Source organism: Staurois parvus, unplaced genomic scaffold, assembly GCF_062004578.1.
Source record: "Staurois parvus isolate SC_StPar_1 unplaced genomic scaffold, SC_StPar_1.0 ptg000183l, whole genome shotgun sequence".
In the NCBI taxonomy this organism is placed as follows: domain Eukaryota; kingdom Metazoa; phylum Chordata; class Amphibia; order Anura; family Ranidae; genus Staurois; species Staurois parvus.
The window spans coordinates 6,213,923-6,335,818 of record NW_028317979.1 but is presented as its reverse complement, the minus strand read 5'-3'; the positions used below and the strand labels follow the sequence as shown (position 1 = coordinate 6,335,818).

The 121,896-nt window shown below is 41.7% G+C and overlaps 1 protein-coding gene across 1 annotated transcript; it reads left to right on the top strand.

Moving 5' to 3' along the window:
• Window positions 1-1,218: 1,218 nt before the first annotated feature.
• On the top strand, window positions 1,219-110,117 carry LOC149462194 (uncharacterized). Its single transcript, XM_089677320.1, has 2 exons — window positions 1,219-1,777; window positions 110,029-110,117. Exons 1-2 carry the CDS (start codon window positions 1,219-1,221, stop codon window positions 110,115-110,117), a joined length of 648 nt encoding a protein of 215 aa, XP_089533446.1.
• Window positions 110,118-121,896: the final 11,779 nt, after the last annotated feature.

Below are 121,896 nucleotides of genomic sequence, written 5' to 3'. Positions count from 1 at the left end.
AACAGAGGAATCCTCAAAAAGCAAACATCAGGAGGACAAGGGCAGAACAAGAAGTCAGAGGAGGCAGTAGATGAAATTACCCATGACAGGAAGGTAATCAATTTGGCTAATTTTCCACTCAGAAGGGAACATATCTCTTTACTTAATAAGGGTATGTCCTTTTCACCAGTAACCCCCATGGATGAGTTCGAAGTATTTAAAGATGTTAATTTATTTTTGAGAAAAGTTTTTTTAAGAATGATACATGGTAATCCCACTATGTTGGAGGATATGGCTTCTGACTCCTCCATGGAGGACCGCAAGATGCTTGATGTGTTGATATCTCTCATGGAGGAAAGTGAGGATGGTGATGAGAATGAATTAGATTTGGATAATCACAATGAGGTGATCAGAAAAGTTGATCTAAATATTAGGTCGACTAAAATGCCGAAAATACGTTCCAACATGAGGATATCGACATTTCTAGATTTTGTTGCTGATGATCTTAAAAAACTTGAGTGGAAAATGCCAATTGGTGACAATCTTACAAAGAAGGAAAGAAAAGCCCTCAAAGAATTAAAAGAGACCAAGAATATTGTAATTAAGAGAAGTGATAAGGGGGGCAATGTAGTTATTTTAAATTAACAAAACTATGTTAAAGAGGTGAAGCGCCTATTGGGAGATTCATCCACATATAGGAAAGTAGCCACTAATCCGTTTCATGTGGTGGCAAGAAAACTAAACTCCATCTTAACATTGGGAAAAGAGGTGGGCCTCCTAACTAAAAAAGAGTATGAATATCTGAGAACTGAAGAATTTAATCACCCTACCTTTTATATTATCCCTAAAATACATAAAAATCAGGAAAATCCCCTAGGTAGACCCATTGTTTCTGCCATCAATGGCCCCCTAGACAAAACAGGGAAATATATTGACCTGTTTCTTAAAGACATGGTTCCTAATCTTCCCTCCTATGTAAGAGACACTAAAGATGTGTTGGCTAAAATTGAAAATTTAATCATCAATGAAAATTCCATTCTAGTGGGAATAGATGTGGAATCACTTTACACATCGATCCCACATGAATGTGGCTTGAGATCGGCTTTTTACTTCCTTGATAAAACATACCCCACTTTGGGAGGACAGAATGAATTTATTAGTGAGTTGCTGGACTTTGCGTTACGACATAACTTTTTCCAATTTAATAATACCTTTTATCAACAGATCAGAGGTACCAGTATGGGAGCACCGTGGGCTCCGGCCTATGCATGTTTGCATCTAGGTTTCTGGGAGGAGCAGGTTGTCTTCAGATCAACAAGGTTCCTTGTTAATGTCCAGATTTGGTTAAGATATATAGATGATGTGTTCCTTGTATGGAGAGGAACATCAGAGGAATTAAAACTTTTTATGGAGGAATTAAATCAAAATCCCTTTAACATTGGACTCACGTATGTTTTTGATGAAAGGTGTATTTCCTTCCTGGACTTGGAAATTAGACTTGAGAATGGAAGACTCCTCACAAAAACATATAGGAAACCTACTGCTGCCAATACTCTACTAGAGGCCAGAAGCTATCACCCACGTTCACTGATTTCAGGAATTCCAGTGGGACAATTTCTGAGATGTCGGAGAAATTGTTCGAATATTCATGACTTTAGGATGGAAGCACAGGATCTTTATAGAAGATTTAGGGAACGGGGATATTCTCACTCTCAAATCAGAAAAGCTCGGAGACGGGCATATCAAACTGACCGTAAGGATTTATTATCTCCTAAAAAGGAGGAGAAGGTCAAATTAAGTGAGCAACCTGTTAGAATGATAACTCAATTTGGAGCCCAATGGCAAGCTGTAAAACAAATATTAGAAAAACATTGGAAGATTTTAACTCAATGTCCCAAATTGAATAAAATTGTAGGTGAGCGCCCCCCAAATGGTAGCAAGAAGAGCACCAAATCTTGGTGACCTCCTTATTCATTCTGACTATCAACCGTTAAAACAGACAACATGGTTAAAATCACGTACTAAAGGGATGTTTAAATGTGGAAAATGCCAAATCTGTAAATATGTGGATCGTACAGACTCTTTTTCTGACTCAAGGAATAGCACTCATTATAAAATTCAAAGCCTTATAAATTGTTCTACAGTGAGAGTATTATATATTTTGACTTGTCCCTGTAAAAAGATGTATATTGGTAAGACCAAAAGACAACTTAAGGTACGAATAGGTGAACATTTCAGAGATATTAGATCTAATGACCCTGAAAGTAATCTTGCCCAACACTATGCTAAATATCATGGAGGTAAATTGGATGGTACAAAAGTGAAAGGTTTCTATGCATTGCATTTCCCTCAAAGGAGAGGTGATTTTGATAGAGAACTGCTAAAAAAGGAGAAATATTGGATATATAAACGTGATACATTGTACCCAAAGGAGTTAAATGTGGAATGTGATCTCCAAGTATTTTTGGATAAATAGATCTGTATGGATATATGTTCTTATATTGCCATATGTTGGTCAATCTGTGGTAATTCCTCACTCCTGTCAATGGCTGGTTAATGCGTTAATTGAATTATTAAGGACAATATGTTAATTAAATAATCAAGGTAAACCTTCTTTGGGGAGATATCTAATAACCTGATGGTACACATTGAAATATAGGTCTAGAAGTGTAGAAGGGACTAATCTTTGAACTATTTTCCTCTCCTTTGAGAATAAATGTACACTTATAAGTGGTTAATTTGAAGTTTAGGAACCCTGGGCAAAATAACCTATAGAGGGATTTGTTAATTAACATCGCCATCTTGTGGTGGTTTTGCGGTAATTTTTACTGTGTCCCTGTGTATTTTTGACCTAATAAATAGGTTTGGAGATCCTTTCATTAACATTGCCATCTCCTGGTGAAAGTGTGGTAATTTTCAATTGAATATAATTTTTGTTTTTTACTTTTGTGTGCATTGCTGTAATTGTCAAGTCTTTCCTCCCTTTGATATTTCCAGTCACCTGTCTTTTTAATTTAACTATGACCAGCGGTTGTGCTAAGTATTTAGCCCCTTTTCTTCCATTGGGGATAACTGCAATGTAATTTTTTGCATATGTGGGTGGGTCTTAATCCACTATAAATAGAAGGTTGAAATGCAGGAATCCCATTGGTCCTGACGAAGCTGAGTGAGATACGCCCATCGGCGAAACGCGTTGACGTCATACGTCAGATACGTCACTTCCGGTCATGCGCACTAGGTGGAACGCACGCTGACCTACAAGGAGGTAGCCATCTTCACATGCTATGAGGCATACTTAGGCGGCACAGGCGCCATGGAGAGGTCGGAACCCGCGGTATGTCGGCTGATGTTAGCGGTGGTTCCTTGGTTCCATATAGCAGTACCTTTTGAAGGGCAGTACTTATGAAGGATATCCTTTTCTTTCCTACTACCCATTGCACAGGTGGATGGGGACATTATGGTGCTTTATATAGGAAACAAGGCATGCCACATATATTTCAATGGGCGGAGGAGCCGCTGGGCCTTATCTTGTTTTCAACAAAAAGTGGTGTGTAATCCACATGCTGTGGTGAAGAAATCACTTGAAGCAGTGTTCTGCTACTTGCATCTGTTTCTCCATCCAGGCAACAACTGGGGCGTTATTTATATCTAAAAGTCCTAAGAATCAGTCACTTATATTACAGATGAATGGGCCCCAACTACATGTGCCGGCACGGGACTGTACTGCATTTCATTTGTGATATCCTTTTGCTGCCTTACATAGGCTTATGGTTATGCCTCTCTTTTGACGCACACTGTGCTCGCTGCATTGTATACATGTGATATTTCATACCTTCGGTATAATTTTTGGGAATTCCCCTCTATGGGACAGAACCTATATGGTTATGACACATGTCTTTATATTCATTACATGTGACACTATATACCTATGGTATAATTTTTGTGTACACCTCCTTTGGGAAGTGTTAACCTATGTGCCAGTGCTACAAGGACTTTAGACCTTAGTGGTCATTGTCTTTGCAGCACATCTATTCAGACCGGACTTGGTGTTATTTTATATGGTTTTAGGTCTGTGTGTATTGTCCCATACTGAGGTGATGGTAAACCAGGGCGATTGCCCATATGTCAAATATTTATGTGTAATTAAGCATAATTTTTGGAAATTTTTCTGAGTATCACATTCTGTTCATAATGTAGCCGCTTTTCTGTGAATTCCTTTTCACAAACCCTTCTTTTTTGTACATCTCATGGGGCCCCCTACTGACCCCGGGCCCTTGGGCAGTGCATGAGTTCCCCAATGGTCGGTCCGCCCCTAGGTATGTTTAATAGAAGTGAATGGAGGTGGTTGCAAAGCGCCAGCACTTGCCAAATTCTGCAGGCATTGTTATTGACAGGAGGCAATGCTAACGCTGCAGTGTGTACACCTCCATCCCTTCCCTATTTTATTAATTTTGAGTGACATTAATAGCATTAGGGAGGCAGTAAAAATGCGACTCAACTGCCTATTTTCACAGGCTGTAGGCTTCTTTTACATTTTCAATAAGCTCACTGTCCTCTGAAAAGCAATTCACGGTGAATTGCTTTTCAGAGGGCAGTATAGCAGTGACTGACAGGTGTTCAGGAGGTGCTACTGATGCATCCCAAATGCCTGTTTTTTTTTCTTTACTTTTATTTTTAAATTGTCTGGTGGCAATTATAAATTATGGGACCACATCTCCACTGCGAGCCAAGGGTTTGGCTTGCGGTTGCGGCACGGCCTTATTGAACTCAAGGGGCAAGTTTGCCAGCTGGTAAAACTTTGCATCTCGAATTAAGAATACTATGGTTGCAAAGTGAAGCATCACAGCCATGGCATGCATACAGCCCTCTCTAGGTATATTGTTACAATTCTGGTGGAGTGGCTGGAGTGAGGAAAATCCACAATTCAGTCACTTGTTTTTACCACCCCCTAGCCACTAATCTGAAAGAGTCCTTAAAGTCCAGTCACAGCAATTCCCAAGTATATTTTCCATAACCTTTGATGCTTAAAAGTGGAACATATAAGGTAACATTTAGTCCTTTTCCTTAACCACTTGCCCTCCAGATGATTTACCCCCCTTCCTGACCATGCCAATTTTTGTGATACGGTGCTGCGTTACTTTAACTAACAATTGCACGGTCATGCAATGCTGCACCCAAATGAAATTTATGTCCTTTTTCCCCCACAAATAAACCTTTCTTTTGTGGTATTTGATTGCCTCTGCGGTTTTTATTTTTTGCGCTATAAACAAAAAAAGACCGACAAGTTTAAAAAATATATATATATATTTTTTTGACTTTTTGCTATTAAACATGTCCAGTAAAAAAAATTAAAAAATCAATTTTCTTCATAAATTTAGGCCAAAATGTATTCTGCTACATGTCTTTGCTAAAATAAAACTCCCAATACATGCAAATTAATTGGTTTATGTGAAAGGTATAGCGTTTACAAATGGCAGTAACTGCGGCAGGTATTCTGACACTGGGGGGGAACTGACTTGGTGTCACTGACATCCCCAGTGACACTAGTACAGTGATCAGTGCTAATAAAAAGCACTAACACTGTACTAATGGCACTGGGCAGGAAGGGGTTAACACGTGGGGCAATCAAAGGGTTAACTGTGTGCTGTGTGCCGTTTTACTGTGTGCTTTCCACTGTAAGCACACTATTTTGTATGGCTCTGCTTTGCAGAGTCATACAAAGCAGTGTGCAGGAGCTGACAGGGTTGAGATCTGTGTTGTTGATACACAGGTCTCTCCCCCGTTGGTTATACTCGGAGATCACCGGATGCCAGTGGGGAATCACCAGCACGGACTCAGTGATTGACAGCTGAGGTCGTGAATGGCGGCACAGTTAGGGTGTGTGCTCCCCCTACCCTGAACTATATATATATATATATATATATATATATATATATACTACCCTGAACTACACTATATATACGTGATTTTGCACACCTGTTCCGCCCTATACCAGTATTTCTGCTATAGGATGGCGCGGAAAAGGTCAACAGAGCTGAGCATGATAGTCACAGGTTTTTACAAAGATTTTCTGTATGTGGTAATGTTTGTGGATACCTACTCATATGGACTATGGCTGATAGCAGGGCCAGAACATGGGGTGGCCAGGAGGGGCGGGCACCCTGGGCACAGTACTATCATGTGAGGTGGGGGGGCACTGCATAGAAAGTACCTACCTACAAGTTGTCAGGAGTAGTGACAGAAGCTTCACTACGCCTGTCAGCTTAGCTCTGGCAGAGACAAGCCAGATCTGGAGAGGAGGAGAGAGCTGGGAGGAGGGACGGGTTGTACTCCTTCTCCCCTCCAGCTCCTTCTCCTGCTACTGCAGCTTCCCTGGATTGGGATTGCCAGATCACCACTGTGCAGTGTTTGTTAACCCTGCCCCATCTCCTCTCAGCAAAACATGTGGGTAGGGGATGGGTAAGCAAACACCGCACAGTGGCAATTTGACATCAAGTGGCATGTCCAGTATGGGGCCCCAACACTGCAATGCTTTAGACCTCTATAGCCCCCCCTCTAGTGCTTGTATTTTTTGGGGGGAAGAATGGGGATTTTTGCTGACACAGATTGCTGATACATTTGGGGGGGGGGGGGGTGCTGTTTGGCATCTCCACCCTGGGCACTAGATGACCCTGTCTGGTACTCAGACCTGGGCTGAAGAGATCTTGATGTCCCTGAAAGGAATACGAAGCTGGTAATCAACCACCGTCTACATAGGCTTAAAATATCATTTTTTGTTGAACTAACCCTTTAATCATGTGTTCACCTCTAATAATTGCACTCTGTGCAATAAACCCAATGATGTGTGTAATATACACAGAACACTGCAGCAAATGTAGTTCTAGTCTGGTACTGGTATATTTGTATATCACTGTGCAGATATTCATTAGTAAGTTGTGTTAAATTGCTAATAACAAACCTTTGCAATTAGGCAAGTAATGCAGATCATTATAGTTTATATGAGGTGCCTTCCTATGCAATGTGAAACTGGTACAAACAATGATAAATTATTAATAACTAGCATCACAGCCTAATCTGTTTACTTGATATTATTGTCACCAGAGCTGGTGCTAGGTATGGTGCATATTTTATTTCTAATTAAAACTGAATAAAAGCTTCCTGCTGACATCATCTGCTTTAATTGTATTTAATATGAAATAATCTTCATACTTAAGCATTGTAAATGTTGCCTGATTTTATATTTAAAGCAAAGTGTTGTCAGCTAAGTTGGTCTCCTGCAGTAGAATACCTGTGTGGGTTTGTTATGTCTTAAATAGTGTTATAATTGTTTCTGGATGCTAGAAAGTACAGGTTTAAACCTAAATTTGCTAATAACATTCATAATCATATTTACATTAAACATACCATTAGGGAGCACAATTTATATTGTGTATCTGTTCCATGTTGTAATACCTTTACCCATGGGAGTAGCTATGCAGCTGCTATACGTCCCAGACTTAAAAGTGAACTTGATGATAGACCCCCTGTATGGTCCAGGTGGGGTTGCTTGGCTTCTTGTTTCAGCTCACACACATCTCATTACCTTCTTGCAGCCAGGAGAAAGAAATATGGGGGGCACTTTTCATAATGTTTTTCACTAGTTAATAGTTACTTAGTTAGTCTGGCTGAAAAAAGACAAAAGTCCATCCAGTTCAACCATTAAAAAAAAAAAAAAAAAAATTTATGATCCTATACCCACAGTTGATCCAGAGGAAGGCAAAAAAAAATCCAGCAAAGCATGATTCAATTTGCTCCTGCAGGGAAAAAAATTCCTCCCTGATCCCCAAAGAGGCGATCAGATATTCCCTGGATCAACTTTACCTATACATAGTAACCAGTTATATTCTGTGTATCTAAGAAATAATCCAGGCCTTTTTTAAAGCAATCCACTGAGCTGGCCAGAACCAACTCTTGAGGGAGTCTATTCCACATTTTCACAGCTCTTACTGTGAAGAAACATTTCCGTGTTTGGAGATTTCATTTCTTTTAATCCAGACATAAAGAGTGCCCTAAGAGTGTTCACTATATAAACCACTGATGTATTTATGCATGTTGATCATATCCCCCCTTGATCTCCTCTTCTCAAGAGAGAATAAATTCAGTTTGTGTAATCTTTCCTCATAGCTGAGCTCCTCCATGCCTCTTATTATTTTTTGTAGATCTCTGTACTAATCTCCAGGATGTGTTGGACAACAAGCTTCAGCTTTGGTTTCTGCCTAACCAGTATTTATATAAGAAGAATACGCTTCCTACTTCCTCAGTGCCAAGCTATTAAAGTGTTACTAAACCCTCAACAGTAAAATCAGTCTATATATGCAATAAAACATGCTTGTTACACTCACTGTGGGACCTAAGGGGTTAATCTTCAGCATTGTATAATAAGGATGTTGATCTTGCCTGCTCTAAACGTCCCCTCCTTCTACTGTCCTCAATCCACCTGCTAACAGAAAATAGCCTTGGGGGCAAGCTGCCCATGCTCAGTTTGGTGTGTATTGCTAGAGAGGGTGTGTCACGATCGCAAGATCGCCGCCACCAACATGCGACAATCTCACGACCACGACCACCAATATGTCACAATTGTGGCGTCAGGCCCCACACTTTCTCACCAAACTCGTGACCGAAGGACCGGCCGATCCAGACCGCGATGTGACCTGCATAACAATGCCACACCCAGCTACACCCTACACAGCGATTTTCCAGCTAATGGATTTCAATCTGTGCCTGCAGCCTGGATGCGCTTGTTACTGGGTCAAGTTAATTACGCAACTGACCCTTACACTGCCACCACCCCTTTTTGTACAGAGAAAGGGGAAACTCTGTTTATCAAATATACACTGTAATGGTTGAAAAGCTGTCTGTCCAATACGGTCACCGCAGGCCGATTGGGCAGAGGATTAAACAAACACAGTAGCATCTCTTTAGAGGCAGGAATTCGTAAATTGCAATTAAGCGCTTTAGAAACAGTTTAACACTTTCAGAAAGAAAGATTTATTACTAAAAGAGTCAAAAACAGGTGCAATAAAATATTTACAGAAAACAATGTAACTAAGATATATATATATATATATATATATATATATATATACACAAAGAACCATAGCACAGCAGAGAGATAATAGGAAGGAAGTTAAAGGGTTACAAATGGGAGCTGTCTTCAACTTTTTTTTGGCCTGCTAGCCTGTGTTTTAAAGTCCCCCAGAAGGGGGGGGGGGTGGCTCTGAGTAACTGACCAATACTCTGTTTAGGGAGGGATCGTCGGGCGGACTCTGAATTAGAACCAACATCTTCATAATCCATGATATGAAACATAGGGGACAAACTGACTTGTGAAATGTTCATTTAATTCTGTCATCTAGCTGCTAGATTTTATGAGGTTACAATCTCTTCAATTCCTGGGAAAAGCTGCCTTATCTCAGTTACGAAGTGAGAAATTACACATGTCCTTGGGCAGCTAGTCTCTGTCTCTCTTGGGGGGCTTTGTAGCTCTGGGCCCCCTGCTGCTCTACCTGCCAGTGACACTTTTAACACACACACATCTGTCACTGTGCCTCTCAGGAAGGGAGGGGGAAGGAGAATGAGAAATGAGAGACACAATACTCAGTACCAAGATGGAGGTACCTACAAAATGGTTGAACTGCGTACATCACTGTGTTTTGCGCATTTTTTGCGACAGGGTGCATGTGAAGGGCCAATCAGTGCTGTCCAGACAGAGGATCAGGGGTCCAGCAGCCTCATAGGGGAGAATGAAAACTCCTCCTGCAAGCTTTAACCAGTGCTGTGCTGGACACTGATAGAAGTCACAAGACTATTACTAAAATAATTGTATTTCCATGTTCTGTGTACTGTGGGAGACCATATATAGTGAATGCAGAGTCCTGGGTTTAGTAACACTTTAAGAAATACATTTCTACATTTCTGCACTTACACAGGCCATACATGGGTTGAATTCGAAAGAATTTTCATTCACATTTTGCACCATTAGTGGGCTGCAGCACTGACGATGCGGCCATTGAATTTGAGTGATCAGGCATGTTGTAATTTTTTTGAAAAACGAAAAATTTCTAATCAATGATGAGAGAATCATATGATAAATATAATCGAAAAAGAAATGAGCATGAGCTATGACCTGGAAAGAAAAGAAGATTCCCAGCCACTAAAATTCTTTTCTGTAGCAATATGAGGTGAAATTGAAGGATTGGTTGGTCTTGGTTGGTCAAATTTTTAAATCAGTGATGGCACCATCAGATTACAAAACGCACAAAATTTCTAATTTTCTAAAGAAAATTTGACGCATGTATGGCCTGCAATATTAGCTGGATAATAAATAAAGCAAATCTTATTGACATCAGCACTCACCAGTACTCAAATACTGTAATACCTAACAAAATATAAACAAAATATGTCATGAACTGTGCCTTAAAGAGAAAGCAGTATTACAAAAAAATGTGTTTCGCCATCTTCTCAAGACAGGATTAAATGTGTAAATACAATGATCATTCCACAAGTACTGTATATAAAAACTCAATCACATGAATAAAATAAGTTAGCACAAAACACAAGTTTATAGAAAAAGCCTCATGCTCGATAGAATTAAAAAAAAAGAGTTCATGACAAACACTTAAAATCGTCGTCCTCAAGTGTTCAGCATTCCACCACCTTTATTAAATAAGCTTCTTACCAGAAAGGCAGCCCCAAGAATATAGAGGTCACACAGTGCTTTAATTCTCCAATAGATCACGCTGGTAGCTACACCTAACATGTCTCAATGCAGATGCTCCGGTTATGTGTACACCAATTAACTTGACAGGAGGAGACAGAAAGGACGTTCATAGTGTAGTATCTTGAAAACTGTTTACTATATAAAACAAAGGGTACTCACAAGTGTAGTAGAAAACATGTATGTATAAGCCACGCCAATCTGACCAACCGGCGTGAGTGATGATGCCACTGTCAAAGCTCCGCCCTACGTGTTTTGTCCTCACAAACATCTTCCAGGGGCACAGGAAGGATAGAGAACAGTCCTCAATAGAGGACTGTCTGACTCTAACATGTGTCCGGTTGTTTATGCCTTGCATTATTCCTTTGGAACTCTTTGAACTGTGTTTGTGGTCAGCTTGTCTGTGATATTCCTGATCCAAGACCTGTATCTCTGACATTGCCAGTCACTGCTCATTTTACTTGTTTGGGACCTGAACTCTGTGGGGTTGGTTTACTAAAGGCAAATAGGCTGTTCACCTTGCAAGGATATTTTCGCTTGGCTTAGTGAATGAGGTGAAGCTCTGCTGACTTTATCCAATTGTGTGCAAGCAAAAATACAGTTTGAAAAAAAAAAAGTTGGGTATTCTTTACAAAGTGAATTTCCACCACATTCACTAAACTAAGGGAAAATTCTTTTGCAAAGTGCAAATTTCCTTGCAAAGTGAACAGCCTATTAGCCTTTAGTAAATCAACTCTTGTTTGTCCGTGCATGGTCTGGCCATCTACATGCTAACACTGCTAGCACTGGGGTAGATTTACTAAAACTGTTGCACTCAGAATGTGGTGCAGCTGTGCATGTGTAATGAACCGCCTAATGGGGCCCCTAGCGATCCACTGGTCAGGCTTCCCCAGAGCACGGAGTCTAAGTCCCGGTTCACTTGTTTACCAGGGCCCCTGATGGTGGGGATGGACTTGGAGCGAACCAAGACCTGGTCGCGGCCCCTGGGTATACCCACCAGTGGTAGAGGAGCTTGCCAGAGGTCCCTGCGGGGTGAGAGTCTGATGTGAGGAGGCAGGGATATCCCGACGGGGTGGACGGATGGATGAGCAGGTGCGAGGTCAGACAAGCCGAGTAGGTAGCCATGGGGTCGGTGCGGTACAAAGCAGAGGGCAGAGAATGGTCGGGTCACACGCCAGGTCAGCAACAAGAGATCAGATCCACAAGGGGGCATCCAGGAGCGAGGTCAGGCAAGCCAGGGGTCAGGACAGGAGAAATCAGCAAGGTCAGAGCAATCCGGGTCAGTATTATCGCAAATACACAGGTTCAGGAACAGGATACTAAGAAGGCCATACGGCAACCAGTGACAGCACAGGGGGGATGCGCGAGATCCGTCGCAGCGGCTGGCCAGGACCTAGTGCCCGCACACCAGTGCGAGTCGGCACACTGCGCCTGCGCCGGGACAAACGCCGCGGCGATCCCTGACAGCAAGGTAGCCAATTGGCTTCTAACCTCTCGTTGTTTAACCTCCCTAGGGGTCTGATTATGTCCATATTTCTGTGCTCAAAGCGGTACATTTTTTTGCATGGAAATATGTATTTTTTTTATTGTAGGCCTGTAATTTTTAGGAATAACTCACTGAAATCTGTCCGAACAAGAGTCTAGTAAACATCCTGGGTATGATCAAATTTGAAACACAAAATCATAAATTATAATTTAATAAATAATCATAAAATCATAAAAAATAATAATATAATAATACATTTATTTCAACAATATAATCAAACCAAAAACACTGAAATTTATATAGCGACAAGTTCGCACATCACTGAGCAAAGTCGCAAAAATCGTTTTTAGTGTCTGATGACGAATTTCCCCACGAATCATCACTCAATTCTGCAAGTAGTTCTAATTTACTATCGCTGTTCTCTAGCTGGTCTAAAACTGATTTTGACGTAAAGGGACACTTTTTGGACGCCATGGACATTTCTCAGTTTCCAGGTAGAAAAAAAACAGTAAAAATGCAGACAGGGCACAGGACAAAGCACTAGGGACAATATGTATGTGAAATGGTTTGTTACAGTAATGTTTTACTATGTTATTTTAGTGTATTGAGTGAATGTCACAATATGTCATTCAAATTTCCCGCCGTTCCGTCCCCCGTACGTCCCGACGCTCACAGGGGACGGAACCCAGATGACAGATGCCGGCATCCGCCGGAGTACATTACAGGGGACACTGCAGGAGGGACATCGCGGGAGCGCAGGACAAGTTAAGTGATCGAGGTATCCCCGAGCAGCACTGCAGGGTATTCCCGAGTGTAGCTCGGGGTTACCGCTTGTGGTACTGAAACTTTACCCCCAGCTACACTCGGGAATACCGCCAGGGAGGTTAAGTAAGCTTTGGCTATAAAACCTGTAAGCTGATTGGTTTCTAGGCAGGACTGAGCCTGATTTTGCACTCTCCAGCTTTAGTAAATAAACCCCTTAGTGTCTTCTTTTTGTTCCAGTCATTGATCTGAGGTCTTCTACTGCTCTAACATATGTCCTATCTTTTAGTCTGCTGTTGCCCCACTGGGTCCACCGAACTTCATACCAAACAAACACAGTATCATTAGTAAAGGCAGCTGCTACTTTCCCCAACACTAATTATTAATAATAACGGTCAGGTTAGGAAACAATCATATATCTGTGGCTACCTCCAACCCATTTAGACACCCCCAGGGCCAACCTTTTATTAAAGTGGAACTTCACTCTCTAAATCAACATTGACTATTTTTAATCCTTATGCTGCTAACGTTGGTAAATAGATAAAAAGTATATTATATGTACTTGTTTTAAACTTTTTTTTTTAATTTTTCAGTTACTGGTTTCCTGGTTTTCATGCCTAGGCAAATGATATCATGCATGCTAGGAGTCTTCAGGAGGGGAGGAGGGGATTTCTCAGCTAAGGCAGATGGACTTCAGATTCCAGGAAGTAAATTCATCTCCCCTTACTTAAGATGGCCGCAGCCAGAAACTCTAAAGGGGTGTTTTTCAAAGTGATTTCTCAGCAAAATAAAGCATGGAGACATGGATGGATGGGGGAGTTTGCTTTGAATATTCAAAATGATTTAAATAGTGTTTTTGGTTTGTGCTGCTTAGATGCAACGTAGTTCCTCTTTAACCACTTCCCGTCCGACCCATGTACATAAACGGCCGGATGGGAGCAGTGCAGAAGCAGGTGGCCATTTATAAACATCCTCCCGCTTTCCCTGCCTATGCACGCTCCCTGGGAGTGTGCGGAACTGCGATCCGGTGCCGGATCCGGAACACTGATCGCTGCATGGGACCTCTATGTGAGGTCCCGATCATGTGATCACTGATAGGCCAATCAGTGATCACATGAATAATAGTAAGCAAGATGTCACTTCCTGACATCATTGCTTACTACTTGTGAAATCTGTGAATGATCACAGAGGTCACATGGTACAAGGCTATTCACAACAGCCTTGTACCATGTGACAAGCTGTGACCAATCACAGCTAGCACAGTATTTATCAATGGCTGCAAGAATGCAGCTAGAGAGAAGGAGAAATGATTGCGTTTACAGCCTTTATGAGTGTAAAAGCAATCAGTGTAAAAAGTAAAAAAAAAATCTTCATCACCCCCCACAAGTAGTAGTGTCACTATGGTGACACTGTACTGCTAGGGTGACACTATGTTAAAAAAAAAAAACATAAATAGTAATATAAAAAAATAAAATAAAAATGTAAAAATCTTTTTTAAAAATTATAATTTTTTGTTATAAATTAATTTAGGTTAAATTTTTTTTTACTAAAAATATAGCTGAATACATTTTGGCCAAGATTTATGAAGAGAGATTATTTATTTTATTTTATAAGAAAAACACTTTTTTTTCAAAATGTTTGGACTTTTTCATTTATATAGCAAAAATATTAAAAAGAGGTGAATAAATACCACCAAAATAAAGTTCTATCTGTCTCAAAAAAAATAAAAAAAATTCATATGGGTACAGTGTTGCATGACCACACAATTGTCATTCAAAGTGTGATAGCACTGAAAGCTGAAAATTGTCCTGGACAGGAAGTGGGTAAAAGTGTCTGGACTGGAAGTGGTTAAGCAAGTTTATATTGCACGCAGGGGCGGACTGACCATTTGGAAACTCGGGCACTGCCCGAGGGCATGGGGTTCAGTAGGGGGCCCCATGAGATGCCCCTGGTACCTTTTTCATAGGCTTTTTTGAGTTTGGGCAAGGACACAGGGGCCCCATGATCCCCTATTGCCTGGGGGCCCCATGAGTTGTCAATCCGCCCCTGATTGCACGTATTCTATCTTCGTTTTATGGCTTTCAATTGCAAAGTTAATGATTTTAATATGACTGGCTGTGCACTTTTAGTTAAATAAAGCACCTAATACAACGCACCGTAAACATTGTGGTGCCCTGTAATGCAGGTACGTTGCTCATTACAGTAATAGAGGAGTGGTGTGCCTTAAATATGAATGGCACCACAACTCAACCATCCATGGTTTGCACATTATGTGTGTTTTGCCTTGTATTACTGCAAGAAGGTGAAGATGTAAATGGGCTCCTGAAAATTACTGTGCCTGACTAAACCGCTTTAGTGCGCGGCACACCACATTTAGTGTGCTGTTCTGTTTGTAATGTATTTGCGGTTATTTTTCGGCATGATTATTTTTCCTTCACTACAAAAATCTATATTTAATATGCAAACATTTTTTGTCATGGCTATGCACATTCCTTTGCACTGAAAGTGAACAAGAACTAGGATGTTTAGAAAACATGAATTTTACTGTGCATGCATTCGGAAGCTTTTAAAAAACTCAGCCAACTGCATCTGCTATAAATGAGCCCTTAGTTCTTTCAGAGAAACAAGGCCTTTACTTATGATTTGATTACTTGTGTACATATTTCTTGTTGTATTTCTTCATATATTGCTGACATAAAATGAAATACTTTATAAGTTATGTAGAACCGTACACATCAGTTCCAAACCCAGAGGGGCTTACAGGCTAATGTTCTGAATACTGTGATCCCAGCACATAGACGTATACACTCTAGAGCCAATTTGGTCATGAGCCAATTATACTATCATTGTGGGTCATTTACAAAAACTGGAGAGTGCAAGATCTGGTGTAGCTCTGCATAGAAACCAATCAGCTTCCAGGTTTTATTGTCAAGGCTTAACTGAACAAACTGAAATTAGAAGCTGATTGGCTACCATGCACAGCTGTACCAGATTCTCAGTGCTGCAGTTTTAGTAAATCTCCCCAGTATGTTTTTGAATTGTGTAAGGAAACCAGAGTACCCTGGGAAAAAAATTTGGTCATGAGACAATTAAAGTGATTGCAAACCCTCACCTTGTAAAACAACCCATTCAAATAGAAATGAAAGGCAAACCATTTGTGTATAGATTTACAAAACATTGAAAATACCTCTTCCCTCCTTTTTTAAAGGTAATCACTAGAGATGAGCGAATCAAACATGACGAAGTGGAATTCGTTCCGAAGATTTGGAAAAATTCGATTCGCGACGAATCCGAAGATTAGCAAACTTCGGATGCACGAATCGAATTTTCCCAAAAATGGCGGCGACATGTGTGGCGACAGGAGAAAATGGACAGAGAAGATGGGGCGGGGATCTCTGGGAAGGCGCGCAGACAAGGCGCGCTGACCCATAATGCATTCATGAGTCATGAATCATGACATGTGATCGCATTAGCCAATCAGCAGCCAGCCAGCACTGTGTAATGGTGGAGCTATAAATCGCGGCAATCTTAGAATTCTCCATTAGCCTCCGGTCATTCAAGAGAGACAGACCTGTCTGTATTAAGGGACAGAGTTAGGGCCACAGAGACTTTAGGGCCACAGAATCGTTACTCAGGGACACAGAATCGTTACTCAGGGACACAGAATCGTTACTCAGGGACACAGAATTGTTACTCAGGGACACAGAATCGTCACTCAGGGACACAGAATCGTTACTCAGGGACACAGAATCGTCACTCAGGGACACAGAATTGTTACTCTGGGACACAGAATCGTTACTCAGGGACACAGAATCGTTACTCAGGGACACAGAATTGTTACTCAGGGACACAGAATCGTTACTCAGGGACACAGAATCGTTACTCAGGGACACAGAATTGTTACTCAGGGACACAGAATCGTTACTCAGGGACACAGAATCGTTACTCAGGGACACAGAATTGTTACTCAGGGACACAGAATCGTTACCTAGGGAAACAGAATCGTTACTCAGGGACACAGAATTGTTACTCAGGGACACAGAATTGTTACTCAGGGACACAGAATCATTACTCAGGGACACAGAATCGTTACTCAGGGCCACAGCTATCAAAGAATCGAAAATTTAAAGTGACATACACCCTTTTTTTTTTTGGTGGCTGTCGTGCAGAGTTGGTGCTGCAGTTTGCCGATTGTGCAAAATAAACTGATTTTCTGCTTCACAACCACTATTGTACGTTCAAAGAATTAAATCCATTTACACGCCGGCTGGCGGTAATATTTTTTGGGTGATTAGTGCATTCCAGTGACAGAAACGTACAGTTTCCAGCCAACGGCAAGCTGCAATTGACCGATTGTGTACAATAAACTGACTTTCTGCTTCACAACCACTATTGTACATTCAAAGAGTTAAATCCATATACACGCCGGGTGGCGGTAATATTTTTTGGGTGATTAGTGCATTCCAGTGACATAAACGTACAGTTTCCAGCCAACGGCAAGCTGCAATTGACCGATTGTGCTAAATAAACTGACTTTCTGCTTCACAACCGCTATTGTACGTTCAAAGAGTTAGATCCATTTACACGCCGGGTGGCGGTAATATTTTTTGGGTGATTAGTGCATTCCAGTGACATAAACGTACAGTTTCCAGCCAGCGACAAGCTGCAATTGACCGATTGTGCTAAATAAACTGACTTTCTGCTTCACAACCACTATTGTACGTTCAAAGAGTTAGATCCATTTACACGCCGGGTGGCGGTAATATTTTTTGGGTGATTAGTGCATTCCAGTGACATAAACGTACAGTTTCCAGCCAACGGCAAGCTGCAATTGACCGATTGTGCTAAATAAACTGACTTTCTGCTTCACAACCACTATTGTACGTTCAAAGAGTTAGATCCATTTACACGCCGGGTGGCGGTAATATTTTTTGGGTGATTAGTGCATTCCAGTGACATAAACGTACAGTTTCCAGCCAACGGCAAGCTGCAATTGACCGATTGTGCTAAATAAACTGACTTTCTGCTTCACAACCACTATTGTACGTTCAAAGAGTTAAATCCATTTACACGCCGGCTGGCGGTAATATTTTTTGGGTGATTAGTGCATTCCAGTGACAGAAACGTACAGTTTCCAGCCAACGGCAAGCTGCAATTGACCGATTGTGTACAATAAACTGACTTTCTGCTTCACAACCACCATTGTACGTTCAAAGAGTTTGATCCATTTACACGCCGGGTGGCGGTAATATTTTTTGGGTGATTAGTGCATTCCAGTGACATAAACGTACAGTTTCCAGCCAACGGCAAGCTGCAATTGACCGATTGTGCTAAATAAACTGACTTTCTGCTTCACAACCACTATTGTACGTTCAAAGAGTTAAATCCATTTACACGCCGGCTGGCGGTAATATTTTTTGGGTGATTAGTGCATTCCAGTGACAGAAACGTACAGTTTCCAGCCAACGGCAAGCTGCAATTGACCGATTGTGTACAATAAACTGACTTTCTGCTTCACAAAAACCATTGTACGTTCAAAGAGTTAGATCCATTTACACGCCGGGTGGCGGTAATATTTTTTGGGTGATTAGTGCATTCCAGTGACATAAACGTACAGTTTCCAGCCAACGGCAAGCTGCAATTGACCGATTGTGCTAAATAAACTGACTTTCTGCTTCACAACCACTATTGTACGTTCAAAGAGTTAAATCCATTTACACGCCGGCTGGCGGTAATATTTTTTGGGTGATTAGTGCATTCCAGTGACATAAACGTACAGTTTCCAGCCAACGGCAAGCTGCAATTGACCGATTGTGCTAAATAAACTGACTTTCTGCTTCACAACCACTATTGTACGTTCAAAGAGTTAAATCCATATACACGCCGGGTGGCGGTAATATTTTTTGGGTGATTAGTGCATTCCAGTGACAGAAACGTACAGTTTCCAGCCAACGGCAAGCTGCAATTGACCGATTGTGTACAATAAACTGACTTTCTGCTTCACAACCACTATTGTACGTTCAAAGAGTTAGATCCATTTACACGCCGGCTGTCGGTAATATTTTTTGGGTGATTAGTGCATTCCAGTGACATAAACGTACAGTTTCCAGCCAACGGCAAGCTGCAATTGACCGATTGTGTACAATAAACTGACTTTCTGCTTCACAACCACTATTGTACGTTCAAAGAGTTAGATCCATTTACACGCCGGCTGGCGGTAATATTTTTTGGGTGATTAGTGCATTCCAGTGACATAAACGTACAGTTTCCAGCCAACGGCAAGCTGCAATTGACCGATTGTGCTAAATAAACTGACTTTCTGCTTCACAACCACTATTGTACGTTCAAAGAGTTAGATCCATTTACACGCCGGGTGGCGGTAATATTTTTTGGGTGATTAGTGCATTCCAGTGACATAAACGTACAGTTTCCAGCCAACGGCAAGCTGCAATTGACCGATTGTGCTAAATAAACTGACTTTCTGCTTCACAACCACTATTGTACGTTCAAAGAGTTAAATCCATATACACGCCGGGTGGCGGTAATATTTTTTGGGTGATTAGTGCATTCCAGTGACAGAAACGTACAGTTTCCAGCCAACGGCAAGCTGCAATTGACCGATTGTGTACAATAAACTGACTTTCTGCTTCACAACCACTATTGTACGTTCAAAGAGTTAGATCCATTTACACGCCGGCTGGCGGTAATATTTTTTGGGTGATTAGTGCATTCCAGTGACATAAACGTACAGTTTCCAGCCAACGGCAAGCTGCAATTGACCGATTGTGTACAATAAACTGACTTTCTGCTTCACAACCACTATTGTACGTTAAAAGAGTTAGATCCATTTACACGCCGGGTGGCGGTAATATTTTTTGGGTGATTAGTGCATTCCAGTGACATAAACGTACAGTTTCCAGCCAACGGCAAGCTGCAATTGACCGATTGTGCTAAATAAACTGACTTTCTGCTTCACAACCACTATTGTACGTTCAAAGAGTTAAATCCATATACACGCCGGCTGGCGGTAATATTTTTTGGGTGATTAGTGCATTCCAGTGACAGAAACGTACAGTTTCCAGCCAACGGCAAGCTGCAATTGACCGATTGTGTACAATAAACTGACTTTCTGCTTCACAACCACTATTGTACGTTCAAAGAGTTAGATCCATTTACACGCCGGCTGGCGGTAATATTTTTTGGGTGATTAGTGCATTCCAGTGACATAAACGTACAGTTTCCAGCCAACGGCAAGCTGCAATTGACCGATTGTGCTAAATAAACTGACTTTCTGCTTCACAACCACTATTGTACGTTCAAAGAGTTAGATCCATTTACACGCCGGGTGGCGGTAATATTTTTTGGGTGATTAGTGCATTCCAGTGACATAAACGTACAGTTTCCAGCCAGCGACAAGCTGCAATTGACCGATTGTGCTAAATAAACTGACTTTCTGCTTCACAACCACTATTGTACGTTCAAAGAGTTAGATCCATTTACACGCCGGGTGGCGGTAATATTTTTTGGGTGATTAGTGCATTCCAGTGACATAAACGTACAGTTTCCAGCCAACGGCAAGCTGCAATTGACCGATTGTGCTAAATAAACTGACTTTCTGCTTCACAACCACTATTGTACGTTCAAAGAGTTAAATCCATTTACACGCCGGCTGGCGGTAATATTTTTTGGGTGATTAGTGCATTCCAGTGACAGAAACGTACAGTTTCCAGCCAACGGCAAGCTGCAATTGACCGATTGTGTACAATAAACTGACTTTCTGCTTCACAACCACCATTGTACGTTCAAAGAGTTTGATCCATTTACACGCCGGGTGGCGGTAATATTTTTTGGGTGATTAGTGCATTCCAGTGACATAAACGTACAGTTTCCAGCCAACGGCAAGCTGCAATTGACCGATTGTGCTAAATAAACTGACTTTCTGCTTCACAACCACTATTGTACGTTCAAAGAGTTAAATCCATTTACACGCCGGCTGGCGGTAATATTTTTTGGGTGATTAGTGCATTCCAGTGACAGAAACGTACAGTTTCCAGCCAACGGCAAGCTGCAATTGACCGATTGTGTACAATAAACTGACTTTCTGCTTCACAAAAACCATTGTACGTTCAAAGAGTTAGATCCATTTACATGCCGGGTGGCGGTAATATTTTTTGGGTGATTAGTGCATTCCAGTGACATAAACGTACAGTTTCCAGCCAACGGCAAGCTGCAATTGACCGATTGTGCTAAATAAACTGACTTTCTGCTTCACAACCACTATTGTACGTTCAAAGAGTTAAATCCATTTACACGCCGGCTGGCGGTAATATTTTTTGGGTGATTAGTGCATTCCAGTGACATAAACGTACAGTTTCCAGCCAACGGCAAGCTGCAATTGACCGATTGTGCTAAATAAACTGACTTTCTGCTTCACAACCACTATTGTACGTTCAAAGAGTTAAATCCATATACACGCCTGGTGGCGGTAATATTTTTTGGGTGATTAGTGCATTCCAGTGACAGAAACGTACAGTTTCCAGCCAACGGCAAGCTGCAATTGACCGATTGTGTACAATAAACTGACTTTCTGCTTCACACCCACTATTGTATGTTCAAAGAGTTAGATCCATTTACACGCCGGCTGGCGGTAATATTTTTTGGGTGATTAGTGCATTCCAGTGACATAAACGTACAGTTTCCAGCCAACGGCAAGCTGCAATTGACCGATTGTGTACAATAAACTGACTTTCTGCTTCACAACCACTATTGTACGTTCAAAGAGTTAGATCCATTTACACGCCGGCTGGCGGTAATATTTTTTGGGTGATTAGTGCATTCCAGTGACATAAACGTACAGTTTCCAGCCAACGGCAAGCTGCAATTGACCGATTGTGCTAAATAAACTGACTTTCTGCTTCACAACCACTATTGTACGTTCAAAGAGTTAAATCCATATACACGCCGGGTGGCGGTAATATTTTTTGGGTGATTAGTGCATTCCAGTGACAGAAACGTACAGTTTCCAGCCAACGGCAAGCTGCAATTGACCGATTGTGTACAATAAACTGACTTTCTGCTTCACAACCACTATTGTACGTTCAAAGAGTTAGATCCATTTACACGCCGGCTGGCGGTAATATTTTTTGGGTGATTAGTGCATTCCAGTGACATAAACGTACAGTTTCCAGCCAACGGCAAGCTGCAATTGACCGATTGTGTACAATAAACTGACTTTCTGCTTCACAACCACTATTGTACGTTAAAAGAGTTAGATCCATTTACACGCCGGGTGGCGGTAATATTTTTTGGGTGATTAGTGCATTCCAGTGACATAAACGTACAGTTTCCAGCCAACGGCAAGCTGCAATTGACCGATTGTGCTAAATAAACTGACTTTCTGCTTCACAACCACTATTGTACGTTCAAAGAGTTAAATCCATATACACGCCGGCTGGCGGTAATATTTTTTGGGTGATTAGTGCATTCCAGTGACAGAAACGTACAGTTTCCAGCAAACGGCAAGCTGCAATTGACCGATTGTGTACAATAAACTGACTTTCTGCTTCACAACCACTATTGTACGTTCAAAGAGTTAGATCCATTTACACGCCGGCTGGCGGTAATATTTTTTGGGTGATTAGTGCATTCCAGTGACATAAACGTACAGTTTCCAGCCAACGGCAAGCTGCAATTGACCGATTGTGTACAATAAACTGACTTTCTGCTTCACAACCACTATTGTACGTTCAAAGAGTTAGATCCATTTACACGCCGGGTGGCGGTAATATTTTTTGGGTGATTAGTGCATTCCAGTGACATAAACGTACAGTTTACAGCCAACGGCAAGCTGCAATTGACCGATTGTGCTAAATAAACTGACTTTCTGCTTCACAACCACTATTGTACGTTCAAAGAGTTAAATCCGGTTTTATTTTTGGGGTGCTTATTGAATTAAAGAGTATGTCAGACAACACGCAGAGGAGTGGCAGAGGAGGCAATGTTTCAGGAGCGAGCAGACGTGGCAGCAGAGGAAGGGGTCGAGGCAGCACTAGTCGCAGCCAGAGGCCAGTGCTCCCGGTGTCATCCAGCGGTCGTGTCTCCACCGACAACCCTGCTGTCATCGATTGGTTGACTCGGTCGTCTTCCTCTTCCCAGGTCACCTCTGACACCTACAGCCAACGGTCGGTGGGTACGTCAGACACAACCGTTAGTTGGCATGGCCCGGGAGCAAGCCCACTGAAATCACGTGTCCTCGACCTGCCCCTGTCCTTTGGTGTTCCCTCACCAAGCGAAGTATTGCATGCTGTGGGCTCAGCCCCACTGTACAGTGAGGAAGAGCTAACAGAGGGCGGTCAGGAACGGGGGGAGACATCCGCCTCTTCAGCAGCCAGGCAAAGAAGTACTGGCGAGGAGAGTGGCTCGGTAGCCGGTCTAGAGACAGGTCTGTCTCCTGACCCACACGCAGCCGAGGGGGCTAGTAGTGACGCGGAGACCCTAATTGATGATGATGAGGCTGATCGCACTTGGCAGCCTCGACGTCATCAGGCTATTGCTTCCGCATCATCAGGAGAAGAGGGTGCCAGCTTGCCAGCGAGCAAAACAGTCGGTGGGTTGCCCAGGAGGCAGCAGGGTCGCAGCAGTGTCAGTGGAGCCAAACGGCCACGGAGTAGAGCACCAGCTCCACTGCAGCCTACCACCACGGCCAGTAGTGGTGCCGGTGTGCACGGAGGAAGTAGCAGTCAGCCAGTGAGGAGTAGCGGGGGCAAAGTTTCCTTCTCGGCGGTGTGGCAATTTTTCGTCACGCCGCCCGAGGAAGTAAACGTAGCCGTATGTCGACTATGTGGCCAGAAAGTCAAGCGTGGCCAGGGGGCCAATGTTGGGACTACAGCGTTGCGTCAGCATATGCAGCGTCGCCATTCGGTGGCCTGGGAAAACCGTGATAAAGATACGGCGGTTCTGCCTGCCCCAGCCCCCACTCCATCACCCGCTCCGTTACTTGCTCCGTCACCCGACGTCAATCGCCCTCTATCAGCCAGTCAAGGCTCCAACACCTCTGCTGAGGGGAGTTGTCGCTCGTTGGCATCTTCCGCTCGTTCAGATGCTCCTTCTCCTGCTACTCTTCTTCATGGATTCCGTCAGCAGTCTTTCTTGGAATCCGTTTCCAAGAGACAACAGTTTGCGAGCACGCACCTGACGGTGCAGAAGCTGAACGTCCTCCTGTCCAAGTTGCTGGTGCTGCAGTCCCTCCCTTTCCAAGTGGTGGACTCAGCACCTTTCCGAGAAATGATGGCTTGTGCCGAGCCGCGGTGGAGAGTGCCAAGCCGGCATTTCTTCGCCAAAAAGGCAGTGCCAGCCCTGCATTCACATGTAGAAGAGATGGTGGGCCAGTCTTTGAGCATGTCGGTCTCTGCCAAAGTGCACGGCAGCGCCGACGTGTGGAGCTGTAACTATGGTCAGAGACAGTACATGTCATTTACGGCCCACTGGGTGAACGTGGTGCCGGCACAGCCGCACCAGCAACTTGGACAGGTCACGCCGCTTTTGCCTCCACGTTTGCACATCCTTGGTCCAGCAAAGATGTCCGCCTCTACCACCTCTTCTTCCGCCGTGTCCTCAGCCGCCACCCCCGTGCCAAGTCCCATTACCCGACCGGCATATCACATGTGCAGGGCGCAACGGTGTCACGCTGTGCTGCACCTGGTATGCCTTGGCGAACGTAGTCACACAGGGGAGGAACTTCTGAGTGTAATGAACAGAGAAATCGACAGATGGCTGTCTCCGCGCAAACTGAAAATCGGAACCATGTTGACCGACAACGGAAAGAACATGGTGTCTGCTCTGCGTCAAGGAAGGTTGTGCCATGCGCCATGCATGGCTCACGTGTTCAATCTGGTTGTCAAGCGGTTCCTAAAATCCACCATCCCACTGCAAGACATCCTTAAAATGTCACGTAAACTTTGCATGCATTTCAGCCATTCCTACACCGCAAAGCACACCCTCCTTGAGCTGCAGCGGCAGAACGGAATTCCACAGCATCGCCTGATCTGCGACGTTGCAACAAGGTGGAATTCAACCCTACATATGTTAGACCGCCTTTACGAACAGCGAAAGGCCATCACCGATTTCCTGATGTTACAAGCGGATAAAGGTACTCCCCTGTGTAACTTAGATGTCAGCCATTGGCAGCTCATGCGTGACACCTGCCGCTTGCTCAGGCCCTTTGAGGAGGCCACGCTATTCATGAGTCGGCAGGACTATGGGATGAACGACGTCATTCCTCTGTTGCACGTCCTGGAACAAATGCTGTTAACAATGGCTGGTCAGGGTGCGGTAGACGTGGCGCACAGATCTCAACGCCACATGACCCCTGTGGGGGCAGGACAGGAAGAAGAGGAGGAGGTAGAGGAGGACATTGGTGCTCAGGAATTATTGAGTGAAATGGGTGGTTTTTCCACTCAGCGGACAGGAGTGGAGGAGCAGGAGCATCTGGTAGAGGAGGAGGAGGAGACAGAGGACCCAGACGCACCGTGGCAGTATGCTGTGGAGATGGAGGCAGGCAGTCCCTCGCATTCCTTGGCACAAATGGCCCATAGCATGCTCGGTTGCTTGCGTAGCGACAGCCGAATAATAACCATCAGACAGAGGGATGACTTTTGGCTGTCCACCTTGTTGGACCCTCGCTACCGTTCAAAAATGGTGGCCTTTTTCACACCTGCTGAGAGGGAGGCCAAAATAAAGTACTATAAAAACCACCTATGTAGTCATGCAGTATATAGCCCTATCGGCCACTTTCTGGCATCCAGTTGCTGTAGCCCCCATCACCACACTGTGCCACGGGCCCCTGTACCGCCTTCTCATACTGCTGCCAGATCCATCCTCTGCCATGTGCGTCTTTGTCGTCTGCTCACGCTGCTGGGTTCCAGTTTTAAACCTAGGCCTGTGTATGGCTTCCGAATACTGCTGCCTCCATCGCCACCCTGCGCCATGTGCCTCTGTCGTCTGCTCACACTGCTGACGGAGTCCGCTTTTTAACCTAGGCCTGTGTATGGCTTCCGAATACTGCTCCCTCCACCGCCACCCTGCGCCATGTGCCTCTGTCGTCTGCTCACGCTGCTGACGGCTTCCGCTTTTTAAACTAGTCCTGTGTATGTCTTCCGAATACTGCTGCCTCCACCGCCACCCTGCGCCATGTGCCACTTTCAGGTCTCCTTACACTGTTGGTGGGTTCCATTTTGTGATAGGGTGCTGTATGGCCTTCCATTGCTGCTGCTTCCACCGCCACCCTGCGCCATGTGCCTCTGTCGTCTGCTCACGCTGCTGACAGCTTCCGCTTTTTAACCTAGGCCTGTGTATGGCTTCCGAATACTGCTGCCTCCACCGCCACCCTGCGCCATGTGCCTCTGTCGTCTGCTCACGCTGCTGACGGCTTCCGCTTTTTAAACTAGTCCTGTGTATGTCTTCCGAATACTGCTGCCTTCACCGCCACCCTGCGCCATGTGCCACTTTCAGGTCTCCTTACACTGTTGGTGGGTTCCATTTTGTGATAGGGTGCTGTATGGCCTTCCATTGCTGCTGCCTCCACCGCCACCCTGCGCCATGTGCCTCTGTCGTCTGCTCACGCTGCTGACGGCTTCCGCTTTTTAACCGAGACCTGTGTTTGGCTTCCGAATACTGCTGCATCCACCGCCACCCTGCACCATGTGTCTCTGTCGTCTGCTCACGCTGCTGACGGCTTCCGCTTTTTAACCTAGGCCTGTGTATGGCTTCTGAATACTGCTGCCTCCACCGCCACCCTGCGCCATGTGCCTCTGTCGTCTGCTCACGCTGCTGACGGCTTCCGCTTTTTAAACTAGTCCTGTGTATGTCTTCCGAATACTGCTGCCTCCACCGCCACCCTGCGCCATGTGCCACTTTCAGGTCTCCTTACACTGTTGGTGGGTTCCATTTTGTGATAGGGTGCTGTATGGCCTTCCATTGCTGCTGCCTCCACTGCCACCCTGCGCCATGTGCCTCTGTCGTCTGCTCACGCTGCTGACGGCTTCTGCTTTTTAACCGAGGCCTGTGTTTGGCTTCCGAATACTGCTGCATCCACCGCCACCCTGTGCCATGTGTCTCTGTTGTCTGCTCACGCTGCTGACGGCTTCCGCTTTTTAACCTAGGCCTGTGTATGGCTTCCGAATACTGCTGCCTCCACCGCCACCCTGCGCCATGTGCCTCTGTCGTCTGCTCACGCTGCTGACGGCTTCCGCTTTTTAAACTAGTCCTGTGTATGTCTTCCGAATACTGCTGCCTCCACCGCCACCCTGCGCCATGTGCCACTTTCAGGTCTCCTTGCACTGTTGGTGGGTTCCATTTTGTGATAGGGTGCTGTATGGCCTTCCATTGCTGCTGCCTCCACCGCCACCCTGCGCCATGTGCCTCTGTCGTCTGCTCACGCTGCTGACGGCTTCCGCTTTTTAACCGAGACCTGTGTTTGGCTTCCGAATACTGCTGCATCCACCGCCACCCTGCGCCATGTGTCTCTGTCGTCTGCTCACGCTGCTGACGGCTTCCGCTTTTTAACCTAGGCCTGTGTATGGCTTCCGAATATTGCTGCCTCCACCGCCACCCTGCGCCATGTGCCTCTGTCGTCTGCTCACGCTGCTGACGGCTTCCGCTTTTTAAACTAGTCCTGTGTATGTCTTCCGAATACTGCTGCCTCCACCGCCACCCTGCGCCATGTGCCACTTTCAGGTCTCCTTACACTGTTGGTGGGTTCCATTTTGTGATAGGGTGCTGTATGGCCTTCCATTGCTGCTGCCTCCACCGCCACCCTGTGCCATGTGCCTCTGTCGTCTGCTCACGCTGCTGACGGCTTCCGCTTTTTAACCGAGGCCTGTGTTTGGCTTCCGAATACTGCTGCATCCACCGCCACCCTGCGCCATGTGTCTCTGTCGTCTGCTCACGCTGCTGACGGCTTCCGCTTTTTAACCTAGGCCTGTGTATGGCTTCCGAATACTGCTGCCTCCACCGCCACCCTGCGCCATGTGCCTCTGTCGTCTGCTCACGCTGCTGACGGCTTCCGCTTTTTAAACTAGTCCTGTGTATGTCTTCCGAATACTGCTGCCTCCACCGCCACCCTGCGCCATGTGCCACTTTCAGGTCTCCTTACACTGTTGGTGGGTTCCATTTTGTGATAGGGTGCTGTATGGCCTTCCATTGCTGCTGCCTCCACCGCCACCCTGCGCCATGTGCCTCTGTCGTCTGCTCACGCTGCTGACGGCTTCCGCTTTTTAACCGAGGCCTGTGTTTGTTTTCCGAATACTGCTGCATCCACCGCCACCCTGCGCCATGTGTCTCTGTCATCTGCTCACGCTGCTGACGGCTTCCGCTTTTTAACCGAGGCCTGTGTTTGGCTTCCGAATACTGCTGCATCCACTGCCACCCTGCGCCATGTGTCTCTGTCGTCTGCTCACGCTGCTGACGGCTTCCGCTTTTTAACCTAGGCCTGTGTATGGCTTCCGAATACTGCTGGCTCCACCGCCACCCTGCGCCATGTGTCTCTGTCGTCTGCTGATGCTGCTGACGGCTTCCGCTTTTTAACCGAGGCCTGTGTTTGGCTTCCGAATACTGCTGCATCCACCGCCACCCTGCGCCATGTGTCTCTGTCGTCTGCTCACGCTGCTGACGGCTTCCGCTTTTTAACCTAGGCCTGTGTATGGCTTCCGAATACTGCTGCCTCCACCGCCACCCTGCGCCATGTGCCACTTTCAGGTCTCCTTACACTGTTGGTGGGTTCCATTTTGTGATAGGGTGCTGTATGGCCTTCCATTGCTGCTGCCTCCACCGCCACCCTGCGCCATGTGCCTCTGTCGTCTGCTCACGCTGCTGACGGCTTCCGCTTTTTAACCGAGGCCTTTGTTTGGCTTCCGAATACTGCTGCATCCACCGCCACCCTGCGCCATGTGTCTCTGTCGTCTGCTCACGCTGCTGACGGCTTCCGCTTTTTAACCTAGGCCTGTGTATGGCTTCCGAATATTGCTGCCTCCACCGCCACCCTGCGCCATGTGCCTCTGTCGTCTGCTCACGCTGCTGACGGCTTCCGCTTTTTAAACTAGTCCTGTGTATGTCTTCCGAATACTGCTGCCTCCACCGCCACCCTGCGCCATGTGCCACTTTCAGGTCTCCTTACACTGTTGGTGGGTTCCATTTTGTGATAGGGTGCTGTATGGCCTTCCATTGCTGCTGCCTCCACCGCCACCCTGTGCCATGTGCCTCTGTCGTCTGCTCACGCTGCTGACGGCTTCCGCTTTTTAACCGAGGCCTGTGTTTGGCTTCCGAATACTGCTGCATCCACCGCCACCCTGCGCCATGTGTCTCTGTCGTCTGCTCACGCTGCTGACGGCTTCCGCTTTTTAACCTAGGCCTGTGTATGGCTTCCGAATACTGCTGCCTCCACCGCCACCCTGCGCCATGTGCCTCTGTCGTCTGCTCACGCTGCTGACGGCTTCCGCTTTTTAAACTAGTCCTGTGTATGTCTTCCGAATACTGCTGCCTCCACCGCCACCCTGCGCCATGTGCCACTTTCAGGTCTCCTTACACTGTTGGTGGGTTCCATTTTGTGATAGGGTGCTGTATGGCCTTCCATTGCTGCTGCCTCCACCGCCACCCTGCGCCATGTGCCTCTGTCGTCTGCTCACGCTGCTGACGGCTTCCGCTTTTTAACCGAGGCCTGTGTTTGTTTTCCGAATACTGCTGCATCCACCGCCACCCTGCGCCATGTGTCTCTGTCATCTGCTCACGCTGCTGACGGCTTCCGCTTTTTAACCGAGGCCTGTGTTTGGCTTCCGAATACTGCTGCATCCACTGCCACCCTGCGCCATGTGTCTCTGTCGTCTGCTCACGCTGCTGACGGCTTCCGCTTTTTAACCTAGGCCTGTGTATGGCTTCCGAATACTGCTGGCTCCACCGCCACCCTGCGCCATGTGTCTCTGTCGTCTGCTGATGCTGCTGACGGCTTCCGCTTTTTAACCGAGGCCTGTGTTTGGCTTCCGAATACTGCTGCATCCACCGCCACCCTGCGCCATGTGTCTCTGTCGTCTGCTCACGCTGCTGACGGCTTCCGCTTTTTAACCTAGGCCTGTGTATGGCTTCCGAATACTGCTGCCTCCACCGCCACCCTGCGCCATGTGCCACTTTCAGGTCTCCTTACACTGTTGGTGGGTTCCATTTTGTGATAGGGTGCTGTATGGCCTTCCATTGCTGCTGCCTCCACCGCCACCCTGCGCCATGTGCCTCTGTCGTCTGCTCACGCTGCTGACGGCTTCCGCTTTTTAACCGAGGCCTTTGTTTGGCTTCCGAATACTGCTGCATCCACCGCCACCCTGCGCCATGTGTCTCTGTCGTCTGCTCACGCTGCTGACGGCTTCCGCTTTTTAACCTAGGCCTGTGTATGGCCTTCAATTGAAGCTGCTTCTGCTCCGCCACTCTGCCATTGGACTCTTGATAGTCGTCTCCCCACGCTGCTGCTGGGGGGACTTTTTACCTTAGGCCTCTTTATGGCCTTCAATTTTAGCTGCTTACGCTCCGCCACTCTGCCATGGGCCCCTGTACCGCCTCCTCATGCTGCTGCCAGGCCCGTAATCTGCCATGAGCCCCCGTACCGACTCCTCATGCTGCTGCCAGGCCCGTAATCTGTCATGGGCCCCTGTACCGCCTCCTCATGCTGCTGCCAGGTCCAGAGTGTGTCATGGGTCCCTGTACGGCCTCCCATTGCTGCTGTCTCCATCGCCACACTCTGCCATGTGCCACTTTCAGGTCTCCTCACACTGCTGGTGGGTTCCATTTTGTCATAGGGTGCTGTATGGCCTCCCATTGCTGCTGCCTCCACCGCCACACTGTGGCTCCACACTCTGGTTTTGGCCCCGTGACTGCCCAAATGAGTGAAGTGTGCGGTGATTCTAAGATCGACGGCACTCATCTGCATGTCATACTGACTGACAGTATTATTTCTCTTCCCCAGCAGACTCCAAGGGCATTTAAATTAAAGGTACAGTGTTCTGCACTAATATAAAGGCTCTCTGAAGCCTAGAAACACCCTTTTTATAAGTTAAATTCGCAGCGAATATATTCGGCACGAAGCGAATTTAATCGGCGAATTCGGCGAATCAGCCGAACCAAATTTTTGAATAATTCGCTCATCTCTAGTAATCACATTCCCTCTGTTTGCAGCTGCATAGAGAGCTAGGGGAGGAGAAACAGCAGGACACTGATCTTCCCAGTGCAAGGCTGTGCAGGGGGGCAGGGGGGCATGTCAGGACAAGTCTGATCATTGGAGGAGAGCAGGCTGATTTTCCAGCACAGCTAGAGAACTGAACACGCTGTGCTCTCCTGCCTAGTGTGGTCAATTTGTAATAGGAAAGTGGAGGGACTGGCAGCAACACCAGGGATTTCACACAAAGGAAGCAATACAAAGAGAACAGGATACTTTTTTCATACACATGATACAGCAAGCTCATATCAGGAATATGAAATATTGGGTTTACATATTCTATGACCACTTGCTCTCCTGAGGATTTACCCCCCTTCCTTACCAGGCCATTTTTTGTGTTACGGCACTGCATTAACTGTGTTAACTAACAATTGCGTGGTCATGCAATGCTGCACCCAAATTAAATTTACATCTTTTTTTCCCCACAAATTAAGCTTTCTTTTCATGGTATTTGATCGCCTGTGTGCTTTTTATTTTTTGTGCTATTAAAAAAAAAAGACTGACAATTTTGAGAAAAAAACAAATTTTTTACTTTATACTATTAATGTCATAAATTTAGACCAAAATGTATTCTGCTACATGTCTTTGCTAGAAAAAAAATCCCAATACATGTAAATTAATTGGTTTACGTGAAAGGTATAGCATTTACAAATGGCGTTATAGATACTGGAAGTTTTATTTTTATTTTTTATTTTTACTAGTAACGGTGGCGATCAATGACTTGTAGGGGAACTGCGGCAGGCATTCTGACACTGACGAACTGACTTGGTGTCACTGACATCCCCAGTGACACTAATGCAGTGATCAGTGCTAAAAAAAAGCACTGACATTGTACTAATGGCACTGGGCAGGAAGGGGTTAACATGAGGGCCAATGAAAGGGTTAACTGTGCTGTTTCACAGTAAGTCTGTGTGTGTGCTTCACTGTAATCACGCTGCTTTGGATGACTGTGCTGTGCACAGCCATCCAAAGCAGTGTGCACAAGCTGACTGGGAGGAGAACTGTATTATTTACATACAGTTCTCCCCATCGGAGATCCTTGGCAATCATCGGGCGCCAGTGAGTAATCACTGGTCGGGACCTGGTGATTGACAGCTGCGGCCGCAAACGTTCGGCACGGATAGGGCGCGTATGCGCCTTGTGCATGCCCCCTACCCGGAAATGCAAAATCACGTACATATACTTGATTTTGTGCACCCATGCCGCCCTGTAGTGGTATGTCTGCTTCAGGGCGGTTGGGAAGCGGTTAAGCTAATAGCATGTTTTTGGAGTGTATGAGCAAACACGAATGCCTGGAGGACACCCATACAAACATAGAGTTGATAGAGAATACTGAGAATTAATGAAAGTGAGAGCCAGGCATAGTCATCTGGAAGAATAATTACTATGGTGACATTCCAGGATCCAAAATATTGGCAGTTCCCCTAAGAGTATAAGGGAAGATAATGGAAAAATCATAGTTCCGATGGTATAGGCCAGTGATGGAGAACCTTTCAGAGACCGAGTGCCCAAACTCAACCCAAAACTCACATATTTATTGTAAAGTGCCAACACTGCAATTAAACCCAAATACTGAGGTTTTAGTTTAGAAAAAACAACTCGTACATTAACATCTTTTGTCTTAAAAGAAAAAGACAATAACAGAGCTTCCACTGACCACCAGTAGAAGGGGGCAAAGTTCCACTGACCACCAGCACAAGGAGGCAAAGTTCCACTGACCACCAGCACAAGGAGGCAAAGTTCCACTGACCACCAGCACAAGGAGGCAAAGTTCCACTGACCACCAGCACAAGGAGGCAACGTTCCAGTGACCACCAGCACAAGGAGGCAAAGTTCCACTGACCACCAGCACAAGCTAAAATCTTGTTTTAATAAAAACAAATGTATTAAAACTCACAGCCAGTCCAATATATATATTCTTGGCAGGGCACTGACTGGGCATGCGAAAGCTCAGCCGAGTCGCTGCTAATGAGTCATGCCTCGTGATGTCACCTCTTGGCAACGTTACTCTTTTCCGAGCATGCGCATGGCGCCTATGTGCACTGTTATCCAATGCTCAGCTGCTGGGGCAATGCTGGGGTGACTTGGCTCTTGTGCAGACAGAGAAGGCTATGCGTGCCCACTGCAGCATGCGTGCCATAGGTTCACCACCACTGGTATAGGCTTACATTGATAAGATCTATGGACATTTATTATGTGCTTACAATCAATGAAAGTCAGTAGATACAGGGATAGAGGGAAAGATGGATGATCATGTTAAAATCATTATGAATGAAGTGGAAAAACTGTAAAATTACAATGGATTTTAAACCAGATCTCTTCCAAAAGGCAATGCATCGGTCTTTAAAGCATCCTTTAGGTGATCAGTGTATATTATTATTATATTACAGGATTTATATAGGGCCAACAGTGTATTCAGCACTTTATAACATAAGGGCAGATAGATAGTACAATTACAATACAAATTAATACAGGAGGGATCAGAGGACCACGCTTGTTAGAGCTTACAAACTATTTATGCTTTTAGGTCTCTTGCACATGGGCACCTGAGCATGTGCAGCAAAAAAAAATGGTCTATTTCCCCACTCAGGCTATGTTCGACTGCTGTAATTGGGTATATGCCAGTTCTTATGTAAATATAGGATAATGATTATAGATTTTTTGCATGCGCCCCTATTCTGTATGATTGTTTGTGCGGGAATTGACGTATACCCCATTTCAGCCACACACAACCATTCATATTTATGTATTTATGGACAGCTGTACACAGCACTAGGGCTTTCCAGGCAAGGGAAACATTATTTTATTTTACAGGATTTATATAGCACCAACAGTTTGTGCAGCGCTTTGCAAAATGAAGGTTGATATTACAGTTACAATACAATGTGGTACAAGAGGAATCAGAGGGCCCTGCTTGTATAATGTAAGAGGGAAGGTCAAGTGATACAAAAGGTAATAACTGTGGGGGATGAGCTGATGGAGAAATTAAAAACACAGTGTATTAGGTAGAAGCAGGATAGGCTTCTTTAAAGAGCAGGGTTTTCAGGGATTGTCTAAAGATGGATAGATTAGGAGATAGAGAGAATGGGGTAAAGGGTTCCATAGGATGGGAGAGGCTCAGGAGGAGTCCTGGAGGTGAGCATGGGAAGAGGTGACAAGGGAACTAGAGAGCAGGAAATCTTGGGAGGACCAAAGAGATAGCTGTTTGGTTGGTATTTTGAGACCAGGTTAGTGATGTAGCTGGGGGCAGAGTTGTAGATGGCTTTGTATGTTGTTCTTGTATATTGAATTTTATTTGTTGGGTGAGCAGAAGCCAGTGGAGGGATTGGCAGAGAGGGGTGATGGACAATGACCAGTTGGTAAGGTGGATGAGTCTGGCAGCAGCATTCATGATAGACTGATAGCCTATGTAAAGGTAAGCCAGTGCAGAGGGGGTTGCAGTAGTTTAGGGGAGAGATAACCAGAGAGTGAATTAGAAGCTTTGTGGTGTTGTTGGTTAAATAGGGGCATATTCTGGAGATGTTGCAGAGGATGAGGTTGGGAAATACACTGCAATTTACATTGCATGGGCTCAGTCACTTGTATGCAAGAATCCTCATACAGCACATTCAACATATTCCACAGTGACTTAGGGAGTACATAGACCCATCAACATCATTCCTTGCTCCTTAAAGGAGATTATACACACAACACGCATAAAGGCCAGCCTGCATTGAAGCCGATTGACCTACCAGCATATATTAGTTTGTTAGAGAAAACACATAGAAATACACAGAGCTCATATAAACACCGAGCCATGACTCTGGTGGATAATGAATCCATAGCCCCAGCACTACAAGGCTACATTGCTTATCACCAAGCCACTGTGCTCACTAAATACCAAAACCAAACACACTGATGCTATTCCATTAAGTAAAACCACATGGACATTTTGTAATCCAGAGAAAGTCTGTTTGTGTTGAATGCAGACCTGTAAATATTTAATCATGACAGATTTATGTATATGTCTGCTTGTAATGTCTGTCTGATTTCTGTCATTGCCTGGAAAATATGAAAATATAACCCAAATGAGTTGTTGCTGAAAGGTGTGATAATAGAAAAGTCCAGCAAGAGGCAGTAAAGTCCTTTAGTTAAAACAAATGAATAACATTTTCCCCCTAGAATACAGAGTTTTAGCATGATATACATTCAGAGTGAACAGCGGAATATCAATGGTCTAGCAGAAACAGACAGGAAACTATGGAAAATCACGGATAAGGTCAAAACCCGAAGATCTGATGACATTCCACCTGCATAAATGATACAGGGCCTGTCAATGTAATTTAGACAGTTTAATGTCTCAAAGTAGGTTTCACTAGAGTCAACAGAACTAACAGGGGAATGTGAATCTTACAGCAGAAAGCAAAATCTACTTTTCTAATAAAACTTTTATCTTATGTGTCACTTCTGTTACAATGAGAACAAAAAAAACCACACACACACACATATATATACTGTATATACTGTACATATATTATAAACATTTATATATGTACAACATACTAAGTAACTGCAATGACAAAGTCATTGAGTAGCATAAATTTAAGGGGCAATATACACTATATTGCCAAAAGTATTGGAACGCCTGCCTTTACATGCACATGAACTTCAATGGTATCCCAGTCTTAGTCCGTATGGTTCAATATTGCGTTTGCCCACCCTCTACAGCTATAACAGCTTCAACTCTTCTGGGAAGGCTGTCCACAAGGTTTAGTAGTGTGTTTATGGGATTGCTTGACCATTCTTCTAGAAGGACATTTGTGAGGTCAGGCACTAATGTCGGATAAGAAGGCTTGGCTCGCAGTCTCCACTCTAACTCATCCCAAAGGTGTACTGTTGGGTTGAGGTCAGGACTCTGTGCAGGTCAGTCAAGTTCCTCCACCCCAAACTCGCTTATCCATGTCTTTATGGCCCTTGCTTTGTGCACTGGTACGCAGTCATGTTGGAACAGAAAGGTCACATCCCCAAACTGTTCCCACAAAATTGGGAGCATGAAATTGTCCAAAATGTCTTGGTATGCTGATGCCTTAACAGTTCCCTTCACTGGAACTAAGGGGCCAAGCCCAACCCCTGAAAAACAACCCCATACCATAACCCCCTCCACAAAATTTTACACTTGGCGCAATGCAGTCAGGCAAATACCGCTCTCCTGGCAATCACCAAACCCAGATGCGTCTATCGGATTGCCAGAGAGAGAAGCCTGATTCATCACTCCAGAGAGCACATCTCCACTGCTCTACAGTCCAGTGGTGGTGTTCCTTACACCACTGCATCTGACGCTTTGCATTGCACTTGTTGATATAAGGCTTGAGTGCAGCTGCTCGGCTATAGAAACCCATTCCATGAAGCTCTCTACACACTGTTGTTGTGCTAATCTGAAGGCCACATGAAGATTTGGAGGTCTTTAGCTATTGACTCTGTAGACAGTTGGCGACTTCTGCGCACTGCGCGTGTCAGCATGCTCTGACCCCACTCTGTCATTTTACATGGCCTACCACTTCATGGCTAAGTTGCTGTTGTTCCCATTTTTTTCCACTTTGTTATACTACCAATAACAGTTGACCATGGAGTATTTAGTAGCAAGGAAATTTCACGAATGGAGGTTTATGAGGTGGCAATGGTACCACGCATGGAATCACTGACTTCCTGAGAGCGACCCATTCTTTCACAGATGTTTGTAGAAGCAGTCTGCATGCCTAGGTGCTTTTATACATCTGTTGCCATGGAGGTGATTTAAACACCTGAATCCAATGATTTGGAAGGGTGTCCCAATACGTTTGGCAAAATAGTGTATTTTGTTATGAATACAGGTTAACTCATTATTTTCCCATCTTGTAATGCAAAGACTTACAGCTGTGTGGCAGTTAAAGCCAACTTGTACATCTTTACTGATCAATGGTGTTGGTGCATTTACTTACTGGACATCTCCCCTTCCACTCCACCTTTGTTCCCACACTAAACTGTAGTGCCCCTTGTGAAAGGAATGATTTTCTTTTCCCCTCAGAGACCCCCGGTCTGTGGAGAGATTCCTGGTTTATCAGCAGAATTCTGGGAACACCCCTTGAACACGGAAATCACGACAGCTTATGTTCAGAGATTTTCAAAGTTTATTAGACATTAATAAGATTATATAGACTACAGATAATAATAAGGGAGGGGGGGGGGAGCGAGTTTCAAAACTGTAACTTGTAACTTTCCATCATGAGCTAACTACATGAAACATAACATATACATTTCTTGGTACAAATTGTTTTGGCTAACTTTCTGGGAAAACAGCCAGACAAAGACATTGTCAGGGTCGTGTTAGCTTCTGTTGATACATCCTTGAACAACCAAAAACAGTTTCATTAAACTTCTAATATCTCTACAAAAGCTAACTTAATACTTAATACTTAAAATGGCGTACATAATACAAAATGGAAGTTATCTAGATCCTTTCAATCCCCTCTGAGATCATGAACATGATCTCAATTCTTTACTTCATTCATCTTTTTGTACATAGCTAGATAACCTTCATTTGTATTTTGTGGCTTGGTAGCTCTAGCAATGCAATATAATGAGCATTTAAAAATAGATATAAAGATAAAACAAAAAACAATATCATGACTATGCTTACAGCGATACCTTTCATCCATGAAAAGATGGAACCAAATCCTGATCCTAACCAATCAAAAGGAGTCCATCCATCTTTTCCTATAGCTCTAGCTTCTTCCATCAAACCATCTACCTGTTCCCTGTGTTGCTTTATTATTTCATAATAATCTGGAACAGTCATTGTGGTATTATATATCCAAGTACAACGTTCATAATCCTCTGTCATCTCACACAAACCTGTCAGAGCAGCACTCATACTTTCAATAGCTAATTCTTGCATCTCCAGCTGTTTTCTAATAGCTCTGGTCTCAGTATTTAGCAACCCTAAGTCCTTAGAGTTCCTCTCCAGTATGTCATCAATAATGTTTGTGTAATTATTTATTTTGTTCATGAGTGTTATTCCCCATCCAGTGTAAGTAGGAAACCATGACCAAACCTTATCCCCTGTAGAGAATAGATCTACCTTTTCTTGTTTGGTTTCCCTTCTCTGTCTCAGAGTTAGTTGGTATTTTGGGTATGTACTGGCTTTTACCTGGTGTTCCTTTTGGTCTATAGCTGCCCTAATTGGCACTAATTGGGCTACATAGCACCAGCCCTGGACATTACTCGGTATCCAAGGGTAACAGATCTTACCACAACAGATATAGGTATTGTTTCCCAAGGAGATCGGCAATTTTTGTATTGCAGAATAAAATTCAGGGGTGACAACAAGTGTAAAATAAAAAAGAAGTTTTCCAAACATAGTTTTCCCCACATTATTTTGTATCCCTTCTAAACTTTCATTCAGGGTTTTACCATTTACTTTCCAGAGTTTCACAGAAGAAGTTCCATCCCTCCTTCCAGGATCAGATATGTTTAATATGGACTGAGAGCACATTCCCTTTCCCTTGTGAGAAGTATTCCCCAGTCTAAAACACCAATCGGGGAGTTGAATGACTCCCAGAGTTGGAAAAGATATGGTGGCATTAGAAGTAATATTGGTCAAACCAATACTTACATTCCCTTTTATTAACAAAAATATTTTGACTGGAGCGGCCAGAAGAGAAATTTCATATGTGCTAGGATGTAACTTACTACATATCCAACATTTATCATAACCTGACTTTTGAGCATAAGCATATTTAAACTGCATCATCAACATTTTTCCTGAAAAAGGATTGTTCTCTTCAAAACTTCTTTTTGACTTTCTTTCACTTCTGGTTATCTGGGTCTCATTTAAAACTAGTCCTTGACCACAGATACCTTTTATTAGGCCCAAGTCCTCAGGGTGATAAATACAGTTAGTTAGGATCCATACTGGCAGGAAAAAGAGCACAGTCAGTGTGCCCAATAGGACCCAGAGTTTCAAAGCACCATGAGGGGCAGTAAGGAATGTCATCTTCAGGGTCTTTCTCACCGACTTCACCCGCTCTTCGAGGATTTTCTACTTGTCCTTCACCTCCTTTTTCCGTTTCGTATTTCTCAGGTGTTTGGTTCACCTTCTTCACTCGACTAGCATGGATCCAGGACTGGGAATTCTCCACCAGAACAGCCGTTCTGGTAACCGCTATCACCGTAGTAGGTGGTCCAAAGGGGTAGCCTTGCTTCTTGTCTTTAGCGAGTTGGCGGACCACTACGACATCTCCCACTTGGAAAAGGTGTGTTGGTTCCTGAAAAGATAAAGGAGAGGTGCGAGCAACATTTCTTTCAATCTGATCTAAAGTTTGAATCAATTTTTTTACATATTCTTGCTGTACCAGGTCAAGGTCCCCTCTTTCTAACATAAGTGGCTGTCTAGCCCAAGGAGTGGGGAACGGTCTTCCCATTAATATTTCAAAAGGAGATAACCCTGTAGTCTTATTAGGTGTCATTCTTACCTCTGCTAGAATTGCAGGTAACATCTTCTTCCAGTGGGTATAGGTTCCTCCAGTGGCCTTCCTCAACTTGTGGGGTAGTTGTGATGCCTGAAGTGAGCAAAGGCATCTGCTAAGCAAAGGCCACCTGTTGTAATGCAGCTTCCTTTGCTACCTTATCTGCTAATGCATTTCCTTTGGCAATATGATCTCTGCGATTTGTATGTGCCCTGCAATGTAGAATGGCTAATGTTTTTGGTAACTGTATGGCTTTGAGTAGATCAGATATCAAAGAAGAGTGAGATATGGTTTTGCCATCAGCAGCAATGAATCCTCTTCTCTCCCAAATGACCCCAAAATCATGTACAGCACCATGGGCGTACTTGGAGTCTGTGTAATGTTGACATCCTGTCCTGCAAATAATTGACATGCTCTTGTAAGGGCAATCAGTTCAGCTGCTTGGGCTGACTGATATGGGATTGGCTTTGCCTCGAGTATTTTGTCAGGAAGTTGCACAATGCCGTATCCAGCATGGTAAGTACTATCATTTGGCCTAGAACATGAGCCATCTACAAACACATCTGGGGCCCCATCAAGAGCCACAGCTGACATGTCGGACCTAGGGGAAGTGTCTTGCTGTATGTGGGTTATACAATTGTGTTCTGGTGCCACTTCATCCTGTTCCCCCTTTAGCCCCAGTAGGGCATTCAAAATTGGAGCAGGGCCTGAATTTGCTGAAGAATATTTAATAATCAAGTTGGGATCAGATAGAAGAATCACTTCATATCCGCTCAACCTTTGTGCTGACATGTGTTGAGTGTGTATGTTTTTCAGTAGTAAGGACACTTGGTGTGTGGTGTGTAGGGTAGTTTCATGTCCCAATGTGAAAGAAATAGCCCTCCCCACCAGAATTGCGCACGATGCAACAGCTCTCAGACAAGCAGGCATGCCCTGAACCTGAGTTGGCACTACTTTGGAAAAAAAAAGCTGCAGGGCAGAGCTTGCCTCCATGTTCCTGAGCCAGGACCCCCGCCATGGTTGTACAATTTTCCCCCGCATACAGATGAAACATTTTCTTATAGTCAGGTAGTCCAAGACCAGGGGCCGTTACCATAGCATTCTTCAAGTACACAAAGGCATCAACCATGTCATTTGACCATGTGAGAATGTCAGGTGATTCTGAAAGCGTGGCAGACCTCAGAGTGTGATCATAGAATGAACAATCAGGTATCCATTGGCGGCAGTAACCAATCATACCAAGAAAAGTTAGCATGTCCTTTTTTTGTTTGTGGGCGGGGCAGACCCACGAGAGCCGCAGCTCTTTTGTGACTGACATTCCTCTCACCATGACCCAGAATAAAACCAAGGTATTCAACCTGTTTTTGGCACCATTGCAATTTCTTTTTAGATGCTTTGTGACCATTCCCTGACAACCATTCTAACAGAGACCAACTATCCTCCTGACTGGCCTCCTGACTTGAACTACAAATCAATAGGTCATCCACATATATAATGAGGACCCAACCATTGGGAGGGGTCCAGGACCTCAGTGTGGTCTGGAGGGCAAGTGAGTAGACTGCAAACGAATCTACATAGCCCTAGGCATTCTACACCAGCTCATCTGGCAATTTTCATAATATAAATACAAATAGCGCCCTTGTCTGGTGGTCCACAGGAACCGAAAAAAATGCATTTGTTAAATCAATCACTGTAAAGTATTCTGCATCGGACGGAATGGAGGTGAGGAGTGATGGCACGTCAGGCACTATTGGGGCTAATGGAACCACCAAATTATTTATGGCCCTCAAATCTTGTACAAACCTGTAAGAGCCATCCGGCTTCTTAACAGAATTGATAGGTGTGTTGTAAGGAGAAACAGTTTCTCCTGCCTTCTGTTTACATGCTGTAGCAATAGGGAGGGAAGCCTTATTCTTGAAAACCCTTTTTAATTCTGTGTCAAGCTCCTCCCACATAGTTTCTCTCCCTTCTGTGGTATTTAGTTTATAGGCAGTAGCCTGTGTATTACTTGGTTCTATGTGACTAATGCTTTTTACATTTATCCAATCCCAAGCTGGATTATTTCCCAGAATACCATCAATGATCAATCTCATATCTTCCTGTGTGTAATTTCTTCCTAAACATGCCTTTTTTAAATAAGCAAGTGTACCTCCAGGAGATACTGTAGGCTTGGGACAATGTTTAACAATCTTATTAATATCTTCTAATTCTATGGGTTTTTTTAGAATTAGTTCTCCTGCTGTGAGAAAAGGTAGTGTCAATATAGCCACCTCCTTTCCTCCTACGGCCCCCTCATCTTCTCTTTTTCCCTCTTGTTTCTTATCCATGGATCTAAGCTGCATTCTAAATTCCTCCACCTCTCTCTGCCCTTTCTATGACTGGTGTCACTTCTTCTCCATTGACCATCCTTTTTCTGTAATTTTATTATATTTACCTGTCCCTGTTCTTCGTATTCCAACTCTCCTTCGTTGTCATTATTCTCCGTAAGGATGCCTTGAACTTGGCTACCCTCCTCTGGTGATTTTATACTAATAATCTGTTTGGGTCTAGTGGAGGGGCCTGGCTGTATTGGTTGTAGATCCGGGACGGGAAGTGGCGCAGGGACAGGGGCAGGGACTGGAGGGGCAGGGGCAGGGGCTGGAGGGGCATTAGGCTGGGGAGTAATCATCCCCAAACTAATCAAAAAATCATCATCAGCAGCATTTTTAAAACCACTTAATGAAGGATATATATTATACGGAGGGGGTGGGATAGGTGTCTGAACTGTTTTCAGTCCAATCTTGGGTCTGCATGTCTTTTCAGATTGATGCTTTTCCTGGCATATTTTTAATGTATCCAATTTCAACTTCCTCTTTTGTTTTAAAGAGAAAATCAAATTGAACTTTCCCTTGCTATTATCAACCCAATATGGTGACCATTTTAACCAGTTTTCTCCCCCTTTCTTGGGAATGGGTCTGTACTCCCCATAGCTTCTGTCCAGCCTGCCATACAATCCACCCAGGGATTTATTAAATAATAGTCCGTTCCACAAACTCTAGCAACATAATCTGGGGGACCTGGTGGGTAACTACCTCCATGACCCATATTTAGACAGTGGATAAAACAATTTTAGGTTAAAATCTTATTTTGTTCCACACAACAAATTATCTTATACTTCTACGCAACAGAAAGAAAAAGCAAAAGACAGATAAACCAGAATCTGCTCCACAGACTTATTAACCTCTTGATAACTTCCCAAAAGTTATCTCTTCACTGTTTTACCAAAAACAGTGTGTTCTACCAGAGAACTGTGTTTACCAAAAACACCTTTTTTTTTTATATATAGTGCACTATTTTGTAACTCTACCAAAGAGTTAAGTCTGCTTTACCAAAAGCAGCTACAGGTTATCACGGGTCTATATAGACAATACAGAATGATTCAAGACCTTCCCTCAACACAGGGCAAGAAAGAGCTTTTAGTCATAAAAAGACAAAAGGTTTACTTACCAAGTGAGGTGGGTGGTCATCCCGGGCCGAGCCCCCAGCTGAAAGGAATGATTTTCTTTTCCCCTCAGAGACCCCCGGTCTGTGGAGAGATTCCTGGTTTATCAGCAGAATTCTGGGAACACCCCTTGAACACGGAAATCACGACAGCTTATGTTCAGAGATGTTCAAAGTTTATTAGACATTAATAAGATTATATAGACTACAGATAATAATAAGGGAGGGGGGGGAGCGAGTTTCAAAACTGTAACTTGTAACTTTCCATCATGAGCTAACTACATGAAACATAACATATACATTTCTTGGTACAAATTGTTTTGGCTAACTTTCTGGGAAAACAGCCAGACAAAGACATTGTCAGGGTCGTGTTAGCTTCTGTTGATACATCCTTGAACAACCAAAAACAGTTTCATTAAACTTCTAATATCTCTACAAAAAGCTAACTTAATACTTAATACTTAAAATGGCGTACATAATACAAAATGGAAGTTATCTAGATCCTTTCAATCCCCTCTGAGATCATGAACATGATCTCAATTCTTTACTTCATTCATCTTTTTGTACATAGCTAGATAACCTTCATTTGTATTTTGTGGCTTGGTAGCTCTAGCAATGCAATATAATGAGCATTTAAAAATAGATATAAAGATAAAACAAAAAACAATATCATGACTATGCTTACAGCGATACCTTTCATCCATGAAAAGATGGAACCAAATCCTGATCCTAACCAATCAAAAGGAGTCCATCCATCTTTTCCTATAGCTCTAGCTTCTTCCATCAAACCATCTACCTGTTCCCTGTGTTGCTTTATTATTTCATAATAATCTGGAACAGTCATTGTGGTATTATATATCCAAGTACAACGTTCATAATCCTCTGTCATCTCACACAAACCTGTCAGAGCAGCACTCATACTTTCAATAGCTAATTCTTGCATCTCCAGCTGTTTTCTAATAGCTCTGGTCTCAGTATTTAGCAACCCTAAGTCCTTAGAGTTCCTCTCCAGTATGTCATCAATAATGTTTGTGTAATTATTTATTTTGTTCATGAGTGTTATTCCCCATCCAGTGTAAGTAGGAAACCATGACCAAACCTTATCCCCTGTAGAGAATAGATCTACCTTTTCTTGTTTGGTTTCCCTTCTCTGTCTCAGAGTTAGTTGGTATTTTGGGTATGTACTGGCTTTTACCTGGTGTTCCTTTTGGTCTATAGCTGCCCTAATTGGCACTAATTGGGCTACATAGCACCAGCCCTGGACATTACTCGGTATCCAAGGGTAACAGATCTTACCACAACAGATATAGGTATTGTTTCCCAAGGAGATCGGCAATTTTTGTATTGCAGAATAAAATTCAGGGGTGACAACAAGTGTAAAATAAAAAAGAAGTTTTCCAAACATAGTTTTCCCCACATTATTTTGTATCCCTTCTAAACTTTCATTCAGGGTTTTACCATTTACTTTCCAGAGTTTCACAGAAGAAGTTCCATCCCTCCTTCCAGGATCAGATATGTTTAATATGGACTGAGAGCACATTCCCTTTCCCTTGTGAGAAGTATTCCCCAGTCTAAAACACCAATCGGGGAGTTGAATGACTCCCAGAGTTGGAAAAGATATGGTGGCATTAGAAGTAATATTGGTCAAACCAATACTTACATTCCCTTTTATTAACAAAAATATTTTGACTGGAGCGGCCAGAAGAGGAATTTCATATGTGCTAGGATGTAACTTACTACATATCCAACATTTATCATAACCTGACTTTTGAGCATAAGCATATTTAAACTGCATCATCAACATTTTTCCTGAAAAAGGATTGTTCTCTTCAAAACTTCTTTTTGACTTTCTTTCACTTCTGGTTATCTGGGTCTCATTTAAAACTAGTCCTTGACCACAGATACCTTTTATTAGGCCCAAGTCCTCAGGGTGATAAATACAGTTAGTTAGGATCCATACTGGCAGGAAAAAGAGCACAGTCAGTGTGCCCAATAGGACCCAGAGTTTCAAAGCACCATGAGGGGCAGTAAGGAATGTCATCTTCAGGGTCTTTCTCACCGACTTCACCCGCTCTTCGAGGATTTTCTACTTGTCCTTCACCTCCTTTTTCCGTTTCGTATTTCTCAGGTGTTTGGTTCACCTTCTTCACTCGACTAGCATGGATCCAGGACTGGGAATTCTCCACCAGAACAGCCGTTCTGGTAACCGCTATCACCGTAGTAGGTGGTCCAAAGGGGTAGCCTTGCTTCTTGTCTTTAGCGAGTTGGCGGACCACTACGACATCTCCCACTTGGAAAAGGTGTGTTGGTTCCTGAAAAGATAAAGGAGAGGTGCGAGCAACATTTCTTTCAATCTGATCTAAAGTTTGAATCAATTTTTTTACATATTCTTGCTGTACCAGGTCAAGGTCCCCTCTTTCTAACATAAGTGGCTGTCTAGCCCAAGGAGTGGGGAACGGTCTTCCCATTAATATTTCAAAAGGAGATAACCCTGTAGTCTTATTAGGTGTCATTCTTACCTCTGCTAGAATTGCAGGTAACATCTTCTTCCAGTGGGTATAGGTTCCTCCAGTGGCCTTCCTCAACTTGTGGGGTAGTTGTGATGCCTGAAGTGAGCAAAGGCATCTGCTAAGCAAAGGCCACCTGTTGTAATGCAGCTTCCTTTGCTACCTTATCTGCTAATGCATTTCCTTTGGCAATATGATCTCTGCGATTTGTATGTGCCCTGCAATGTAGAATGGCTAATGTTTTTGGTAACTGTATGGCTTTGAGTAGATCAGATATCAAAGAAGAGTGAGATATGGTTTTGCCATCAGCAGCAATGAATCCTCTTCTCTCCCAAATGACCCCAAAATCATGTACAGCACCATGGGCGTACTTGGAGTCTGTGTAATGTTGACATCCTGTCCTGCAAATAATTGACATGCTCTTGTAAGGGCAATCAGTTCAGCTGCTTGGGCTGACTGATATGGGATTGGCTTTGCCTCGAGTATTTTGTCAGGAAGTTGCACAATGCCGTATCCAGCATGGTAAGTACTATCATTTGGCCTAGAACATGAGCCATCTACAAACACATCTGGGGCCCCATCAAGAGCCACAGCTGACATGTCGGACCTAGGGGAAGTGTCTTGCTGTATGTGGGTTATACAATTGTGTTCTGGTGCCACTTCATCCTGTTCCCCCTTTAGCCCCAGTAGGGCATTCAAAATTGGAGCAGGGCCTGAATTTGCTGAAGAATATTTAATAATCAAGTTGGGATCAGATAGAAGAATCACTTCATATCCGCTCAACCTTTGTGCTGACATGTGTTGAGTGTGTATGTTTTTCAGTAGTAAGGACACTTGGTGTGTGGTGTGTAGGGTAGTTTCATGTCCCAATGTGAAAGAAATAGCCCTCCCCACCAGAATTGCGCACGATGCAACAGCTCTCAGACAAGCAGGCATGCCCTGAACCTGAGTTGGCACTACTTTGGAAAAAAAAAGCTGCAGGGCGGAGCTTGCCTCCATGTTCCTGAGCCAGGACCCCCGCCATGGTTGTACAATTTTCCCCCGCATACAGATGAAACATTTTCTTATAGTCAGGTAGTCCAAGACCAGGGGCCGTTACCATAGCATTCTTCAAGTACACAAAGGCATCAACCATGTCATTTGACCATGTGAGAATGTCAGGTGATTCTGAAAGCGTGGCAGACCTCAGAGTGTGATCATAGAATGAACAATCAGGTATCCATTGGCGGCAGTAACCAATCATACCAAGAAAAGTTAGCATGTCCTTTTTTTGTTTGTGGGCGGGGCAGACCCACGAGAGCCGCAGCTCTTTTGTGACTGACATTCCTCTCACCATGACCCAGAATAAAACCAAGGTATTCAACCTGTTTTTGGCACCATTGCAATTTCTTTTTAGATGCTTTGTGACCATTCCCTGACAACCATTCTAACAGAGACCAACTATCCTCCTGACTGGCCTCCTGACTTGAACTACAAATCAATAGGTCATCCACATATATAATGAGGACCGAACCATTGGGAGGGGTCCAGGACCTCAGTGTGGTCTGGAGGGCAAGTGAGTAGACTGCAAACGAATCTACATAGCCCTAGGCATTCTACACCAGCTCATCTGGCAATTTTCATAATATAAATACAAATAGCGCCCTTGTCTGGTGGTCCACAGGAACCGAAAAAAATGCATTTGTTAAATCAATCACTGTAAAGTATTCTGCATCGGACGGAATGGAGGTGAGGAGTGATGGCACGTCAGGCACTATTGGGGCTAATGGAACCACCAAATTATTTATGGCCCTCAAATCTTGTACAAACCTGTAAGAGCCATCCGGCTTCTTAACAGAATTGATAGGTGTGTTGTAAGGAGAAACAGTTTCTCCTGCCTTCTGTTTACATGCTGTAGCAATAGGGAGGGAAGCCTTATTCTTGAAAACCCTTTTTAATTCTGTGTCAAGCTCCTCCCACATAGTTTCTCTCCCTTCTGTGGTATTTAGTTTATAGGCAGTAGCCTGTGTATTACTTGGTTCTATGTGACTAATGCTTTTTACATTTATCCAATCCCAAGCTGGATTATTTCCCAGAATACCATCAATGATCAATCTCATATCTTCCTGTGTGTAATTTCTTCCTAAACATGCCTTTTTTAAATAAGCAAGTGTACCTCCAGGAGATACTGTAGGCTTGGGACAATGTTTAACAATCTTATTAATATCTTCTAATTCTATGGGTTTTTTTAGAATTAGTTCTCCTGCTGTGAGAAAAGGTAGTGTCAATATAGCCACCTCCTTTCCTCCTACGGCCCCCTCATCTTCTCTTTTTCCCTCTTGTTTCTTATCCATGGATCTAAGCTGCATTCTAAATTCCTCCACCTCTCTCTGCCCTTTCTATGACTGGTGTCACTTCTTCTCCATTGACCATCCTTTTTCTGTAATTTTATTATATTTACCTGTCCCTGTTCTTCGTATTCCAACTCTCCTTCGTTGTCATTATTCTCCGTAAGGATGCCTTGAACTTGGCTACCCTCCTCTGGTGATTTTATACTAATAATCTGTTTGGGTCTAGTGGAGGGGCCTGGCTGTATTGGTTGTAGATCCGGGACGGGAAGTGGCGCAGGGACAGGGGCAGGGACTGGAGGGGCAGGGGCAGGGGCTGGAGGGGCATTAGGCTGGGGAGTAATCATCCCCAAACTAATCAAAAAATCATCATCAGCAGCATTTTTAAAACCACTTAATGAAGGATATATATTATACGGAGGGGGTGGGATAGGTGTCTGAACTGTTTTCAGTCCAATCTTGGGTCTGCATGTCTTTTCAGATTGATGCTTTTCCTGGCATATTTTTAATGTATCCAATTTCAACTTCCTCTTTTGTTTTAAAGAGAAAATCAAATTGAACTTTCCCTTGCTATTATCAACCCAATATGGTGACCATTTTAACCAGTTTTCTCCCCCTTTCTTGGGAATGGGTCTGTACTCCCCATAGCTTCTGTCCAGCCTGCCATACAATCCACCCAGGGATTTATTAAATAATAGTCCGTTCCACAAACTCTAGCAACATAATCTGGGGGACCTGGTGGGTAACTACCTCCATGACCCATATTTAGACAGTGGATAAAACAATTTTAGGTTAAAATCTTATTTTGTTCCACACAACAAATTATCTTATACTTCTACGCAACAGAAAGAAAAAGCAAAAGACAGATAAACCAGAATCTGCTCCACAGACTTATTAACCTCTTGATAACTTCCCAAAAGTTATCTCTTCACTGTTTTACCAAAAACAGTGTGTTCTACCAGAGAACTGTGTTTACCAAAAACACCTTTTTTTTTTATATATAGTGCACTATTTTGTAACTCTACCAAAGAGTTAAGTCTGCTTTACCAAAAGCAGCTACAGGTTATCACGGGTCTATATAGACAATACAGAATGATTCAAGACCTTCCCTCAACACAGGGCAAGAAAGAGCTTTTAGTCATAAAAAGACAAAAGGTTTACTTACCAAGTGAGGTGGGTGGTCATCCCGGGCCGAGCCCCCAGCTGAAAGGAATGATTTTCTTTTCCCCTCAGAGACCCCCGGTCTGTGGAGAGATTCCTGGTTTATCAGCAGAATTCTGGGAACACCCCTTGAACACGGAAATCACGACAGCTTATGTTCAGAGATGTTCAAAGTTTATTAGACATTAATAAGATTATATAGACTACAGATAATAATAAGGGAGGGGGGGGAGCGAGTTTCAAAACTGTAACTTGTAACTTTCCATCATGAGCTAACTACATGAAACATAACATATACATTTCTTGGTACAAATTGTTTTGGCTAACTTTCTGGGAAAACAGCCAGACAAAGACATTGTCAGGGTCGTGTTAGCTTCTGTTGATACATCCTTGAACAACCAAAAACAGTTTCATTAAACTTCTAATATCTCTACAAAAAGCTAACTTAATACTTAATACTTAAAATGGCGTACATAATACAAAATGGAAGTTATCTAGATCCTTTCAATCCCCTCTGAGATCATGAACATGATCTCAATTCTTTACTTCATTCATCTTTTTGTACATAGCTAGATAACCTTCATTTGTATTTTGTGGCTTGGTAGCTCTAGCAATGCAATATAATGAGCATTTAAAACATAGATATAAAGATAAAACAAAAAACAATATCATGACTATGCTTACAGCGATACCTTTCATCCATGAAAAGATGGAACCAAATCCTGATCCTAACCAATCAAAAGGAGTCCATCCATCTTTTCCTATAGCTCTAGCTTCTTCCATCAAACCATCTACCTGTTCCCTGTGTTGCTTTATTATTTCATAATAATCTGGAACAGTCATTGTGGTATTATATATCCAAGTACAACGTTCATAATCCTCTGTCATCTCACACAAACCTGTCAGAGCAGCACTCATACTTTCAATAGCTAATTCTTGCATCTCCAGCTGTTTTCTAATAGCTCTGGTCTCAGTATTTAGCAACCCTAAGTCCTTAGAGTTCCTCTCCAGTATGTCATCAATAATGTTTGTGTAATTATTTATTTTGTTCATGAGTGTTATTCCCCATCCAGTGTAAGTAGGAAACCATGACCAAACCTTATCCCCTGTAGAGAATAGATCTACCTTTTCTTGTTTGGTTTCCCTTCTCTGTCTCAGAGTTAGTTGGTATTTTGGGTATGTACTGGCTTTTACCTGGTGTTCCTTTTGGTCTATAGCTGCCCTAATTGGCACTAATTGGGCTACATAGCACCAGCCCTGGACATTACTCGGTATCCAAGGGTAACAGATCTTACCACAACAGATATAGGTATTGTTTCCCAAGGAGATCGGCAATTTTTGTATTGCAGAATAAAATTCAGGGGTGACAACAAGTGTAAAATAAAAAAGAAGTTTTCCAAACATAGTTTTCCCCACATTATTTTGTATCCCTTCTAAACTTTCATTCAGGGTTTTACCATTTACTTTCCAGAGTTTCACAGAAGAAGTTCCATCCCTCCTTCCAGGATCAGATATGTTTAATATGGACTGAGAGCACATTCCCTTTCCCTTGTGAGAAGTATTCCCCAGTCTAAAACACCAATCGGGGAGTTGAATGACTCCCAGAGTTGGAAAAGATATGGTGGCATTAGAAGTAATATTGGTCAAACCAATACTTACATTCCCTTTTATTAACAAAAATATTTTGACTGGAGCGGCCAGAAGAGGAATTTCATATGTGCTAGGATGTAACTTACTACATATCCAACATTTATCATAACCTGACTTTTGAGCATAAGCATATTTAAACTGCATCATCAACATTTTTCCTGAAAAAGGATTGTTCTCTTCAAAACTTCTTTTTGACTTTCTTTCACTTCTGGTTATCTGGGTCTCATTTAAAACTAGTCCTTGACCACAGATACCTTTTATTAGGCCCAAGTCCTCAGGGTGATAAATACAGTTAGTTAGGATCCATACTGGCAGGAAAAAGAGCACAGTCAGTGTGCCCAATAGGACCCAGAGTTTCAAAGCACCATGAGGGGCAGTAAGGAATGTCATCTTCAGGGTCTTTCTCACCGACTTCACCCGCTCTTCGAGGATTTTCTACTTGTCCTTCACCTCCTTTTTCCGTTTCGTATTTCTCAGGTGTTTGGTTCACCTTCTTCACTCGACTAGCATGGATCCAGGACTGGGAATTCTCCACCAGAACAGCCGTTCTGGTAACCGCTATCACCGTAGTAGGTGGTCCAAAGGGGTAGCCTTGCTTCTTGTCTTTAGCGAGTTGGCGGACCACTACGACATCTCCCACTTGGAAAAGGTGTGTTGGTTCCTGAAAAGATAAAGGAGAGGTGCGAGCAACATTTCTTTCAATCTGATCTAAAGTTTGAATCAATTTTTTTACATATTCTTGCTGTACCAGGTCAAGGTCCCCTCTTTCTAACATAAGTGGCTGTCTAGCCCAAGGAGTGGGGAACGGTCTTCCCATTAATATTTCAAAAGGAGATAACCCTGTAGTCTTATTAGGTGTCATTCTTACCTCTGCTAGAATTGCAGGTAACATCTTCTTCCAGTGGGTATAGGTTCCTCCAGTGGCCTTCCTCAACTTGTGGGGTAGTTGTGATGCCTGAAGTGAGCAAAGGCATCTGCTAAGCAAAGGCCACCTGTTGTAATGCAGCTTCCTTTGCTACCTTATCTGCTAATGCATTTCCTTTGGCAATATGATCTCTGCGATTTGTATGTGCCCTGCAATGTAGAATGGCTAATGTTTTTGGTAACTGTATGGCTTTGAGTAGATCAGATATCAAAGAAGAGTGAGATATGGTTTTGCCATCAGCAGCAATGAATCCTCTTCTCTCCCAAATGACCCCAAAATCATGTACAGCACCATGGGCGTACTTGGAGTCTGTGTAATGTTGACATCCTGTCCTGCAAATAATTGACATGCTCTTGTAAGGGCAATCAGTTCAGCTGCTTGGGCTGACTGATATGGGATTGGCTTTGCCTCGAGTATTTTGTCAGGAAGTTGCACAATGCCGTATCCAGCATGGTAAGTACTATCATTTGGCCTAGAACATGAGCCATCTACAAACACATCTGGGGCCCCATCAAGAGCCACAGCTGACATGTCGGACCTAGGGGAAGTGTCTTGCTGTATGTGGGTTATACAATTGTGTTCTGGTGCCACTTCATCCTGTTCCCCCTTTAGCCCCAGTAGGGCATTCAAAATTGGAGCAGGGCCTGAATTTGCTGAAGAATATTTAATAATCAAGTTGGGATCAGATAGAAGAATCACTTCATATCCGCTCAACCTTTGTGCTGACATGTGTTGAGTGTGTATGTTTTTCAGTAGTAAGGACACTTGGTGTGTGGTGTGTAGGGTAGTTTCATGTCCCAATGTGAAAGAAATAGCCCTCCCCACCAGAATTGCGCACGATGCAACAGCTCTCAGACAAGCAGGCATGCCCTGAACCTGAGTTGGCACTACTTTGGAAAAAAAAAGCTGCAGGGCGGAGCTTGCCTCCATGTTCCTGAGCCAGGACCCCCGCCATGGTTGTACAATTTTCCCCCGCATACAGATGAAACATTTTCTTATAGTCAGGTAGTCCAAGACCAGGGGCCGTTACCATAGCATTCTTCAAGTACACAAAGGCATCAACCATGTCATTTGACCATGTGAGAATGTCAGGTGATTCTGAAAGCGTGGCAGACCTCAGAGTGTGATCATAGAATGAACAATCAGGTATCCATTGGCGGCAGTAACCAATCATACCAAGAAAAGTTAGCATGTCCTTTTTTTGTTTGTGGGCGGGGCAGACCCACGAGAGCCGCAGCTCTTTTGTGACTGACATTCCTCTCACCATGACCCAGAATAAAACCAAGGTATTCAACCTGTTTTTGGCACCATTGCAATTTCTTTTTAGATGCTTTGTGACCATTCCCTGACAACCATTCTAACAGAGACCAACTATCCTCCTGACTGGCCTCCTGACTTGAACTACAAATCAATAGGTCATCCACATATATAATGAGGACCGAACCATTGGGAGGGGTCCAGGACCTCAGTGTGGTCTGGAGGGCAAGTGAGTAGACTGCAAACGAATCTACATAGCCCTAGGCATTCTACACCAGCTCATCTGGCAATTTTCATAATATAAATACAAATAGCGCCCTTGTCTGGTGGTCCACAGGAACCGAAAAAAATGCATTTGTTAAATCAATCACTGTAAAGTATTCTGCATCGGACGGAATGGAGGTGAGGAGTGATGGCACGTCAGGCACTATTGGGGCTAATGGAACCACCAAATTATTTATGGCCCTCAAATCTTGTACAAACCTGTAAGAGCCATCCGGCTTCTTAACAGAATTGATAGGTGTGTTGTAAGGAGAAACAGTTTCTCCTGCCTTCTGTTTACATGCTGTAGCAATAGGGAGGGAAGCCTTATTCTTGAAAACCCTTTTTAATTCTGTGTCAAGCTCCTCCCACATAGTTTCTCTCCCTTCTGTGGTATTTAGTTTATAGGCAGTAGCCTGTGTATTACTTGGTTCTATGTGACTAATGCTTTTTACATTTATCCAATCCCAAGCTGGATTATTTCCCAGAATACCATCAATGATCAATCTCATATCTTCCTGTGTGTAATTTCTTCCTAAACATGCCTTTTTTAAATAAGCAAGTGTACCTCCAGGAGATACTGTAGGCTTGGGACAATGTTTAACAATCTTATTAATATCTTCTAATTCTATGGGTTTTTTTAGAATTAGTTCTCCTGCTGTGAGAAAAGGTAGTGTCAATATAGCCACCTCCTTTCCTCCTACGGCCCCCTCATCTTCTCTTTTTCCCTCTTGTTTCTTATCCATGGATCTAAGCTGCATTCTAAATTCCTCCACCTCTCTCTGCCCTTTCTATGACTGGTGTCACTTCTTCTCCATTGACCATCCTTTTTCTGTAATTTTATTATATTTACCTGTCCCTGTTCTTCGTATTCCAACTCTCCTTCGTTGTCATTATTCTCCGTAAGGATGCCTTGAACTTGGCTACCCTCCTCTGGTGATTTTATACTAATAATCTGTTTGGGTCTAGTGGAGGGGCCTGGCTGTATTGGTTGTAGATCCGGGACGGGAAGTGGCGCAGGGACAGGGGCAGGGACTGGAGGGGCAGGGGCAGGGGCTGGAGGGGCATTAGGCTGGGGAGTAATCATCCCCAAACTAATCAAAAAATCATCATCAGCAGCATTTTTAAAACCACTTAATGAAGGATATATATTATACGGAGGGGGTGGGATAGGTGTCTGAACTGTTTTCAGTCCAATCTTGGGTCTGCATGTCTTTTCAGATTGATGCTTTTCCTGGCATATTTTTAATGTATCCAATTTCAACTTCCTCTTTTGTTTTAAAGAGAAAATCAAATTGAACTTTCCCTTGCTATTATCAACCCAATATGGTGACCATTTTAACCAGTTTTCTCCCCCTTTCTTGGGAATGGGTCTGTACTCCCCATAGCTTCTGTCCAGCCTGCCATACAATCCACCCAGGGATTTATTAAATAATAGTCCGTTCCACAAACTCTAGCAACATAATCTGGGGGACCTGGTGGGTAACTACCTCCATGACCCATATTTAGACAGTGGATAAAACAATTTTAGGTTAAAATCTTATTTTGTTCCACACAACAAATTATCTTATACTTCTACGCAACAGAAAGAAAAAGCAAAAGACAGATAAACCAGAATCTGCTCCACAGACTTATTAACCTCTTGATAACTTCCCAAAAGTTATCTCTTCACTGTTTTACCAAAAACAGTGTGTTCTACCAGAGAACTGTGTTTACCAAAAACACCTTTTTTTTTTATATATAGTGCACTATTTTGTAACTCTACCAAAGAGTTAAGTCTGCTTTACCAAAAGCAGCTACAGGTTATCACGGGTCTATATAGACAATACAGAATGATTCAAGACCTTCCCTCAACACAGGGCAAGAAAGAGCTTTTAGTCATAAAAAGACAAAAGGTTTACTTACCAAGTGAGGTGGGTGGTCATCCCGGGCCGAGCCCCCAGCTGAAAGGAATGATTTTCTTTTCCCCTCAGAGACCCCCGGTCTGTGGAGAGATTCCTGGTTTATCAGCAGAATTCTGGGAACACCCCTTGAACACGGAAATCACGACAGCTTATGTTCAGAGATGTTCAAAGTTTATTAGACATTAATAAGATTATATAGACTACAGATAATAATAAGGGAGGGGGGGGAGCGAGTTTCAAAACTGTAACTTGTAACTTTCCATCATGAGCTAACTACATGAAACATAACATATACATTTCTTGGTACAAATTGTTTTGGCTAACTTTCTGGGAAAACAGCCAGACAAAGACATTGTCAGGGTCGTGTTAGCTTCTGTTGATACATCCTTGAACAACCAAAAACAGTTTCATTAAACTTCTAATATCTCTACAAAAAGCTAACTTAATACTTAATACTTAAAATGGCGTACATAATACAAAATGGAAGTTATCTAGATCCTTTCACCTTGTTTAACCAGTTCTCTTGTAGGGGCCTACTGTAAATTATTTCCAGTGATGTAGTGTCTAAAGCCCCAAGTTCCACTGTTTTGGCTCTGTAGGGCCACGTCAGGAAACATACATAAACCTACTTGCAAGGTGCTCCTCAGATTACCATGGTTACAGTCCTGGCTTGATGATGCACCCGATGCCTGGGCTCAGAAGTCACAGGGTTGTGGGATACAAGGCACATGATCCCCTAGACCAAGATACTGGGTTTACTTAATGCACTGTTTGTGAGAGGGATAGTGTTACAGGGAGAGTTAGTGTATGAGAATTAGGTTTGCCGGAAGGGTTAGTGTGAGCGTTGATGTTAAGGTTACAGGCGGGTTAGTATTAGGGTTGCAGGGAAGGATAGTGTATTAATGTTAGGGTTAGAAAAAGGGTGAGTGTAAGATTTAGTGCTAGGGTTAGTGTGAGGGTTAGGGTTACTGGAAGGATAAGTGGGAGTATTAATATTAATATGCTAGGACATCTTAGCATGAGAGTGAATGTTAGCTTTACAGGGAGGGATATTATGGGCATTATTGTTAGGGTGACAGGAAAAGTTAGTGTGAGGCTTGAAGTTAGAATTGCAGGAATGATTAGTATATTCTTGTTAGGATTATCAAAAGGTTATTGTGAAAGTTTCAGCAAGAGTTTGTTAGTGTTAGTGTTACAGGAACAATTAGTGTTTAGGGTTAAAAGAAGGGTTTATCCATTTGTATTAGGGTTACAGGAGAGTTTAGTGTGTTAATGTTAGAGTTACAGAGAAAGTTGGTGCATTTTTGTTAGGGTTACAGGTATGTTTAGTGTAAGGGTACAGGGTTAATTAGGGTTACAGGAAAAGTTAGTGTTAGTATTAAGATAAACAGGGTCTTTATTAACCACTTGCCTACCAGGCACTTATACCCCCTTATTTACCAGGCCAATTTTCAGCTTTCAGCGCTGCCGCACTTTGATTGACAATTGCGCGGTCATGCAACATTGTACCCATATGAAATTTTGATCATTTTTTTCTCACAAATAGAGCTTTCTTTTGGTGGTATTTAATCGCCACTGGGCGCTTTACTGTTTGCGCTATAAATACAAAAAGTGCAAAAAATTTGAAAAAAAAAAAAAGTTTTTTTGTTTCTATTATTAAATTTTTCAAATAGGTAATTTTTCTCCTTCACTGATGTGCGTTGATGAGGCAGCACTGATAGGCAGCACTAAAGGGCACTGATAGGCAGTACTAATGAGGTGGCACGGATAGGCGGCACTGATAGACAGCACTAATGAGGTGTCACGGATAGGCGGCACTAATATGCAGCACTGATAGGCGGCACTGATAGGTGACACTGATGATGGGTACTGATAGACGGCACTGACTGGCATCACTGCTGGGCACTGACTGGCGGCACTGACTGGCACAACCCCTGGGCACTGACTGGTGGCACTGACTGGCGGCACTGACTGGCACAACCCCTGGGCACTGACTGGTGGCACTGACTGGCAGCACTGGTGGGTGGCACTGGTGGGTGGGCACAGGTGGGTGGGCACAGGTGGACACAGGTGGGTGGGCACAGGTGGGTGGCACTGCTGGGCACAGGTGGGTGGCACTTCTGGTCACAGGTGTGTGACACTGAAGAGTGGCACAGGTGGGTGCACTGCTGGGCACAGGTGGGGGCACTGCTGGGCACAGGTGGGTGATCTGCTGGGCACAGGTGGGCGGAGCTAGTGGGCGCACTGCTGGGCACAGGTGGGCGGAGCTTGCGGGTGGCACTGTTGGGCACCGATCATCAGGGCACTGATCAACTGCCAGTACTTTCCTCACGATCTGACAGCGTGAGGAAAGTGCAGCCGAGAACCGGCACTTGCATTTTCCTCTGATCAGCGTGTCATTGGACACCACTGATCACGCGGTAAAAGGCCGCTGTGATTGGCCTTTTACCACATCACGTGATCAGCTGTGTCCGTAGGACACAGCGATCACGGAGATCGCCGGGTGCTCGCCCCCTGGGGCGCGCAGGAGAGCGCGTTCTGGGAGGACGTCATATGCCGTCCACCCAGAACTGGCCGGCCGCAGTGCAGCCGTCATTCGGCTATCTGCAGTCGGCAGCTAGTTAATGTGGGGCAAAAGGGGAAGCTGTCCTGGGCCCAGTCATTGTTGTGGGGCCCAAAGCAGCTTTCCCTTGAGCCCATGCTGCCCGCAAATTGGGGCCTCATGATGGTACTGCAGAGCGCACTGGATACACAGGAGGCAGTGCTGTATTCCCTAGCTCGTGGAGACGGGATGGGGCCAGGAGCTCCACTGATGCTCTGACCCTGCCCCACCCATGCTGTATGCTCGTGAGGGAGCAACTGCAGTAAAAGCTGAAATTGGAGTATGAGCGCCGCCAGTCCCACCCCCAGACCTCTGAGAGCAGACAGTAAGCCCAGCTAGCCAGATTGATCCTTCTCACCATAGACTGCCAGGAGCACACATGCCTGACACTGGGAACTTTTTACTGATCACTGCATAGACAAAGTACTGCAAGCTCCCTGACATCTCCTGTCCTGTGCCTGCTCACTCTGTACAGTAACCTCTAGCAACCAGTCAGTGATTGTTATTGATGTGCAGTAACCTCTAGCAACTAATCAATGCACAGTAAGGATGTGCAGTAGCCTCTAGCAACCAATTGGCGAGTGTTATTGATGTGCAGTAACCTTTAGCAACCAATCAGTGAGTGGTAAGGATGTGCAGTAACCTCTTGTAAACATCAGTGAGCCGTAAGGATGTGCAGTAACCTCTAGCAACCAAGCGGTGAGCGGCAAGGATGGGCAGTAACCTCTAGCAACCAAGCAGTGAGCAGTAAGGATGTGCAGTAACCTCTGGCTACCAAGCGGTGAGCGATAAGAATGTGCAGTAACCTCTGGCAACCAATCGGTGAGCATTAAGGGTGTACAGTAACCTCTGGCAACCAACCGGTGAGCCTGGACCAATCAGTGAGTGTGGACCATTTTATGTTTACATTATTAAAGTTTTTTTGAGACAAGTCTATATGTGTTTTTTTTCCCAAGATGTTGGGGTGGAGAGCAAAATTGCTTGGGGGGGGAGGGGAAGCAAAGAATATGTTTACTAACATCGGATAGTTAGTACAGCGTCTCCTCTTGAGCTGTCAGTCTTTCCCCCACCAGAATAGTCCAGTCAACACTCTCAGCCATTGGCTGAGAGCACTGACTGGGAAACTATCAGCAGACCTTTTTCAGTCATGCCCGTTCAACAGAAGTGAGCTGAATGGACTGGCTGCCATATACACAGGCCGAATGTCGGCCGCTTTCTATTGAACTGACCAATGCCCCCCAACAGGAACGGAACATTGCTGTGAATATATGTTTGCTGGGGACTGATCCCTCAAAACAGAGGCTGGCAAATGGGGATAGATGACAGCCTTAAAAGAGAAGTAGGGGGTATTAAAAAAATACCCCAAACTTTTACTCGCCTAGATGGATGCAGCATCGACATGATGTTGCATCTGTCCCCGGCTGGCTCTGCACAGAGAACTGGGTGATCAAAGACTGCGTTTGCTCAGTTCTCCCCCTCCACTCTGAGCAGAGTGTCAGTCTCTGGCTCTTTGCTCTGCCCCTCTAATGCTCACTGGAGCATTGGGCTGTGGAAGAGGGTGGGATTGGCTGGCTCAGGCTCTTGGTGGATCGCTGAAAGGCTGAGCCAGATGTTGGTCCTGGGTTCCTTTTGTGGATCCTGACCGTATGGTTGGAATTTTTTCAGAGCCTGGACTGTGACAGATCAAATTGCACTCCTGTGATCCATAGGAGAGGTATAGCCAAAGCTTATTTTCCTTTAAGGCCTAAAGTGGATATAGGACTTTTAGACTTTCTCCCCTCAATTTCCCATCCCTCCTTCTAATAGCATTGACATATTGTGAATGGACCCATATGGCAACACTATCCCCATTATACATGTGCACACCAAAAATGTTGATTTTGTTTTGTTTCAGATGCAGTCGTTCGTTGAAGAATTTTGTTTCGTCATATTTTTTATGTTGAACTAATTCGTTTTCAGAGTTTGTTTCGTACCTTCAACATTCATCGTGCATATTTGTTGGTGCGGGTGCGTGTAAAATATTTTGCAGGGTTTTTTTTTGAAGATTACTATACATTTTGGGTGGATTCGATATTCATATAATGAAAGTGTTCAAAAGGATTTGATATTTTCGGACACAACAAAATAAATATTGCAAAATTCGGCGGCCCTGAATTTTTCAAACCTAAAATTTGCATTGAGGAATTGAACTGACTGTGACAACTACGAATTCATTTTAAATCACAAATTTATTTGAATCGTAATTGTAGAATAAATTTGAAAATTTCACTAATTTACCTATGGGCCTGAACTACTATCGCATCATGTGATGTCACCCGAATGAAACACATTTGTTAAATTTGTTATAACTTTTTCCGGATTTGTTGACATCAGTTACTATACCCATTCGGAGATTCATATACATCCAAATCTCCAAAAATCAGATTTTCATTCGAAAATGTATTTGTTACGAAACAAAATGCACTTGTCTAATCCCCATGATAATACCTGCACAGAGATGTCTGAAAGTCAGAACAATAAAGGGAGGCAGAAGGAAGTTTTTCTTCTTGGCCTGAAAAATGAGCTTACCAAACTAAATAACAGCATTTGTATGGAAAAATTACATTTCATGGTCACTTTTCAGATAAATATGTTAACTAAGGTCAAAAGCTTTTATTTTAGTTTTGGATAGGGATTAACACATCTGTCTGCTTTTATTATGTCTGTGCCCCATTTAAGGAGATTCACTCTTTCTATTGGTTTTGTTTACTGTTAACATAAAAAATAAAAGAAAAAGAAAATTCAAAATTTTGGGTTGACACCAGAACAGTTGTAGTAGGCAAATCTTCCAATGGGGACACTAGTTCTCCTGATCCTGGTGGCACACTGGGATTCCCCCACTTTGTATTTCAATGGTTTGTATTAATTTATAACAATTAACACAGGAGCAACAAATCAGGCCCACGCAGGGGCTATCAATTGCAAATAGAGAACTAGAAATTAGAGAAATCAGTGCTCTAACACCAACAGGGCAAAAGATACGCCCACGCAGGGGCCATCAATGGCACTTAAATAACAAAACATAAATATAACACTGATAATAACTCAGACTAAAGGCAGCTATCCACTGCCACACCAAAGCAAACGGTAGAAAAAAAGGGGGGAAAGGAAGGAGAAGTACAAAAGAAAAAATGATAGCCAAACCAAGAGCAGGGACCCAAGAACGCCAAAGCCGAACAATATCACATCCCCAGGCTAGCCGGGGGGAGCGTGGGAAAGGTATATTGCAACCACGGCTCCCATATTTTCAAGAATTTACATTGGGAGTTGTTGCAGATACTCAACATCTCTTCATTGAGCATCATAGCGGTCATACGGTCCCGCACCCCCTGAAAAGGGACAGACGGGCTCCTCCAGGCCTGAGCAATTGTGGATTCCCTCACTTTGAAGGGGTTTCTTCTCACTTCCTGTTTTGGCTATGGTACAGGAAGTGAAGGGAAATATGCCTTCCCACATGGAAGAAAAATATACAGTATTTGAAATATAGTTTAAAAATAATCTTCCCAAATATATTGCCATATATTTGAAATGCTACAATTTTGGCCATATTCAATATATTGCAAAATATATTTCAATAAATTATATATATATATATATATATATATATATATATACACTGCATGTTGAAATGCGTTTTTATCACAAAATATATGAAAAATATTTTTAAACATACATTCAAATATACTGTATGTCTTTAAAAATACAAATCTACATTTTTGGAATGCATTTACAAATATATGTAAAAATATATGTTAAAATTACTTTTTACATGTTAAAAAAAATCTGAAGAATATATTTAATATTTTTAAAACACATTTATATACAAATATATTTTTCTTCCATATGGGTTATGAGACACAGTTGCCAAAAAAACCCCAAAACTGACAGGAGTTTTAACACTCCTTTACTATACCCAAAATGAAAAAAATAAATAAAATTGTCGTTGATTCTACTTTAAGGTCCCTTTCAGATGGGGTGGATTAAACGGATCCGCCTGCTCAGCGGGGAAACTCTCCAGATCCGTGTCCGTGTGTACAATGCAGAGAAGATACAGACACAGCCCGCTGTTCTCTATGGGGCGGTCGGATTAGAAACAGACTGCCTGACCGTTTCCATCCAACTGTCATCCAGTCCGATCCGCCAGATGTATGGGGAATGGATCCCCACCCGTATGTTTTTAGCATACAGGATCGGATTGTATGCTGGTGGGTGTCAGCGAATACATGTCGATTGACACCCGCCACTCCATAGAGAGCTATGGATGGTTCTATTGGGTCTGCCTAAAAAACTGAGAGGCGGACCCAATCAGACCACCAGTGTGAAAGGGGCCTTAGGCTCACAGTCCACGGCTACACGTTAAAAAGCAGTCCTTATGAATAGTTTCAAAGAGGGGATAAATACAGTGGAACCCTGTGACGGGAGCGACAATAAAAGTTGTTGGCTTCGTGTATTGGGAAGAGCTGTCTGTTTCCTGAGGGATTTCAAGGGTGTGGTCCGTGGATGGTGTTCGGACAGGGGAAGCTGTGGTATAACGGAAAAACTCAGTGCGGTCTGGGTTCCGGTTCCGTTACAAACCCCAACTGTCTTATCCAGATTTTAGTAAAAAAATACCTGGAGTGGGACCTGCAAAAAGGGAAGAATGCTGGAGTAACTTTAATGTTTGACTTTTAATAGTTATTCTTATCCTTATTAATTATATTAAGGATTTGTATATCTTTTTAGCACACTTCACACACACTGGTAACCAGGTAAGGAAATTAAAACTCTTTACTAGTTCACTAGTCACAAAGTCATGGGGTAGGGGCACATCGTCTCCTCATATGCTGGCACCACCTCTACTGTTGAAGAGCCTGGTACATGCATCTGGTACCAGTGCTTTGGTAATATAGCTAATTTTTATCTGCCGTTTTCCCTAATGATCATAGTCTTTTGTAGAGGCCACCTGGGGAGCAGGAAAAATACTTTTGTGAACTGATGGGCCGACCCGGTTACTCTGGGCAATGGCAAGCAGGGCAGTAATACACATTTTTCTGGCATGAGCAGATGAGTAAAGAACATAGTCTCTTTCACCAGCCACCTGTAGAGCAGCAAGGAGACTCTTGGATAAGCCTATGGGCAACAACATTAGCAACAGTCCTTTAAATCAAAGCAGCAATCACAATCCCAGCAGTACAGCAAACTCTACTTTTCCCTCCAAGCTCTGTGACACTTCCACTGAAGCAAACACTTTTCCTGGCATGTTGGTTGCCAGTTGCTAAGGGCAACAGCCATGTAGGTTTCTACAGGAGATCCCGGATTTACAAGCCCCACATGTATCACTACACCCTTAGGCGGCACTAGAGATTTGGGTCTATAGTCCTGCACAGCCAGGCAACACGCATTTTCTCAGACTTGCATTCCAGAGACAGTAAACAGTCCTTCAACTTGGTTTTGTGATTTTATTAAGGGTATTGAACCTGGGTGGGGTAAGAGGTGTATGGGATGCCAAAGGGAACTGTAACTGAGGACAACTTCCTAGAACTATGTACAAGTCTTTACAGTGCAAAATTATCTTCTTGGAGAGCTCTCCAGCCTCTCCTGGAGTACCACCCCAGACCCCAGATAAACCTCCTCTATCCAGCTGTCTGAAGGAATTCCTGGGCAGGGGATCCAGTGCCTGCCATTTTTATGGTGAACAGTCCCGGGGAAGAAGCTAATCCAGTTTCCCACCAGAGTACTTCCTTCCCCTTAACTGTCCCAGGGCATGAAGGTTTACTCACTCAGTCCTGTTCCTATGAGCTGGTGGGTTGGTAGCTGCTTCCAGGCCTTCTGCTGGGCCTCTCCTTCCCTGCTGCACAGGTGGTCCTCTGGGGCTGGTGAGGTCCTGAGCTTTCCTTCCTTTCTAGCGCCACTGACTGGAGCTGAGCCTCTTCCCAACTGGGCTCTCCTCCCAGGCTCCTGCACCTCAGCCTTTTCACTCCATCTTCCACCCAAACTCTTCTGCTGCTGAGCAGGTTCATTCACTTTTAAGGGCTGTCCTGACCCAATGCAAAGCCTCCTGCTTGAGGATTGGTCAGGATCCCTCAAGAATGGAGGCTGGCCCTTCCTCACCCCCGCCCACTGCTTCTAGAATCTTCTCCGAGATTCTAGAGTGGGGGAGATATCAAGGAAGTGACCTGCAGAGCCTCTCAGCCCTGACCTAAATTTGACCCTCTGACTTTCTCTCCCAGCCTGCTACTCAGCCTCTGATTGGAAATAATCTTCTAGCTCCCCCTAACTACCTAGGGGGGTGCTACACTTTTCTGGGACAACCCAAAATATGGGATTTTCTTTAGCTTCCACTTTCAATAATAATGGTAAACAGAATTAACCTCCCTAGCGGTCTGATTATGTCCATATTTCTGTGCTCAAAGCGGTACTTTTTTTTGCATGGAAATATGTATTTTTTTTATTGTAGGCTGTAATTTTTAGGAATAACTCACTGAAATCTGTCCGAGCAAGAGTCTAAGTAAACATCCCGGGTATGATAAAATTTGAAACACAAAATCATAAATTATAATTTAATAAATAATCATAAAAAATAACAATATAATACTAATACATTTATTTCAACAATATAATCAAACCAAAAACACTGAAATTTGAAACATAGCGACAAGTTCGCACATCACTGAGAAAAGTCGCAAAATCGTTTTTAGTGTCTGATGACGAATTTCCCCACGAATCATTATCACTCAATTCTGCAAGTGGTTCTAATTTACTATCGCTGTTCTCTAGCTGGTCTAAAACCGGTTTTGACGTAAAGGGACACTTTTTGGACACCATGGACACTCAGTTTCCAGGCAGAAGGAATGGTACAAATGCAGGCAGGGCACAGGACAAAGCACTAGGGACAAAATGTATGTGAAATGGTTTGATACAGTAATGTTTTACTATGTGATTTTAGTGTATTGAGTGAATGCCACTTTTTGTCATTTTCAAATTTCCCGCCGTTCCGTCCCCCGTACGTCCCGGCGCTTGCAGGGGATGGAACCCAGATGACAGATGCCGGCATCTGCCGGATTACATTGCCGGGGACACCGCAGGAGGGACATCGTGGGAGCGCAGGACAAGGTAAGTGAAGAACAGATCCCGGAGCAGCACCGCATGGTAAGCCCGAGTGTAGCTCGGGGTTACCGCTTTTGGTACTGAAACTTTACCCCGAGCTACAATCGGGAATACCGTCAGGGAGGTTAATAGAGGGTGAATCTCTCCCTCAGGGGCAGGGGCACAGGCAACAATGAAAACCTAACCGGTGTTTTAATCAATCTCCCCTCTCCACTCCAGTCCAAAACTAAAAAAAAAAAAATTGTCTTTAGTGTAATGCTACCTCCACAAGGAGGTAGCACACTGCTTGACAGTGCTTGTCCCCAGTGGTTGTCCTGATCTTGCAAGACGTCTGACGCCACTGATGCTCTGGGTTCAGTAAACAGTATAGCATAATAATGCAAGAGCAACAATTCTTTAGTAACACCTCTATGTTAGTCTTGTTCAAAAGAGTAGGCTACAAGAATAATGAGTTTATATACAAACCCAGTTAACGCATAAAAGCAGAACACTGGTAAAATAGGAATATTAATTTAGCAACGTTTAACAGGTTATACCATCATGTGTAGTAAGCTTCAATTACTTAATTGCAACACCAGCAGCAAAGAGGGTGAAGAAAAGGCTTGTTGACTTGTCAGTTCCCACCGTGTCACTGGCACTGCAACGGGGCATGCAGAGAATTATGTAAATGTATACTCTGACAAAAATAGGTTTAAGTACCCTAAGTTGAATAACAATGACCTTAGAAGAGAATAGGTCCCTTTCACTAGAGATTGCGACTTGAGTCCTGCAATGTTTAAAGTTCCTGATATGGTGGTATCTGCTGTCTTCTGCTAGTGGGACCCATAAGCATTAGTGAATACTGGTAATTCAATGAAGTTAAACAATTAAGTGGTGGCACAGTACAAAGAAAAGGTATTCTGGTAACTGAGGTGTACAGGTGTCTGCATGCAGTGTATCTAGAGAGATGACAGAAAGAGGTTGGGCATCGCCCAGTCACCAATACAATGGATAGAACAGCTTCCTAAGAACTAGAGTTATTGCCTAGGCTCTTGGCTGTTTTCAAGGATGTGCAGAGTTACCACTTGATGGCCTGTTAGCGAGGTGAGCAGAGATGTCTGTGTGAAGACTGGATGGTGACCAGGAGCTGACTGACCATTTGGAAACTCTGGCACTGCCCGAGGGCCCGGGGTCAGTAGGGGGCCCCATGAGATGCCCCTGGTACCTTTGTCATAGGCTTTTTTGAGTTTGGGCAAGGACACAGGGTCCCCATGATCCCCTATTGCCTGGGGGCCCCATGAGTTGTCAGTCCACCACTGATGGTGACATTCCTGATGCAGAAAAGCTGATGCAATCCTGGTGTGGTGATCGGCGTCACCGTTGTGCTGAACTGATTTGAAGAGTCCCAGAGCAGTAGGCCAGCAATCTGTCTCTGGAGGAGATTGGTAGTACTCCTGTGTTCAGCTCTGAATCCCACATCAAGCAAGAGAGCCAGTCCCTTGTAGAATATATCAGCTTTCCCAGCATCCTTCTTGTTCTCCAGTAATTGTAGTTCAATCAGCACTCAGGAATACAGGATGTATTGGCTATAGGACTACAGGTCCCAAGATGATCTGCTGTCAGAAAAACCAAATCCACTCTGCTAACAGGAAGTGATGTAGCAGTTCCAGTACTGGGCATTAGCAGGGCAAGGATCAATCATAGTCTCATCTGTAAATGTCCCTGAATGGCATAATGATATAGCCGGCACCTGACTACATCAATTATACCTTAACAAAATCTAAGGACCCTTTTTACCACCCCCATGACGCAGTGCTGGCCCAATAATCAAGTACCAGCGCTGTCACAGGAGAGCATACATGCTTCTCCATACCTAGAAGTGACAGATACTTTCTTTGCTCAAAGCTGCTGAACAGAGTGTCAGGAGGGCTAAAGGTGAGTATGTGCTACTGCGGAGGAGACATCAAAGTTAACCTATTTTTGTGCCATGCATGGGCAAAGCATACATTTGCTTTAAGTTACTGCAACATCATATCCAATGTACTCTGCAAAGCCAGATAAATATTTGATATACATCTAATTGGTTAATGAAGTGTAATTCCAACAACAGGCAGCTAAACATTCCTTTTACATTTTACGTATTTCAGCTGTACTATAGGGACCTCCATTTATGGAGCTATATAGTAATATTACTGGTTGCTTCCATACCTCTCCTCTCCGCTAATTAAAATAACAAATATTCTCTCCCTGGTCTCCCAAATACATTGTTTAGTTTTTTGGAGTGGATTGAGCTATTGTCAGAGCACAGGGCACTCATGGGACAGAACACTCGACATGCAGGAGAGCAGGACACACATTTATGAATATGGAGATTCACGATTAAATGAGAGGCAGCATAATAATTCATTTGTTCATTTGCATTCTAAATAGATACTAAGATATCATGACTTGTGGAGGTGAGGGAATCACGGAGAGCAACCCTTAACCTAAATATTACATTGGCTTGAATAAAACAAGGACTGTGTGAGCGTGGAGCTTCTGGGAACACTCTCTTAGTACTAGGTCAGAATATTAGTGCAGTGTTTGTTTGCACAGGGGCAGGAGCTGGATTTTTGACAGGTTTCAGCTTCCAATGTTTTATTTTTTAAGATATTTGTATATAAATGCCTCATACAACTGCTATACTAAAAATGAACATTTCTTGCATATTTTTAACTGTTCAGTACAGTACAGCTGTCATTTTCAATGAAACAAAAGTATAAGTACATACACCACTGTTACAGGGTTTAGACTATCTTGGGAAAGGGTAGGGGATGGTACATTTTATACCAAAAACCCAACACTAACTAAAATATTTTATTTTGTTTTAGGCTAAGCAGAGAAAGTTTAGAATGGGAATCAGCAGAAGGTTGATCAGGATCTATCTGACAATCTCCACCATGTGACCAGTAGAACGCAAACCCACTGCGTCCGCTACCAGCTATTAACCCTTCTTACCACCTCTCAAATTAGGGCAGCAATAGGCATTGCAGGGCTGAAAGTCTGATGTATCCGATGACACAGCCCAGGGGAGGACCAGGAGGATTTTCCTCAGTGTGCTGGACAGTGCTGCATCTGAGGCTCAGTGAGAGGGATAGAAAAATTTGTGCTGATAGCAATTTTAGCTTGGGGAGCAGATGGAGGATGAAAGTATTTTTACTTTTTTAAGGAAAACATGTGTTAGTTACTACTTAACCTCTGCATTACCAAATGCTGCAGTTCACTTTTCTTACTGTACACTGACCTCAGCACTCTGTATTACTTTTGCCCGATGTCCAAAATCCTCATTACATACTACTGAACCCTGCACTGTCTGTTACTTTTTCCTGACCCGAGCCCTGTGCATTACATTATGCTGACCTCTGGATTCAGTGTTACTTAATCCTCACATTGATTTACATACTACTGACCTTGGAACTCTGTGTTACTTTCTTCTGAACTATGCACTCTGCAATGCTTACTCCTGACCTCTGCACTGTACATTACATACTACTGACCTCTGCACTAGGCATTACTTAATCTTAAACAAGGGCTTTAAAAGATGGCAGGGTTTCCTGCCCTGTCTCTGTCAAGTTTTTATTGCTTTTGGGGAGATTCCATTCATTCCTTGTCAGGACAGAACAGAAAGAACACGTTTTCCAAGTTGTACAACAATCAAATTGGGTACAATCAGCCTGCCCATAGATGGTTTGAATCTTGGCTGGTCCCTGCTGAACCAGCTGAAATTTGAACTATCTATGGCCAGCTTAAGGCTCTCTTATGTACTTTTGAAGATTCAGGCAGATTGTTGTCACATACTCCTTTGCAATCTTCCTCTCTCTTAGTCTGAAAGAAGTCCATAGTGGGTGGAGTTAGGAACATCTGGCTTCTATGTTCTCAGACGCAGGAACTAATGTTCCTGGAACACTGAATTAGCAGCAAGGCAGTTATGGATTTTGTAGCCGTGAGCACTACAGCTATGCCTGGATGAATAACAGAACCCCAGGCAAGTAAGTTTTGTCTCCTATATGCATTCAAATGTTTAATGCTGACGTTTAATCCTACAAATATTTACATCAGGAAAACCAATGGGCTTCTGGAAAAATATTGCCATGTGGTCTCAAATATTTGTACAAAAAAGTACAAATAATCAATCCAAATTAATAAATGTTTTTTCTTCTCTTGCCACTCTCTCATTCAGAGCCAAGAGCACCCTTTTCAACATGAAGTGATCAGGCTCTGCCTTTCCATCACTGACAGTTAATAATTAAATCAAACAGTATATTCAACAATAGAACATATGCATTGGCTCTTTTCAAATTGCATTTCCTTCCTGTTAGAACCATTAGTGTAAACCAGACTGCCTTCAGAAAACCCTTTATTACGGCTGTCTTTTAGTATGGTTCCTGAAATGGATAATGCACTGCATATTATGGGCAATTACACAGAACTCCCTTGTGATGGAGTTTTTGGAGATTTAAACGAAACAGCTGGAAATTGAAGAGAACAAACTAACGAGGAAATAAAAAATGGAAATGGCTGGTACATTCGCTGTGATGTACACATTGAGTCTTACAGAACCATGGACAGAAAACACTCAGCTTGTAAAATGTCATTTGTTTGGCAAGACTGTATTAAAACACACTACGGCCATTATATGTGTAGTCAAGAAAGCGGAATGCGACGATTCATCTTTTTCTTTATGTCTCAAGTGTGGGCATCAAAACAGATTTGCGCTTCTTCTTTTCACAACACATATAAAACATTTGATCGTCTTGGCCTTTTGTCGTCTTGTAAGCCATACAATTGTAAATATCTTTACTGTCTGAAGGAAAACTGTAGTTTCATTAAAAATTGATAACATATAATATCGTTACACAAGTCACTTTGTAATTAAATGAAGCTAAAATTACCCTTATATTTTCAAATATAGCAAGTCATGATTTTTTTTTCTAAGTGCTGACAATTCTAATTTCTCCTCCTTGTAAACTTAGCAGAGGAACTCATTCTCTAGACAGTTAAGCCAGAATTCTCATCCCCTTGCTTCTGTAATTGGCCTGTAGCCAACATCAGAAGGATATACAGATCTTTAGGTCAAATTACATGCAGCCTGTTGCATAGTATATGGTGTTTCCAGCAATGGTTACTGCATTGAAGATTCATGTTTGCCTAAATAGATCTAAAGATAAGATAGTTGCAGAAACTGCTCCTGGCCAGGTTGGAGATTATCTAATTTCTCAAGTGTTTCAGGATCTCCTTAGAAAAATAATTGCATACTGTTCATGATTACTTTTTGTATTTGCACTAACATCCAAATTTTTCCAGACGAGCTTTTGGGGTGTACCCCTTCTTTAAGGTCCAAGCAGTGCTAATAGGAAGGTGTGGGGGGAATCCTCTGGAGAGCAAGTTGTTAATGGTGTGTCTGGGTAAATCTATTCTTTTTTCTTACATTGTTTGCACTGGATGAGGTACACAACATTACTGGAGGTACAGCTGTATGATCCTATGATATTGAAGGTATGTTTTGTGTGTGTGTGTGTGATAGTTCTTAATGAATAGATTTGGTTGCACAGTTTGCAGCATTTTGTGTTGCAAGGCTTGGTTCCTTTAAGTGTGATATCATAATCAGAATTAAGTTTCTTGATGATTAGTTTATGTCTGAGGTCGGGTGGTTGCTTGAAAGCAAGTATTGGGGGTTGTTGGAATATTTCTTTCAGCGTTTCATCCTCTGTTATGATGGATTGCAAATCTTTGATTATCTTTATTTATCCCTTCTAGTGCAAAATTATATATGGTTACTATAGGTGCAGGGTTATTGTTTTTTTCTCTTTGTATTGAAGAAGAATTTCTCTTTTGGTTTTCAGGGCCATGTTTATGCTTGTATTGATGGTTTTGTCCTTGTAACCTTTCTTATGGAAGTAGTCTGCTAGTATTCTGAGATGCAGTAATACGGATATAATCACCTAAAGTATGGTCCTCCTTAGCAGTCTCCTGTAACATGGCAACAGGAAAATTGTGGCTAGAATCCAGTTACTGAAAAACTTAATACATATGTTTATGCCTAAAACCATAATTCTCCTAAACCTTTCCTACATACAGTAACTGTGCTCATTATGATTAAGATGCACTTGTTAAACCATGCCTTCTTAAGTACATCTGCTCATTTTTACAGTACCCTTTGACTTGCCACTTCAATGATCTTCATGTGCAGCTCTGACCAACACCCTGCAACATTTACAGAAAAGACTACCAGCATTGCCCAGCTAATACTATGATTTCTGCCACACTGATCTGAATAGATGTTGGTCACTATTAGTGCAGAGCAGCTGTAGAAATGAATGATGTAAGCTGTGTGCATGCATAGTAAAAACTGGGAGTAGTCAGGACTTTTATTTGCAAAGACTGTTCGACTTCATGCTTGATTGTACAATAAAGATCTCAGAAGCACTGCCAAAGAGAAGAATTTAGGTAGGTGGTTGCCACCTGGAGTAGACAAGGTTTAAAAGACAATTAAAAGTGAGCTATATTTTCTCAGGGAGGTGATTATAGGTAAACTATAAAACGTCATCAATTGAACATTTAAGCATAATTATTATATATTAGTTTTTTTCAATTGGGGTGCAACAGCATCCTTGGGTGCTATTTGGGTTCTCTTGAGGTGCCTCCAGCACCAAAACAATCAATGGATCTCTAGTCAGTAAACATTCATTGTTAGGGTGCTGCCATCCAGCCTGCCTGAACCATGAGAACTCATCATGCTGATCCAGGGCAGGTGGCATTCAGGTGATAACAAAAGTCTGGTTCCCTCAGAGCATCTTCACCTCCTGCTCTCTATAGCATTTCTGGATCCCAAAGTAGGTACTAGATCTGAATAGAAGATTCAGGGATAAGGGAAATCTCATGCGATGGGGAAGCTCTGATATATAGAAGGGACTCAAAACATATAAGGAGGATTCTGATGTATAGGGGGGAGTCTGACGTGATTGGAGACGCTGATGTTATGGGGGGACTCTGCCATGAAGGGGATGCTCTAACATGAGGGGGTGCTCTGATGTGATGGGGGGGACCTCTGACGTGATGGGGTATCATCTGATGAGAAGCTAGAGAAAAACTGAGCTAAATCAGTATGTAGATTTTTATCTCTGTTGCATAATTTCTCAGCAGCATGGTATCTCCTCCTCTTCTTATGAGGTCAAGACAAAATTGTCACTCTCCCCAGCTGAAACTCTCAGTGTTTTGGCTATTCTATAATATAGAGACTGTGACATCATTATTACTGGGCCTCTTAATTACCTAGTCATTATGTAATTTAATGACCACGTCAGCATATGATGCAATGGGGCTTTACTAAAGGCAAATAGACTGTTAACTTTACATAGTTACATAGTTATACAAAAAAAAGACACAATTCCATCAAGTTCAACTAATAGAAAACACACATACATACAGAAAACCTCCATGTACACAGTCCTATACCCACAGTTGATCCAGAGGAAAGCAAAAAAACCCCAAAAAAGCATGATCCAATTTGCTGTAGCATTGAACGAAAAAATCCTTCCTACTTCCCCAGGAGGCAATCGGATATTCCCTGGATATTCAACTGCCCCTGGTGCGAATACCTATATATATAAGTATCCAGCTATATTTTGTTCATTTAGGACAGAATCCAGGCATTTTTAAAACAATCTACAGAGCTAGCCAGAACCAGCTCTTGAGGAGGTCTAATCCACAAGTTAACAGCTCTTACTGTGAAGAAGCCTTTCCATATTTGGAGGTTAAATCTCTTTTCCTACATATGTAAAGAGTGCTCCCCTGTCCTCTGTGATGACCGTAACGTGAATAACTCTCCACCAAGTTCACTATATGGATTTCTTATGTATTTAGATGTAGTGACCATATCTCCCCCCCAATCTCCTCTTCTCAACAGAAAATACATTCAGGGGACACTGCACTTTGCAAAGAAATTTTCCCCAGAGCTTATTAAATACTGTGACATTTCACAAAAAATATCCAATCATGTGTAAGGAAAAAAAATATATATATTTTTGCTTGTACTTGATTGTATGACAGAAGTCAGCGGAGCTAATCTCTGTTGAAAATGTCCTTTCAAAATGCAACCTCCCTTGCAAAGTGAACCATCTATTTGCCTTTATTAAATCGACCTCAATATGTCAGCATTCCTAGAAAACTAAAATACTAGTTTTGAGTAAATCTAGCCCTTAAGACATAAAAACCTTATAGAGACACTGGGGTTCATTTACTAAAGGCAAATTGACTGTGAAATCTGCAAGTGCAGTTGCAATCGTTTTCCCCAGAGCTTAGTAAATGTGGCATATCTTTGCTGATTTCCATCATCCAATCACGTGCAAGAAAAAATGCTTTTTTAAAAAACAATTCTTTGCCCCTTATTGGGTATTCTTTACAAAGTGAGGCTTTACCACATTACATTTATAAAGGAAAATGAGTACAAAGTGCACAGTCTATTTGCCTTTAGTAAATCAACCCCACTGTCATCTAGCCCAAGGTTATAGTGCATCTTCAGAGCCATGGAGCCCCATTAAGCTTGTCTTGCCTGGGCTCCCTTGCCACTCAGGGGTATTGGGAGAGATTTAAAAGACAAGTAAAAAGGGAAGTTGCCCTTTACATGAACCTGTAATTTCGCACAAACAGGTTCACTTTAATGTGCTGTTGGTGTTACTTATATGGCTCAATGATCTTGCAGAGCACTGAGTGTGTGTTCAGAATATACACAGCTTTATAAAACTGGCATTAATAAAAATATGTTTGGCAAACAAAATGCTTATTGACTGCATTTGTAAACTATAAAAGGTCACCATTGGAACATAATTATTTTCCCAGGCCCTTAAAGGTCAATTAATGAGTTAGAGATCACCATGCAGATTTGGATATCTCCTGGGGCTAAGCTGTGGAATGATTTCCCAGCAGTAGTTTGTGTCTTCTCCTCTTCGCATGAGACAATGATGAAGGTGTCCCTCTCTTTCAGCTGTAATCCCCATTGGTTTGGATATTTTATTAAAAAGGGGAGCATGGTGTAGCAAGTAAATGAATAAACCTCCTAGTAATGCTATTACTAGACTGCAGCTAGAGGGAGCTCTAATACTTTGTAGTGTGACTTCAGGAGACTATACTAAAAAGCTCACATTAAACTTGGAATGCAAGTGAGCAACATGTGTTTTCTGTCTCCTCTTTAAATACAGGTTTGTGACACTCTGTTTATGTGATCTTTGTTCAGTTTTGTGTTTGTTCTGAAACTCACTTTCTCTGTTTAGTAATGGTAATTCTCCAATACAAATTGATGCGCATTGCCATGTGGCCTGCACTGCAACTATAAAAAAAGTAGTTATCTGTATAATGTGGTAAAAGGATGCTGCGTTCATTCCAATATCTACATAAATCATAAATACAGTGACCATATGTAATTAAGGTAAACATATTTTTTTCTACACACAATATATGTGACTTATATGTAATGCAAACATTTATGAGAAAGTCCCAATGTGAAAATAAAAACATAAATGTCTGTAAAAGAAGTGAACCCACATGGAAGAAAAATATATATTAAATATATTTTAAAAATATTCTTCCCAAATGTATTGACATATATTTGAAATACTACAATCTTGGCCATATTCAATATATTTAAAAATATATTTCAATAAAGATATATATATAATATAATATATAATATAAATATATATAAACGCATTTCAACATACAGTATATATATATATATATATATATATATATATATACATACTGTATGTTGGAATGCTTTTTTATTAAAAAATATATGAAACGGATTTTTAAACATTTTCAAATATACTGTATGTCTTTAAAAATACATTTAATTTACATTTTTGGAATGCATTTTCAAATATATGTAAAAATATATGTTAACATGACTTTTTTATATGTTAAAAAAAATCTGAAGAATATATTTAAAAAATATATTTTTTTTAAAATATTTTTCATATATTTTGTAATATATAAAAAATGCATTTCAACATGCAGTATATATATATATATATATATATATATATATATATATATATGTATTGAAATATATTTTGAAATATATGGAATACGGCCAACATTTAGTATTTCAAATATATGTTAATATATTTGGGAAGAATATTTTTAAAATATATTCCAAATATATTTGTCTTCCATGTGGGAAAAAGTGCTGGAAATTCCATAATTACTCATCCATGCATCAGATACATATAACGAATAGAAGCAGAAAGTCCAACATAGTGTAAAGCAATCAGAGAAAGCTTTCATTTAGTAAAACACTCACATTTAAAAAGTTGCAATTGCGTTTGTAAACAAACTGTCCGGCCAGTAAGGAAGATGGCCGTGGATTTCTGGTTACACGATGACACCAGAGCAGGCTCTGTATAATGTGATCCATTTCTGTTTAACACATTAAACTCAGAGTGCAAGTAAGCAAAATGTGTTTTCTTTCTCCTCTTTAAATACATATACTACAGGCTGTATTTTTGTCATATCTTGCACTCAGATCACTGATAATCCTGTAACAATGGCATTTTTATTTCTGTGCCTATACCAAAGATGAGAAACCGGGTATTCAGGTGAGGCTATCTTGTCAATAACTTTCAGAGAAATATAGGAAGTCAGTGTGTGATACAAGTTAGTACACTTGGAACACTAAAATACCAGTTTTAAGTGAACATGGCCCTTAAAGTGGAACTAAAATCCCGCTTTCAAAAACTACAAGCAGGCAGGTTCTTTATTGCAGAAGAGACATTCAATGGGGTTGATTTACTATAACTAGAGTGCAAAATTTGGTGCAGCTGTGCATGTAGCCAAGATTCTTCTAACATCAGCTTGTTCAATTAAACTTTGACACAAAAATCTGGAATCTGATTGGTTTCTATGCAAAGCTGCATTGCATGAATCAACACCAATGTCTGTTCTGCAATAAAAGATACTTAGATCTGGTTCACACCTATGTGTTTTATGGTGCTTTTTGCAGAAACGCACTACAGTCCATGTATCCTCCCTAGCGGTCTGAATATGTCAGTATTTCTGTGCTCAAAGTGGTACATTTTTTTGCATGGAAATATGTCTTTTTTTATTGTAGGCCTGTAATTTTTAGGAATAACTCACTAAAATCTGTCCGAACAAGAGTCTAGTAAACATCCCGGGTATGATAAAATTTGAAACACGAAATCATAAATTATAATTTAATAAATAGACATAAAAATTCTCCTGCTCTAGTAAAGGAAGTGAACCCTACTGTAAAGCTGCCAACACTCTAAACAGTGCAAAAACAGTGTAAAAAAATTAATAATAATAATGTAAAGCACTACATTATTTTTTATTATTAATTTAATAAATAATCATAAAAAATAATAATATAATAATAATACATTTAATTCAATAATATAATCAAACCAAACACTGAAATTTGAAATAGAGCGCCAAGTTCGCACATCACTGAACAAAGTCGCAAAATCGTTTTCAGTGTCTGATGATGAATTTCCCCGCAAATGATTATCACTCAATTCTGCAAGTGGTTCTAATTTACTATCGCTGTTCTCTAGCTGGTCTAAAACCGCTTTTGACCTAAAGGGACGCTTTTTGGACGCCATGGACATTTTTCAGTTTCAAGGCAGAAAGAACAGTAAAAATGCAGGCAGGGCACAGGACAAAGCACTAGGGACAAAATGTATGTGGAATCGTTTGATACAGTAATGTTTTACTATGTGATTTTAGTGTATTTAGTGAATGTCACTTTTTGACATTTTTAAATTTCCCGCCAGATCCGTCCCCCTATGTCCTGACATCGCAGGGACCAGAACCCGGAAGCCAGATGCTGGCATTGGCCGGAGGACATGGCTGGGGATGCAGGGGGGACATCGCGGGAGTGCAGGACAAGGTAAGTGCAGAAGGGATCCCGGAGCAACGCTGCAGGGTATTCCTGAGTGCAACTCAGGGTTATCGCTTGTGGTGCTGAAACTTTACCCCGAGCTACACTCGGGAATACCGCCAGGGAGGTTAATATGGTTTCCTATGGGACACTTTCATATCTATACTTTTCAGCTACTGCATTTTTGGAAAAGGCCAGGCACTTTTATACATTTTTTACATGTTTTTGATGCATTTTTGATGTGTTTTGCATGTTTTAATCTGCCCAACAACAAACTGGCCCCCCAAAAAAAGCATGCAAAACACACCACAAAAAGCACAGCAGAAATGGATCAAAAGCAAACTGCATAGGTGTAAATCATGCCTTACCCGCTGTCTTCTTCGGAATGTACTCTAAACTCTGCAAGAGCAGCTCAGTTTACATTTTAGCACAGCCCCTTTGTGCTGGGATGACTGCGCTCCTGTCCATGCAGTCCTGTGGCCAATGAAGACTGGCACAGCCTGGAACCCAGACTCCAGGTTGAAGATACCAATGCTGGTGAAGGGACAGCAGACGATTGAAGGGTAGGTAAGTATGATGGAATTTAGCTCCGCTTTAAATAATAATAAAAAAAAAGATACCTTACCCATATGGAACATATGTGATAATGTTTCTGCAAAAGGTCCCCTACCCCTTATACCCAACTTGTGTGTTCTCCATCACCACTCCGGAAAGTGTCAGGTAGTCTTGCTAGCAGAGACAGAGAAGGGAGCAGTGGGGAGTGCTGGAGTATAAGGGGATCAGTAGCCTCTTGCCTTGGAGATGGAGAAGGTGACAGTGCCCCTTTAAGCAAACTGTAGCGGACTGTAGCATGACCTCAGCGGTGCGTATTTCGATAAATAACACTTACAAATGATTTTTTTTTTCAGCACTGATTACATCAGTCACAGCTATCAGTAATTTCTTACCATAGACTTGATGTCTCTCAGCTTTTGTGTTTTATCATGAATAATCTACGAGCAGCAAATGTGCATACTGTGTGTATTAAAATCACTTTTGTAAATGAACAGATGATTAAATATTCATGCAAATCTGCATAACTTTCTGGAGAGCAAAATTGTTCAAAAACATGTTGTTATTGAAACAATATATTTAACTGTCTTGGGTTATAATATTGATTCATTTTCACCCCATATTTAAATACTGAGAGCACTCAGTGAAGGTTATCTAGTAGTAAAGTAAAAGTTATGTATATAATAAAGAACAGTGGCTGCTTTAGCAATAGTGCCATGAGAGAATAAATGAGCTAGTCTGACCCTTTGTTGTTTCTAGCAGTTATCAATAACCAATCATTAAATCACCTCCTCCATTTAACCCCTCATAACTGTACAAAACAGGTCTTTTGAAGTTTTTCTTGTGTCCAATGACAAATGTTCTCATTTGCTAGTTGCTATAAATACATTTATCTGCAAATATCTACTACAACCTGTAGTTGACTGAGTCATCTTACCATTTTGCTATGTTGTGTGAAACTACATTTCTGCAATACCTGCGCAGTCAGAAGGCTTCAACAATTATATTTTGGTGAACATACAGGTGAAACTCAAAAAATTAGAATATCGTGCAAAAGTTATTTTATTTCAGTAATGCAACTTAAAAGGTGAAACTAATATATGAGATAGACTTATTACATGCAAAGCAAGATAGTTCAAGCCATGATTTGTCATAATTGTGATGATTATAGCTTACAGCTCATGAAAACCCCAAATCCACAATCTCAGAAAATTAGAATATTGTGAAAAGGTGCAATATTCTAGGCTCAAAGTGTCCCACTCTAATCAGCAAATTAAGCCATAACACCTGCAAAGGGTTCATGAGCTTTTAAATGGTCTCTCACTCTGGTTCAGTAGGAATCACAATCATGGGAAAGACTGCTGACCTGACAGTTGTGCAGAAAACCATCATTGACACCCTCCATAAGGAGGGAAAGCCTCAAAAGGTAATTGCAAAAGAAGTTGGATGTTCCCAAAGTGCTGTATCAAAGCACATTAATAGAAAGTTATGTGGAAGGGAAAAGTGTGGAAGAAAAAGGTGCACAAGCAGCAGGGATGACCGCAGCCTGGAGAGGATTGTCAGAAAAATGTCATTCAAATGTGTTGGGGACTTTCACAAGGAGTGGACTGAGGCTGGAGTCAGTGTATCAAGAGCCACCACACACAGACCGATCCTGGACATGGGCTTCAAATGTCGTATTCCTCTTGTCAAGCCTCTCCTGAACAACAAAGAACTTCAGAAGCGTCTTACCTGGGCTAAAGAAAAACAGACCTGGTGTGTTGCTCAGTGGTCCAAAGTCCTCTTTTCTGATGAGAGCAACTTTTGCATCTCATTTGGAAACCAAGGACCCAGATTATGGAGGAAGAATGGAGAGGCACACACTGCAAGATGCTTGAAGTCCAGTGTGAAGTTTCCACACTCTGTGTTGATTTGGGGAGCCATGTCATCTACTGGTGTTGGTCCACTGTGCTTCATTAAGTCCAGGGTCAATGCAGCTGACTTCATTTTCCAGCAGGATTTGGCACCTGCCCACACTGCCAAAAGCACCAAAACCTGGTTCAATGACTGTGGGATTACTGTGCTTGATTGGCCAGCAAACTCGCCTGACCTGAACCCCATAATCTATGGGGGCATTGCCAAGAGAAAGATGAGAGACACGAGACCGAACAATGCAGAAGAGCTGCAGGCCGCTATTGAAGCATCCTGGTCTTCCATAACACCTCAACAGTGCCACAGGCGGAAAGCTTCCATGCCACGCCGCATTGAGGCAGTGATTGCTGCAAAAGGGGCCCAAACCAAGTACTGAGTACATATGCATGCTTATACTTTTCAGAGGTCCGATATTGTTCTATGTACAATACTTGTTTTATTGATTGCTTGTAAAATTCTAATTTTCTGAGATTGTGGATTTGGGGTTTTCATGAGCTGTAAGCCATAATCATCACAATTATGACAAATCACAGCTTGACCTATCTTGATTTGCATGTAATTAGTCTATCTCATATATTAGTTTCACCTTTTAAGTTGCATTACTGAAATAAATGAACTTTTGCACGATATTCTAATTTTTTGAGTTTCACCTGTATATGGGGCAACCTTGGGAAAAATGACAAAAATTTGTTTTCTAATTTTCCCCATTTCTTCCTTAAAAGTGATGAAGAAAAATAATTATCATGTATTTTACTAATGGCTAAATGACATTACTAAATGCTTATATGCTGATATGTTCTTTATCTAGAAACCGGTTGTCTTACTAGAATGACTTTGCAGAAAGATGTTATCTGAGCAAATTGTTGTTCTCTGTATTCTTTGTTGTGGAACATGGAGACAGTTGGTTTTTCTGTTCTACAATGAGGGTTTTGGGAGTCTAAAAGTTGGTCAAGCTGATAAGTTGTTTCAAGATAGCATAAATGAACGTCTCTTTTCATTATGATGTGCTGACAATGCAAATTCTTAGAGTGCTTGTAATCCTTACATACTGCAGTATATAACCTATGTACAGTGACTGGCCTCAGATGATACACAGAGATTAAACAAATCCTCCAATGTAAGTTATGTCTATTTATCTGCAGCCCTCTCTCCTCTACAGCCTTCCAAAACACACAAATCAAAGGTTTTTTCTCAGATCCAGAAAGCAGTGGGTGGGGATCTGACGTCCCACGTTGCACCGAATAGAATGTAATCTGAGAACTGAGTGGAGATAATAAAAACACCCTCTCTATACAGTCTCACAGGGAAACATGTACAGCTGAGACTGTCATTCACCTTCTATGTGCTGGGGAGGGGGGGTAAGGGCATCTCACAGGATTGGTTGGTGTCGAGTTAGACTGTCAGAAGTGGCTCATGCAGATAACAGAAGGAGGACACAGAATATAGGAACCAAACTAGGTAGCTTGGATTAAGGCGAGTACATACTATAGAACTATAGAGGGATATGCTTTGTTAATTTTTCATTTCAGATGTTACAACCACTCTAAAGCATTATTACACTCAAAAGCAAAAATTTAATATATTGCAGCTTATCAATTATTAGGTGTGGTGGCTGCATTATTTTCCTTTTTTTTTTAGCTTTTTTTCCCAATGTTTTCACCTGATAGACATCTACTGTATTAGAGTGTCCCCACTCTGGATGAAGGAGCACAGGGGACACCTTTGGATAGCAGCAGTGTCAGTCTGGGGGAGAAGGGGGTAGTGTTAAATATACTAAATATTCTACAGTATGCTTGAAACCCCTCCCATTTCTAGGGGTCTCTGGAAATTCTAAATACACATTCTAATCTTACATTTTAATTTGTAACTCTCCTAAGTAAATATTCTAAAGCTTCACAGTGAGCAGAAGTTGTAGATCAAAAGCATCTAATAATTTAAAAAAAGGTATCCTTCAATCGTCGGACCTGGAAAATGAATGCCCTATGTTTTTTGGAAAAATAGAAATGGGAAACTTTTGGTGCAAAACACTCCTCATGAAAAAGTGTTGGTAATTTAAAGATACCTGTGCTGACAAGCAGCCATTACTGACCTCCTAATGAAAATTCTAATTTCTTGGCTGTCTTTTAGCTTTAGTAATTTCTAAGTCATTGACCCAGAACATGCTTGTAAATCAGGAACCTTAGAATGAAGTAAGACCTCCTGAGTTCAAAACATGTGTCAGCTCAGTAAATTAAAATACTGAAGTCATTGGATCACCATGACAGCCAGGGAAAAAGTCATAGAAGAAAGAATGTTTAGTAATGGCAGCCTCCACGTTTCCTTAGTATAGGTTCCCTTTAAGGAGTTTGGGTAGGTTTAAAGTTCTCGGGCTACAGTGGTTAAAGTAAACCTGTGCTCCATTTTTAACTCTTAAAAAGCAAATGCCATGCTTAAAGCAGAACTTCAGGTTGAGACGGGCTTTAAATCGAACCACAAAATACCTGCTGTTACATATATTAGCAAAAAAACCTCTTTGCTACTGGGTCCTGACTTTCTTTGACTTCATTGCTAAGCTCCAATCCACTCCCTCACACCCAACACACATCACAGTTGGTCATTGATGTCATCCATCATAGTTGGGCCAATAGTGAAGTGCAGAAGATGGGAGAGGGAGAGCCAAGCTGCAACTCCAAGAATAAGGTCAGTATCTACATATTAGGTCACCAAATGTTTAAGGGCTCCCAGGTCCCTCACAAATCTGACCAGTTTTACCTGCAGGCACTATTAACTGTGGGGGGGAGGGGGGGATAAATATATTTACACTTCTAATTGATTTACTTATAAGAATCTACACACATCAGCCTCTTGTAGACCTGCTGGTGAGTACTCTTTGTTGAATAATTCAATTCTACAAGGAGCTTAGTCTTAGTTAAATTTTCCAATATGGTTGTCTGAAAGAAGAATTGAGAGAGTTGGGTTTAGGTAGTCCTCGCTCACAACAATTGATCCAGAGAATGTACCCTCAGCTTTATAAAAAAGTGAATTGGTGTTGCGCTACTCAGTGTATAAACAATAAACATAAATAATACATAAAACAGAAAATAAATGCACATATGACCCTCATCCAAGTGTGAAACCAACATATGCAAGAAACATGAAAAAGTGCAGATAATGACAAATATCAATAGAAGCAGCACAGTATGCTATACTGTGCTAGTGACCGAAGCAGGGGCGGACTGACCATTTGGAAACTCGGGCACTGCCCGAGGGCCCGGGGTCAGTAGGGGGCCCCATGAGATGCCCCTGGTACCTTTTTCATAGGCTTTTTTGAGTTTGGGCAAGGACATAGGGGCCCCATGATCCCCTATTGCCCGGGGGCCCCATGAGTTGTCAGTCCGCCCCTGGACTGAAGTGAACATAAGAAAATATTGATAATATATTGATGTGTCCATGTACACTATATCGTTTACAGTTGTTTACAGGCAGTTGAGTTTACAGTCATTTTTTAAAAAATGTTTCAAATGCTTGTAAACACGTTTAAACGTGGTTAACTATGTTTTTAAGCGTTTGTGTTTAGAAGCATTTTTTAACTGTTCCATGTTCAGATGATGTCCAGAGCCTTTTTTCATCATCAGAAATGCATGCAAAGCATTTTCCAGGTACTCAAATGGACCTAGTACACCATTTCAGTCAGTTCCAGGTTTCGAGTGAAGGAAAAAATAGTAGAACGAGCTGCATTATGCTCATGATGGGATCCATAGTATATACAACCAGAAAAGATAGGTAATCTCAACACATACTGCTCTCTACTTCTGCTCTCTCTATTTCTCCAAAATGTTTGAAATAGTACATTTTTTACTATTTTTCAGTGCATTCTGGGCATTTGGGAAGGTCTCCTGAGGTTATTTTTTAAAAACGCTTCTAAACGTAAATGCACACGTGGTATGCAAACGCAGCTAAACTAACGTTTTTTTAACCTACATTTTCCAGCAGTCAGTTTCCATCGTTCAGAGGAGTTTTCCAAATGCCCCGTGTACATGAGCCCATGGTGCACGGTCACCCCAATTAAAAGATGAATGGGCTGTTTAAGTGCAATGTAATGTGTTGCGTTGATTTACTAAAGGCAAACAGCTCTAGAGCAACTGCACTTGCAGAGTGCAATTGCACTTGCAAAGTGCACAGTCTATTTTTTAGTAAATCAACCCCATAGTGTAAATAGGTAATTGCATAGGTAAAAATAAAATGTAAGTAGACAAAGATAGAAAAGATCCTTTTTGTATAAAACTAACCATTTATGACCTATAAAACCTTCCCAAATGGGCTGAATAAACTCTACTTGTCCTCTTTGCCTTTTAATTGACCCTTGCTGTGTGTTTGTCATTTCTTTCTTTGCAACATTTTTATGTCCTGTAATTTTAGCTGTTTATCTTATAATTTGCAGCTCACTTTTTAAGATAATATTTAATTAAATGACCATATCCTTGTTTCCCCTTGACAGTAAAGAACATACTTACTATATACTGATGTATTCCAGCCTTGATGTTTGGACAGGATTATATATCATTATCTGGATAGCTTACACACAGTGAGACATAAATGGTATATCTAAGTGAACCGTATGAACTCTTCAATTATGATGCATGGCTGTCATATCGACTTTAATTGAAGCTTTTTTCAATCTATTTTTTATATGTATAACTTAAAAGCAGAGACCCATTCTTGCTGGCGTTCCAGTCTTTGGACTCTCTCATTCAGAAAGTCAGTGAAAATAGCAAAGTCAAAATGTAAATTATAGTTGCCCATAGCAACAGGGTTTCTGATTACTGGCATCAGAACAATGAAATATAAATTCTAATTGGTGGATCTGCAGCACTTTAGTCTCTTCTTTAGTAAACAAGACAGGCATGGACTTTTTGATCACTAGAATAAAGCAAGGAACAAGGCTTTAACTGCAAAACGCACTGCCCATAGCAATCAATCAAAGTTCACGTTGTATTGGTATGACTTTAGTAAAGTGAATTCCTATTGGTTGGTTAAGATTATGGCAATTTGTTCATTGCACTGTTTGTTAAAAAAGCTGGGCACTCCTTCTGAAATTAACTCTGCTTAGGTTTTGTCTTTCCTGATTCCTCCATTGCTCAGGAACATACTTATTAAATTTTTAAATAAAACCTTTCTATTTACACTACATATCCTAATTTAAACTCTGTGCTTCTATATGCAATGCAGGTAGATTATGGAGGTGGAAGCTGCTGGCAAGGTGTTGTAGATAACATATTGAAAACATCAGTATACTTTAATTAAAGACAAGCAATGAGCTTGCATTTGAGAACATTTATGCAAATGTCGGGGTTGCCAGCCCCCATGATTTATTTTTTTTCATTGACAAAAAATGGAAAACGTACTGATGGATTTACTGACATCCTGAAATATGAGAGAAACTCCTATTATAAAATAAGACAATTGATATTTAAACAGTATAAACAATATGTAAAGAATATACTCAGAACAAATAATCTGCTGGCTTTATAATTAAAATCTCAAATCAGATTGACAAAATGAGAACATGACTAATGTGAAAGACCTGGGACACCCTGGAATAAAACAGAAAAACAAGTTCTGGGGTGTGCTACACACACTGCAGCGAACAGTATGCATGGCCAGATTTTGCCTAACAGCGGGAGGGGCTTAATTGGATCATTAAACATAATCTGTGCCTAGTCACTATATACACTTCACACATACTATATAACAGTCCTTGTACCCACAAAATATTCCCTGTTAGTGTATCACAAGTGAAAGCCTCATAAACCTCAGAAACTATAATGGATAGAATGCAAAGTGTAGTGTGAACTAATGGAGATGTAATGAGATCAGCAAAAAAGTTCATAAAATTCAACTGGACTCTTGCTGGCCTCAGGACTCTCAGTGCAACACATCTGGGAGACTGAAGTTTTCTCCACGAGTAACAGATAAGGACCGAAGAGAGCACAATCTGAGTGCAGCAAATTTACGTATTTATTTTGGAAAACGACAATTGGCAACTCACATGTAGACAGTCAAAAGTACGCTCATCATCAAAGTTGTGCCTGTAATGGTAGAGATCTCAGCCCAGCAGGGCACCAGAGTTCAGTCCAATGTTTGCACAAGGCTATCATCTGGGTATGCTGATAGAACTGAGAGGGCACCAAACCAAATGTAACTTACAGTTGCAAGAAAAAGTATGTGAACCCCTTGGGATTACGTGGAGTTTTGCATGAATTGGGCATAAAATGTGCTCTGAACATCATCTAAGTCACAACAATAGAAGAACACAGTCTGCTGAACATAATACTACACAAACATTACATGTTGCCATGGTTTAATTGCACATAACATGTAAACATTCACAGTGCAGGGAGGAAAAAGTATGTGAACCGTTGGACTTAATAACTGGTTGACCCTCCTTTGGCAGCAATAACCTCAACCAAACGTTTCCTGTATTTGCAGATCAGACCTGCACAACGATCTGGAATAATTTTGGACCACTCCTCTTCACAAAACTGTTTCAGTGTAGCAATATTCTTGGGATGTCTGGTGTGAATCGCTCTCTTAAGGTCATGCCACAGCATTTCAATCGGGTTGAGGTCAGGACTCTGACTGGGCCAGTCCAGAAGGCGTATTCTGTGCTGTTGCAGCCATTGTTTTGTTGAATTACTTGTATGCTTTGGGTCATTGTCCTGTTGCATCACCCATCCTCTGCGGAGCTTCAGTTGGCGGACAGATGGTCGTACGTTTTCCTGCAAAATGTCTTGATAAACTCTGGAATTCCTTTTCCCATCAATGACAACAATCCGTCCAGGCCCTGAGGCAGCAAAGCAGCCCCAAACCATGCTGCTCCCTCCGCCATGTTTTACAGTGGGGATGAGGTTTTGATGTTGGTGTGCTGTGCCTTTTTTTCTCCACACATAGTGTTGTGTGTTCTTCCCAAACAACTCAATCTTGGTTTTATCTGTCCACAGTATATTTTGCCAGTAGTGCTGTGAAACATCCAGGTGCTCTTTTGCAAACTTCAAACGTGCTGCAATATTCTTTTTGGACAGCGATGGCTTCCTCCGTGGTGTCCTCCCATGTACTCCATTCTTGTTTAATGTTTTCTTTATTATAGATGTGTCAATAAAAATGTTAGCATGTGCCAGAGATTTCTGTAGGTCTTTAGCTGACACTCTGGGATTCTTCTTTACCTCATGCAGCATTCTGCGCTGTGCTCTTGCAGTCATTTTTACAGGACGACCACGCCTAGGGAGAGTAGCAACAGTGCTAAACTTTTTCCATTTGTAGACAGTCTGTCTTACCGTGGACACATGAACATCAAGGCTTTTGGAGATACTTTTGTAACCCTTTCCAGCTTCATGCAAGTCAACAATTCTTGATCGTAGGTCTTCTGAGAGCTCTTTGAGGCGAGGCATGGTTCACATCAGACAGTGCTTCTTGAAACCAGTAAACCCAAAACAGGTGTGTGTTTTTTAAGGGCAGGACCTGTGCCAGCAACACATCCAATATCATCACACTGATTGGAGTCAAGGTTGGCTCACTACTGGCTTCAATTAGCTCTGGGAGAAGTCATTAAGCTAGGGCCTCACATACTTTTTCCTCCCTGCACTGTGAATGTTTACATGTTATGTGCAATTAAACCATGGCAACATGTAATGTTTGTGTAGTATTATGTTCAGCAGACTGTGTTCTTCTATTGTTGTGACTTAAATGACGTTCAGAGCACATTTTATGCCCAATTCATGCAAAACTCCACGTAATCCCAAGGGGTTCACATACTTTTTCTTGCAACTGTATATAGTAATAGCAAGGGCACATAAAACAGGAAACTTGCATGGGTATGAAAAAATGGTGCTTATGTACGAAGGTCCAGTCTGTAGTACCGCTCAGTATGGAAGGTGAGGAATCCCATCCAAAAATCAGCAGCCAGGTGTGGTAGCCAGGGGCCAGCCAGGACACAGGAAGTAGGAAGCTGCTGAAGAGCTCTGTAGAGCACAGAGCCGGCCGGGTGTGATGTCACATGTCAGTGGGAAGCCAGGGGGCAATGCAATGTATTTTGAGCCAGCCTCTTTGTCAATCCCCTCTCATTGGTTGGCGGTTTGCACCATGCTGCCTCTGGACTCGCTCCTCTTCTGCTTGGATGGGGCAATCACCTACCTGTGTGGAGATACTTTGCCATACTGTGTCACACTTCTTGGTCAGAAGACCACATTCTCATATTCCCGGCCTAAGGCCGATTACACAGTATAAAAGAATATCCAATCCAAAAGGCTTTTCTGATGCTTTACTGCAAAATGTCATTATAGCACAATTCTTAAGGTCACAGTCACTTTTCAATACATTTAGAAGTACATGACTCACTGACAGAAGTCCACAGTGCAGAAAGTGTCATTCCTTCACGTGACTTCCCATACTGTGATCCCTCAAGTGCAGAGCACTTCAATGTCTCACAAAACAGTTACATCCATCCTCCCCAGATGTTAGTCTCTTATCACAGGTGTTATTCACACAGGAGGTACTTTCTTCTCATACAAGGGAGATCCTCCATAGGCCCAGAGGCCTCTCTAAACCAAGCCACAAAATCTGCTAGGCGAGGGTCAAGGGCCAAGGGGGGGGGGTCAAGGTTTCTCAATCTGCTTCCAAGTGTCCTCAATTACCACCCTGCCAATTCAGCCCTGCGGAGGGCTCTCTATGCAGATCCTGCTCAGCACTACATCTTTGGTGGTCAGGGTGTCCTGCACCTATACCTCAAGTGCCCTGAGCCCCACCCACAGCTGGCATATAAAGGAGTATTATCTGTACCCATTACATCACTATAGGAGGGGGTAACAATTAAAGTGCACTAACACCTGCCAACATAAATGTGTAATTAGATCTGCACAAAGAAGTTGCACAACTAATGCACAATACAGATAATATTTCCAGTGCACCTGCTGCACTGATTCAATTATATTTTGTTGCATAAGCAAGTACTGGGGACAAATGAAAAAGCATCGGCATCATTGGCTGTGCAAATAGTAGTGGATCCTCTTCAGAAATTATGACTTTTTATCTCCACTGGCGTGGTTTGCATGAACATACCTGGTAACTTTTAAAAATCATAATTCTTGCGGATGGGGACAGACTAGAGCCTTGAATAGTGACTGGATTGTGTTAAAAGTGTGGGGGAGCGGGGGAGTCTCTTTTCTCATTGAACAAGTCTCTCTTTGACATATTGTTATCTTATGCTAAAATATTTTCTGTATACCATGAGACATAAGTTTTGTTGCATTGTTAGTTTGACTCTTTCTCTCCCCCTTCCTCTATAGACATTTTTACTGTATATATTTTCTCCTATGCTTTGCAGCCAACATAATGTCTATTGATAAAATGTTTGAACAAGAAAAGTGTGGGGGAGGGGGGAGAGCTTAAAGGATATGTATAGAGACAATAGTGACAATATGCAAGCAACAAACTGACTATCATAGCAATGTGAGAGTAACAAATGGGCAATCATGCTGTCAGAGTAACAAACAGACAAAACATACCAATGTGGAAGTAACCAACAGGCAATCGGGACAGTATGTGACAATGACAATAACAGCGACAGTAGTGACAATATCATTGACATGCTCCATACTCCAGTCCTGCTGCCTCTCCCTTGTGAAGCTACCATTCTAGGACATGTTCACATACGAGCAGTAAAAGACAGGAGTAAATCCAGATTGGCTAGCACTCTCCTTCTCCACATACCTTGACTCCCTGCAATTCCCTGTGGCACATGCTTGGCTCCCCGAAATTTGGAAACACAGTTGCTACAGTGATGAGAAGGGCACAGCTTGCCCCCCGGTCTACTTCATGTCTCCCCTTCTTCCTCTTCTCCAGGTAGCCTATGGGTGCAAAGTGCAGTGTGTGCAGCTTACTAGGATGATGTCACGCACTATACTTGTTTGTACTTGTGTACAAACATTGCAGGCATCCCGGAAAAAAAGCTAATTCCTATAATGATCCGACCAGTTCAACATTCTGGCTTTGCTGGGTCAATTGCAGAAATTTCCCAGGTATGTGCATAAGTAGTAAAGGAGGGTGCAGAAATGGAAGGGCGGTGAGCTAAATGGTTGGATATACATGGAAACCCACAGAGACCAATGACTAATGTAGTTCTACAAAAGATATACATACATACAGTGGGGAAATTAATTATTTGATCCCCTGAAGATTTTGTAAGTTTGACCACTTACAAATAAATGATAGATTTAAATCCCGCAACGTCCTCCTCCTCAAGAAGGCACATGTAGAGGCCCATCTGAAGTTTGCCAATGAACATCTAAATGATTAAGAGAAAGATTGGGAGAAAGTGCTGTGGTCAAATGAGACCAAAATTGAGCTCTTTGGCATTAACTTGACTCGCTGTATTTGGTGAAAGGGAAATGCTGACTATGTGCCTAAGGACATCATCCCTACAGTCAAGCACAGAAAAGAAAACATTATGATTTGGGGCTGTTTCTCTGCTAAATGTACAAGCCAACTTTGCCGCATTGAGGAGCCAATGGATGGGGCCATGTATTGTAAAATCTTGGCTGAGAACTTTCTTCCCTCAGCCAGAACACTGACACAGATGGGTCATGGATGGGTCTTCCAGCATGACATGGACCCAAAACATACCACCAAGGCAACAAAGGAGTGGCTCAAGAGGAGTGGCTCAAGAGGAAGCACTTTAAGGTCATGGAGTGGCCTAGCCAGTCTCCAGACCTTAATCCTATAGAAAATTTATGGAGAGAGCTAAAACATCAAGCTGCAAGGGACAGCCAAGAAACCTTAAGGATTTAGAGAAGATCTGTAAAGAAGAGTGGACCAAAATCCTTCCAGAGACGTGTGCAAACCTGGTAACCAACTACAAGAAACATCTTACCTCTGTGCTTGCCAACAAGGGTTTCTCTACCAAGTACTAAGTCATGTTTTGCTTGATCAAATACTTATTTTACTCGCTGAACGACAACTCAATTTATAACATTTGTATCGCGCTTTTTTTCTGGATTTTCGGTTGATTTTCTGTCTCCATCATTTAAAATACACCTATGATAAAACATTATAGATCCTTCATTTCTTTGTAAGTGGGCTAATTTACAAAATCTGCAGGGGATCAAATAAGTATTTTCCCTACTGGATACCGTACATAAAGAATATCCAGCCATGAAACCTTCTGATCATTGCTGTTTCCATGAGTTTACCTCTAAGACACACCAGAACAGAGCTCTCTCGTGAGTTGAGTGGTGGTGGTCAGGGAACCAAGTCACTTTTTCCCTGGCCAGACTTCAGAGTCCTACAATAGCAGAAATGCAGTTATTCAAAGGTATATTATAAACATATAAATATAAATTTCTTACTCACACATACTTTAAGCACAATTGAACTAAGTAAACGTGAACATATTTTAAGCCATACTTGTTTTGTTCATCTATTTTAATATATAAAAAATTGTAAGGAAAGTTTATTCCATAATGATTCCAGGCTTAGTCCTTTTGAGAACGATACCTCTCAGATAATCATGCTAAATACAGCTCAGGCTACCATTAAGTATTTTATTGTGCAACCTAAATATTAGGAAAGAGGAACATGTCTTGAATTAGGATGAGAAGCTTTGTGTTGAGCAAGGAAATAATCTTTGTTGTGGATTTATACCCTTAGGAGGCTTTAATGTATAATTTACTTTGTATCATCATTTATTTGCAAGCTAAAAGGGGTAGTTATGCGTGTGATTGTTTGGTAGGGAAGGATTGTTAAAATAGGCCTTTGAAGATGGATATTCTATATTTTCAATGGGTAACTATTATTTGTGATCCATATATTTTAATGAGGGATGTTTTATAATTGATTGCTAATATAGAGCTTACCCGAATACTGAAGTGAGATTTGAACAAATAATTAGTACTTGGCCTATCTTTTTTTGCAAAGTTCAAAGGAACAAGCATACTTTGTATAATTGCTTAGAATACCGCATTGCAAATTCGGGGGTTGTGTATGAATGTGTATACAAGATGACCGGCTTCTGCTAGTCATGCTAACCAATTAAATTAACTCCTACTCTATGAAAAGAAGTTATTGATTGCTACACTCAATACAAACAGTTCTTTTGTTAGCCAATTTTGATGCATATGGCCCATTATTTTTCAGCATGGTACAGTATGAACTACATTGAGAGAGCTCCTAGACTGAAGGGTGCTTGTTATTATGTGCCTGAGAAATGCATAGATTAACACAGGCTCAATGCAAAGACACATAGGGGGAAGTTTGCTAAATCTGGTGTACTCAGAATCTGGTGCAGATGTGCATGGTAGCCAGTCAGCTTCTAATTTCAGCTTGTTCAATTAAACTTTGACAATAAACCTGGAAGCTAATTGGTTTCTATGCAGAGCTGCACCAGATATTGCAAGCTCCAGTTTTAGTAAATCTCCACACCACAATGTTGCCTTGAGGAGAGTTGTAAGGTCTTGTATGAATGCTACATTTTTAGGCAGCGCAACTCAATGAGCCTTATTGTACAGCATTGCAGTACATCTCAACACACTGTAGTGCATAGACTTTCAGGAAGTGTCATTATGTGAATTCAATAAAGTAAAAAAAACAAAAGATAGACAGTATCTTTGGTTGTAACAGTGCAAAGCACTTCCCCTCACTGACACTACTCAATAGACACCATCCCTGGGCTGATGTAGATAAGCCACAAGTCCTTATTCATACTGTGGATGAGTGTAGCCAAACGACCTAGGAGTTTTTTTTGGGGAGGGGGGCATTTAAATGTGCATTTTTACACACGACTTGTAGTACAGGAGTGGAATTGTGTGTTTTTGGCCCCATGGACTTAAAAATGGGAGTGCCTGAAAATGTGTGCAGTTAGATGTTTTTCAAGCATTTTTAGGCTCTCCCATCAAAGTCTATGGGGACAAAAATACTCCCCTAAAGGAACTCATATGTTATATTATGCTTCACATGAGAGTTGAAATTTAATGCTCAGGTCTGAATGTTCCAGTTGAGAACAATGGGATTCTTCATGTTCCATTCTGGCGCTCTTTAGGAATCATAGGACAAAACATTAGGTGTAAATGGAGGTTTAGTCAGTTGTATGCACTGTCACATAGCACAGCCATAATATTACTGTAAGACAGGTCAATTAATAGGGCAGCACCTAGAAGGGAAGGGCTGGAGGTTCATGGGCTTTTTGCTTGGTATACAGTATATATGGAAAGTCTACCCCAGTAGCTGGATTCTCGGCTGTCATAGCAAAGGAGTACATGTGGTCTGATATGTATTTATTGTTATTTGGTATCTCACTTATATCTGCATGCATCCTTTTTCAATAAATGTGAACCCACATTAAATGCTCATGTTGTCCACATGTGATGCAGCTGTGTTTAAGTCAGTAAATCCACTCAATTTACCTTAACATAACTTTGAACTTAATCCACTGTAGCTAGATTTTACAGACCTTTTCACAAGTGTGGTGGGGGTCATCTTCCTGAAGTCTGTTTCATGACCTTTCCCCTTTCTCTGCTTGCTGTATCACCAAATGCTGTATCACCAGTCAGGATCCATCTTCCAAGGTAGGATTGAATCTGACTGGCAATCAAAGATACTACTTAGTGCTGACACTCTCATACATAAAGATTTTTTTACATGAAAAACAGCTGGTAACTCACAGTGGGTCAGTGGGTGTGTTTGAGAATACATTACAAGCATAAGCAAATGGTGCTCCCAGGTCAGCAGATTACAAACAAAAGGGGGTGGGGGAGTTATTTTTTTTTTTTACAAAACCTGAATAAAATGTGAATCCCTAGACTCATATGCTGTGTTCCCTGCATACATTTATTATTGCCTTTATTTTCATTTTGAAGCCTCAATGCGCAGTAATGCATGCCACCCAGTGTGGTACATTGTTGTGCCATTTGTTTAGAATGCATTTCAGCATAAGTATAGTCAACGTGTATGCACATGACCTGAAGTAATGCACCATGTAAAAAAAAAAAAAGAAAAAAAGGTGCAAGTCTGGTTATTGTCAGTCATGTGTTGACATTTTTATGATGACTGGGCACCTTAACGCAACATTTGTTAGGAGCAGCTGTGAAGAGGCATTCCAATCAAAATTAAAATGGCGGTGAAAAATAAATGTAAGGAACACAGCCTATTAGTCTAGGGCTTCAAATTTTTATCCAGGCATTGTAATAATATAGCAAGCCCCACCTCCTTTTGTCCTTAATCTGCTGATCTGGGAACCCCATTAGCTTACATGTTTGCTAGCAAAACCTGAAGCATGCTTTTTACCACACCTTACAGCAATGCATAAGTGTGAAGCCAGCCTTAAAATAGTATTAAACTCCCAGCAATTTTATTTTAAAACTGAACTAAAGGGGATGTCACACTTTATGTCCTCCTTCCTCCCATCCTTTACTATATTTGGCACATTGGATTTTTTTGGGGGGTGTGGGTGCCAAGTTTTGATAGGTACCCACTCCTAAGTTCAGCCCTCCTCTCTTTGCCTGCAGCCTTCTGGGACATGTCACAGGTCCCAGAAGGCTGTGGGACCATTCTCAAAGTGCAGCTAGCGATTGTAAATATGCCAGCGCCAGGGACCCTAAGACCGACAAAGAACTGGCCCAGGTGAGGACAGCTCTGGACAGGTAAGTGTCTTTTTATTAAAAGTCAACAGCTACAGTATTTGTAGCTCCTAGATTGTAAGCTCGAAAGAGTAGGGCCCTCTAACCCCTCGTGTGCTGTTTGTTGTTGTTGTACTGTTTTATGTATTGTCCCCCCCCTCTATTGTACAGCGCTGAGCAAACCCTTTGGCACTATATAAACTTGATGCAATAATAATAATAATAATAATAAGTTGAAGATCCCTCTTTAACACATTGAGCACAAAAAATAACCATTCCCCAGTAAGGTATTTGTTAAAATGGTTACCTCACCACTTGCAGTTTACAACGCTGCTTGCTGCTGCTCTCTCACTGCTGCTTTCCTGAATTTCCCATCTTCACAGGAAAGAGTTAACAGTGGACAATGCAGTCTCCAGCCAGTCTGCTATCTTGGAGAAGGGAGAAGGGGGTGGAAGGAGAAACAGTGGTGTGGCTTGCCATCCTAGGCTACAGAGCTGTGTGGGGAGACACAACTCTAGTTCCTGCATGCAAGGGTGGCTCCATAGCTTGCTTCAAGAAAAAGGAGCCACCCTAACACAGGAAACCTGGGGCAATGATCATGGCACCAGCTTAAATTGGAACATACTCAAAGATTAAAATCATGTAAAAAAACAATGATTTCCACAGTTGAGTGCCCAGCAATTTAAAAGATAACAGTGAACTCTACATTGTTTCTCTCTGCTCCACAATGTTGTGATCGTATTGCATATGCTGCAGAATTGCTCTAAACAGAAATCGATGTTCTTTTCTTACTGCCCTGTCGCTGTCTACAGTCATTATTGTTCATCAGAAACATTTAACGTTATTATCCATCCACATGTAAGCTTAACACAGGAATTTGCGATTCATGCCATTCACTGTGTACAGGTAATGTTGCTGACTGTACCTTTTTATCATTAGCTGCAAGTCTGCAATATTAAAGAAGCTACCAATACAGCGGCATAAAAAAGAACAACTCACACCCGTACTCTTTGCTAGCCGCTCGGTGGAGAGCACAAGCTCCATGTCAAGTCTCCCAGCTATATAAATCATTTACAGTAGAATCTTAGGTCACAGGGTTGACTGAAGAGAAGTGCTATATCCACCACAAGGAATACAAAGCAATTGCCTACAACACATGTAAGTTAATTAGTCGCTAAGAATAGCTCACAGTCGATAATGTTTGAGATTATTCCAATAAATTGCATGGGTGTGTACTGTGCCCTTCTTCCACGGTAAACAAATCAATCTCTCTTATTTTATTAGTATTTTACAGTTGGTAAAAGGCAACCGGCATGCTGAATGTCAGAAGACTGAGGTTAGAAAATCTTCAAAGAATTTGTATGTATGTATGAAGTTCAAATGTTCATATTAAAGCAACAGAAAGGTCTTTTGTTAAAAGCAAAGATTTCAAAAAAATGTTTTTTTTTTAAAGGAACTGCTATAAACCTTTACCAAGGTACATTTAACATCTCCAGTTGCCGTAGGTTAGAAGTTAATTGGGTTTGTGAAAGGAAGTTATAAAGCAAGTTAGCAACATAATCAGGATTTGTGATGGTCCTGCTTAGCCACTGGAGACAGTTGACTTTGATAGATTTATTGTGTTTCTTGCATCAGTTATCCACTTAATGTGAAAAGCATCTAAACCCCAAAACAAGAACTTAATATGTTGAAGTTTACCAGTCCTTAGATGTGGTGGCTGCATTATTTGTCTTTTTTAGGATTTTTCTTATTATTGTCACCTGGTGTTCTGTCCAGAAACACACGTGCTGTCTTAGCCCCGGTTCACATATATGAAGCTGTGCGGGCACCGTTTTGCATGGGCACGAGAGCCCATTTATTTGAATGGACTCCCGTGCCCGTGACACACAGGGAAGAAGTCCCTGCACTTCTTCCGAAAACGCAGCCTGCACGGGAACCTCGGTTCCCAGTGCGGTTGCCTTTTCCAGTGCAGGCAGCGTGCCATTAGAAGTAATGGCACCCACCCGCAGGTCCGCATTTCTCTGTGCGGGTGGTGCCGCTGCACAAATTTTCACGCAGATCTGCAGCTGCACCACCCGCACAGATTTGAACCTAACCCAAAGGTGGCTATACCCTTTTCTCCACTGTTTCTATGGAGGAGCAACATAGACACCCTTGGACAGCAGCATTGTCAAGCTGTGGAGAGGGTAGTGTTAAGTTGGGCATACTGATTAAGTCAGCAGGGACTGGATGAATTTTGATCATTGTGGCAATCCTCACTCAACAGAAGTTGATCATTTGATCAAAGTCTAAATGTATAGAAATCAGCGAGCGCTTATAATGGTAAAAAGCAGCTGTACACTAAAAGGAAACCACAAACCTTCAAAATAAATAAACAAAAAATTGTGCAGCACTGAGGTACTAAATAAAATATATGTGTCAAATAGATGGACTCAAAAAAATATATAAACACATATAGTCCCAAAAATGATGAAGACAAAGTATTATGGTGTGACCAAAGTGACTTGTGCTAATCCAGATAAGGTGTATCCTCACAGTCCATGCGAGCGGCAAGCAAATAGTTAAAGTGCGCACTCACCAGATACGCATAGAATATGCGCAGTATATATATCAATGAAGATCCACCCAGAGTCCCTCTTAGGATGGTATTAGAGATGACAGCCCGGGGTGGATGATAACACGTCAGGGTAGGTGCTGCGTCTGGAGGATCCCTTTAAGGATACGGATGCAGGCTCTTCTGGGTAATGGAATGGTCACCACTGGGGGGAGGGAGGCTCTAGGGAATTAAAAGCTCGCAAAAGAGCAACAGAAGGAGATGCCCATAGTGTAGTATGTTAACAATCCAATAAATTTATTAAATGTATGAAATGTGGATAAAATGCGAACATACATGCGGCAAATTCCTAATGTGGATACAACAATTCAACCTAAAGAACTGTTATGAGCACTGACCAGCTGGTGTAAGTATGGTGGCCGCCGGACCTCCCTGATCTGGCGGCGTAATGTCAGGGTGTGCATCCTTCCTCCAAAAAGGAAGCGTATCTGGTGAATGCGCACTTAAACTATTTGCTTGCCGCTCACATGGACTGTGGGGATACACCTTATCTGGATTAGCACAAGTCACTTTGGTCACACCATAATACTCTGTCTTCATCATTTTTGGGACTATATGTGTTTTATATATTTTTTTTGAGTCCATCTATTTGACACATATAGTTTATCTAGTAACTCAGCGCTGCACAATGTTTTATATATTTGATCAAAGTCTGTTGAAGGGATATGATGGAAACTGTTCCTCGATCTGCAGCTGCAGTAGCTGATTAGTGCTTTCTGACAGTGTCGAGTACCACTGTAGGAATACAATGTCCTAGCGGCTGGTGTTCCTCCATCCATCATCAGGGGCAGACTGACAACTCATGGGGCCCCCGGGCAATAGGGGATCATGGGGCCCCTGTGTCCTTGCCCAAACTCAAAAAAGCCTACGAAAAAGGCACCAGGGGCATCTCATGGGGCCCCCTACTGACTCCAGGCCCTCGGGCAGTGCCCGAGTTTCCAAATGGTCAGTCCATCACATTTGTGCAGATGGACAGATACATCAATACAACATGACAGAGGTTCTCTTAAAGGATAAGTTCACCTTTTAGAAAAAAAAAATAAATACACATTTTATTGCAGGTAAAAAAATGTGCCTTTATTATTTTTGTCTGCAGGGGCCTGTAAAGCATTGCACCAGTGATCAGTACATTGCTGATACCATGCAGGTCTCCTGCAGACCTGTCAGAATATCTGCTTGCTTTACGGGATGTACGGGCAAGCAGATTTTCTGACAGGAAGAATGAACTACCAAGGCACTTCACAACGCTGTGGTAGTTCATTGAGGACTACAAGCTGACAGCCGCTAAGGCTGTCGGGTCTTGTAGTCTCTCATTCACAGATGACTGACGCGGCTGTGTTGGCAGAGCTTTGCACAGCCACTTGTTTTTTAATTTTGACAGCTAGCGAGGGGGGAGAAGATCCCGGGGGGGGGGGGTCTGGATGTAACATGTTACACCTTGAATATGGGTGTAACATGTTACAAAAGGTGAACTTATCCTTTAACTTTACCCAAAACTACAGTTCCTTTACCTGGCGTTTCACTTTAACCGGTTGACATTGACAGTATGCACAAAAGCTAGGCCTTGACACAGAGCGGCCGCATATTTGCATACCAAAAGTACACAAACATGTGCTGAGAGTATGCGCCCTGAGCGCTTCCAGCACATTTGTTTCACGGAACAGTCCCAATCACTACTTATGATCAGGACTTTTCCAATCATGTGATCGCTGTGACAGCCAATCACAGCAATCACATGACCCTAAACTCCGCCCCGCCTCCCAGAATCACACACCCTTTAAAGGACCGGGAGGCACCAGCATCAAGGGGTTAAAACGAATACTTATACACACATCCTTAACTGCTTCCTGACCACCCTATAGCAGAAATACTGCTACAGGGCAGCATGGGTGCGCAAAATCACGTATATATACGTGATTTTGCATTTCTAGGTAGGGGGCGCATGCGAGCCGCACGAGTGTCCTACCCGCGCTGCCATCCGTGGTCATGGCTGTCAATCACTGGGTCCCAGCCGGTGATTACTGACCAACGCCTGGTGATTTCCGAGTATCTCCCGACGGGGAAGAGAACTGTTTTGTTCTCCTCCCTGTCAGCTCAGGCACACTGCTTTGGATGGCTGTGCACAGCACAGCCATTCAAAGCAGTGTGATTACAGTGAAGCACACTTACACCGCCCCCTAGTAAAACACTCCCAACAGTTAACCCTTGATCGCCCCTCATGTTAACCCCTTCCTGACCAGTGCCATTAGTACAGTGTCAGTGCTTTTTTTTTAGCACTGATCACTGTATTGGTGTCACTGGAGATGTTAGTGACACCAAGACAGTTCCCCCCAGTGTCAGAATGTCCGCCGCAGTCCCGCTATAAGTCGCTGATCATCACCATTCCAAGTAAAAATAAAAAAAATCCCAGTATATACTGTATACTGGGAGTAACTTGCTATAAATGCTATAACTTTCATGCAAACATGTTAATTTACACGTATTGGGATTTTTTTTAGCAAAAGACATGTAGCAGAATTCATTTTGGTGAAAATTTATGACGAAATTTGATTTTTTAAAATTTTTATGTTTAATAGCAAAAAGTCAAAAATATTGTTTTTTTCTCAAAATTGTCGGTCTTTTTTTTATAGCGCAAAAAAATTAAAAACCACACAGGCGATCAAATACTATCGAAAGAAAGCTCAACTTTTGGGAAAAAAAGAACCCTACCTACAAATCACAATAAATACAGTATATTGAAATATATATATATATATATATATATATATTTATATATATATTTCTCTCTCTCCCCCCTCCCCCCCTCTCTCTCTCTCTCTCTCTCTCTCTCTCACCGGTGTGTTCTTCTGGAGGCTAAACTAGAACTGCAGTGGTAGATAGGAAATCTTTATTTTTAACAAGCATGAGACATTCCCTGTTCTTTATTGATAAAACTACAATTGCAGTGAATGCCAATAGATGGATTCCTACTCAACACAATTATGTGAATACAGAACAGGCAGGTTTTATAATGTTTTGGTGCTACTTCTGAGCAATAGATGGGGGATTTATGCTGACAGCAACAGCATGGAGGGAGAGACTTCCTAGAATTGGTGAAAATTTAGCATGTGGCTAAGACAGGGACAAGAACCCATTGATAAGGGAGAGTGTGCTTAATGAAGGGAGAGGTTCCAGTGGAGGAGGGACAGAAAAGGGACTAGCTGCCAGTTCATCAGAATGGAACCTTTCCTCTACCACGCCTCTCCATAATACTGCCTTCAAGCCGCCTCCTCTGCCAGGTGCTGTCGGCATCCAATTGTCGCTCTCCCAGCACGCTGCAGTGCAGCCATATGCCATGTTGCAGTGTGAATGGGAACACATAGGAAACAATTGTTTCTTGTGTGTTCCTATGGTGACAGATGTTTAGCAAAGTAGTAAAACTCTGTCACCACACAGTGTAAATTGATGATGGTAGGGCTCAATGATGGTAAATTAATAAAATAACTATAATTTAAAACACAGACTTGGAAAATTCACCTGCAGTTGCTTTATTAATATACCTGTTATACTGCTACATAATTATGGCAAATACAATGGGGTTGATTTACTAAAACTGGAGAGTGCCAAATCTGGTGCACTTGTGCATGGTAACCAATCAGCTTTTAACCTCAGCTTGTTCAATTAAGCTTTGACAAAAAAAAAAACTGAAAGGTGATTGGTTTCTATGCAGAGCTGCACCGGATTTTGCATTCTACAGTTTTAGTAAATCAACACCAATGTGTTTAATTACCACTTATGTTGTTATTTTCTGATATTATTAGCTGTAATGATTCTTTCATCACATTTTTACTTTGCGCTTATTTTCTTTCTGCCCTATTATTTTAATACGGCTCATAGGGTTTCGACATGCTTTTTCACATTTATACACAATGCCCAAATTAGATGTCTGAAAAAATCCAGTGCTGTGTACCACTTTTATCTCTCATAATGAAAATACCTGACATTTGACAGGCCTGGGTAAACCCAAGCCCATGAATTCCAAAATCAAATGCATTTAAAATGAAGGCTTATTATAATATACATGACAGCTGCACACTGCCAGATACAATGTTCCATTAATTGCACTCTTACTGTGCTGTTTACATTAGGGCAAAAGGGGACATGAAGAAAACCTACGAAATTCTCCTGGTCAAGTGCAGGCTTAAAAAAAAACGTGTAAAGCTTAATGAATGTGACATAGCCAAACTAACGATCAGAAAACAGCTAAACGATGGATCATTGAAGACAGGAAGAGAGGGTGATCCAGCACGTGATAGGGCAATCTTCCCTAAGGCTTTCAGACATGAACATGGAATTTGCAGTAAACTGACAGCGGATAATCGGAGTGTCCGCTGGGGTTCTGTACAGCAGTACTCACACAGGATTCTGTAAGCTCTTCAGAGGAAATGTAAATTTTACACTCAATCCTGTATTTAATGGAAAGCCACACAGAAAAGAGCATGTAGAAATCAAATATTTGTTATTTACAACAGGCCAGCAAATCTTATTGCACCTACTACCAGCTTTCTTTTGACTTGCATAAAAAAAATATTAGGAATATATATATATATATATATATATATATATACTGTACACATATATATATATATATATATATATATATGATACGTGTGAAATCACAAATACACTTTTATTTAGAGACATCCTGTCTATTTAGAGACACCCTGTCGCCAGACTATTTAGAAAAAATATCTCCTCATAAGATTATATGTGCATTTAACATAATTAATGCATGATATTTACCTGTCAAAGCCTCCCCTGTGTAGACATCTAAAAGCCCTGACACTGCTGGGGGGAACTGTCATCTTGGATGTGATGTTAGCAGCCCCAGCCCAATCAGAGCTGTCACTCAAGTGACTCTCTGTAGTGTTCCCCTTTGCTCCTTCTCCAGCTGCTACATTGCTGGTTATGTAGGAAAAAGAAGAGAGAACCAGCTGAAGAAGAAGAAGCTGGGCCAGCACAGACAGTATTTAGATATAGAGGGCCAAGGCAAGCAAAGAGGGAAGGGGTTTGTTAGGGAATTGACTCTTCCTGGAGAAGTCACTTTTCTACCAAGTTAAACGGCATATTTCAAGTGAATGAAAATAGTTTGTGGAGGAAAAACACTGCTTTAAGCCATTAAACTTGATATTTCTGTGCTTTAAACTGCATTTTTTTAGATTGCTGACAGGGTCCATTTAAAGTATCAATGCATTTTTGGATGAATCCTTATCCTTACTCTGCTGTCTCTGGAGGGTTTTGAACTAGGGAAACCCATGAGCATGAAGGTTGCTGTCCCTAGTCCATGTATCCCCATGTCTTGTTCTAGGTGACCCACTATAGATTGAACTGCTGTAGCTATTGGATGCTGAGACTAGTAGTACCACTCACCTGGGTATGCACTGGGAGATTTGTTTTCTTTATTCAACCCACTGGTTAACAAAAAAAAAACAATCTCACAGATTCCACACAAGCGGTGTGGATGCAGGAATCTCTATCCTGCGCTATTGTATTCTTACAGAGAGGACTCCTCCCCTTCCCCGTCAGAATACACTGATCAGCGCTGCAGTCTTCGGCTGCAGTGGCTGATCCAATGCTGTTTTTCCAGCACAACTGTTGCACGGAAGCCAGTCTAACAGTTTGCTTCTGTTCAACAGTCAGGAATATACATGGATTGAAACTTATCTGGTTCCTGTTGAACCAGCCAAATTTCAATACATGTATACCCAGCTTTAGGCTGCTGGGATGTCCTGAAGACAATGACCAGGGGCGGACTGACAACTCATGGGGCCCCTGGGCAATAGGGGATCATAGGGCCCCTGTGTCCTTGCCCAAACTCAAAAAAGCCTATGAAAAAGGTACCAGGGGCATTTCATGGGGCTGACCCCGGGCCCTCGGACAGTGCCCGAGTTTCCAAATGGTCAGTCCGCCCCTGACAATGACATATGTCTGAAATGTGAACTCTGCCCACTTATGAACTCCTCTTACCCCACAATCAACCCAAGGTAAGTAAGAAGACCATAAAACATTTTTTTTAGTCATGATCAAAGTATTTTGGTCTTTTTGACCCCACTAAATGCATGAAAACTAAATTATGACCAGATGCTCAGGTTAACTGCTTGATGGTTTTATCCCAAAAAATATTATGATACCTAGAATTATTGTCTAATGAATCAGAAAACATGCTCCTTATTTCACAGTTGTGGCTGCTGATCTTTTGCCTATGCCTGAGAATGTCACAGTCAGTATATAGCCTTGCTGTTCACTAAGGAGATCTGTATCTGGGGAGTTTGTTGGTTTTTCTACTTTGGCAAAGTGTTTTTTAGGGAATGGTGCAAATATATGTCCCTGAAATCCTGTAAAAAATCAGATGATTTAGGTAGCAAAGTACATTGAAGTCAATGGGTAAGGCACAGGTGTCAAACTAGCAGCCCTCCAGCTGTTGCCAAACTACAAGTCCCATAAGACATTGCAAGATTGACAGTTACAAGCATGACTCCTAAAGGCAGAGGCATGATGGGACTTGTAGTTTCGCAACAGCTGGAGGGCCACCATATTGCCACCACTGGGGTAAGGGGAAAGTAAGGTGGTTTTGTTGTTTTTTTTATTAAGTGCAATGGGTTTTAAATGGCTCTTAAGGGTTATGGAAGCTACTTTTAATAGACCCGTTCTTGTACCAAAAATGCAAATTAAGCCTAGTTATTTTACATTTTTCTAAAAGAAAGCAAAAAAAAAAAACAGACAGCGAAAAAAGGTTGAATGAAATAAGTTAAAGCAACAGTATTCAAACAACTAAATAAACACAAAATGTTTAAAACCAAAAAGAGACAAAATTACTTAAACTAAACCACTCTCATTATGCTTTCCCTCCATAAAAAAATAATAAAAAAACAGCCCTCTAATAACACAAAATAAAGATTTTATTGAATCCTTTTTGTCTATGAAGCTCAATGAGAAATTTAGAGTTTTATTTTTATGGAATGTTTGCAGATAAAGAGATCAGTAATATCACAGCTAAATCAATTTCATTAAAATTAATCCACTCATCCTTATGGTTGAGATTCTGGGAAAGCTATGAGATACTGTATACTATTATTGTAGTCATTTGATCCTAAACATTTTAGAAGGATTAGATAAGGATCATCTAATGTCTATTTGTACCATAAACCTATGAATTTTGGTTGTAGGGGTAGCATTGCATCAGGGCAAATTACAGTATATTAGAACAGAGAACAAAAGTGAATGCAAGAATTTCACTTAGGTGAGACCTATTTGCACTGCTCTCATAATGAACATGAAAAGCTACACATTTGCTTGAAAAACAGTTATTATTGACCCCAGGGGTCTTTTCTACAAAAATAACTTTTTTACTTTAAAGTACAATACTCCTTTTAAGAGGTCAGATTTCCTTTAGAGGTTTTGTGCTTGGTCACTGGACTTCAATATTGCATTATCTTTGCCCAACTAGAGACAATTGTACTCTCTTTGAAACCTCTTATACACCCTATCTGTTTCTTTAGTGTACATGTAACACCTGCACAATCCACGTAAACCTACTTTTCTTGAAGGCCCTACTGAAAGAAGAGTCATGCTGTAGAAATCAGTATCTATCTATCTATCTATCTATCTATCTATCTATCTATTTAAAACTGTAAATGCTCATTATTTTATCACTGTTAAACAAACACTATTGGGTTATTCTAATTAATAAAAACGACAAACCGAAGTGTACAGATTTTATTGTCTAAGTGTTAGTTTCTTTATTTATATATGCTTCAAAGTCTTCTTGCAATTGCTATTAACCATTCAGGAGCTTAAATTATTAATAAAACATTAACAGTTCTGATGGGATTGACTGTCGCATAGCTGGACATGAAAAGGAATTAGGTGGTGACAAGAAAAACAGTGTTTTTGTATACCTTTTATGATAAAGTATTTTACACAAAAGCATAATTTATATAAATAAATTCCAATTTCAACAGTCATGTCCTAGACAATAAAATTATTATAGCTTTTATACTTAAAATGAAGGCTGCTTGAAGTTTCAACCTTTCTTAAAGGTGAATTATAGGCAAAATCAAAAAATACATGTGATGTAATCTGTCACTAGCATTAAAGTGAACTAAACCCATCAATTTAACTGTTTTATCAAAACCGTTACATTTAGGGCATGGTGTGAATGATAATTGTCAATGTTGCTTTTGCTCTCAATCAAACTGTCAAGCCATCAAATGGCTAGTGTCATAACTGATCACAAGTGAAGCACTATGACAACTGCAGATTTAACAAAGGCTAAGATGGCAGCTTCCTCAACTCTAAAGGCTAGGACAGTTTATTTCCATTTTAACACAGTAGTTTTCATTTCTTAGTGTCCCTCCCTGTAAAATAGTTTAATTACCTAATAATCCTAATAGTGGTGTGACCCTCCTGCGCTCAAAATAATGTGTTTAAACAATTAACAAATAAATGAACCCCAAACAGCTGCTAGCATTAAATCATATACCAGTGATCAAGTGAATATAAACCTAATAAATGCTGCGCTACATTCAAAAATTAAAGTGAATGTGGAATACAATGACATAAATCAATATATTGACAATAAAAACCATATAAATGCTGTGCTACATTCAAACTAATTAAAGTGAATGTGGAATAGAATAAAAAACAAAAAACAATAATAATAAATATAATAAAAAGGTGCTAAGTGATAACACAAAAATAATAACAAAACGCAAAACATAAATCAATACGCATGTGCATGAAAACACATACATATATAACATCACACGTGCACAATGTGAAGTGAAGTAATATCTAAATAATATACGCAAACTCAAAGTCCAATAATGAAATATTAAGTGAAAAAAGTCCAATATTGGAATATTAAAGGTGAAAAAATTAATGATTTTGGTAGAATTGTGTTTCCAATATACTGTAAGGTGACCACAGGTGAAACAAAAAACCGTGCAGGTATCTGGGTGTAGATAACTTGTGAATCCAACCACCTTCTGGATTAGCCTCTCACCTCAACTCTTCGACCCTTGCGGGTCACAGAGCAGTATGGATCCCTCTCACAGATCCTCCAGGCACCAAGGCACTCCAGAACCACTTCTCAGGATACAATATTCCCACTCAGCTCTTCTTCAAGTGTAGATGAAATATCACTTTCCCAGAACGGCCACTCCGCGTCTCTCAATTTTGAGAGACGCGGAGTGGCCGTTCTGGGAAAGTGATATTTCATCTACACTTGAAGAAGAGCTGAGTGGGAATATTGTATCCTGAGAAGTGGTTCTGGAGTGCCTTGGTGCCTGGAGGATCTGTGAGAGGGATCCATACTGCTCTGTGACCCGCAAGGGTCGAAGAGTTGAGGTGAGAGGCTAATCCAGAAGGTGGTTGGATTCACAAGTTATCTACACCCAGATACCTGCACGGTTTTTTGTTTCACCTGTGGTCACCTTACAGTATATTGGAAACACAATTCTACCAAAATCATTAATTTTTTCACCTTTAATATTCCAATATTGGACTTTTTTCACTTAATATTTCATTATTGGACTTTGAGTTTGCGTATATTATTTAGATATTACTTCACTTCACATTGTGCACGTGTGATGTTATATATGTATGTGTTTTCATGCACATGCGTATTGATTTATGTTTTGCGTTTTGTTATTATTTTTGTGTTATCACTTAGCACCTTTTTATTATATTTATTATTATTGTTTTTTGTTTTTTATTCTATTCCACATTCACTTTAATTAGTTTGAATGTAGCACAGCATTTATATGGTTTTTATTGTCAATATATTGATTTATGTCATTGTATTCCACATTCACTTTAATTTTTGAATGTAGCGCAGCATTTATTAGGTTTATACCTAATAATCCTGCCATTACATACATTGGGCTCCATTCACGAAGCGGTATCTACCGCTTTAGGCAATGCGGTAGAATACTGCTTAGCAGTTTTTGGCATTCACAAAAGAAATCAAAAAGCTTCTAAAATACTGCATGTAGCATTTTCCCGAAATATGCAGTATTTTGCTCATGAAACTATGCAGTATTTTATCTCATGTGATTTCCAGTGGAATGGATACAGTGGAGAAGAATTAGAACCCCTGTCAGTTTTTTAAAGCTAATAAAAAGGTAAAATGGTTTAACTCAATGGTTTAATGCCAACTCACTAAGTCAGTGCAGTCCTTGCAGCATATGTATTATACATATACATATTGTACAAAAGAAAAAAAGTGAATATACCAGTCGATGGGAAGGTTAAGTTACATTAAGTAAATACAAATATCTTTATAATTGTGAAATATTAAATGAAAATAGTATCTAAAATCACATATATATAAATACCCTTCTTCTAAAATATTTTTTGTTGGTGGAAGAAGGGTGATTTTTGACACTATTTTCATTCAATATTTGACATTTATAAAGATATTTTGTATTTACTTAAAGTGTAACTAAAGGAAAAACCTTTTTTTTTTATTTTGTATAGGGTGGAGAGGTATTACAAAACCTATCAAGTTGTTATTGCTGTCTGTCCACATTAGGAAATTCACTTCCTTTATTTGTCCTGTTTACCATTATCATTAAAAGTGAAATTAAAAGAAAATCCCAAATTTAAGTTGTCTCCAGAAAAGTAATAGAGGGGGAATTTTCTAAGGGGGACAAGGATGGTAAAAAAATTGACTGGGGTTCTAACCCTCCATTACTCTATCCAAAATGAATAAGAAAGTCTTGCCTTTTTTTACACTTTTAAGCAGCCTTTGTCACACACAGAGGAACAGTTGAAATAACTTTCCAGTCTCAGGAAACCCCTGCTTAAAATTACTATATCTACAACTACTGATACATTAGTGTGATGGTCAGTGGGAAGAATGCTCCTTACACTTGTGGTCACTGGAAAGAATGACCCCCTTATAGATACCTAAAAGATCAATTATGTCAGCCAGTACATACAGTATGACATATGTTTTAACAAGCGATTAGTCCATTGTGATATGCATGTGTACTGTATTATGTTTAGAGTAATTGGGGTGTGGGGGGGGGGAGTTGCAGCAAATGATGTATATGCTCGTCTCTGAAAATCTGGCAAAATGACAAGAGTAAATACAAAGGTTTTACTACATGTAATGGGCTGGATTTGCTAAACGTACTGGAAGGGATTGACTAAAGGCACATATACTGAAAAGGAATACATCCGTGAAATTTCCTTGCTACTAAATACTCCACAGTCAACTCAGCCATGAAGTGTTAGGCCACGTAAAATGACAGAGTGGGGTCAGTGCACATTGAAGCGCACAGTGCGCAGAAGTTGCCAACTGTTTGCAGAGTCAACAGCTAAAGACCTCCAAACTTTGTGTGGTCTTCAGACTAGCACAACAATAGTACGTAGAGAGCTTCATAGAATGGGTTTCCATGACCGAGCAGCTGCATCCAAGCCTTACAGCACCAAGTGCAATGCAAAGCATTGGATGCAGTGGTGTAAAGTACACCACCACTGGACTTTAGAGCAGTGGAGACATGTTCTCTGGAGTGATGAATCACTCTTCTCTCTCTGGCCATCCGTGTTCTCTGGAGTGATGAATTATGCTTCTCTGTCTGACTCTGTCTGATGGACGTGTCTGGGTTTGGCAGTTGCCAGGAGAACACTGCTTGCCTAACTGCATTGTGCCAAGTTTTGTTGGAGGTGGGATTATGGTGTGGGTTTGTTTTTCAGGGGTTGGGCTTGGCCCCTTAGTTCCAGTGAAGGGAACTCTGAAGGTGTCAGCATACCAAGACATTTTGGACAAATTCATGCTTCCAACTTTGTGGGAAGAGTTTGGTGATGTCTCCTTCCTGTCCCTACATGATTGCACACCAGTGCACAAATCAAGGTCCATAAAGACATGGATGAGCAAGTTTGGGTGGAGGAATTTGACTGGTCTGGCACAAGTCCTGACCTGAACCTGATAGAACACCTTTGGGATGAATTAGAGTGGAGACTGCGAGCCATGCCTTCTCATCCAACATTACTGCCTGACCTCACAAATGTGCTTCTGGAAGACACACTCCTAAACCTTGAAAATAGAAGGTTTTTGTGGCTGTGGTTGCCAATATCCCTGTTTAATTATATCGATTGTTACAAAGTTAATTTTCAAAACAGTAGTTATTAACAATCTCTACATAGTGGTATCTCCAGCTGACACATATGCAAAACATGTCCACACTTTAACAACCCATTGATTCTTGATTGTTCGATGGCTAGCTTGGGGTATCCTTGGATAGCTGGGGATGCCACTGTGTAGAGATTGTTAATAACTGTACTGTTTTGAAAACAAAACGTAACAAGGATGCACAAAAAATGCAATATTCTTGTGGAAAATATGGATATGTGAAATAATGTACACAAACACCCTTTTTTCATGTTTAGCAACTCTTTTTTCATAATGATATGGATGATAAAACAATTGTTTTATAAATACACATAGCTTGTTTACTTATGGTTGCCTTTAAAGTCCCATGAAAGGGGTTTGCACTCCTAAACCTTGTGGACAACAGAGTTGCAGCTGTTATAGCTGCAAAGGGTGGGTCAACTCAATATTGAACCCTATGAACTAAGAATGGGATGCCATTAAACTTCGTATGTGTGTGAAGGCAGGCATCCCAATACTTTTGGCAATATAGTGTATATATCCAACAGACCCAATGGTCTCCAGGCTCCTCATCAGCACCCACAGTCTTCCAGTTGTGATCAGGGCAATAATTTTACGGTGACCTTGCAGGCCGTGGTATCCTTAAGCACAGTCTCTGATCTGGGAACCTCCTATTCTCCTCCTGAGATTTCAAATTCAACCAAGTTATATCTAGCTACTGGGAAACCAAGGGGGGAAGGCTAGCCTGGGGGACCCACCTTTAGTGTTTGAAACCCTGTTGAAGCCAGGACACCTGCTACAAATTTCATGTATGCCAGAACACGGGAGACCTTGCATAATTTTAAAGTATTGAATCCTCTGTTCCCTGCTGTAAAGGTTATGAATTTTCTGCAAGTAAGCTTAGATATGGGATTAAGTGGAAGTTGATTCTTGGTCATGTCCTCACTATCTGGGATCCAGTGACTGTCGCATATCTTGCTAAACCAATTCCAAAAGGCCTGTGCAGATTTTTCCCCTTGGGACTTGCAAGTAGTGCAAATAGTGTTGGAGATGAGTTCCTCAATATTCTCAGTAACACTGAAACAGTACTTCTTACGGCCAGGGCCAGTGCTAGACTATTTTGTGTTCTTGGCAAGATTAGCTATTTGCACCCCCTTGCATAGGCTGGTATGCACCGTGAAGAACAGATCCACCACCTCTCCTTTCTCTGCTCTGTTTACCAGTGAATACCTCACACTGGCACCACATTCTGCCCTCCTCCCTGCATGCCACTGACCGGCCACTGATTAATAACATCATGTCCACCTCCTCCGTTGTCTCTGGAAGGCTTTGATTCCCACCTGGGTTGCTCCATAGGAACCTCTGATGTTCGTGTCACCACCTGCGACGGGAGTCTGCAGACCAGATACCCTTGACAGCGGAACATTGATGAGCCTTTTATCACCTTTATATTAGGAGAGCAAAGAGGACCTGTCATCAGCAGAGTAGGGAAACCAGCGGTCTTGTTTGCCTAGCAGTAGTGCCAGCCCTGTTTACGGCTATCATGTCTGGAAGAAGGATTTCAGATATCCAAGCCTCAAGCTGTAAACTACCTTATTGCTACCATTTTCAAGCATATATAATTGGAATAGATCTCCTGCGCCTCTAGATATAAATGAGTGATTTAAGCAGCCAGTATTGGGAGTGCCACAGCCACGGCACCAAGCTAGTAAACTGTAATATAAAACAAACAATACGGCGCTAAATAAAATTAACATGCAGGCAACTAAATAATATATGGCCCAAAATGTGCAAAAAGACCATATGCACAAATATATAACATCGGTGTGGGGTAGAACAAACAGATATAAGGATATCATGCATTAAAGTGACAAAAATATAAATTGGTGGATAGTGTCCTTGTGTATCAAACAAATTCCATGCAGATGTGAGCTGCAATGTGCCAATCCTCTATAGCTGGGGTGCCCCCTCACCTTCCTGCCCAGGCCACTAAGGACCAAAGAGCCTTGGGTAATGAATGGAATGTTCCTCCGGATATCAGGTGGATCCCTCTGGCAGTAATGGTGGAACTCCCTCCTCTTGCCTATATCGTTAATGGTGGATGATACCAGTAGTGTCTCTCCAGTATATGGCTCTCCAACACGATCACCTTCTTTCAGTGCTCCCTCTAGAAAGAGACATTCCCATGGAAAGAGACATGGAATGTCCCCTTGTCAAGCTGCTCCTAAATACACAATTACCAGTTAAAGTAGCACAGTGCCGAATAGCAAAAAAAGCTCTGTTCATGAAGGGGTTAAAAATTTGTGGAGCTTAAGTGGTTAAGTGATCTAAAGCAGCTCACAGATGATACATTTTTTTTCATTCAAAGAAGGGGTTGAATAAAAAAGAAAAACTGACTCAACTCCCCCATCCACACACTGAATGTGGATGAGGGGAATCCTTCCTGCTGATTTATTGTATTCTGACACCCCAGAGGGAAAAATCTGACAGGCTGGTTGAGCAGAATTAATGTCAGTAGTACAACCAGACTGCCCATACATGGATCGAAATTTAGCCAGTCCCTGCTGAATTTTGACCCATGTATGGCTGGCTTTAGATTCTCACCTAAACATATTGATTACATTGATGGACTATTATACATAATTTTATTTCCAAAAGTTAGACTTTCTTCTTTTTAAATGTTTTTATTATATAAAGTTTATTATTTTACAATCTCTCCTTATTTTTCATTTCTATATTACATATACTTTACATGCACATGAACGTTAATGATATCCTAGTCTTAGTTCGTAGGGTTCAATATTGAGCTGGCCCAACCTTTGCAGCTATAACAGCTTCAACTCTTCTAAGAAGGCTGTCCACAAGGTTTAGGAGGTGTCCACAAGGTTAGGTGTGTCTATGGGAATGCTTGACAATTCTTCCAGAAGCGCATTTGTGAGGTCAGGCACAGATGTCGGATGAGCAGGTCTGGCGACTTTTGCGCACTGTGCCCTTCAGCATGTGCTGACCTTGCTCTGTCATTTTGCGTGGCGTACCACTTTGTGGCTGAGTTGCTGTTCTTCCAAGTTGCTTCCACTTTGTTATAATACCACTAGCAGTTGACCATGGAATTCTTAGTAGCAAGGACATTTCACGGATGAACTTATTGCACAGGTGGAAACCAGTCCCGGTACCACGCTTGAATTCACTGAGCTCCTGAGAGCGACCCATTCTTTCACAAATGTTTTTAGTAGCAGACTGCATGCCTAAGTGCTTGATTTTATACATGTATGGCCATGGAGGTGATTGGAACACCTGAATCCAATGATTTGGAGGTGTGTCCCAATAATTTTGGCAATAAAGTGTATGTTCTGGTTAAACTTACTGCATCTTCCTTCTCTCCTTTTCCTTTCTCCGTTGGGGTCCCCCAAGGTTCTGTTCTTGGACCTCTCCTATTCTGGATCTACAGCTCCTCCCTGGGTCAGTTGATAGCCTCCCATGGCTTCCATACCATTTATATGCTAATGACACCCAAATCTATCTTTCTATCCCAGAGTTCACTCTGTCCGTCTCCACACTCATCACTAATCCACTAATCAACATATCAGTCTGGATGTCACACCACTTTCTCAAACCCAGTCTATCCAAAACCGTCCTCATAATATTTCCTTTCCTACGTACCTCTTCCCCTGACTTCTTTGTCAAGATTGAAAGCACAACTATTAACCTGTTCACACATACCAAGGTGCGAGGTTTTATACTGGACTCTGAACTATCTTTTTGGCCCCACATCCAATCACTATCCAAAGCTTGCTGCCTCAACTTACAAAACATCTCCAAAAAACACCCCTTCCAAACCTATTACACCGCAAATCTTCTAATTCACTCCTTGATCATCTCCCGCATTGACTACTGCAACTCAATCTTTATTAATTCCAAATACTAACAACAACTTACAAATCCATCCACAATTCGGCCCCAAGCTAGTCTTAAAATATCAACCAAATCGTTCTCTTTGTTCCTCCTGCTCTCTAGCTCCCTTGTCACTTCCTCCCATGCTCACTCTAGGACTTTTCCCGAGTCTCTTTTCCTCATCCTGAGGAATTCCCTACCCCAATTTGTCCAGATGTCTCCTTCTCTGTCTACATTTATACAATCCCTGAAAACCCATCTATTCAGACAAGCCTTTCCTGCCCCACCTAATATCTGTTCTTTATTTTCTCCATCAACTCATCCCCCACAGTTACCTTTTGTATCAATTGACCCTCCTTTTTAGATTGTAAGCTCTAACGAGCAAGGCCCCCTGTTTAGTACTGTGTTAAATTGTACTGTAATTGTACTGTCTGCCCTCATGTTGTAAAGGGCTGTACAAACTGTTGGCGCCATATAAATCCTGTATAATAATAATAATAATAATATTTTTAAAAAAGTAGGATGAAAAAACGCAATACATTTTTCCACTTTACCATAAACGAATGTGTGTATATTATAGGTATGTTAGAAGGTTAGCATAGACAGCTGCTGCTAATCAATATATTTAAATCTATTATGTTCTGAACATTGGTGACAATTGTCTGATTTTTTTTCCCTTAAGGCAATAAATGTAGTTGTATATCCAAAGTCAAAACTTTACAGTACTCATTCTTGAGTCACTGACCTCATGACGAAGCACTGCTGTGTACTGTATTAAGGTTTGCCATTGGATGTAACTATATTTGTTTCCTTTTAAATACATTTCTGAAGATATTTGATACTATAATACAGATAGCAATATATTTTTTAATGTGGTGATCAAGATTATTGCAAATCCGATCCAGTACCTGGGCAGAGCTTGAAAGGTGGCAAATTCCTAAATGGTAAAAGCTTTGTTCTCAAATGTTGGTGAATCATTTTGAGACTAAGAAATAATGAGTAACAGCAGCATATTCTATTACTACACCTTTCCTTCTGTTATTCTATCTGCCTTTCTTGCAGATCTCCAATACCTTTGATTTTAAAAGCATAGATAGGAGCTGCTATTGTAAAAACACCTGTTGTATTAAAAATCTCTAACAACAATATCAGATATCCTTACTGTACTGCTATTGGAGGAAAAATGTTAAAGGATGGACATAGAATTGTTTGACCAATTAGTTACGTAGCATATTCTACCCTATTGTGAGTACAGAGATTACAGTAAATTTGAACCCTAACTGAATAACTCTTAGCTTTCTAAAGCAAAGCGTATTGGAAACAATTGGCTTTTTAAAATAAAATGCAGCTATTTTTATCCTTTGTTGCATCTTAACCACTTGCCTACTGGGCACTTTTACCCTATTCCTGCCCAGACCAATTTTCAGCTTTCAGTGCGGTCGCACTATGAATGACAATTGTGCAGTCACTGTACCCATATGAAATTGTTATTATTTTTCACACAAATAGAGCTTTATTTTGGTGGTATTTAATCACTACTGGGTGTTTTATGTTTTGCACTATAAACGAAAAAGAAAAAAAAAAACACATTTTCTTTGTTTCTATTGTAAAATTTTGCAAACAGGTACATTTTTCTCCTTCACTGATGTGCGTTGATGAGGCTGAACTGATGGGCACTGATGGACACTGATGAGGCGGCACTGATGGGCAGCACTGATGGGCACTGATAGGCTACACTGATGAGGCAGTACTGGTGGGAATTGATGAGGAGGCACTGATATGCGGCATGGATGGACACTGATAGGCAGCACTGAAGGGCACTAATAGGTAGCAGTGAAGGGCACTGACTAGTGGCACTGACTGGTGGCACTGACTGGCAGCACTGACTGATGGAACTGACTGGCGGCATGGACGGGCACAGATTTGCAGTACTGCTGGGCAGCACTGTTGAGAACTGATGCGTAGCACTGTTGGGCACTGCTGGGCAGCACTGTTGGGCATTTTTGGGCTGCACTGATAATCAGGGTACTGATAATCAGTGCCCTGATTATCAGTGCAGATGTCTGCTTTGAAAGTTGTCGGTTACCAGGAGTACTTTCTTCACGCTGGGACTGGGTGAGGAAAGTTTAGCCGATAACCAGCAAACATATTTACATAGGGGCCAGCTGTGATTGCACACAGCTGATCACGTATCAAAAGGCCGCTGTGATTGGCCTTTTGCCATGTCATGTGATCAGCTGTGTCCAAATGACTCAGCTATCATGGAGAGCGCCGGTTGTGCACCACTGGGGGAGGGTGGGAGAGGGGGCGCTTTGTGGGAGGACTTCATATGACGCCATCTCAGAACTGGACTACTATGCTGTAGCCGTCTTTCAGCTGTAGCATGGTAGTAAAGAGGTTAAGCTGACCATACATACTGTAGATCAAAAATTCAGATTTGGTTCAGCAGGTTGAAATTTTCAACAGTAACTGGCAAGCAACCAAGCAACTCATGTGTAAGCCAAATTCTACACTGTAAAGAAAGACACACTACACTGACCAATAATCTTTTTGTTTCACTAAATCTACAAGTAGTGGAGGGTCTTATCACAACAGCTCCAGTTGCCTCTGTACTACCAAGTCCAAAGTTTTACAAAGCAGTGATACATCAATGGGCTGTGTACAGAACTTTTCACACAAAATTAAAGTATAATCAGATGTGAAACCAATATGTCAGAAACTGATATGCTTACCTTTCTCTGCAAGAAAAGCTGGCTTCAAAAAGAAATTAAGGGAACAAGATGTGTTTGGATGCATCAAATGTGTGTCTACTATTGTAGTGACAATGAAGAAAATACAATGTATTAGATTGTGAGTTTACCTGTGTCAACCAAATAAAACTGCTGTCAATGATAGTCACTTCCTTTCCACATATTGCTTAAGCATTTCCAGAACAGAGAAATGGATCTTCAAAGGGCATTTTATCAAATTTTGCTAGATAAGAAAAGTAGGGACCTCACTATATTTATTACCTATGAGGACCTGTTCTGTTTCAAGGAACAGAATAAATTCGCTTCAGCACCCAGTTGTTTCTTAAAGATGGATGTTTTTAATTCTCAGTAACATGTCTTGGGGTTGTTTTACCAAAAGCAAATAGGCTCTTCACTTTGCAAGGGACATTGCATTTTGCAAGGAAATTTTCCTCAAGCTTAGTGAATGAGGTGAAATTTCACCTCATATACTAAGCTCTAAGACTAATTCCCCTGCAAAGCGCAACTTCCCTACCAAACTGAACAGTTATTTGTAAACCACTGTGTACAGTGCCATCTTGATGACTTAATTGTAAACTGCCTAACTTTGGATCTTTGAATATCCTAAAATTGTTCTAAATTACATTACCGTGATATTAAAGGTACAATGTTTTTTCCTAAAAAAAAAAAAAGAAAAACATGTTACAGTGGGGAAAATAATTATTTGATCCCCTGCAGATTTTGTAAGTTTGCCCACTTACAAAGAAATGAAGGGTCTATAATTTGTTTTTTATCATATGTGTATTTTAAATGATAAAGACAGAATTTCAACCAAAAATCTGCAAAAAGCACATGATACAAATGTTATAAACTGAGTTGCAGTTCAATGAGTAAAATAAATATTTGATCGCAAAGCAAAACATGCAAGCAGAGAGGTAAGACATTTCTTGTAGTTGGTTGCAGGATTTGCGCACATCTCACAAAGGATTTTGGGCCACCCTGCTTTACAGATCTTCTCTAAATCCTTAAGATTTCTTGTCTGTAGCCTGGCAACTCTAAGTTTTAGCTCCCTCCATACATTTTCTATAGGACTAAGATCTGAAGACTGGCTAGGTCACCCCATGACCTTAATGTGCTTCTTCTTGAGCCACTCCTTTTTTGCCTTGGCGGAATGTTTTGGGCATTGTCATGCTGGAAGACCCATCCACGACCCATCTTCAGTGTTCTGGCTGAGGGAAGAAGGTTCTCATCCAAGATTTTGCCCCATCCATTGACCGCTCAATGCGGCAAAGTCGGCCTGTACCTTCAGCAGTGAAACAGCCACAAAGCATAATCTTTCTACCTCTATGCTTGACTGCAGGGATGGTGTTCTTAGGGTCATAGTCAGGGGGGCTAGGGGGGAGCTGCACACAGAAGGTCTTTTACCTTTATGTATAGAATGCACTGAAGCTTCAGATATTACAACCACTTTATATCTGCAAGAATTAAAATGAATCTTTCTAAATAATGCTTTAGAAAAAATTCAGATGTGATTTCTCAGTCACATTTTATCACAAGAGGGGCTATTGACCACTTCTGAGAATATAAAAGCTGTGATACATGCACCTGCTCCATCCATCTTTCAGACCTTATATGCTTTGTTAGGTTATGTGTTATGGTATTCTAAATGTATTCCCAATTATTCCTGAGATGTGGAGCCAATGAGAGCATTATTAAATGGAAATACAAGCATGGTCTGGTCAGGAACCTCCCAGCACAGCTTTGAAACAGTTAAACAGCTCATCGTGAGCAATCCTGCATTATTTGATCCTTCTCTACATAATACTGTTACTGCAGGTGCTTCCAACTATGGCTTTGCTGCGGTCCTTACACAGTATCCTAAATAAAAAATATATATCCACCTGCGCTCCACAGACTCCTTATATATAACTAGCTGCTATCATCTACACCCTATACCATGGGACACATAAATTAAATATCAAGATATTGGATGAAGCGCTCTGCTATAATAATGCTAAAAAAAACAAAATTTTATACACAAATGTAAAAGTGACTAATACTTAAATAATATATGTGCTAAAATTATATAAAAAAATTCATATAAGACCAGTCTGCCCCCAAATGGCTAAAACTGGTTATACATGTGCACACACAGCAAAAATACTCTTTGAGCTCATTGACGTCATTTCCGGGTGGAGCTCGGTGATGCACTTCCGGTGACGTATTTCCGGTTTTCGGCAAACACGATTTCCTATTACACCCATAGGATATGGGGAAACTGCTTGTACACTTCTGAGAACATGTGAGTTTTCTATCTGCTGTTTTCTTTATAATAAAACTACATATTGCGCTATGGAGATCTCTCTTTGTGCTTAAATCTTCCATGGTCCATGGACATATGGCTGAGGCATCGTATATATTGAGATTTTGAATCGTGGGGCAAGTTATATCCTGATGTCGTTTTTTTGGAATATCATTTAAATAAATGATTTGTGACCTCTAGGGGTCGAATGTTGGAGGTGAGGAGGCACTCTGGATATTTAGGATTGATTCACTGGAGTGACACTTTGGTCTGAGCACTATCTGAATGCAAAAGCACTTTAATATATATATATTTTCTTCACAGAAGAGTGATAGCATGTTTTTTGCACATGATTATATTATATGTATATTTATTGTTATTTAAACACTTGGCACTTTTCACTGTGATTTTAAAACCTTTGTATTTATTAAGACACTATTTATGTACCCAAGCACCTGGTCACTTTCTTACACAGTATCATTCAGATTGCGTAGAGCCTGTTGCTTTTGTAACCAGAACCACTATGAAATAAAAACAAAATTTTTCTACTGTAGAAAAAGAAATCCTATTACATGTTTTGGGAACAGGAAAATATACCTCTGGGGTTTTCAGTTTACCATGTGGACCGACCATTGTCCTTTAACTACATTGCTTACCACAAAGGGAATAGGGCGAGCAGGAATATGTATAGCAAGAAAGTCAACAAGGCTACTCAATTTTACCTACACAATACAATAAATACTGGGTTTAAAAAGCATTACTGCTGATTGTTTTTCACAGTTACCCTTACCCACAGCTTCTAGTACACAGGATGAGGATGTTGTAATTGTTGCATTTACTCATATAGATCCAGTTACAGCATCAAGTTAAAAAATGCTTATCTTGTGTGCCCAATACAATACAAGTACAATTATCGGATATTCTACAAAGCAAACCACCAAACTCAGAAAATAAATGGAGTCCTGTTCTACAGCCTTGCTACAGGATTAGACATGAGATTTTTTAGTTGAGGGGGTTTTGTCCATGGATCTCATTGTTTACTAGTACCAGAGACCTCGAGAGTGTGTCTTATACAACTTAGATGCATGTGACTATGTGAACTATACTGGTGGCCAGGCATGAATATCCAAGTATTAACTGCCATTCAATTACAGAAGCACATGTGAACTGCCAACATGCTATAACATTAATGGATTATTACAGTAAATAGCCAGAAATAACATTTGTCTCAAATATAACACCTGCAACTGTAATTAAATTTCTCTCCACAGTCCTTAGCAGGGAACCCAAAGTGCCTGACAATGAACCACAATATGTTTCATCTGAGTTTGAATCCTTCCTGATAAAGGGAAATATTGCACATTGGAAATACTATGTTTATTACCATTCAATAAATGCAGAGATTAAAAGGTTTCATATTTATTTATTACAGGTATTTATATAGCGCTGTCAATGTATACAGCTCTTTACATATATGTTGTACATACACATCAGTCCCTGCCCGCAAGGAGCTTACAACCTAAGGTCCTGAAGGTCCCTTTCAAATGGAGCGGACTCCACCTGCGATCCGTGTGCTCAGGCAGATAACAGGTTTGTGTCTGCTCCACAGACTGCCTGTCTGTTTATACCCAATTGCCATCTGATCCGATCTGACCAGACAGAGGGGAATGAACCTCCATCCCTTTGTTTTTAGGAGATTGGATTGGAAATTGGATGTAGGCGGGTGTAAACAGACACATGTCCGTTTACACATGGCACTCCATAGAGCAGAATGGAGGATCCCAACGGGTCCGCCTGAAAAATGGACAGACGGACACGATTGGAATATTCATGTGAAAGGGGCCTAACTCACATTCATGTATACACACAACGGCCAATTTAGACAGAAGCCAATTAACCTTCCAGCATATCTTTGTAGTGTGAGAGGAAACCGGAGAACCAGGAGGAAACCCACCCAGGCACAAGGAGAACATGAAAACTCCAGCCAGGTAATGCCATGGTTGGGTTTGGAACCAATGAACCTAGTGCTGCCAGTTGGATGTAGAAGTCTTGTAGAAGCTTTTCAGGTTGCAAATTTTACAGGGAAATCTTGGAAAGTTTATACTACAGAGTTTACAGAGAGACTAGACATACAACTACACAAGCATCGCCAGCTGAACTACTGCATGTTGAACAAATGCGCACTAAACTACAAACTGCAGACATATAACTCCCACATGGTTCAGTGTCTCTGAAATCACCAATAGCTAAGACTGTTAAAAATCAACAAGAATGATTGGAAACATAGTGCAAGAGAAGTACACTTTCAGTCGGATTCTCTGCTTAGAGAATTGTTTCTCTTTTGGATTTCCCCCATGACCCTTTACAGAACTGGAAAATGTTTCACTATTATTGCTCAAGTACAGTTCTTGTGCTCTTCTTGCATTCTTACCTAGGTGAGAATTAAGTTTGCACCCTGCCATGCTACCTCCCAGGATTGAAACGTCACACATTCCCAGGAAGCAGGTTTCTGCACATGTGTAGACATGGTACTGTGCTCTGCCAGGTATTCAGGACCTGACAGAGACCTGAGGCATGTCTGCACACGCACTGGAGATTCTCATGTATGCATACATATGCTGCTTGCCTTTTCAATGTCCCAGATACTGGAAATTAGTGGCCATTGTATGCATGCAAAGAGTGTGTGCAGACAGAATGTACATCTTTGCCAGATCCTGAATACCATTCCATGATCTGTGCACGTGTTAAATTTATTGAAAAAACTTCATGGAGGAAGAGCAGTGGAAGGGAAGGGAAGCAGGTGGGGTTGAAATTCTGATTTTAAAAACCTGGCCTTTTGATACAGGGACAATCCATATTTTTCAATCCATTTAAGGTGACAAGTCAATGAGGATCTTACACCTATGAACTGCCAGATGGATGAAAATGGCATGCCAGCCATCTTGTGCCTGTTAGGTATGACTTTTCAGAAGTTTCCTTTAAAGTGGAACTTTATTCAGAAAATTAAGTCCTGCTAGATCTGGGCTTCAGCAAAATGGCAGCCTTCGGTAAGAAAAACTGGAACAATGCTGGAGGCAAATTACAGTACACACTAATTTTGGTAGCATAATTTTTATTGTGAAATGTAGGTTCTTTGCTAGAAAATATTTTTTGCAATCAAGTTGTTACGGGTAATGTTCTATTATAATGAAGACCGTTTTCCTATTCCTGCTAACAACAACCAAACTTGAGACCAGGAACCTAAACTGCCAAATTCAGAGCATCAGAAGGCCCCTTGTGGGGACCAAGAATTATGTGATGTAATTAAAATTCATAGTACTGTTTTGTGATATATGTTTTTACATTGTTGCTGTCTATATTTTTCAGTATTGAGAAAAAAAGTGTTTATACTATGAAGGGAAAATGTGGTGTTCATACCTTGAAGATGTCATTACTTTGAGTTGTTACATGTATTATACTTTCGACAATCTAGCTGGTTCCAGTTCTATTTTTATGGATACTTGAACCTGTAATTTAAGCACTCTATAATTACTTTGCCTCCCAGACTACAAGGAAAATAAATTCCAATTTGGATTTGGCCATCCGAATCAGGACAAGTTGGTCAGAATTAAACATCTTTCAAAATTCGGGATCTAGTTTAGAATGCACATGTTTGTAAAGAACTAGAGTGTATTTCCTCTTTAAAAGAAGAAAATAATTGTTTGACAATCAGACCAGTTCTGACTGCTATGTAAAGTCTATAGGGGAGTACACAGTTGTTTCTGATGAACTAATAGTCATTTTACATTTTATTTTTGGCTTATTGTCCTGGTGTATTTGAATTTGCTCTAAAACTTATATTTTATCTTCACAGTGTCTCCAAATTCTTTAAAATAAATGCAGTTTTCAAACTGGTGTATTTTTAAAATTATATACTCTCTTTGCTATAATTTAACAAATAACTCATTTTTTAAAAAGATAATCATAATACCTATGAAACACAAAACACCTGATCAATAGTTGAAATGCGCTTCCTTTCACTACAAAGGCTAACATATGATTGCTATTTGTTTTGTGCAGAGTAATACTCCACACATCTGCTCTGCAGTGTATTTGTTGAATTCAGTATTAGAGAAAAAAAAGAAGGCAGCAAATTAAAATGTAGGTGTTTGACGGAAACCTGGCTAGTGTCTGCTGGGTATTTATGATGGCATTGAAAACTAAAATACCGACAGCTAAGGGAATAGCATAGGCTCGCAGACAAGATCTACCCATTGCACAGACACAATAGCC

Coding starts and splice junctions, on each gene's coding strand:
- LOC149462194 (XM_089677320.1), top strand. CDS start 1,219: ATGGGAGCACCGTGGGCTCCGGCCTATGCATGTTTGCATCTAGGTTTC. Junction 1,778..110,028: donor GGAGGAGAAGGTCAAATTAA/GTGAGCAACCTG, acceptor TGTCTCTGGAAG/GCTTTGATTCCCACCTGGGT.